General features: G+C 36.7%; 19 protein-coding genes and 1 pseudogene across 25 annotated transcripts in view; 12 read left to right on the forward strand and 8 right to left on the reverse strand.

Annotated features, from left to right (window-relative positions):
- The first annotated feature begins 8,760 nt into the window (after window positions 1-8,760).
- LOC121780610 (TORTIFOLIA1-like protein 3) lies at window positions 8,761-12,291 on the forward strand. The gene is made up of 5 exons (XM_042178221.1): window positions 8,761-9,694; window positions 9,869-9,977; window positions 10,505-11,070; window positions 11,180-11,593; window positions 11,850-12,291. Exons 1-4 carry the CDS (start codon window positions 8,882-8,884, stop codon window positions 11,555-11,557), a joined length of 1,866 nt encoding a protein of 621 aa, XP_042034155.1. The 5' UTR covers window positions 8,761-8,881; the 3' UTR covers window positions 11,558-11,593; window positions 11,850-12,291.
- Window positions 12,292-26,493: 14,202 nt separating this feature from the next.
- Window positions 26,494-33,270, forward strand: LOC121782712 (protein FAM135B-like). Of its 2 annotated transcripts, none has more exons than XM_042180662.1 (16): window positions 26,494-26,690; window positions 27,462-27,924; window positions 28,036-28,121; window positions 28,569-28,723; window positions 28,965-29,029; window positions 29,194-29,388; window positions 29,736-29,790; window positions 30,168-30,371; window positions 30,464-30,594; window positions 30,691-30,880; window positions 30,995-31,054; window positions 31,150-31,401; window positions 31,554-31,812; window positions 31,888-32,093; window positions 32,194-32,244; window positions 32,656-33,270. In XM_042180662.1, the coding sequence occupies exons 2-16, from the start codon at window positions 27,668-27,670 to the stop codon at window positions 32,944-32,946; spliced, it is 2,457 nt and encodes an 818-aa protein (XP_042036596.1). In that variant the 5' UTR covers window positions 26,494-26,690; window positions 27,462-27,667; the 3' UTR covers window positions 32,947-33,270. The 2 variants fall into 2 exon arrangements, with proteins under 2 accessions (XP_042036596.1, XP_042036594.1); XM_042180660.1 differs by having other exon boundaries at window positions 27,467-27,924.
- Window positions 33,271-37,817: 4,547 nt separating this feature from the next.
- LOC121780689 (transcription factor MYB1R1-like) lies at window positions 37,818-39,547 on the forward strand. Its single transcript, XM_042178321.1, has 3 exons — window positions 37,818-38,114; window positions 38,571-38,779; window positions 38,952-39,547. The coding sequence occupies exons 1-3, from the start codon at window positions 37,868-37,870 to the stop codon at window positions 39,327-39,329; spliced, it is 834 nt and encodes a 277-aa protein (XP_042034255.1). The 5' UTR covers window positions 37,818-37,867; the 3' UTR covers window positions 39,330-39,547.
- A 2,825-nt stretch (window positions 39,548-42,372) lies between these two features.
- Window positions 42,373-44,789, forward strand: LOC121782489 (ATP-dependent Clp protease proteolytic subunit 2, mitochondrial-like). Of its 2 annotated transcripts, none has more exons than XM_042180356.1 (4): window positions 42,373-42,744; window positions 43,446-43,871; window positions 43,996-44,089; window positions 44,532-44,789. In XM_042180356.1, the coding sequence occupies exons 1-2, from the start codon at window positions 42,435-42,437 to the stop codon at window positions 43,862-43,864; spliced, it is 729 nt and encodes a 242-aa protein (XP_042036290.1). In that variant the 5' UTR covers window positions 42,373-42,434; the 3' UTR covers window positions 43,865-43,871; window positions 43,996-44,089; window positions 44,532-44,789. The 2 variants fall into 2 exon arrangements, with proteins under 2 accessions (XP_042036290.1, XP_042036289.1); XM_042180355.1 differs by having other exon boundaries at window positions 43,996-44,085.
- Window positions 44,790-44,937: 148 nt separating this feature from the next.
- Window positions 44,938-56,916, reverse strand: LOC121782488 (transportin MOS14-like). 2 transcript variants are annotated; one of them, XM_042180352.1, is made up of 27 exons: window positions 56,663-56,916; window positions 55,812-55,889; window positions 55,620-55,682; window positions 55,318-55,365; window positions 55,093-55,239; window positions 54,328-54,459; window positions 54,128-54,168; window positions 53,403-53,494; window positions 52,579-52,706; window positions 51,321-51,396; window positions 51,021-51,141; window positions 50,846-50,945; window positions 50,349-50,430; window positions 49,891-49,973; window positions 49,027-49,146; window positions 48,749-48,800; window positions 48,453-48,608; window positions 47,903-48,026; window positions 47,740-47,821; window positions 47,573-47,661; window positions 47,422-47,496; window positions 47,264-47,318; window positions 46,514-46,633; window positions 46,333-46,425; window positions 46,108-46,253; window positions 45,569-45,746; window positions 44,938-45,478 (listed from the first exon to the last, which is right to left on the reverse strand). In XM_042180352.1, exons 1-27 carry the CDS (start codon window positions 56,783-56,785, stop codon window positions 45,200-45,202), a joined length of 2,883 nt encoding a protein of 960 aa, XP_042036286.1. In that variant the 5' UTR covers window positions 56,786-56,916; the 3' UTR covers window positions 44,938-45,199. The 2 variants fall into 2 exon arrangements, with proteins under 2 accessions (XP_042036286.1, XP_042036288.1); XM_042180354.1 differs by lacking the exons at window positions 55,812-55,889; window positions 56,663-56,916 and having other exon boundaries at window positions 55,093-55,234; window positions 55,620-55,681.
- A 364-nt stretch (window positions 56,917-57,280) lies between these two features.
- Window positions 57,281-59,553, forward strand: LOC121781152 (polynucleotide 5'-hydroxyl-kinase NOL9-like). 2 transcript variants are annotated; one of them, XM_042178856.1, is made up of 8 exons: window positions 57,281-57,547; window positions 57,894-57,991; window positions 58,100-58,133; window positions 58,591-58,736; window positions 58,824-58,835; window positions 58,932-59,022; window positions 59,165-59,345; window positions 59,449-59,553. In XM_042178856.1, the coding sequence occupies exons 1-8, from the start codon at window positions 57,366-57,368 to the stop codon at window positions 59,500-59,502; spliced, it is 798 nt and encodes a 265-aa protein (XP_042034790.1). In that variant the 5' UTR covers window positions 57,281-57,365; the 3' UTR covers window positions 59,503-59,553. The 2 variants fall into 2 exon arrangements, with proteins under 2 accessions (XP_042034790.1, XP_042034789.1); XM_042178855.1 differs by lacking the exon at window positions 58,824-58,835 and having other exon boundaries at window positions 58,836-59,022.
- Window positions 59,554-60,000: 447 nt separating this feature from the next.
- Window positions 60,001-62,788, reverse strand: LOC121781748 (probable myosin-binding protein 5; the record flags this gene model as incomplete). The annotated part of the gene is made up of 5 exons (XM_042179440.1): window positions 60,001-60,106; window positions 60,185-60,407; window positions 60,859-61,722; window positions 61,857-62,318; window positions 62,575-62,788. Coding segments are annotated over 4 exons (1,752 nt in total), but the record flags the coding sequence as incomplete, so codon positions are not given.
- A 2,814-nt stretch (window positions 62,789-65,602) lies between these two features.
- Window positions 65,603-69,584, forward strand: LOC121781749 (protein FAR1-RELATED SEQUENCE 5-like). The gene is made up of 3 exons (XM_042179441.1): window positions 65,603-65,705; window positions 66,996-67,728; window positions 68,159-69,584. The coding sequence occupies exons 1-3, from the start codon at window positions 65,624-65,626 to the stop codon at window positions 69,582-69,584; spliced, it is 2,241 nt and encodes a 746-aa protein (XP_042035375.1). The 5' UTR covers window positions 65,603-65,623.
- A 7,923-nt stretch (window positions 69,585-77,507) lies between these two features.
- Window positions 77,508-79,775, forward strand: LOC121782239 (MDIS1-interacting receptor like kinase 2-like). 2 transcript variants are annotated; one of them, XM_042179992.1, is made up of 2 exons: window positions 77,508-79,167; window positions 79,237-79,775. In XM_042179992.1, exons 1-2 carry the CDS (start codon window positions 77,526-77,528, stop codon window positions 79,608-79,610), a joined length of 2,016 nt encoding a protein of 671 aa, XP_042035926.1. In that variant the 5' UTR covers window positions 77,508-77,525; the 3' UTR covers window positions 79,611-79,775. The 2 variants fall into 2 exon arrangements, with proteins under 2 accessions (XP_042035926.1, XP_042035927.1); XM_042179993.1 differs by having other exon boundaries at window positions 79,227-79,412.
- Window positions 79,776-80,193: 418 nt separating this feature from the next.
- On the forward strand, window positions 80,194-82,998 carry LOC121782237 (MDIS1-interacting receptor like kinase 2-like). The gene is made up of 2 exons (XM_042179991.1): window positions 80,194-82,337; window positions 82,405-82,998. Exons 1-2 carry the CDS (start codon window positions 80,219-80,221, stop codon window positions 82,776-82,778), a joined length of 2,493 nt encoding a protein of 830 aa, XP_042035925.1. The 5' UTR covers window positions 80,194-80,218; the 3' UTR covers window positions 82,779-82,998.
- A 311-nt stretch (window positions 82,999-83,309) lies between these two features.
- Window positions 83,310-84,278, reverse strand: LOC121780898 (40S ribosomal protein S27-2-like). Its single transcript, XM_042178553.1, has 4 exons — window positions 84,118-84,278; window positions 83,897-83,998; window positions 83,777-83,805; window positions 83,310-83,638 (listed from the first exon to the last, which is right to left on the reverse strand). The coding sequence occupies exons 1-4, from the start codon at window positions 84,118-84,120 to the stop codon at window positions 83,512-83,514; spliced, it is 261 nt and encodes an 86-aa protein (XP_042034487.1). The 5' UTR covers window positions 84,121-84,278; the 3' UTR covers window positions 83,310-83,511.
- Window positions 84,279-94,176: 9,898 nt separating this feature from the next.
- LOC121781154 (hydroxyproline O-galactosyltransferase GALT6-like) lies at window positions 94,177-97,793 on the forward strand. The gene is made up of 7 exons (XM_042178860.1): window positions 94,177-94,974; window positions 95,686-95,843; window positions 95,916-96,206; window positions 96,293-96,421; window positions 96,496-96,669; window positions 97,226-97,333; window positions 97,418-97,793. Exons 1-7 carry the CDS (start codon window positions 94,209-94,211, stop codon window positions 97,625-97,627), a joined length of 1,836 nt encoding a protein of 611 aa, XP_042034794.1. The 5' UTR covers window positions 94,177-94,208; the 3' UTR covers window positions 97,628-97,793.
- A 2,930-nt stretch (window positions 97,794-100,723) lies between these two features.
- On the forward strand, window positions 100,724-102,088 carry LOC121781750 (annotated as a pseudogene).
- Window positions 102,089-102,228: 140 nt separating this feature from the next.
- On the reverse strand, window positions 102,229-108,610 carry LOC121782479 (DDT domain-containing protein DDR4-like). The gene is made up of 12 exons (XM_042180340.1): window positions 107,612-108,610; window positions 107,389-107,499; window positions 105,779-105,865; window positions 105,658-105,695; window positions 105,465-105,546; window positions 105,109-105,215; window positions 104,775-104,931; window positions 104,187-104,279; window positions 103,899-104,022; window positions 103,756-103,798; window positions 103,420-103,647; window positions 102,229-103,324 (listed from the first exon to the last, which is right to left on the reverse strand). The coding sequence occupies exons 1-12, from the start codon at window positions 108,149-108,151 to the stop codon at window positions 102,571-102,573; spliced, it is 2,364 nt and encodes a 787-aa protein (XP_042036274.1). The 5' UTR covers window positions 108,152-108,610; the 3' UTR covers window positions 102,229-102,570.
- A 1,308-nt stretch (window positions 108,611-109,918) lies between these two features.
- On the reverse strand, window positions 109,919-113,138 carry LOC121782480 (protein NUCLEAR FUSION DEFECTIVE 4-like). Of its 2 annotated transcripts, XR_006046414.1 has the most exons (3): window positions 112,569-113,138; window positions 110,336-111,702; window positions 109,919-110,253 (listed from the first exon to the last, which is right to left on the reverse strand). XR_006046414.1 is itself a non-coding variant. In XM_042180342.1 (2 exons), exons 1-2 carry the CDS (start codon window positions 113,034-113,036, stop codon window positions 110,488-110,490), a joined length of 1,683 nt encoding a protein of 560 aa, XP_042036276.1. In that variant the 5' UTR covers window positions 113,037-113,138; the 3' UTR covers window positions 109,919-110,487. The 2 variants fall into 2 exon arrangements, 1 of the variants encoding a protein (XP_042036276.1); XM_042180342.1 differs by having other exon boundaries at window positions 109,919-111,702.
- A 2,593-nt stretch (window positions 113,139-115,731) lies between these two features.
- On the forward strand, window positions 115,732-120,516 carry LOC121782481 (protein NUCLEAR FUSION DEFECTIVE 4-like). The gene is made up of 2 exons (XM_042180343.1): window positions 115,732-116,231; window positions 119,184-120,516. Exons 1-2 carry the CDS (start codon window positions 115,806-115,808, stop codon window positions 120,270-120,272), a joined length of 1,515 nt encoding a protein of 504 aa, XP_042036277.1. The 5' UTR covers window positions 115,732-115,805; the 3' UTR covers window positions 120,273-120,516.
- A 1,191-nt stretch (window positions 120,517-121,707) lies between these two features.
- On the reverse strand, window positions 121,708-122,819 carry LOC121781973 (LOB domain-containing protein 27-like). The gene is made up of 2 exons (XM_042179670.1): window positions 122,011-122,819; window positions 121,708-121,919 (listed from the first exon to the last, which is right to left on the reverse strand). Exons 1-2 carry the CDS (start codon window positions 122,760-122,762, stop codon window positions 121,811-121,813), a joined length of 861 nt encoding a protein of 286 aa, XP_042035604.1. The 5' UTR covers window positions 122,763-122,819; the 3' UTR covers window positions 121,708-121,810.
- Window positions 122,820-123,648: 829 nt separating this feature from the next.
- Window positions 123,649-133,176, reverse strand: LOC121780743. Its single transcript, XM_042178370.1, has 15 exons — window positions 130,170-133,176; window positions 129,960-130,088; window positions 129,680-129,865; window positions 129,527-129,570; window positions 129,131-129,446; window positions 128,899-128,974; window positions 128,625-128,810; window positions 127,563-127,658; window positions 126,608-126,801; window positions 126,265-126,480; window positions 125,859-126,134; window positions 125,569-125,716; window positions 125,297-125,430; window positions 124,452-124,538; window positions 123,649-124,376 (listed from the first exon to the last, which is right to left on the reverse strand). The coding sequence occupies exons 1-15, from the start codon at window positions 132,852-132,854 to the stop codon at window positions 124,290-124,292; spliced, it is 4,860 nt and encodes a 1,619-aa protein (XP_042034304.1). The 5' UTR covers window positions 132,855-133,176; the 3' UTR covers window positions 123,649-124,289.
- Window positions 133,177-138,034: 4,858 nt separating this feature from the next.
- The window catches only part of LOC121782848 (calcium-dependent protein kinase 10-like), a 3,165-nt gene continuing 1,531 nt past the window's right edge, over window positions 138,035-139,668 (forward strand). Inside the window, exons 1-3 of the mRNA XM_042180820.1 lie at window positions 138,035-138,860; window positions 139,184-139,327; window positions 139,420-139,572. Coding sequence (XP_042036754.1) covers window positions 138,209-138,860; window positions 139,184-139,327; window positions 139,420-139,572 — 949 coding nt within the window. The 5' untranslated portion in view covers window positions 138,035-138,208. The remainder of the gene's footprint in view (window positions 138,861-139,183; window positions 139,328-139,419; window positions 139,573-139,668) is intronic.
- Window positions 138,751-139,668, reverse strand: part of LOC121782849 (deaminated glutathione amidase, chloroplastic/cytosolic-like) — a 3,526-nt gene continuing 2,608 nt past the window's right edge. Inside the window, exon 2 of the mRNA XM_042180821.1 lies at window positions 138,751-138,884. The gene's annotated coding sequence lies outside the window, so the exon portion shown is untranslated. The remainder of the gene's footprint in view (window positions 138,885-139,668) is intronic.

Genomic DNA, 139,668 nt, shown 5'->3' on the forward strand with positions numbered 1-139,668 from the left:
TGTGACAAAGTGTGGATTTAAGGTAATTGAAGTACTAATCCAAAGTTTCAATTTTCGCTTAAAATATTTCTTAAATGTTGTATTATACTCCATATAGTAAATGTTGAAACGGTGAAAAATCGTAAATACAATAATTAATCGTCGTAGTTTTTTGTGTTTCATACATCAAATTAAACTAATGAGTTGTGGGGTCACATAAAACTCTTTATTTCCAATAAAATAGCGAGTCTTATTTTTTCTCAAATCAATTAATATCTCGACTTTCAAAAATTATTGGCATCCGTAATAATTCGATTAAATATTTAATAATAAAAGAAATGATATATTTAACTACAATTATTACTAATTGATTTTATAATCAATTAGTAATAATTGTAGTTAAATATATCTACAAATTATTAGATAATTTTGGAATTTTTGGTGATGAAGATCTCATGTCGGAATGAAGTGAGAAACAAAACGAAGAATATGAGAAAAATACACTGGCCTTCATTTTTGCTTATAATAATGTTATAACACAATGTTGCTTTGAATTTTAATTTTCATATAACCTATCAAACTCACTTTATTTTCTAGGCACTCATGCATCATACCATGTACCAAAAAGACTGAGAGCTTGAATATAAAGTTAATATGGAGTACATAATTTGAGGAAGATAAAATTGCAAATCAATACTAATCTTACATAACAATATCCCGAGCTTAATTATTGGATCGAATCCATCTAACCAAGCAACACTCGTAGTATAATCTATGTAAATGAACATCTTTACGTATACATTTTCAATAAGAATAGTGCTATTTGGTCATACTGTGACTGACTACAAAGAATTGATATAAAATTATAAGTTGGACTGATGTACTAGCTCAAATCCATTATTTTAATCATTATACATTTATTAAAGTATGAATATATACCTATTATAACTGGTTACATATAAGCAAATTGTGCCCTTTTATTCTTAAAAATCTAAACAAAAAGAAGACTATAAAAAGGATAAAAAGACAAGTAATATATGTGAACACACATACGTGAAAGTGAGAGATGGCTATGTGTACACGTTGAGTAACAAACTAGCACAATTAGGCAGTTCAATATTCCGTAAAAGTGGGCAAAAGATTTTCCATGAAGGAAAATTCCACGTGTAGCTAAGTGTACAAGTTGGCTCTAAATTATTTGAGATTAACTTTGTAATAAGGGGAAAATCAAGACTTGTAAGTTAAAACTAATCTCACGTGACACTGTCTCAAAATATCAAGACCGAATTCATCTAACCGGACCAATTTATATGACTAATATAATATATAGTATTCAACTTTTATTTATACATTTTCAATACGAATGGTGCTATTTAGTTATACTCCCTCCGTCCCGGGCTACTCGCTCCTTTCCTTTTCGGCACGGAGATTAAGGAATGAGTGTATAGGAAAGTCAAAAATTACGGCTGTATGTGAAAATTTTTACTAAAAATGGAAAGAGTGCAAGTAACTTGGGACGCCCAAAAAGGAAATAAGTGCGAGTAGTGCGGGACGGAGGGAGTATTATAGTTGGTCATAAAGTATTCTCTCTCAAAATCCACAAGAGTGGATATAAAATTATATATGTAAACTGAACTATTTTGTAAGTTTTATCATGGAAATAAATTTGAAAACATTAATAATTTACGTATACATAATACAATAATATTTTTTTTAAAACAACATCTGCATAATTTGTTGTTTGATTTTAATTGGGCTACATTTGATTTATCGAGCTTTACAAGCCCAATTTCTTAATAGGCCACAGACAAACCTGTACATATTTTACAAAAAGCGCATTTTAGATATAGTCCAAATGCTCGAATTTAGTTTTTACAAATGAACATTGCATTTTGGTCACAATTAAACTAAACCAACAAACCTTTTACTAATCAATGCGAGTTATTTTTTATCTACGATGAATGTAACTTAGTTGATTAGACATTTCTTCTCTAATCAATGGATCTAGGTTAAAATTACAAAAGTCATAGAGGTAAAAGAGAATATTTACTGATCCTCATTCTAAAACAAGTTAACGATGTGAACTTGATTAGTTCGAACTTAAGGATTTGAAGGTAGTTTTCATGATTTTTTTTCACATAATTGAATGTGAGATGAATAATCGAGAGATACAATGTCATTTTAGCACTATGAAGATGGATCAAGATAAGTTGTCATGGGTCGAGTTTTTGGGAAAAATATAACTGAATAATAGATAAGAATAGACATGGCTTCTGATCAAAAGCAAATATTTCAATCGAACAGTCATAGGAGATAAACGTTGTTCGATGATTGAAATTGAACTCTCACATTGTGAATCCTACAGAAAACATAAATTAGTTGATCAAATTGAATATTGAACTTATTTAAATAGAGTTATTCAACCCCACCACCTGCTGGGAGACTTTCGGCCTTAATCCTCAAACCCGATCGAGCATGATTAGCCGAATTCCGCCACATACGGGTTTTGTACAACTATGATCAAATAAAGAAAAAGAGTGTTATTCAAACTTTCTAGTTCAATTACTCATTGTTTGAAAATGAAGCAATCCCGCATGAGATATTGGGGAACCTTAATGTACAGTTTGAGTCATACTATAAAATGGTTCTATCATATTTTCTTTCCTTGAAAATTTCCCTTACCTTTTTCTAGGAAAATTTCCTAGTAGTTTTCCTATCTTTACTTCAAATATTTCTTACTTATGTGACATGTCTACTAATCGATTTCTCAAAATGGATATTTTCGAAATTATATATAGAATTACATAATTGCAACAATTCAATTATTTGGTGGGATTACTCTATCAATAATTCCTTGGGTTTTAAGTGATATTACATTTCCAAAAAAGTGACACTATTCTGTCAAGAAGAGAACAAATTAAACAAATTAAGTTGGCTACTATAACAAATATTAATAATTAAAGGTCTATTTGCAGTCAATATCGTGTTAGCTAATACCAATATTTCAATTTTCAGTTCATATATCTTACTTAAGTGATAGTCCACTTGTTATGCAAGATCTTTTTGATAGAGAAATTAAATACATACCTATTTGTCAAGTAGGTCCAGATTCATTGAATTTTGATTTAATTTATTTCAACATGGAACATATTCTTAAAGTAGTAATTACAAATAACCATTCATTCAAATACTCAATAGTTATGCTAAGACAAACTAGATCATCACGTACATGTCCGAATATATGGAACTACAATTTACAATTAGCTAGACATCTCTATTAGATTGTTTTTATGATTTACTTAATTAACTTTGCTATTTGAGATAAATTTTACCTAACTAATTGCATAAACACATAAATGTTTGCTCATGTGACCACTGACCACTCTCTTAGCTTATTTATGTCAATTAGGGATGTCAATCGGGTCAACTCGTTCGGGTTGTCGGGCCATTCGGGCGCGTGCTATTCAGGTTATGATTTTTTCGGGTTATAAAAGTTCGACCCTAACCATAACCCTTCGGGTTTCGGGCTTACCCATCGGGTTATTCGTGCCAATGCGTATTTTAAATTTTTTTTATATTTTCAAAAAAATAGTTTGTATGTTTAATTTTCTTTAATTACATACATATTTTTAATTAGTCATGCAACAATAAAATAAGTATTTTTAATTTTCTTTAATATTTTTGGAAAGTGATTAAGTTTTTCAAATTACATACATATTTTAATTAGTCATGCAACAATAAAATAAGTATTTTTAATATTCTTTAATATTTTTGGAAAGTGATTAAGTTTTTCAAATTAAAACAACTTATTCATTACATATTTACATAACTATTTACAAAATATCTATCAATAGTATGTTTATGTATTTAAAACATAAATCAACACTTTGTTTCAAAATTCAAACATAAATCGATTCTTAGAAAACTGAATAAATTTTCATAATGTGAGAGGTGGAGCGTAGATGTAACAAAAATATTTTACATTGTTGAAAAGTTAATTATCAAGATGCTAGCTAATTGGAGTAACTCTAAAGTTTTCTGAATTATGATTTGTCAAATTTAATTTATTCCAGCTGTAAAATAAGTCAAATACTAATTTATTTTTGTTTTAAGAATCATCAAAGTACGCATAATTCAATGACGAAGCCGCGCCAAAACACTTTGCACTATTATATTGGAAATATACTAAAATAAAGTTTTTATAGAGTATTTATGAATCCATGAACCATATAATGATATTTTTCGTGATCTTATATAGTCGGTTGACGTATTTGGATTTTGCATGGTTTTAGAGAGTTGTCTTGGATGATTTTGATTATATTTCTATATTTCGGGTTGTTTACATGTTTGTTGAGAATTGATAGAAAATGGATTAGAAAAATGTGCACAAAATATGTGGATGTACAGCAGCCTTGTTTGAGTCAGTGTTTCTCGCGTTTTGAAGTCCGATAAGCCCCTAATGCATATCATTCTCTTGGTCTTCGAAAGAGCTTCACATGAGTATCTTGCACGCCTCAATCGGAGCTTTGTAGAGAAAGTTATGCCCGTTACAAAGATTGTGTGCCGTCCAGAAGCCTTCAACCTAACGGGCCGACCCGTAACCCGAACGGGTCAGCCTGAATGGCCTGATTTTAAATTCGGGCTGCGAAATTGCAACCCTAACCCTGTATTTTTATTGGGTTGTTCGGGTCAGCCCGCGGGTTACGAGTTACATTGAGATCCCTAATGTCATTATATACGTAAAATATTTGAGTGTGACATTTCATCTACCAATTATTTGAATAAATGTGCCTCCCTACATTAATATACCACAAGACCCTAGTCTTGACGGTGTCGGCATTTCTATGTGCAATTTTTCTTCGAAATTATATATGTATATAATTTAGACAAATTTTCCATTCATGTGGTGTCTTACGAAATTAAGAGTAAATTTTGACTCCAAACTAATGCTATCAAACAATTAAAACTTATCTAACAAAAAATCTATAATTAATATACTTGAAAAAAAAATAGTTTCAGAAGACTCTGGATAATTCAGTAAAGGGGAGAATAATTAATTCACGTGCATTTAATAAAAAAATTTGACTTTAGCGGATATTGAATTGAATGAGAACTGAATATATTGTTTTATGTCTATAAATACACTCCACCGATTTTCTGAAAATGAATTAATTCTCACGTCCATTTATCTAAGGTTTTTGTGAAACGTATCGAAATATTTAATGAAGCATATAACTAATCGTCTCCAATTGAAAATCATTAGTACTATATTTTATAAATTAATAACTTTTTATTTGGAAAACAAAACACCTCCATGGTAAGACAAATAAATCCTAACAAAAAACGCTAATTAGTGGCTTAGTTTATACATAAAGCACGGTTGGAAACCAAGGACAACAAACTCAATATTAATCTTCATTTCAATCTATGATATCTCTCACTTGATTAAATCGACAATTCTATTACAGAGTAGAATTTGGACACCAGTTTCTAATCTATAACATAGGCCATCAAATAAATTTTTTTTCTCAATATCCCAATTAGCAGATTATTTGATTGAACAAATTATTGAATGCATATAGAGATTAGGATGAGATTTTCACTCTATATCTCTCCAATACAAAACGATTTAGTGCTTTTGAAGGGATTAAACAAATTTCATTTTCTATGTAACACAAAACTATTTAGTACTCCCTCAGTCCTTGAAATTTTCACATTTTTCCAGTTCCGTCCGTCCCACAAATTTTATCACATTTCACTTTTTTTACCATTTTTAATAATGAACACCACATTCCACTAACTTATTCTCACTCACATTTTATTACAAAACTAATACTTTAAAAGTAGGACACACATCCTACCAACTTTTTTAACCCACTTTCCATTACATTTCTTAAAATTCATGCTCGGTCAAACGGTGATAAAATTTGAGGGACGGAGGAAGTACTCAATTTTTGAAGGGAACAAACAATTTTTGTTTTCTATATAAATAAGAAAATGTGAATATGAAGGCAAACATAGTGACAATTCCCAAAACAGTATGGTATCGTATAATAATAATTCTTTCTATAAAAGAAGGCCACCAATCTATAGTTAGTCCCTTATTTTGTCTTAAAATAGATTCGGGAAAATCATTTGAAATAAAGTGGTTGGTAAAATAGGTTTGAAGTAATTGAGATACGACTGATTGTCTAACAAAATGGCTAGACACAACCGACACGAAATTTCTATTTCCCAACTAAAACCCATAGTAATAATGCTTGAAATGATTAATTAATGAGTAAAGGTCAAAATTGGTCCTGAACATATGCTCATTTTATCATTTTGGTCATAAACATTATCTTTTGAATTTTTTGGTCCTAGACATTTCAAATCGGATCACAATTGGTCCTCCGTTAACAATTCCGTTAATATTTAATGATCAACGATTTTAATCACAATTTTGACCAACTTAAACAATTTTTAATTATTTAATCATCAAAAATATTTTTTAAATAAAATCATAAATAATTTGATTATTTAAAAATTGTTTAAGTTGTAATAAATAATTTATGATTTTTTGATGATAAACACAATTTTGACCAACTTAAACAATTTTTAATTATTTAATCATCAAAATTATTATTTTTAAATAAAATCATAAATAATTTAATTATTTAAAAATTGTTTAAGTTGTAATAAATAATTTATGATTTTTTATGATAAACACAATTTTGACCAACTTAAATAATTTTTAATTATTTAATCATCAAAATTATTTTTTTAGATAAAATCATAAATAATTTTGTTATTTAAAAATTGTTTAAGTTGGAATAAATAATTTAATTATTTAAAAATTATTTAATTATTTCTAATAAATAATTTATGATTTTATTTAAAAAAATATTTTTGATGATTAAATAATTAAAAATTGTTTAAGTTGGTCAAAATTGTGATTAAAATCGTTGACCGTTAAACATTAACGGAATTGTTGACGGAGGACCAATTGTGATCCGATTTGAAATGTTCAGGACCAAAAAATTCAAAAGATAAAGTTTAGGACCAAAATGATAAAATGGGCATATGTTCAGGACCAATTTTGGCCTTTACTCTTAATTAATATGTTTAATTAAGTAGGGGAGTAACATACATATGAATGGCCGTGGAGCAATGGAGGCATGTATAGATGAATTCACAATTTATTATAGTTCTAGAAGATAGAGAATAGGTTCCGATTTATGAGGGTAGAGTGTGACTTGATAACAAATGGCATATTATAATCATGCAAAATACAGTAATATTTAAAGTATTTATTCACTGAATCAATTAATCATGACTATGTTCTGAATTTATGGTCAGTGAAAGAGATTTTATTTATTTTTTATAAATGTTTGAAGAATTGCATAGTTGATCGATTATGGTGGATAAAGTTTTCTCAAATATTTAATATGGATATGTTAAATATATGGAGTATAAGGTATACCTTACAAACTCGAGTATTATAATACTATATAATAAAAATACATTAGAGCGGAATGAATTTATTATAATGTTATGCTTTTATAAGTTAAAATTAATGTTGGAATTTGTTTGCCCTTTGACCTTTGTATTCTTTTTCTTTTTTCTTGCATCATTGATGCTTGATCCTCAAACAATACCTTGATCATAGTAAGGCTTAATAACGTAAGATGCAAAAAATGCAAAAAAAGCACATTTCTTTTATTAGCTGAAAAGGAATAACAATGATTGCCAATTCCTTCAACTATACACTCCTTCCCCTTTTAATTAATAAATTCAACCAACAAATAATATGTATATATATAAATATATTACTGAAAATAGTTTTAAATTTATTGAGTAATTATGGTTAATTATCCTTTCAAATGACAACTATTATGATGTGGCAGTTATTGTAGTTTATCGACTATCAATTTAGAAAAAAGGTTAATTTATTCATGAATGCAGAATTCCAAGCGTGGTTGAATAAATCATGATTACTGATTAAATTATGAGGCCCAATGTTATCTCTAATAATTTGCTTAATGGTTGACTTAAGCCACGAATCCTAAGTTAGTGGTATAAAATAATGTGTTTGAAATTAACTAAAATGTAGTACTAATATTTTCATATTAAGTAGTATATCCAAAGTGTACCTATATAGAGTACTTACTAGCAAAGCACTCCATCTCCTAAATCAATTTCACTTTATTCTGCCCGTAGGGGCGTAGCGCAGTTGGCAACGGAAGGGCAGATCTTGCTGCAATTTCACTTTATTCATGTTTAAGAGTAGTTAGTTTATTTTTCAAAATATATTATACTCCGTAGTAATGAATTGGATATTTATTTAGTTAACGAGTTATCTTATCAACTACAAAAATTTATAAATACATTTGTTCAAAGATTTGTCACCTTATTTTGGGGAATATGATGCTTCTTTTTTTGTGTAAGAAAGAGGGAAAATGATGCTTACAAGTTATCACTATTAAATACTTATGCTTTCCATTTCTTGATTTAGAGAGAGCATCCAAGAGATTTAAATAAATAAACCCCATAATTGCTAAAAATGAGTTGTTTTTCCTTAATTAAGAGTCTCGTATAGTCGTATTAAACCCCATAATGGAATGCAAGGGACGAAAACTAAGAAAGTGGAGTAATATTTCTTGATTAAGAATTTAAAACGGTAATTAAGTAGTATGATTAAATCACGTAAATAAAACGACAGCGTTTGTCGTGGTTAGTTATGAAGACCAAGCAAATTACAATACTACCCCGCACCGTTATAAATATTCCCAAAGGAGAAATAGTAAATCTCGACTCAACCATCTTCTCCGACTAATGTCGCCGGAGATGCTTCCGGCGCCTCCGCCACCGCTGAAAAATTAAATTCACCACTCATTCACATTTCTCGGGCTGTATATCGACAATGTCAGCCTCCAATTCCGCGAAGCAGGCCAAGGCACGTGACCTAAGGCACCGCGTGCTCACGTGCCTCCACAAGCTCTCCGATAGGGACACGCACTCCGCCGCGGCGTTGGAGCTCGAATCGATCGCGAGAGCTCTCTCCGCCGATGCGCTCCCCTCTTTCATCTCCTCTGTCTCCGCCACCGACTCCTCCGACAAGTCGCCCGTCCGCCGCCAGTGCCTCAAGCTCGTCTCGATCCTCTCCGAGAGCCACGGCAACTCTCTCTCTCCCTACCTCTCAAAAATCCTCTCCTCCGTCGTCCGCCGCCTCCGCGACGCCGATTCTTCCGTCCGCGCCGCCTGCGTCGCCGCGTCTCTCTCCCTCTCGTCTCACGTCACCTCCCCTCCGTTCGCGTCGTTGATCAAGCCGTTCGTCGAATCTCTGTTCACGGAGCAGGATTCCAGCGCGCAGACGGGCGCGGCGCTGTGCCTGGCGGCGGCGATTGAAGGATCGAGGAGTCCTGACGCCGCGAGCTTGAGGAGGCTGCTACCGAGGATCGAGAAGCTGGCGAGGAGTGACTGTTTCAAGGCGAAGCCGGCGCTTCTGGCGCTGGTGGGGAGTGTTGTTGCGGTGGAGGGGGTGCTGCGTGTCGGCGCGGGGAATGTGGTCTGGAATTTGATCAATTTGTTGGTGGATTTCCTGAGCAGTGATGACTGGGCCGCGAGGAAGGCGGCTGCAGAGGCGTTGGCGAAGATCGCCGCCGTGGAGAAGGACTCGCTCTCTGAGTATAAGGCGTCGTGTTTGAAGACTTTTGAGGCCAAGAGATTTGATAAGGTCTGTGATTTTAAGCTGATTAAATTGATTGATTTCAATGACCTAAAATTTGGGTGAATAAAATTTGGGTGAATTTGCTGAATCAATTGATTTTTAATAATGACCTAGAATTCAGTTTCTTAGCAATTAGATTTGTGATTGTGTGTGTTGATGACTATGGATTGATCTGATCAGGTGAAGGCAGCAAGGGAGACGATGAATCAGATGATTGAAGCTTGGAATGAAATTCCAGATCTACCTGAGGAGTTCTCGCCGGTACTGGAATCAGAGGCATCGTCTAAACGTAGGATACATGATTTCCCTCTGCTGTTTACAACTGTTACTGTTTCTTATTCATCCTTTCAAAGTTTCATGGTGTAAATCATGCCAGGACCAACTTTCCTCAGAAAATGGATTAAAGTGATTTAATCATTGCTTTTATGTCATGTGCTGAATGCTTTATTGTGTTGATTATGCTTTTTCAACTCTTATGCAGTTATGAACTGTGATGTCAGTTTGTTTTTTGCCTTTGTTGTTTTCTTTCACTTTACTGTATTAAATTCCTTCTTTGAGATGCAGATGTTTATATTAATGTGTTCCATGTTCTTGTCAACTTTTGACTTATTGAATATCTATTCTGCTTCTAGTGCTTGGAATTGTTATTTTGTTCATCTGTGCTGTAGATTTGGTGTCCAGGCTGGTTCGTGGTATCGTTTTCACGTTCGTTTTTGTCTCAGACATCGATATGACTATATACTTACGTCTGAATCTGTGCATTTTCGTGCTTCTTTTCCTAGAATACGTAATTGACTTCTTTGTTACCGAGTTCAGAAAATGCAAGTGATGGCCGTTACCCTCCTGTCTCCAAGACTCCCTGCTCGGTTGGGTCTAATACTCTTTTATCAAGGAGAAGAAGCCCTCTGGATAGCCCGGCTACCAGGACGCCGCATGCTGATGGTTCTCCAGCTTCGACTGCAAGGAAAAGAAGTCCTTTTGGTTCTAATGTGAAGAAAACAGGCCCAGCGATGTTCCAGAAGTTGGATCGGAAGAAGCCCTCTGACTTGAAAGTTGAAATCGTCACTCCTGCTGGTTGTTGCGGAGTGGAATTATCTGATGGTAAAGGCGAACCTGCTATGGAAACCAGTGAGGGAGAGAAGGCGTTTGAAAAGTCAGGAATTCAACGCGCCCTTTTCAAGGAGAACAATGGGAAGCATAATAAGCTTGGGTTCTTCAGAAGTGCCTCTCGTGTTGTTCCGTGTGGCGACACCAGCGTTGTTGTTAGTAACGAAACGGGAGATATCTGTAGGAACCAGAAAGAGTGTGATGATTTATCTTTGATACGGAATCAACTTCTTCAGATTGAAAGTCAGCAATCCAATTTGATGGACATGCTTCAGGTATATGCAGTCTTCCACTTGTAATTCCCTAAACATGTTTCCATTCAGCTACATTCTCAGATATTGCAACAGTAGATCTTCTGACATTACATTCTTTTACAAAATCTAGAAATTTATTGGAAGCTCACAGAAGGGAATGAATTCCCTTGAGGCACGTGTGCACGGTCTTGAGCTTGCTTTGGATGAAATTTCGTTTGACCTAGCGGTCTCAACTGGAAGGATGTCGCAAAATGGTGCAGCAGGAGCTATGTGCTGCAAGATACCTGGCACTGACTTCTTGAGCTCAAAGCTGTGGAGAAAAGCAGGATCTCGTTCTTCAGCTCCTCGATTACCAGCTTCTTCTGGTGGAAATCCATCCATGGAACACCGAAGGTTTCTCCAAGGTCGCAATGCGCTTGTCATAAACCCACTGGCCAACATTCCTAGTGGCTCCCCAGGATTACCTGAAGTTTCCTCAAGTGGAGCCGTATATAATAGGACTGCTTGATGTGTGCCATCCATTTATATGCCCGGGCTACTCGAGGTACCCTCTCATCAATAGCTATCAACCCGACTCGTTTGATTATGGATTTCACATGGCATATACTTAAGCATCCACTTAGCCAGTGTTTTTACTTTTGTTGATAGCTTATATAGGTAAATACAAATAGGCTAATCCACCACATACTTTTATAGATTAAACAATTTTGAGCTTACTCGATCGTCTAATCCTTCATATGCTCGATCATACGTATTTGAAGGCTCGATAGACTCTTTATCTCCCGTGCTTCCTAATGCAGGTAACAGACCAAATAGAGCCTACTATAGCTCATTTCGAAGGATACTAATACTCTCAATACCCATGTACATACACGATTTCCTTGGTGAAACAAGGATCAACAGCACGATCCTCACACCAGTATCAGCCAATTGATTCTTCGTTTCTGCACGTGTATACAAGGCACAAGTTCCGAGCCCGTCCATCCAAGGTACGGCACGTGTACCCCGTCATGAGAGAATGGAACTAATCCTGCTTTTAGCAAGTATGGATGCATATATGGTCGACAAATGACTACTTCTGCTTCATATCTTTGTAAAATTTACTTACAATGATGTTAGACCGCTATGTAATGTCACATGTTATTTTCTAAGAAATTTGATTGTGTTTCTAAAAGTGATTGGTATATTATGAACAGAAGAATTGTACACCAAATCCACTTTAATTAATTTCTTATTGTAAAATTGGTTCGACTTTAATTACAACTCTCTCTATATACAGACTGTATTTACTTAATTTGAGAAGGTATGATTTAGTGACTATCGTGACAGAGACTGAATTTAGTGCATGAAATGTGTCAGCATTTGTCTGAAATAATTTTTTAACAAAAAAAATGATGCAAATAGGTTGAATCATTGCTGATAGGTTAAGTTAATCTATTGATTTACCCTATGCAGAATTATAATGTGAGTCACATTTAAAAATGGTCTAGTAGATTACAGCATCCAGCCACTTAAAAGTTTGCTGACAAATTAAGATGTAATTAGGCGATATAGGAAAGAATACACGTGAAGCCTAGAAATTAGTGTACTGTGTACATAAAGATGGAAAATATTAGAAAAATAGCGATGCACTCATTGAATTAGGTCACAATTAATTGATGCCATAATATATAGATGATAATTACCCATATCAATGTAGAAAAATAAATTTATTTAATATATATATATAGGGATGTATTCATTTCCTTTTCCTATATTTCCTCATTTTTCCTTCTTAATATCAGCCATTAGATTAGAGAAATGGACGGTCAAGATCAACATTGGGTAATTAATCCCGTGTTGCATTATTTGTCCTATTTTGTGCATTATGAGGGTACAATAGTAATCTAATAATGGCTGGAAACCGCTACGAATAATGCACCACATGGTCACGAGTAATGCATATAATTGACTATATAATGCACAATATGTGAACTGCAATGCATACAAATAAGATGTACCATGTTATGATGTTTGGACACACGTTTCTTGTTTCCCCTAAGGGTTTAATAAGCTTAGGGGCTAGGGTATAGTACGTAGACACGTATGTAATCTTCACATGGTAACGAGTAATGGATATAATTGACTATATAATGCACAATTTGTGAACTGCAATGCATACGAACAAGATGTGCTGTGTTATGATGTTTGACACACGTTTCTTGTTTCCCCTAAGGGTTTAATAAGCTTATGGGCTAGGGTATAGTACGTACGCATTAATAACAAATTATAAAACGATACGAATAATTCACCAAATTGTCACGAGTAATGGATGTTATTAACTATATAATGCACAATATGTGAACTGCAATGCATACGAATAAGATGTACCATGTTATGATGTTTGACACACGTTTCTTGTTTCCCCTAAGGGTTTAATAAGCTTAGGGGCTAGGGTATAGTACGTAGACATTACTAAATGCACGTATGTAATCTTCAATCCGTTGATTAACCCATATACACAATACCTCTAATAATGCATAATATACTGAGATAATGACAATTAACAGCTACATAATGCACTACCTAAACCAAATAATGCACATACGTATATTCCAATAACAACAATTTGTTAGTAATGTCTACGTACTATACCCTAGCCCCTAAGCTTATTAAACCCTTAGGGGAAACAAGAAACTTGTGTCAAACATCATAACATGGTACATCTTATTCGTATGCATTGCAGTTCACATATTGTGAATTATATAGTTAATAACATCCATTACTCGTGACAATTTGGTGAATTATTCGTATCGTTTTATAATTTGTTATTAATGCGTACGTACTATACCCTAGCCCCTAAACTTATTAAACCCTTAGGGGAAACAAGAAACGTGTGTCAAACATCATAACACAGCACATCTTGTTCGTATGCATTGCAGTTCACAAATTGTGCATTATATAGTTAATTATATCCATTACTCGTTACCATGTGAAAATTACATACGTGTCTACGTACTATACCCTAGCCCCTAAGCTTATTAAACCCTTAGGGGAAACAAGAAACGTGTGTCCAAACATCATAACATGGTACATCTTATTCGTATGCATTGCAGTTCACATATTGTGCATTATATAGTCAATTATATGCATTACTCGTGACCATGTGGTGCATTATTCGCAGATACCAAAATGTGGCAGTTACTTTTCCGTCAAATGACAATAATAACCCTGTAATGCATACAACCACCTTCTATAATGCAACACGGAACCAGTTTTATAGAATCAATCTGATCCGTTGATGCCTTAGATCTAACGCGTAATATTAAGAAGGAAAAATGATCTAAGATGTGAAAAGGAGAATAACGCTCCCCTATATACGCGTTAGATCTAAGGCATCAACGGATCAGATTGATTCTATAAAACTGGTTCCGTGTTGCATTATAGAAGGTGGTTGTATGCATTACAGGGTTATTATTGACATTTGACGGAAAAGTAACTGCCACATTTTGGTATCTGCGAATAATGTACCACATGGTCACGAGTAATGCATATAATTGACTATATAATGCACAATATGTTAACTGCAATGCATACGAATAAGATGTACCATGTTATGATGTTTGGACACACGTTTCTTGTTTCCCCTAAGGGTTTAATAAGCTTAGGGGCTAGGGTATAGTACGTAGACACGTATGTAATCTTCACATGGTAACGAGTAATGAATATAATTGACTATATAATGCACAATTTGTGAACTGCAATGCATACGAACAAGATGTGCTGTGTTATGATGTTTGACACACGTTTCTTGTTTCCCCTAAGGGTTTAATAAGCTTATGGGCTAGGGTATAGTACGTACGCATTAATAACAAATTATAAAACGATACGAATAATTCACCAAATTGTCACGAGTAATGGATGTTATTAACTATATAATGCACAATATGTGAACTGCAATGCATACGAATAAGATGTACCATGTTATGATGTTTGACACACGTTTCTTGTTTCCCCTAAGGGTTTAATAAGCTTAGGGGCTAGGGTATAGTACGTAGACATTACTAACAAATTGTTGTTATTGGAATATACGTATGTGCATTATTTGGTTTAGGTAATGCATTATGTAGCTGTTAATTGTCATTATCTCAGTATATTATGCATTATTAGAGGTATTGTGTATATGGGTTAATCAACGGATTGAAGATTACATACGTGCATTTAGTAATGTCTACGTACTATACCCTAGCCCCTAAGCTTATTAAACCCTTAGGGGAAACAAGAAACGTGTGTCAAACATCATAACATGGTACATCTTATTCGTATGCATTGCAGTTCACATATTGTGCATTATATAGTTAATAACATCCATTACTCGTGACAATTTGGTGAATTATTCGTATCGTTTTATAATTTGTTATTAATGCGTACGTACTATACCCTAGCCCCTAAGCTTATTAAAGCCTTAGGGGAAACAAGAAACGTGTGTCAAACATCATAACACAGCACATCTTGTTCGTATGCATTGCAGTTCACAAATTGTGCATTATATAGTCAATTATATCCATTACTCGTTACCATGAGAAGATTACATACATGTCTACGTACTATACCCTAGCCCCTAAGCTTATTAAACCCTTAGGGGAAACAAGAAACGTGTGTCAAACATCATAACACAGCACATCTTGTTCGTATGCATTGCAGTTCACATATTGTGCATTATATAGGCAATTATATGCATTACTCGTGACCATGCGGTGCATTATTCGTAGCGGTTTCCAGCCATTATTAGATTACTATTGTACCCTCATAATGCACAAAATAGGACAAATAATGCAACACAGGATTAATTACCCAATGTTGATCTTGAATGTCCATTTCTCTAATCTAATGGCTGATATTAAGAAGGAAAAAGGAGGAAATATAGGAAAAGGAAATGAATACATCCCTATATATATATATGTATATATATATATATATATATATATAGGGGAGTGATCAAGATATAACTAATTTTAAGTGTATAACTAGAGAACAAATCTCAGCCGCACATCTTAATACTCTAAATTAATCCTATGGCTTAGCTATTTTTACATGTTTTATACAAAAAGTAATTAATAAGGGTATTTTTGAAAACTAAATTCAACTTCATCCGGCTCCTTCAAATTTCCAACTCCAATTTCAGAAATGGGGTTTCTATTCAATGCTCCCTCTGTGCTCGGAATCTCTCCGTAACTCTCTCTCTCTCTCACACACACACGCACTCTAAAATTTCTTAAAATTCAAACAATTACATGCGGATGATTAAGTACAATTTGAATTATCTCTCTGTAATTTCTCAAAATTGAATCAGTTACCTGAGGATTATCACATGCAATTTGTTATTGTATTGGATGATATTGGATGTTGAAAAGTGTGCTCGTGACATGAAAGCAAACATCGAAGGTTCTAATGCTCAGATGCCGTTGGATGTAATGCGTAGGAAGAAGGAAACATGTGGTGGATTCACTTTTGAATTTGAAATAGACGGAGACGAAGAGGCAGGCCCAAGTGCGGCGCTTGCTCATGAGGCGGAGCAGCAGCGCCGTGAAATTGGAAAGCTCCAGCAGCGGGGGAGCTCTGGCGGAGGAGTTCGCCATGGATTGATTGTTGAATTGGAATTGAGGTTTACTTTTGGGGAGGGTTTTGTTTGTAGCTTGGAATGGTGCCTTTTTCTTTTTTGTGTTTCTCTTTTTGGTTTGTGTTTTTTATGCATTAATATGTAATTGTTTGGTAGTCTGATACGAATTCAATCAATTCTAAATTCTAATCAATGTACTTAGATTGGTTGTATACATGCGGGAATCAGTTCCACCAATTCATAGTAGTACCATTTTAAATAAAACACATCACTATAAGAATGATTTTACTTCACTGTTGTTTACAAAACACATCACTCTTAGTATGATTTTACTTCACTGTTGTTTACAAAACACATCACTCTTAGTATGATTTTACTTCACTCTTGTTTACAAAACACATCACTCTTATTCTGATTTTACTTCACTCTTGTTCACAAAACACATCACTCTTATTCTGATTTTACTTCACTCTTGTTCACAAAACACATCACTCTTATTATGATTTTACTTCACTCTTGTTCACAAAACACATCACTCTTACTCTGATTTTACTTCACTCTTGTTCACAAAACACATCACTCTTACTCTGATTTTACTTCACTCTTGTTCACAAAACACATCACCCTTACTGTGATTTTACTTCACTCTTGTTCACAAAGCACATCACTCTTACTGTGATTTTACTTCACTCTTGTTCACAAAACACATCACTCTTATTCTGATTTTACTTTACTCTTGTTCACAAAACACATCACTCTTATTCGGATTTTACTTCACTCTTGTTCACAAAACACTTCACTCTTATTCGGATTTTACTTCACTCTTGTTCACAAAGCACTTCACTCTTATTCGGATTTTACTTCACTCTTGTTCACAAATCACATCACTCTTATTCTGATTTTACTTCACTCTTGTTCACAAAACACATCACTCTTATTCGGATTTTACTTCACTCTTGTTTACAAAACACTTCACTCTTATTCGGATTTTACTTCACTCTTGTTCACAAAGCACTTCACTCTTATTCGGATTTTACTTCACTCTTGTTTACAAAACACTTCACTCTTATTCGGATTTTACTTCACTCTTGTTCACAAAGCACTTCACTCTTATTCGGATTTTACTTCACTCTTATTCTCATTTTACTTCACTCTTGTTTACAAAACACATCACTCTTAGCATGATTTTACTTCACTCTTGTTTACAAAACACATCACTCTTAGCATGATTTTACTTCACTCTTGTTTACAAAACACATCACTCTTATTATGATTTTACTTCACTCTTGTTTACAAAACACATCACTCTTAGCATGATTTTATTCACTCTTGTTTACAAAACACATCACTCTTATTAATAAATTTATCATTCAAATTTACAAAAATAAATATATGCAACAAGATGAAACGGTGCAACGACGTGTTTACATTCACTTGTCACTTTATAATACTAATATTTCATCACAATAGTAAAATTAAAAAATAAACCAGAAAACACGGCAATAAATGATTCAAATACAATACACTCCATCACCATTAGCGGTGCTCCTCCTCCTCGTCTCCGGCAAGCACATCACAAACATCGCCACCCCCAAACACGCCATAAGACAAAAACACGTTCTTCCTCCCCTCCGCCACTAGCAGCGCCGCCGAGTTCCTCATTGACTTCGGAAACAACTCAATTGTATAAATCAAGACGATGTCGAAGGTCGTGTAGGCGCAGAAAAAGGAAAGCAGCTCCAAAACTATCTCCGAAGACAACACAGAAACTCGAAGTGGTCTCGCCGGTTCCGGTGGTCTCCGAATATCAAATTATGATTTGTAGTCATTTGTTTGACGAAGCAGTAGATGATGTTGACGACTTGAATGCGGTTTAATCGGCGACGGCGACGGCGACGGCGAATGCAGTTTAATCGACGCTTTTACGATGCTAAACAGAGAGGAGAAGAGAAGACGACGAGATGCGGCGGTTTACAAATGAAATCAATTCACGCACCTAACATGATTTTGGATTTAATTCGATGTTCAATGACAATAATACCCCTGACTTGTTTTTTTGGAGTAAATTTATGATTGAGGGAGCTCAAATCTCATTACATTCAAAAATTAATATTAGCCCTTGATTTTTTTGATCTTGTGGCTATTATTTGTTATCTAGTTATTTGGTTAAGGGATGTTTGCCATAGATCACTACCCTATATATATATATATATATATATATATATATATATATATATATTGAGTCCGGAATGTCGTGAAAACATAGTCTAATATGTATGATTTTTAATCTTGACCGTCATTTTTTTCTCATCCAATGAATAAAATATGTAGAGTTCTAGGTTCTACACTTAAGAATGGTTCTATCTTTAACGCAACCATATATATATATATATATATATATATATATATATATATATAGATTAAAAGACAATATATTTCCTGATATGAAAGACAATGTATTAATTAAGTAGTTCATTGAAGTATTACTTAAACGGCTTTGCTAGATGATCAAGTACCATGATTGATGATTGTGTCAATTGATTACGATACAAGGAAGATATATATCTCCTTGAGTTTCCAAGACACCTAATTTCAATTATATAATTAATGTTAGTAATAAACTGGGTTGCTTTACATTGAATGAATAATTAAAAGAGTAAAGGCCAAAACTAGTCTCATGGTCATTTTACAATTTTAGTCATAAACTTTATCTTTTAAATTTTTGCATCCTGAACCTTTCAAATCGGATCACAATTGGTCCACCGTTTACAATTCCGTTAATATTATAACAGTCAACGGGTTTAACCCAATTTTGACCGATTAAAACTCTTAATTATGATTTTTAAGTCACTTTATATATCATTAATTATTATTCTATTTATTACTCTTAATAAAACAAAACAAATATATTAACAATAAATATACACTTTCTCTAACGCAACAAATTGAAATATATTTTGAAATTGAATCGTCTTCTAACTGAAATATAATAAAATAAAACAAATATATTTTGAAAATAATCTGTCATCTAACAAATTGAAATTAAAATAACAAATTGAAATTAAAACAAAATCTTTCTCTAACACTTTGCCAGAAAATGAATTGTGTTCTCCCTCTCCCCTCTCCCCTCTCCCTCCCGCGACGTTTAACCCTCCATCTCCCTCCCCCTCACTTTGATCGCCGGCGAATCCCAATCCTGGACGAGGGATTAGAGTAGTTCTCGACGAAGCCTTGTACTTGACTAACCCTTCGGCAATGATTCCACACCATCGTCTTCTTCAATTGGTTCGATTGGTGAGCACCACTTGAAAAAAGTGCACTCTTTTTTCTAACAAACAAAGTAGAGCTTCCCCCTTGTAGGTTTGTCATGTCTTTTGACGATACGAAGTGAAGCAAGTTTCTTGCAATTGCAAGACTCGTATCGGAATCGCATGTCAAATCGACTGCCGCCACTCTTTTAGCGGACCCTTTGCTGAAAGTTGAACGCTCCATACTATGGTTTGAGAGAAAGAGGAAGGAAGAAGATGAAAGATGAGAGGAAGGAAAGGAAGAGGAAGGAAGAAGATGAAAGATGAGAGGAAGGAAGAAGATGAAAGAAAAGGAGTAAACGCGATGTGAGGAAGATGAAATAAGAACCCTAATCTATTATATATTTTCTGATTTTAAATGAATATAATTAGGGAATTAATTAAGGAGTAAAAAATCAGAATTAAAAGTCTAATTTGGTCAAAATCGGGATTAAACCCGTTGACCTTTAGTTTTTAACGGAATTGTAAACGGAGGACCAATTGTGATCCGATTTGAAATGTTCAGGGTGCAAAAATTCAAAAGATAAAGTTTAGGATAAAAATTGTAAAATGGTCATATGTTCAGGACCAATTTTGGCCTTTACTCTAATTAAAATGACGAGTCTCACATTTATAGGAGACTTCTTTAGCTAAATAAGATACAAATATATGAACTAGATCTCAATTTGAGTCTCATTATTTCCCTAAAAAAATAGGATAGATAGTAGAGATAAAGAGTATAATTCCGTTACTTTTTATTAAAACGGAAAATGAGAGTGAGACTTGGCCTGCTATAATAGTACCCCAACATTAAAACATACTACTATTTCATTAATTGTATTTAAATATTCTATAAGGTTAATAGCCATTTAAATTATGAAATTTGATCAAATTGTGGTCCATCCCACATTTTCTGCTTTATTATTGCCTCTTTGATTAAGAAAATTTGGACCTATATGTTTGTGTTGGTGCCCACTATATACTTTGGTCTCCATTTGTTTAGTAGCATCTTAATCTTCCAATTACAACCATAGTAATTTAGGCGTAGCTGTGAAATAGTAATACTAACAAACAACTCACACCTATTTTATACTCATATTTGTATTGTTTGTGTCATAACTTTATTTGAATTTTGCTTGACATTACTGATTGAATTAAATTTTGAGTTTATATTGAACAACGGCTGAGCGGTGGTGGCGGTGGCGGTGGCAGGTCCGGGTGGAGTGGTGGCAATGGCTTGAGATCATTTTGAGAAAAAATTATCCATAACTGTAACACTAGAAGATAATTAAAATCAGTTAATAAAAAATAAAGAGAATTTACCTAGGGTAAAAATTTATTATTACTTCAAATAAAAATTCAAAAAAAAGAAAATAATAAAACATTACTATTACTCTATATATGGCATTTGCATGTAGTTTGTACATTTGAACTATTATTCATTTGTATTTATCAAGATTTTGTATTTATCAAGATTTTGTATTTAGCGGCACACTCTTCGCAGATAAATATGGAGTAAATTATAAAGCTATTAAAATTAGGTATAGGCACGTAGAATCAAATTTAGAAATCACTTAATCATTGAACTAAGTAATAAATTTGCTTCGAAGAAAAAAAAGCAACATCTTTGTTAATAGATATAATTAGAGGATGATTGATATAAACAGAGTAATTAAAAGCAACATCTATGTTAATAGATATACTCTACTCTTAGATTCATTTTATATATGAATTGAAACATCAAAAGTGAACAAGTGGAGAATATATACGAAAATAATAAAATTATATATTTATTCTTATATTGCAAAGATTTTTATTTAATGATAGTAAATTATTTTTAATTTAAACTTACAGCATGGAAAAAAAGTAAACAAGGGAAAAATAAAAAATAAAAAAACAATTTATTTTATTTATTTATTTTAGATTGCAAAAATAATTATTTAATAATCTCAAATTACATTTTTTTTATATAATTTTATGGTAAAGTAATAAAGCAATAAAAATAAGTAAACTAAAAAAAATTAAATGGGAAATCTACGATTCGATTATGTAGAAGGGAAGTTGAACACAAACAAGGAATAATGTATAAATAAATGGCAAATCTGCAATGCAAATGATGAATTACGAATAGAAACATAGATCTCTCCTTAAAGCACAGTCAAATCAAGAAAAAGCCATATGTACTATTGCATTTTTACATGTTGAAGCTAAATACGTATAGTACATATATAGAAATTACAGAAATTGTTAGACCTTAACTTGACTTCGCCTAAATAAAATTAAATGTTGTGCATCAACATGATTAAAGTTAAAAGTTCAATTTACTCTCTAACGTCCATCAAACACAAGAAGTTCTTTGTGACCATCATAAAACTTGATGACAAAGTACAATAAAATTGAATCGTACCCCACTTATTAAATTAAATCCATAAATTTGTAGTATGCACCCCACTTATATCAAAAATATTAGTTTGGGAACCAGTAAAAAAATCCGTGGTCAAGTATTGCAGATATTCACGAGATGTGCAAGCAATCAGGAAAATCAAGAAGATATTGAATCTCTTCCGTAGAAAAGCATGATTTAGGTTCAATTAACCAAAAATATGTTTTAATTCAAGTTATGAGCATAATACATGTGATATTTGCGATAATAGAATTTGTCTAAATAATCTTCTAAATAGATCTATTCTTTAATTTGTGTGCTTCCGCTGCATACCCCAACAGTTGTTTATCCTAAGCACATGCTGTGATATCAAAGCTGCGTATTCATACATATATTATAATGCATAATGTGAATATCGTCCAAGAAGAAACAAATGTTATTAATTGGTTTGGCAAAGATACTCCCAACTTGTCAAGCTAAGCCAATGCAACTAACCCCACAGTAGGGGTGGGCCGGTATGGTATACCGTACCGAGAATGCCACACTGCATACTGTACCGAAAACTGCAGTATGATAAAACATCATACCGATACCATACTGAATTTTCGATATACCACAATCCGGTATACCGAAAATTTGGTATGGTTAATTTTTGATACCGTTATTGCGGTATAACGCATTTTTACAATATACCGAAATACCGTTATGCAAATAAAATACACAATATTTAAAAGTAGGATTTTCGAAGATTTTTTCTATTAATTCTATTCTATATATAAATATAATGTAATATATATAATATTTCAACATATACTGATTTTTCGATATGTACCGAGGATTCAGTATACCACAATATACCAAATCTACAGTGTATACCTAATATTCGGTATATCACTGTATACTGCGGTATAGGAAGATTAAACACCGTTACCTACCGAAAGATTTCGGTATGGTATCGTACCATACCGAAAATTGCGGTATACTGAAAAATTGGTATTTTCGATATTTTTTCAGTACGGTAAGTGTGGTATTTCGGTATTCTTTTCCCACCCCTACCCCACACACTAAGCTGCACCGTCACCATTATGCGAATACCGACACTGTCCGGAGTCGTCTCGCGATCCTGTCCCGTGAACAACTCCAACAAGATCTAATCAAATATATTTGGAAAAAATGGCTAAGACAACTAGTGATTTGATTTGATTTGATTTGATTTTATGTATTCTGTTGTTTTGAATTAAATGTAATATTGGGATTTTAGTTACATAATTTAAGATTTTCAATAAAATGGGCAGTAATTTTTAGGATTTTAAATAAATTGTTACAAGATACTCCATAAGAAATTGAGAAACATAAAAACAATTATGTGATATAACTAATTTTCATCATTATTTATTGGATTGACCGCATGTTAATCTTATCGGTAGCAACCCGATTAACCTGTTGGACTAGCCCGAAACCCGAGCTTTCAAGATTAGGGCTGAACTTTTACAACCCGAAAGAATTCACAACCCGATTAGCCCGCCCCCGATTGACCCGTAACCCGATGGGCCGGCCCAATTGACATCCCTATAGGCCAACGTTATGTCCACTCAACAACTTTCCCTCATAAATCAACTTTAGCAAAAATTAAGTTCGATCTAAATATACTCAATGAGCTAAAAAATTCTATAATTAATTTTTTAAAATTGATTATATACAGATTCACAATACTTAAGAGATAATTATTTTAAATCTTATATTCTCTTTCGATCTCATAAAATTATTGAATAAATTAAAATTCCTTCCATAAAATTCGAAACATTAATAGATACTATCCCCGTCCCACAATAAGTGTCACATTTTGTCATTTCGGTCCGTTCCACAATAAGAGTCAAATTTCGCTTTTAGTCTTTTATCATGCATGGTAAGTAGACCTCACATTCCACCAACCAATTCTACTCACATTTTATTATAAAACTAGTATATATAAGTAGGACCCATAATCGACTAACTTATTCAATTCACTTTTCTTTACCTTTCTTAAAATCTGTGCTCACACTGAATATGAAACTTAAGACCATCCACAACGGGACTCGCCGGCGTCTCGCGTCTCGTCTCAGCGAGACGAGACCCCGGCGAGACGCGTTGCAGCCTCCATCTCGTCCCGTCTCGTCGCGCGTCTCGTCGCGCGACTCGTCTCGCCGAGCCAGGAGACGAGCTGGCTCGCCACGCGCCTCGGCGACGTGGCGCAGCCCGGCGTCGTGCGTGACGCCCACTCGCCGGCCCGCGAGTGGGCGTCGTCACGTGCTGACGCAATAAATATTTTTTTTTTAAAAAAATCGAATTTAAATAAAAAAAAAAAAATTTGTAACGGTATTATTACCGTTTTTTTGTTTTTTTTTATATTTTTTTTGTTTTTTATTAAATTTTTTACTCTATAAATACTCCTAAACCCATCCTCATTTACACACAACTACACATCTATTCTTCATATCATCTAAATTTTCTCTCAAATTTTCGCTGAAATTTTCATAACCCAACTCAAGATGTCCGGCGACGGCGAGGGCAACTATGGCGGCTCCGGCTCCGGCGGGTGGGATCTCAACTCATTCGGCGATTGGGAGAACATGATCAACACATTGGGCGGTGGAGGTTCGTCAACGCCGGGGACCCAGGGTTCGGCGACGCCGGGGGGGTACCAACCACCCAATTTTGACCTTGATGCATATGTTCGTCCCAACGTCCCGCGGTTTTCGCAGGGATTATCCCAGATCCGGGAGGATTTTCCAGTTGATCCCACGCCGGGAGTAGGCCGAGGCGGTGGAGGTGGCCGAGGCGGTGGAGGTGGCCGAGGCAGTGTACAACCCCAGACGGGCGAGGACGAGGAGGAAGAAGAGGAAGAGGATCTTGGCCGACATCCGTACAACAACCTCGAAACGATGGCGGTGTACAACGCCTGGATCACGGTCTCGTACGATCCCATCGTCGGGAATCAACAAACCCGGAAGTGTTTCTGGGAAAAGGTTGTCGAGGTCTACCACCAAATAAAGCCGAACCGCTCCCGCAAGCGCACAGTTAAAATGATCCGCTGTCACTTTGACCGAGTCGACCGACAGGTCAAAAAATTCTGCGGCATCTACTCGGCGGAAGAGGCGCGCTACCAAAGCGGCGCCACGGCCACCGACATTTTGACGTCCGCTTTGCGCGCCTACTACCAGGACGAGGGACATCAATTCAGATTTGTTGATGTTTGGCGCGCCGTCAAGGACGAGGAACGATGGGCCGGCGGTTTCCGCTCCAGCTCGGGCTCAAACTCGAAGCGCACGAAGCATACGGCGAGTGGCCAATACTCGTCTAGTGCTGGTGCGTCTGGTGGTGACACTGCTGAAGGCATCAGCCAACATGATGCTGAATCCCAGGAGTTTGCGGGTACGGTCGGCGATGCAGGAGGATCCGCGAGTACGCGCCGTCGGCCGCAAGGGACGAAGGCGGCGAAAGCGGCTAGAGCAAGGAAGGGCCGAGGCGAATCAAGCCAGCCGGCCTCAGGATCGGGCTCGCGAGGAGGCTCGGACACACTTATGGTGGCGTACATGACCGCCACAATGGCGGACACTTCCCGCTTCTCGCACTCCCAATACGCGGCCTGGTGGAACGGAATTGTGCATATGGCAGCACAACTTGGCCTTCCGACTCCCCCTCAACCTCGACCGCCTCCGGAGGATGATTAGCCCTTCCGATTAATTTTTTTTTATTTTGTGTGTTTTTTTTATTTTGTGTGTTTTTTTTATTTTGTGTGTTTTTTTATTTTGTGTGTTTTTTAATTTTGTTTTAATTTTAATAAAGTGTGTTTGTTTAAATTGAATTGGGTTTTAAAAAAAATTATAAATTAAATTGAATGAATAGTAATTAAGAGACGGTATAGAGACGGTTAAGAGACGGAGCGTTGCAGCCTCCGTCTCTTAGTTAAGAGATGGAGGAAAAAAGGACAGTGGGGCCCTCAAATAGTGCTCAAATAGTAGTTAAGAGACGGTTTAAGAGACGGTATAGAGACAGCGTTGTGGATGGCCTAATGTTTGACAGAGGTAGTAATTATGATTCTTGAACTAATAATTATGGGTTTTATTTTAACAATTTCCTATAAATTTGTCTACCAAATATACCCTTTGAAAAGAGTGACAAAGAGGAAAATTACAAGAAATGCCAGTTGTCAATTTCCCTTGAAGTTAACTGAGCTGCCAAAACACGACCTTTACTTCATAATACTCTGTTTCTGTCTCCCCACGCGCCGCCGCCGTCTCCGCCGCGATCAAAGCTCCCTCTCTCTTTCAACTACTGCTAATCCTCCGGCCGATTCAGGCCGGATTAAGGTGAACGGAGGCCTCGTTCCCAGGTTTGCCAACTCATTAGCTAAACCCTGTTGTTAAGATTACTGGATTCAACTGCAATGCATCGAAATGTTTTTCTAATTGGTTGTATCATCTATCTGGAATTCAATTTTTACTCTGATTATTTTGTTTATTACTTAAATTTGCTGTTGTGTGTGGCAACTTGGATATGCTGAATATCTAATTCTGAGTTTAATTGAGTTTCAGTAGTATGCAAATGTAGGTTTGGGACTTGTTAACAATTTGATGTTAGTTAAAGTTGTGATCTTTGCCAAATCCTTATTTGCTTGAATATAGAGTGATGCTGGATTTTTTTCATAGCTACTGATGTCAAAATGCTAGCTTTCTAGCCTGCTTTCGTCGGTCTGCTGTTTGTCGTGGGAGGATTTAATGTAGTAATTTCTTTCGTCTGAAAATTTAGTAGGAATTTAGAACCTTTTTTTAATTATGATTGGTTCAAGCTCTAGAAGATTAAAAAAATGTCTTTAATGTTATGAGAAGACGCGTTGAGTAATTAAAGATTGACTGGCCAATTGATTTCCAAAATATTTACTTGAGATTGTGTCAATAGTTTCGGGAATAAGATGCTCACAATATTTGTTCAAAGACAACTCAATTGCCAAGGGGAAATGTATATCTTTTTACTATGTTGTTAGTAACAAGTTTAGAAAACTCGTACATCAAGTCTCTCGTTGCTGCTCTGTCATTCTCACAGTTCAAGTATTCTGAAGTCTTTATTTTGTTACGATTTTAGTGATGAAGTCTTTGTATCATAGTGCAGAAGATCTCTGGTGAAGGGGCTGGTTTTTAGAGTCTGATATATAGTAGGAAAAAGGTTTTCAGTCCTTTTCCCAGACAAGAAGTTTCTTTTATGGAGATGCTATAAACTTGTTTTACTGAAAGAATCTAAACCAATGAAGAATCGTGTTTGGATTTGAGGAACTAGAGGGATGCTAACTTCTACTGGGGAAGTATATCATAAATGTCAGTTTTACTTCAGCATTTCAAATGGATGATCAATGGTTTCGATAAATCATCATCAATGAGTCCTAGGAGGTTGAATGGTCCTGATGCCATGCCCTTACATCAGCCAAAGTTTGTTCAGCCCCATAAGTCTCCATTGGATCCTATCAATGTCAAACATAACAGCGACACAGTTCAATTGCCTATTTTAGGGGCTATACATAAGATTTCCATTTACATCCACCGATTTCACAACCTTGACTTGTTTCAGCAAGGGTGAGTTCAGTTTAGCTTAAATTTATATTCATTACTGAACTTTTTTCACATGCTTAGCAGTATTTAAGAAATTCCATTTGTTTTTATTCGTTTAATTTTATGGATTCTTAGATGGTATCAACTCAAGATTACGATTAGGTGGGAGAATGATGATTCTGGCTCCTTCGGAACGCCAGCAAGAGTTGTTCAATATGAAGGTAACTGTCCTAGCTTTAGTTTACTGGTAGATCTCCTGGCTTCTAAGCTAATCTGTGGCTCTGCAATATTTAATTTTGCAAATTTTCTTACGTTCTCTGTAATATGAGCTCGGGTGTAGAATGACTTCCAGATTCTAATGTTCTCCCCTCTCATGAACTTGAAGTTAGAATTAGGCACTGAAGGTTCAACCCCCATGACTCTAGTGTGTACTAACATGTTTGTGTTATTTGTTTCAAAACTCTCTAAGACAAGGCATGGATTTCTCTGTCTACTTTGTTGACTTGGTTTCGCTTAACAAAATTACTATATTAGACGATAGACATGTTATTCTGTGGGTTGACTCAGGATTGAATGCTGAAAAACATTGGTACCATACTTAATGGATTTACTTCTCTTTCACTTTTCTGAAAGCTGTAAGGATTGATATAGTTTTTCTATCTGTGTAGCACCTGATTTGGGTTCTGATGATAAATATGGTGTCTGGAGAATTGATGACACTGACCATAGCTTTTCAACTCAACCTTTTCGAATCAGATATGCAAGACAGGATATTCTGTTGGCAATGATGATCTCTTTCAACTTATCTCTCAGTAAACTTGAGGTAATATTCAATTTTATATGTTTGTTTTTCTGGGGGGAGGGTTGGGGGGGTTTTGTGCACAGGACATGTGCAATCCATGTGTACAAATTTATCTAGGAATACACACACTATAGGTTGTGCAGGACACTGTCTTATAGCAGAACACCATATTTTCTTCTGTGTGGTTTAATTTTTCACTTTCCACATTTATAGTGTTTGTATTGTAGTTTATGTAGCATTTGAATTTTTGTTTCATTTCCAGGATCCTTCAACCTCTGCTGTTATTGTGAAGTTTGAGCTGTTGTATGCTCCTGTTTTGGAGAACAGGTTAACTGATCTAATCCACTTTGAATTTATTTCTCGTGAAATGACAGAAACAACTCTGGTTTCCTCTCTATTGAATGTTTTAGTGAGTGGAGTTAATCAGCAATAAACCAACATGTTGAGCACTATTTCAACTTGACCTGAGTCATTTGAATCTACTACTATAGGTATAATGTCGATTCTTGTTTGGATACATCCCCTGCTGCAGTCCATGAATTTCGGCTACCCCCTAAAGCTCTTTTAGGGTTGCATGCCTACTGTCCAGTTCATTTTGATGCATTTCACGCTGTATTAGTTGATGCAAGTGTACATGCCAGCCTTCTGAAAAGTGAGGTTCACAGTCCCTCGCTGAAGGTACCCAGGTTTGTTTCCTTTCTTTATATCTCATTAGTTGCTCAGAACTGTTGCTGTTTTATTGCCGTATGCTTTTTAGTTTTGGTAGCTTGTTGCATTGACCACGTATGATGTACCTAGGTGGGCTTGAACCATAATCCTAGGCATTGTCTTCATATTTATATGCTACACTGCTTGCAAAGCCTTGATACTTTAGGAGTTGAAATGTAATATAAGTAATGGAAAAAGATTGGGGGGGGGGACCGGAGAAATATAATGTTGAACATAGTAGAAAGATGATGCTTTAATTCTCATTTTCTTTTGCGGAATTCTTTTGAATACTCTGTTGAAGTAACAATAGCTTCTGTTTTCCCAGTGATTCTACAGATGACAAACGTGACCTTGCTGTGGAGCACAACAAATCAAAACAAGTTTGTGTTCTCATTATATTTCATTATAGATGCAACTTATATAAGGCTACCGTATCTCTTTCTGTTATTACGCTTGCATGTGCTCTGTTACTTTTTCTAGAGCCTGGCTATTCAATGACCCAATCCAAATATCAAGCCTCCAAATATTGTGAACATAATTCTCATGTTGAAAATTGAAATCATAGTATTCTGAGTTATCATCTTAATTAGTGATCCAAATGAACTTCTACTGATTAATCTCATGTGTCGTTGCGTAGACACCTTTGACATGTTCATCTCTTTTAGCAAATTGGATGGTCTAGTGGAACTTTTCAAGTCCATTATTCTCTTCCACTTGTCATTTCTTAATGTTCTTGCTATGTTTTCTTATGAAACAGGTCATGCTTTTGAAAGCATTATCAAGTGCTCACGACATACTTCTAGAAGAGCTACAAAAGCTCAGCAAGGCTATTGACGTACCAATTGAAATGGAAGATATTTCTTCTAGCATATTATTCGGTTTCACTCAAAGATCTGATCAGGACTCGGCAGATGCTGAAGTTCCAGTCCAAATTTCAAGCAAACCCCTAAATGTTTCACAGGTTTGTCAGGGATTTCAGGCTATGAACTTTTTTTATCACTATTACAGACCTTTTTATCTCAACCTAATCTTTTGCTATATTCCTTTTTGTAGAAACAAAATGGTAAAGTTGATTTTCAGCATGATTTCCTCTATTCGTTCTCTGAAGAAAAGCTGGCCAAGTCATTCGATTTGATCTGCAATCAAGTGAATCACTTGTGGAGCACGTTTTTAAATTTCCACAGGTTTGTCTTCCCAGTTAACTTGTTTCGATTAATTACTAAGCATCTTTCCACTCGTGGAACAATTGTAATTACAAAATATTTTTGTGGGCATTTCAGGGCTAATGCGAAGAAGATTCTTGAATCTCTTTGCAACCAGTGGGCTGTCGATCGCAAAGCTGAATGGTCAATCTGGATGGTTTACACTAAGGCTGAGATGCCACATCAGTATATAAGCAGCGTAGTGGATGACACCACCATCCGTGGATTACGTGGTCGAGGATCCTCACTGCGGAAGTTAACCGGCGATGTAATTTTATCATCATAATGACTTCCTTATCATTTTCAGTATTTTCTTTACACAAGTCAGTTGGTGTTGATTTAATATTATTTTTTTTCACTTTTTTTGGGATACACTCTATAGCCTGCTCAGACTGCTGCTATGAGGGCGGAGCTCCATAGGCGAAGTATCGCACAAATGAGGGTTAGCTTTCTTTACAATTGTGGTATTATTTCACTCATTGGTTGGAGATTCGAGCAAAAATACAAAGATTTTTTGAATGTTTCGTGCAACTGCAGATCAATAATCGTTCTATTCAAGACTTGTATATGTTTGGAGATCCATCACGCATCCCCATCGTAATTGTAGAGCGAGCTGTCAATGCACCTCTTTCTTCAACCAAAGGAATTTTTTCTTTCAATCAGCTGGACCCGAAATATACGAATGGCTTGGTTGCTGGAGTTGACTCTCTTCCCTCAAACAAGCTATCTGGCACCATTCGTCAAACTGGCCGTGTTCTCAAGATTGTAGTTTTTGTCCATGGATTCCAGGTGGTGCTCGTAATATACAGCTTCACTTGTTAATTTACCACTGCGAAATGCAACATTGCGTTCATATGCTTTGTCGCCATGGCTTCTCTAAAACGACACTATTGGTGTGTAGTTGCCACTTATTGATTGCAATAGTTTCATTCAATGTGCAGGGCCATCACCTGGACTTACGTCTCGTCCGAAACCAATGGCTTCTAATAGACCCGAAGGCAGAATTTCTTATGTCGGAAGTTAACGAAGACAAAACATCTGGAGACTTTAGAGAAATGGGCCAGAGGCTAGCAAAGGAAGTCGTATCTTTCGTGAAAAAGAAAATGGATAAGGCGTCTAGATCCGGGAACTTGAGAACGATCAAGCTTAGCTTCGTTGGACATTCCATCGGAAACATCATTCTGAGAACTGCACTTACAGGTTTAGACTCTAAAAGCTCAAAGAAACCTTCCTCAGTTGACTTGTCCGTTGCTAATTTTCGTATCCTCCATGCAGAGACTATTATGGAACCATATCTGAGATTCCTGCACACGTATCTCTCGGTATCTGGCCCACATCTTGGTTATCTTTACAGTTCGAACTCGTTGTTTAATGGCGGTTTGTGGCTCCTGAAGAAGCTCAAAGGCACACAGTGCATTCATCAGCTGACTTTCACAGATGATCCTGATCTACAAAATACTTTCTTATACAAACTGTGCAAGGTAAAACTTAAAAAGTCTCTCTGTCATTTTACGATATAGAATTCACGCTAGTTTTACGAGCTTACTAATGATCTTTTCTAAAATCATAAAAAATTTTCAGGAGAAAACGTTGGAGCATTTCAAAAACATCATCTTGTTATCTTCACCTCAGGTAGTGTGCCTTCTTTGTTGGTTGATTTTTTTTCCCGGATTTGTTCTTCCTTTCAACTTATTGGTAAAATCGGGTTAATTTCTTCGAAATATATGAACTTTGCCACAGTTATGCACAATGACTTCCAAATCTTGTTCTCAGATACACACTTTTTCACTGGTTGCAATTTTCTCCTGATTTCACTTTCTGGCGAGAAATGTAAAACGACATCGTTGGTAGACAAAACTACGCTGTTTTGTATGCGTGATAGTTCCAAGAAAACGAAATTAGGAGAAAAATGCAAATGTGAAGTTTGTGTATTTGAGAAAAAACCGAAATTTGGGCAAAGGTTCGCTTTATCGAAACCAAGAACGACCACTGTTGAACTAACCTGTTGCAATAATAACACAGCTTTCATGATATAATTCTCAGGATGGCTACGTTCCACATCATTCCGCGAGGATCGAAATGTGTCCTGCATCGTCAGGAGACTACTCAAAAAAAGGCAAGCTTTTCCTCGAGATGCTAAACGAATACCTGGACCAGATACGGGCACCTTCCTCCGAGCACCGTGTGTTGCTGCGCTGCGATGTCAATTTCGACATCTCCCTGCAGGGAAGAAGCCTGAACACCTTGATCGGCCGTGCTGCTCACATCGAGTTCCTCGAGACGGACATCTTCGCCAAATTCATAATGTGGTCCTTCCCGGACTTGTTCCGTTGATTTGCAACCGGCTTGCCAATAAATCTCTCCTCCTGAATACAGCGTCTCAGGCACCGCCTGAGCTGTATTCAGCGCCATCCGACCTCCGATTTTTTGCACGCGAGGGGCCAAGTGTCACCGAATCTTGGGGATGGCGTGGTGCGGATGACCTACGACGCGACGACGCTGCCCTCCATTGCAGTGTAAATTAGTTTCTGGAATGCATATTCAGTTAGAGACCCCTCAGAGATGTATCTTTTGTTAATTTAGCATGTTCAATTAAAGCCTAAAATTGTACCATAAACTTAGTTAATAGTTAATTTAAAGCTTCGTTGCAGAGATGAAGATGATCTGTATTACTAGTTGGTTGATGATGTGCAGTTATAGAGGCTAAAACCATTTATATTACTAATGGAGAAGGGAAGGGGCCATCCCTAAATTTCTAATCACTCCTAAAGATTGAAGATTACTTATTTAATTAATTTCCAACAAATCATCAAATCCTCCATTATTTTGTTTCTCTAAGACAACGTTGTCAGCTTACAATTAGTGTATTTATTTATTTAATAGTATTTGTTATCACTTGCCTCAGACCAATAGTCACCTAGATTAATTTATATTTACTGTACCACATTGGCTGTTGTGCCTAGAATCATTTCATATGTAGTCATGTTATTAGGTTGCCTTAATTCTAAATTGAGTAAAGGTCAATTTTGGTTCTGAACATATGACAAAAATACGAATTTGATATAAAACATTTACTTTTTGAGAAATAGGTTCATAACAAATGAAAATGTTGTTGAAGTAGTCCTTTTTAACGGTTCCGTAAAAAAATTAACGGTCAACGCTAATTGCATAGTGGCATGACCGTTAGTTTTTTGACAGAACCGTAAAAAAAGACCACTCGGACAAAGATTTCATTTGTCGTGGACCTGTTTTTTCAAAAAGTGAATGTTTTGGACCAAATTCATACTTTGGTCATTTGTTTAGGACCAAAATTGATCTTCAGTCTTCTAAATTAATGTCAAAATATGTAATTCATGGAGTATATTCTACTGTGCGTGTAAAGATTGAGGATATCAATTAATAATATCGACTGTCGATATGTAGCATCATTCTATTAGGCCATCCACAATAGAAATAGCCCAGTAATAGCCCAGCCATAGCCTAGCCACTGCCACATCATCAGCACTAAAAATCCTCCTGCCACATCATCAAAACAAGCAAATAGCCCAGCAATAGCCCAACCATAGCCTAGCCACATACTATCCACATCACTATTAACAAATATATACAAAATGCAATAATTAACAATAACGCAATATACGAAATTTAATTTACGAGACATATACGGGAAAATTCACTAATATTAATAAAATTTAAAAAGTACATAATTAAAAAAATTTACATAATTAAAAAAATTTACATTAATTAAATTTACAAATGAAAATTTAAAATAACATTACAACTTAAAGTTAAAAAATAAAAAAAAGACATAATTAAAATCTTAAAAAAATAAAAATAACATAATTTAAAATACAATTTTATAGAAAATCATTGAATGAGATTGTCCCACATCGAAAGTGGAACATAAAACATTCAAGGATATCTCTCTATAAAAGAGAAACATCCTTGAATGAGATTATCCCACATCGAAAGTGGAACATAAAACATTCAAGGATATCTCTTTATAAAAGAGAAACATCCTTGAATGAGTTTGTCCCACATCGAAAGTGGAACATAAAACATTCATGGATATCTCTCTATAAAAGATAAACATCATTGAATGAGTTTGTCTCACATCGAAAGTGGAACATAAAACATTCAAGGATGTCTCTATAAAATAGAGGCAACCAAGAATGAGTTTGTCCCACATCGAAAGTGGAACATAAAACATTCAAGGATGTCTCTATAAAAGAGAGACAACCAAGAATGAGTTTCATAAATTCGCAAGCCCATTAAATATATATGGGCTATTACGAATTTCTAGTATAAATTTATTTATAAAAATTGATTTTTATATATAGAAAACAATTTTTATAAATAAATAATATTTTTTTATATTTGATTTTTTTTAAAAATTCGAATTTCAAAAATTCGAATTTAAAAAAAAATCGCGCTGGGCGATCCGGGCGCTGCAATAGCGCCGAGCGGATCGCCCAGCGCACCGCCCAGCGCCACGAAACCGCCCAGCGCTGCGCGGTTTCTCTCTCCAATCGTCCGCTGGGCGACTGCAATAGACCGCCCAGCGAACCGCCCAGCGCCGGCGCTCGGCTGGGCGGTCACTGGGCGCCTATTGTGGATGGCCTTAATTAACCTCGAGCAAATAGTTAGATAATGCAAGCTATTTGCTTTTACTTAGCAAATTCAAGATAATATGAGTAATTTAGTAATTCTACTGTCCACTACTAGTAATCTTGACAGTGAATGATAATACTAACTTTAGTTAAAAATTGAAAAATTACAATAAATAGAGAGAAACAATTGTCGATGTAATATTAATAGAGTAAGATAAATATGCCAGAAAATGACTATTGATGAGGGACCAAAACAATCTTATAATTATGATTAATTGATTTGGTTACCCATATTTTGGTGTTTTTTTAAAAGTATTAGAATGCAAATTCAATAGTACTATAATATTAGCAATTTGGTAGATATTAGTAGTTGCATTTGACAAAAAAAAGTTCTGTATATTTCGAAGCAATAATTGATTACACTATTTCGATAATGGCGACACTACACCATCATGAAGGACTATAAAATTATTAAATATTTATATGGTACTTTCTTGATTTTCATAAAGAAATTAATCCTTAAAGCTTAGTGTTTGTCTTTGAGCTTTAGCATATTAATTCTCACATTCCAATTTCAAATTCTGTACTACCTTAATACTAGTAGTAATAAATTAGTACTTTGTCTATTCTTTCAAACAGCTGGCAAAATAATAAAGAAACTTGACTTCCTTGGTCATTTTATACTTTATAATATAAAATGTCAAATATGGAAAAATATAAATTTAATAAATTAAATACTCCTAACACTTTTCTATAAATAGAAGAATATCAGAAATATTGGATGACTTATTTGACGCAGATAAGCACTCCTACTAAAAGTAGATCGAATTTTGATGATTTAGTTATTTTTTAATTCAAATTAATAATAATTACAAATTTACAATATATTTGTATATAGTGTTTCTGTCATTGATAAAAGAATAAAATTTAAAAGTTGAGTCACGCTAGACCGTGCACTTGTTTAAAAGATGAAATCACAATCATAATATAATGACTAAAATTCTACCAATACATTAACATTAAATCATATTACATGAACATTATTCGATAAAATAACTAAAATATCTTATATATACATTACATAAAAAAAACCCTTTCAATTTAATGTGCCAAAAATCTAAGAATATTGTGTTTTGAGTACTCATATTTGATCTTTAAATAATTTTGACAGCTTATGTTTAGCTGCTGCCAAATAAAATCATAACAAAACATAAAAAAGGCGATTTTATCCATAACGATCATTTTTTATGATAATGCTATTTGTATATATCCGAATTGACCCAAATATTTATATCTATCAAGTTATTTCATTCGTATTCATTTTTCATATGTCCCAAAATTAAATGAATTATTTTCCTTTTAACAAAAACTAACTTTTTTAATATGTCCCACTTTATTAGTATTTTTTGTTCTTATTATTTTATTATATTTTCTTTTTTATTCTTTCGGCAAATAACTCAAATAAATATCATATTTTTTTTATTTATATCTCATATTTTATAAAAAAAATTTCTCCAGTTAACTCGTCAAATTCAATTTTCTTGAAACTTGTATGAAAAGAAATATCTCGATTAGTTTTGAGACGGGTGATTTTTTTTACCAGTACTACACAATGAGTGATGGATTCGTAGTTGACTTCAGTCAAATTTGTTGCTATATGGCTAATTCCACTAGGATATTCTTCACAAAAAAACCATTAGGATAAAGTGATTAATACTATATTCCCAAATTAACGATATTTATGGGATAATAGTTCACAGATTTGACTATTTAAATCACCACACAATCACGAAATAAATGGAAAATAATTATTGGCATGCTTCAAAATATACCTCCCAAATTAATCCATCTGCATTTTATTTTGAGACATCCTATAATGAATGAGTCAAATCTCCTTCCGCAAAAATCTACTCCACCTTTTTAATCAATCCTCCATCCATAAGTAAATGTCCATATACAATACTGATTTTAAGAAATTATTTAATTTTACAAAAAAAATAATTTGAAAAAATTAGTGGAATATAAATCCTATTTTTATTTAAAATAAAATGTGAGTGAAATAAGTTAATTAAATGTAGGGATCACTTACTAAATATAATAAAAGTAAAATGAGATATTTATTAATGGACGGAGGAAAAAAATAAAATGAGACATTATAACGGAGAGAGTATAATTTTCGTGTCAAACAGATGAATAGTCCTGTGTGACATACTGATATTATTTGTTTTAATTAATTTAACCTTAACACAATAATCTTGTTATTTAAATTAAAGTTGTATATATTCAATCAATTTGTTTTTGATAATCTCAAATCTTGTTAATTCGGATAAACCAAATCAGAATAAAATGATATTTTTGTTAATAATCTCAATAATCTTACTCGACAGTTAGCTTTCCTTATCTTAATCGCTGCTAATTATATTTATGGATTTAATCCATCATTATCTCCTAATATAAGCCATTTGGTAATATCCATAATTTCCACTAATTAATCAACTAAATAAATTAAATTCCAGCAACACATTGTACGGCCTCCACGTTTTCAAAAAGGCCCTTTTTTCATCTCAGTATAAAAGCGAGTTTTCCACCTTTCTTTCTTCATCAACTTTACCTTTTCTCTTTGCGAAATTCGTCGGAAAATTCAGATGTCGATCTCCGGAGATTCTCCGGCTACCACCACGAGCGGCGTTGGCGAGATCATGCTGTTCGGTGTGAGAGTGAAGGTCGATCCGATGAGGAAGAGCGTGAGTATGAATAACCTCTCCGAATACGAGCAGGTTAGTAACACAAGCAAGCCGGAGAAGGCGAAGGAGCGCGGCGGAGCTGCCGGATACGCCTCCGCGGATGACGCAGCGCCTCAGCCGACTGGAGGTAGCGGCGATCGTAAGCGAGGTTAGATATCTGAGTATTTCTAGTATTTTTTTGTTACTGCGAATTTCAGTGTCGTTTTGATTTAGGTTATTAATGTTATGATCGTGAAATTTGAGTTGTTAATTAGCTTAATTTCAGTTCCGTTTTGATTTAGGTCATTTAATGGTATGATCGTGAAGCTTTTGAGCTGCTAATTCAGCTTAATACTTTTTTAATTTGTTTTTTGTTATCTGATTTCTGAAGAATAATTTCATGTAGACTGTGTAGTTTACTTGCTTGTGAAATATTCTTCAAATGTATGGAATCAATTCCGTTCACGAAAAGAAATCGAAAAAACAAGTAACAAAATTAGGATGTGAGTATTCAATACGAAGATAGGTTTCATTTGTGGTTTGTGGATTGTGGATTGTGGATTGATTTGATTAATGAAGCTCTGTCTCACAATTGAATCGGTGTGGATTTGATTTCATTATTCAGGAACTCCATGGACAGAGGAAGAGCACAAGCGCTTCCTCGTTGGATTGCAGAAGGTTGGGAAAGGAGATTGGAGAGGAATATCTAAGAATTATGTGAAGACTCGTACGCCGACTCAGGTTGCTAGTCACGCTCAGAAGTACTTCATCCGCCGGAGCAACCTCAATTGCCGGCGCAGGCGTACCAGCCTCTTCGACATCACCACTGACTCGGTAGATCACCTAACTAATAGCTCTTGTGTTAATTGTGTTTGCTTCATAATTGTTCTTGCTGGTTTATGAATCTGATTGAACATTCAAGGATTTAAATTTCTGATTGAAAGTATGTTTATGTTCACTAATGATATAATCTGATTGAAGAATATGTTGTCCTGTTTCGAACTAGGTTGCTGCAATGCCAATGAAAGAGGCCAGAAACCGGCAACAGATCCCGGCTCAGCCCGTTGCACGGCCACCCTCTGTGCCTCGGCCATTGACATCCAATGCCAATCTATTCTCAACCATGAATGGTCCTGTTCTAGTACCAATGCAAGGTGGGAATCCATCACAAAACTGTCAAAATTTCTTAGCAAACAGCTCATCAGCCATGTTTGTTCATCGTCTCTCTCCGCCTCCGACCTCGGCCCTGGCTGAGCTGAGCTTGAACCAGCAAGTTCCTCCCGAGCCATCCCCATTGTCACTGCAGCTGTCCCTGTCCACGGGTTCATCGTTCCCGGTGACACCAAGCTACAAAAAGGGTGATGGCATTGTTAGTGTTGCTTGAGGAAGAATAGTTTGGGAAGAGAATAAGGACCATGGTGGAATAGGGCACATTCTTAAGATAAATAGAGAAACATTGATTAAGAAATAGATTGCTCAACTAGCTTTCGACTATTAATCCCTTCTATCTATGCTGGAAATATATTTTATGTCTTGTACCTGCCCTTTTTATGCTACTGATATTTACAGTAAGTTTTTTGCTTTGCTTTTCTCCTTTTTTTAGTGGGTTTTTATTGAATACAAGTAGTAAGTGGAGTACTAAATATCATTTCATTTGTTTACTTCTTTTTTGGGATGTACTTCCTTCGTTCACCAACAAATATCGCATAGTTCACCAGCTCAAATTTTTAGAAATGCTCAACTTTTATAAAGAAAAATAAATTGAAAAAAATTAGTGAATCTATTTTTAATTTTTTTATACAATAAAATATCATAATTAAGCATACATCATCAATTTTGGGTCGGATTGATGAATTTAAAATGTGATACTGTTTATGCAATTAATCACCTTTTCCACTTTTGGCCAAATTAATGACGATGTAGTTGGTAGTATGTTTTGTTTGTCACATCACATTATTATTAGGTCTTATCAATTCGTTGAAGTGTGTTAGACCATCCACAATAACCGCCCAGCGACCGCCCAGCCGAGCGCCGGCGCTGGGCGGTTCGCTGGGCGGTCTATTGCAGCCGCCCAGCCGCTGACTGGAGAGAGAAACCGCGCAGCGCTGGGCGGTGGCGTGGCGCTGGGCGGTCGGCTGGGCGGTCCTTTTCGAAAATTAATTTTCGAAAATTATTTTTTTTTTCCGAAACACTATATATACGCGCTTTGCTCGTCATTTTCATTCGCACCACTTGTTTTAACGAGTACTCTCTCTATCTTTCTTTCTGTTCAAGATCAACAACGGGAAATTGATCTCAACAACGAGCCTAGTTCCGGGAGTAGCGGGTCACAAACTCCGTCGATCCCTGTGGGAAGTGGATGGGGTCAGGTGCCCGGGTACTACAACATGTACCCATGGCAACAGATGATGCCCGGGGCCCCAATGGGGGGGAGTCCGCCGGGGGGGTTTCCGCCGATACCGGGGTGGGTACCCGGGGGAGCACCGGCGACACAGTGGACTCCGGGGGTCGTACCGGCGACACAGTGGACTCCGGGGGTCGTACCGGCTACACAGGGGACTCCTGGGGGGTCCCCGGCGACGGCGGGGGATGTCTATCGCCCTAGTTTTGATTTTTCGACTGGGTCTTCGCACACATCGACCCAAACACCCTTGGGGTTTGATAGTTTCTCCTTGGATGAGTTGGGGTTTGATACTCTCGGAGCTCCGGAGACTCTAGTTCAGGGGGGGCAGTGCCGGGGCGTGGCGCCCCAAAGAAGAAGGGCAAGAAGAAGGTCGGCGAGTCGTCGCAGCCGGGTGAGGAGGAGGTGGACGGACGACGAGAACGTCGCTCTCAGCAAGGCGTGGGTGAGTGTTTGCGACGATCCTCTCGTTTCGAACGAGCAAAGGATCGTCAACATGTGGGGCAAGATAGCAGCAGCCTACCAGAGATTTTGCCCGGAGGGGAGGCCCCGCAACGGGGAGGATTGCCGGAAGGGCTGGAACCGAATCAGGGCGGCGGTCTCCCGATTTTCGGGTTTGTACACCAACGCACTCCGCATGATGAGCAGTGGCCAAACGGAGGATGACTGCAGAAGAATAGCGGAGAAAGCCTTCCCACTGAAGGGTTTATACAAGGACTTCACCTACTGGAACTGCTATCTTGTACTGAGCGAGTCCGAGAAGTTCCGAGTAGGTGTCGACTCTGGCTGGCCGAAGAAGCAACGACTGAACTACACCGGCGATTACAGCGGCAGCAGCGGAGGTTCCCACGACCTCCCAGAGACGACGCAGGAGTTCCCCACGCCGCGTTCGGTCGGTGGCCGACCTCGCCCGATTGGGCGCAAGCGCGCTCAGCAGGCGGCGAGAGGGAACGCCGGAGCTTCCCAGGAGGTCCAGTCGGCATCCCCCCTTGGCCAATCCACCCAGGAGCTCAAATTCTTCGCTCGCGCCCAAACGCGCGCTCAGTTGATCAAGACGATGGCCGAATGGCGGGTGGCGACGGATCCCGTGGAGAAGAGCGTGCTTCAAACCTTGCTCATGAGCCTGCAGGACGAGTTGGAGGCTATACGGAGGGAGACCGGTGGCGGCGGCGGCGGCGTAGGCGGCGGAGGTGACGGCGATGGTGGCGGCGGCGATGGTGGCGACGGAGGCGACGACGACGGAGACGAGGAGTGAATTGTCACTCTTTTTTATTAATGTATTTTTTTTTTAAATTAATGTACTTTTTTTAAATTATTGTACTTTTTTAAATTTTAATAGTATTATTAAACTTTTCCCGTATATGTCTCGTAAATTAAATTTCGTATATTGTGTGATTGTTAATTATGTCATTTTATATAATTGTTATTAGTGATATGGCTATTGATGTGGCTGGGCTATTTATGATATGGCTAGGCTATGACTGAGCTATTTATGATGTGGCAGTGGCTGGGCTATGGCTGGGCTATTGCTGGGCTATTCCTATTGTGGATGGTCTTAATGGTTGTGCTATGTTATTATGTCATGATAGTGTCACACTAGCTCCAATTTTGCTAAAAATTGGAAATTATATGAAATTAGAGAATTGTGAAATTATGTTTAAATAATTGTATACAAAATAGAACACAAACCAAAATTTATGTATTTTACGTAAGTTGCCCATAATAAATTATTTAAAATGAAATTTATGATTAATCAATTTAGGAATAAAATCATAGTAAAATGGAATGAAAGAATGAAATGAATATTGAATTGCATTTCTCTTATAAACTGAATAATGTTTTTGCTTTATTAATTAGTATCTTACAATATCAACAAATTTCAGATTAAAAGAATTAGATTCCAAAGAGATATACAATAAGTAATACTAGTACTGTAATAAAAAAGAATACCAATTTTTTTAGCAAGTACTACTAAATAAAACTCAACTAAAATAAAATAAAATAAAAAAGAGTGATGCAATAGAGCTCCATTCATCCATCTTCTCCACTTCACTTCAATTCCCCCAAACTGAAATCAAAACCCTAGCGATGATGCGAAGCCTCTTCTCCCGAAATCTAATCAATATCGCCAAATCCTCGGTGAAACCCGCCACCGCCGTCGCCGGCGGCCGAAGGTGCTATAGCCTGGTGCCCATGGTGATCGAGCATTCATCGAGAGGGGAGCGCGCCTACGACATTTTCTCTCGGCTACTGAAAGAGCGCATCATTTGCATCAACGGCCCCATCTCCGACGATACCGCCCACGTCGTCGTCGCGCAGCTGCTCTTCCTCGAGTCGGAGAATCCTGCCAAGCCAATTCACATGTATCTGAATTCCCCCGGTGGCGCTGTTACTGCTGGTACATTTGTTAAATTTCCCGTTTTTTTTAAATTTTTTTCGTTCAAAATAAGTTTGGTTTTGATATTTTTGATGGAAATTTTAGTCAGAGGTGTTTTTTTTAAGTGATGAAGAGAAACTAGGAAATTTTAAGATTATTTGTTTATCGTTGAGCTGAAGTCTTATAATTGGAATTGGATATCTCTGATAAATTTTGAATGGCAATGTAGTCGATCATGATAAAGGTTAAACTGAATCAGGACTAATACTCTAAGCTTATCTACATTAAGTATAGTCCCGTACAAGGCGATTGATGGGGGGTTTTGTCCTGTTTTTAATTTTTGTGAGCTGTGTATGTAATGTTTCGGATTTTGAGTGGGTTTAGTTTGGGGGAGATGATGAGAATGTCATAATTATTTTTTGTTATTGAGGAGTTTTGCATATATATTGAAAATTTTTGTTTAATTTGGTAGGATTTACCGTCACAAACAATGTTCAGGAACAGTAGAGAACTAGAGATTAGTCTTGAATATTCAAGCTTTGGTAAAGGATGAGGATGAACTTGCACTCTGATTCAAATTTATGATCCTTATGCAACTTAATATGAGTTTATGTTCCTTTGCTTTTTTGCTACTTTGCAGAGAATCCTACTTTGCAGTATGTATTTATATTTAACTTTCTCCGAAAACCGTCGAACTCATTGTTAATTGATTGATGATGTAGGTCTTGCTATCTATGACACAATGCAGTATATCCGATCTCCCATCAATACTATATGTCTTGGTCAAGCTGCATCAATGGCTTCTCTCTTACTGGCTGCTGGTGCAAAGGGTGAAAGGCGGTCCCTCCCAAATGCTACAATAATGATACATCAGCCTTCTGGCGGGTACAGTGGGCAGGCTAAAGACATAAGTATCCATACCAAGCAAATTATTCGTGTTTGGGATGCATTGAATGATCTCTACTGTAAACACACTGGACAGTCACTTGAAGTAATCCAAGCAAACATGGACCGTGATTATTTCATGACAGCTGAGGAGGCCAAGGAGTTTGGAATAATTGATGAGGTTATAAATGAAAGACCGATGTCACTTGTGGCTGATGCTGTAGCAAACGAGGGGAAAGATAAGGGTTCAAGTTAATCTCAATGTAAGATCATGATTTTCATCACATTGTTCTTTCCATTTTTACTTTATGTGATTACCTTTACTGTGTTAGAAAATATAGATTTTTATATGAATCCTGTTACTGATTTACAAATATGCTTGTTCAGTTTTTGAGGGGTTGCTTTGAGCTGGAATTCAGATTGTCCCTTCAAACAGTTTCAGTCGCAGGCCTTGTTCACAAGTACTTGCCACCTTTAGTAAGTGAGTTATCTTTATATATATTTCTTGGACTGGCACTTGAGTTTTCTTATGTAAGCATGGTGTAGTTTAGATTAAGAAAAGAAAAAAAAGTTTTTAGTTTTTTCTTGGCATTTTGCTACCTAAACATTTCGAACTGAGCCATTATAGACTATAGAGTCCCTGTTAACTTATTACTTCCCTTTGCTGGTTAATGTATAGTAAAAAGACCAGAGAACTGTATGTTATGGGAACAAAAACTTGATGGTGTTCATATCCTGACACTCTTCATTAAGGAATGGCATTTAGATGACTAGGACAGAAAGAACTGACGTTTTTACATGGATTCCATGTTGCTCTACATCTATATCCTGCAGTTGTTCCATCTTGTACTTCAATTCATGTATCTTTTTGGGCAGTATTCAAATAAGATTAAAGAGTTGTTTACATTCTTACTTTGGTGCAGTTATTCCCATCTACTGGATGCAATTCTGACGGTCGCTTCTTGGTGAATTCTTCTTGGCCAAGAGTGCACTTAAGGGGGAAGTAATTGTGACCAAATCACAATAAATCTGTCACTGATCTTGTTTTTCTATCTTATTGTGGCACAATCTTCATCAAGGAAAGAATCATCTTTTGTTCCTTGCATCCCTCCTACTCACTTGCCCTTCTCTTTGATCATGTAGTTATACTTCCATTTGAAAGTGAACTAGTTTGTTAATTATGTTCCTTTTGTATTGTTAGAAATCTAAACCAAGTGATGAGATTTAAGCAGCAAATTTATAAGAACTCAACTCAGTGATACTGTTGCTGAAATGCATCAAAATGTGAAAATGAAGCTGCCATTAACAAGAATTCAGACATGAACCAAATTTATAATAAAGTGATTTTACTCCCAAAAATTGATCAAACCAGAGACAACCGTCTGCCATATTAAAGCTATCCTTCACAATAAATAGATTATGTTTCATCTTTGAAAATAAAACACAACAACACAACCTCTCACCCTCATTCAAACTATATGAAATGGCAAATGAACAATATACAAAGATGGAAGTGAAACAAAAAGGTTGCCTCAACCGAAACCGAAGACAAGGGCAGAGAAAAAAATAGCCCTTCTCTGTCACTCACCAACTATGATACAGCAACCATGTTCAGTTCGAGAGGCCTCAAAGCTCCTTGAACAATCTCTTGAACGGATCTATTACGTCTACAGACCTCGGATAATTCTTCGATTGGAGTCGTCAGGCCGTTTACAGCTGCACCAGACATCGCATCTGACAAAGCTTGCAGGAATCTTGACCTTTCCACGTCTGTCACCGCGTTTGATGGAATTAAGGAAATGGCATCTTTTGCCCACTCTAACGCCTTTGAACTGTAGGCTCGTGTAATAGCTAGAAGCGTGTAGGTTACCTATTGCAAATGAAAATTGAAGTGTTCAACATAGCAAATGGAAGCCTCTATCATGGTAGCATTTATCTATTGAGGGGTCAGGGATATAACCGTTTCTAGTCGTGAACTTGGAAGTGCTCCTGTTAGAGCAGCTATAAGAACTCTGGTGATGACAGCTCCTCTTGGAATAATCACATTGTCCCGGATGGGTACATAAGGCTTCCCCTGAGTGGAATTTGCAAGATCGAAAACATCTGATAGGAAATTTAGTATGGAATTGGAGGCCTCCCTGCAGTGTGAAATGTGACAATTTCAATCCTTATTGTATTTCATCAAAAGCATGCTTGTCGTTTCAGAACATAAGAAAATACTAAATTTTACTCCCTCCGTCCCTCTGTAGTAGAGGCGTTTCATTTTCAGCACCCGGTTTTGGAAATATGATAATAAATAATTAAAATAGAGAAAATGTAAAATAAGAGAAAGAATAATATAGAGAAGACTCTTAACTATATTATTCTCTTTTTTACTTTAATTTCTCACCACTTTAACTATTTATTATAGTTTTTCCAAAACGAGTGCTCAAAATGAAACGCCTCTACTACATAGGGGCGGAGGGAGTACTATTTGATAGAGAGAAAGAGAGGGAGAACCTATGCTGCACGGTGATGCCAATCATAGAACAGTCCACCAAGCAGGGGAATACAGGAGATGTAAAGAATAATTGCGGACAATAACGGATGCATCTTGATGCTAATAAAAAACAATCATCTACCAGGTCGGGTCGGGAAGAGAAGTCCTGCCACATTGGTAATAGCATCAGGAAAACATTTCACAATGTCAACTAACGGCTGACAGTTATTAACCAGAGATATTACCTGAACTTTTGTAAGCACAGATGTTGTATGGTTGAAAAGAGATTCAATCAAGATTGTCAAATAGTTTGTACAAGATGGATCTGAACCAAATATCTAGAGAAAAGGATTCAAATATAAGTTAATCAGAACAGGAATACTTATCAAGCAATATATTGACCCAGAAAGAACCAGGAATACGAACCTTAATAACTTCACTAGAGAGATAGAGGAAACAAGGTTGCTGATGTTGTTTGTACAAAGCTTGTATCTCTTCGAGTATTACACCAACTGTAACCCCCATAAGAGTTTTAGAGGTCCTCACCTGGAAGAGAAATTTCTTATCAGGAAGACTCCCATAAAAGTGACATACTGACACTGGAAACTAAAATCGAAATTGGATTACATTCCTTTCGAATACTATTTGAATGCTATCTTCTGCGGGCAGTCCAATGAAAGAAGAATGACTACTATGGCAAAAAGGCAATAAGGGTTCAATCATGTTATAAAAAAAAATAACATTGTTGGAGGTCTTAGAATTACAAGAGAAGTACTGCCAGCACGATAGAGAAGATATGATCTGTATGCATGGTCATATGGCCATACCGTGCTGAGTAGATTAATCATGGTATCATGTCATGTTAAACACCCTAAAAGGGTGCTTCAACTGGAACAACTATGGGTATGGGTGTATGGCTGAGAAGGTTAATTACAATGGAAATCAAGTTGATTAATCCAAGGGTAACTAATCAAGGGAGTAATTGTCGAGTTATAGTGATTCCAAAACTAACATACCAAGCACCATGAATAGAATTGGTTCCCTTTGGCCCCTTGTCTTAAATTCTATTATCCCCATTTACCATAGTTGATAGTGAGGGCAATAATACTCAAAGAGCAAATGGTGAGAACCTTTGAAATAACCCGTCATCAAAATTCCATAGTTCAGAAATCTTACCGCATTTTTGCACGCTCGACAAAGAGATTCCATAGTTCGCATGTCCCAAGAACGACTGCAGCACAAATATTTGAGCTCAAACTTATCTTGAATCAAGTACCCAAGGCAATATAATTTAACTATTAAGTATTTATCAAATCAGCAGATGTAGCACTAACATATCAAAGATTGATTTGAAGATTGGCCAGAGTCTTTGAACAGCATCTGCAACAGCCTCTGGATGATTCGCATGTCTGAAGTTGCATAATTATAAGTTGAACTTCATAAAAAGGTACGCCTAATATAACCGATACAGATATATGTTGCTACCTAAATATATTTGCTAATCGGTCTATATGAACAGTTAAATCTCGAGCAGGCTTCTGTCCCAGTACTAAAGGGCCTTGATTGATGATGTCCTGCTTATAGACCATGCAAAGTACTCAACCAGTCAACCACGTATCAAAACAAGCCTGATTCCTTAAGACAATACTAACCTGTAAAGGAGCAACAGTGGGCAAGCATAGTGCCTCCAAGGCTTTCTTAGCATGTTCCGAAGGAAGTTCCGTGACGACCATACTGTGGATAAAGATTATCGAAATAAGTTAACACAACACAAAATACCAGCCACTTTATGCAAGTCATAAAAATCATTAATACCTAAGAGCCTCGACTAGATGCAACGAGTCTTCTGCAGAAACCTTGAAAGGACCTTCTCCAATCATTGCCCCTTGGTATATTTGAAAAAGACCATCCAAGGACCCACATAGTTTTTTCTTGCAGTCTACAGCCAAAACAAAATATAGGCAGAGTTCAAGTAAACTATAGCTATCGCAAAGCCCAGTAACAAAGGTATAAAATTTTGTGGCAAGAAAGCAATAAGGTAAGAAATAATGGACATAGATAGAATATATAAGAAGCCCCTATTCAAGAAAAAAAAATGCTTGACATTTTACTCCTAGAACAACAAATTCCTTGTTATTATGTAATCTCATAAAGAGTAGGACCATCACCCAGAGATACCCTACTAGAGACGAAGAAGAGCACAGTTTGTTGAAGAGAGAAATAACAATATCTGAGATATTACAAGAATTAAACCATAAAGCATGAAATTAGATGCTTAAAAAACATTGAATGTTAGTTTTAGCTGTAAACTATTAGTACTAGTCAGGAAACAAACATGAGAAGCTAAGCAAGCAAGACTATTTACCGTCACATATATGACGAAAAGCCACAGCAGCTGCAGCTGCAGTGTCCTCTGATATACTCATACCGCTAACAAGAATATTTATAAGAGGCGACAAGAATGAAGGTCCACTTGGTGCAGTATCGAGCCATTTTGAGTAAGCCCCAATTACATAGCATACTGAACAAAGATACCAAAAAAACATAAATAAGTAACTCGAGAACACCGTGTCAAAACTACTCCCTGATGAGGAAGTAATGAAAACATTTTGAGAGAGAAAAGGATGTTCTCGTGGATTTTAGAACATACAAAACCATTACCTGTCTGCAGCAGCTGTGGTTGATGAGGAAGTTGAGGAAGTAAATTCATGATCTGACAAAACAAAACATGTTTGATATGTCTGAATTGGTAAAGTGTTGAACAATGAACATAGTTAGACATCAAAACAAATTAATGCATGAGGCCAAAGGACTAAAAGGAAATTTTGTCCGATCAATAACTAGGAAATACATTGATCAATGGGAAACACCACAAAAAATGTGAAGCAGAGCTAGCTAGTTTTATAAATTGACAGCCTGATATGGGAGAATATTCAAACCTGAGGCATCACATCTCCTTCAGTATTAGATACATAATCGGATATTGCTCGTATACTATATAAAGCCGCTTCTGCTGGACGCCAATCAGTTTGCTGGACCTGCCCGCAATTTCTAACAGCCTATGCATAAATTAAAAGGGGAAATGAGACATCATTGATAAATTCATGTACTAACAATGTTTTGAATTCAAATAATTTCATGATATGTAATATTATATGATAATTATGTTGGTAGTCTTCAGAGTGGGGCCCAATCTCCCCAGTGAGCCTGGGGTCGAAGTAGTGGGCCTATGGTGAAGCCTTAAACTGTAGCCTTTCAATTCCAGTATTAATTAACATTTTACCCACTGTCTCTTTTTTTTCAGATCTTTCTATCATGTTTCATTCCAGAAATTGGGTTCAACATGTATTTATTACATATTGCAGTTTATATCAAAGTAATTAGAGTGTGAAAGCTACAAGAAGTCAGGAGTACATTTACAAACCATAAGGGAAGTTATTTGTATTGCATACAATGATTATGAGTTGTTCCTAATATTTGGGGAAACAAGATATCAATGTGTAGTTGAGTACAACTCACAACCGGTAGATCTCCAATATCTTTTCCATCATAAGCTGGAACCAGAACTGTGCCATTATATCGCTTATATATGTATAGAGTATGGTGTTCGGCACATCATAAGAACTTATTACGTAGCCTTTGACTTCTTTTCCATCGTGAGCAAAATATATAGAAGATGAGTGATCATACAACAAGAATTTATAATGGCTTCAAATGCTGCTTTATGCCTTAATTAATTTGTTACAGAATTTTAAAGGGTTGACAGACAGGTATCTATACAGCATTAACGAGATTACATGTACCTCAATAAGCTTCATGTAAAGAATCTTCAGTGTAGCATCACCACCTAAAACTAGAGCTGCATCAATGAGGACATCCGCAACAGCTGCCAGCATGATAGTTTTGTGAAAACCACAAAAAATGTTAGATCTTAATACTTGTCACCTCAAAAAGTCTAGTGGGAGGGGGAAGACCTATAATGTTGACATCTAGACAAAAACAAGGCTATGAAGATAAAGCATACAAGTCACGTGTACATTAAATAATTCTGTATCCTTCAAATGCAGAAGGCATTCTGAAATGGCTAACTAATACTCCCCATCCCTGAAAAATATGCCTAGTTCCAAGGCAATAAACAAAATATTTCTTCTATGTGTATCGTATTTGACAGTTCGTTAAATATTTATATAAACTACATACATCATTTAAGATTATGTAGATACATGCAGCCAACCATTATCAGATCGAACGGCAAATGTACCATATCTGGTTTGCTTAAAATCTTTCTGGTCCTCTCTTGAAAGATCAGCATAATCCTGGGGATATTCAACTTTGACACTAACCTGAGAGAGAAATAAATAACAGCTAAATCATAAAAGAAATCATTATTAATAAAAGTAGTTAGCCTTAAAAACTAGCAACCACATTCGTAAATACTTGGGAATCTGTAAACAAGGAGGCCAGAGTCATATCCTCCAGATATCATTATGATGGTCAGACAATTACAGCAATGGTCTTTGGAATGTATTAATTTTATCTCAAAGAAAATGGGGAAAAAACACCAAGACATTTTGTATACCATGTTATGCTCTTATTTATTTAGGAAAAATAATATTACTAGTGAAGAACAAAATGCTCCTCTCCTTTAGCATTCTTAAGGAACTATGCAAAGTTGCAAACAGTTCCATTTTGTATTAGAAGAAACTTAATCTTGATGCAAAACCTAAAACTATGTAAAGACCATAAAAAAAGCCTCACCAAGGAAACAAGTGCTTCATACGATGAACGGAACGCCAGCAACTGAGGGGATTTCTCAGGTTCAGAAGATTGTTCATGACCATGTTGAAGAGGATTACTCCTACACCATTAGAAATTATACAGTCATATAATGATCTAGCGCACATACATAACCTTAGAAAGAAAATGTCAGCACCTCTCACTTATTAGCATTTGAAGACTATGCCAAAAGTTAAAGGTCATTGAAGCAATATCAAATTCTGGATGTGAAGTAGCTTCAAGTAGTGCTTGCACAATCACCATTGATTCATCAGAACCTGAAGAGAAAAGTTACTTTTTATTGTAAGACGTGTCCCTGTTGTACAAGAAGCAAGGGTAATAATATCCTCACTAAGATACAAACTAATTAAGCATATATGTAAAACCCCGCATAAGTATTACTAAATTTAAAAGAAACCAAGTTTGTAGAAGGTTGCAAGGCTTGCAGGCTATATACCAGTAGCAATTAATTCAACGTATGCATCTCCCATGTCAGCAAATAAGCGAGCAACAGCCTTCACATCCTCCTCATCCTGAGATCAGTGGTGAACAGTTGTCATATAGAAATATCATATATAACCGCACAGAAGAGAGTATAAAGATGGCTTTGAGCTTGGAATGCAAATATTTAATGTTTATCTTATTATCTCTAGCAGACTTATCATACATACACATACATATATGACATGTTGAATCTAGTCCCATCCCATGTTCTTTCCACAAAATAAATCTAATATAAATAGCAAAAAAAATGGTTTCCACTGGAGCCTAGACCAACTCTAGGTTATACTATTTATCAAATTCCACTTGCTTTTACATGCTTATTGTTTCAATCCAGATTCCGAGGAACCTTATATGAAACTCATGAGTAACATCTAAAACTACCTTGGAACCATTTGTTGAATTTACATTAGTAACTTTCATTACCATTTCACAAAATCACAACCATAGGCACCACTCCTCCATGCTAACATTGTCACTGTGCAAGACAATTTCATAAGAACCACGACTTAATACGAGTGACATGATGCAGAAGTACATCAGGAGGACTAGATGTCCCTCCTGTTTCTTCTAAGAAGAATTAATGGTGAGGAATGGTTCGAAAGGAAGACTAGATGCACATAATTTCCCACCCAAGGCTAACCTGCTGGGGTCAAGCAAACTGGTCCAGTCTCCCAATTTCTGATAATAAACCTTAGTTGCTAGACGTGGTTCTTCATTTTGCACTTCTTGTTAGTTTGCAGATTGCGAGGCTAATACGAGGTAGAAATCTAATGGAACTCTAACTTTTGCTGGAAGAAACTCAGACCTTCTGATACAACTTCCAATTGGAGGCTCAAGCCAGAAAACTCAAACTCCAACCTTTCACCTGATCACTTCCAGCCTATTATTGTCTAAGATTTCCAACCAATACTATGTTATGTCAACAACTAGATCAGTACCATGTCAAGATTTGTGTAAAATGTGAATAGCAATGGACACACGAAGATAATTTCTAGAAGTCTAACAGTATTTTGAAAATGAGCATATAAACGACAGCACCAACTATGAAACACAGCACAACTTTCAAGCATCTAAATGGGTTTACAAAGTGATGAAATGACTTCATGTATACGGGCATCATCTTTGAAAAATACAATGACAGATCTGAATGGAATAAACACAATACTCAAAATGGAGAAGAAAAAAAAAAGTAAAGCCTGCTTATGTAATACCTTGGATGAATCTCTAAGTTGAGGCTTCAGATTCATAATCCTAGGCACAAGTACTTGAATTAAAGGCATCTGAGAAGCAACTTCATCAAGGTTTCTCACTGTTGTATAGTGAATCAATTCAGAAATAACTGCAGGTAGAGATTGGATCAAGGTAAGCATCCTTAATATTGTATATAGCATTGGTGATGATCCTAAAGAACATAAGTATCAACTGGATAAACATGCAATAGAGAGAGAGAGAGAGAGAGAGAGTAATCTGACAGAAATCCGAATCTTTGAATTCTACCGCCGATAGCAACCACAAAACTTAACTGGGCCACACTCATAAGTGTTGAGGCCATTCAAGAGCTACTTGAATCAGCTTCCCCCACTAAATATGACAGCTATCTTTTAGTTTTGTTGAATTTGAATCATACCCATAATAATCCAAAAATGCCATACTTATACAGAACCCAAGATACTATACCCTGTATATAAATCCAATAAGGAAACTAGTATTCATTTCATATATAAAAAAAATTTCTCTTTTGGGCAAGCCATCACTTTGATTTTAAGTTTTCATTGTTAAAACTATCAGCCACTTATTCTTACATTTAACATAGAAGTTCACCTCCATTAAGAAAATCATTTCCCTGTGACTTAGCACTAGATAAACCAGCCAAAACTCTGGGGAACAAAGACTGTATGTCTATCTACTTTAACTGAGTTCCATCAGAATGAACATGATAGAGGTCTATAAAAAATGCTTAGGAAGAGAACTACAAAGATTGAAGAGTGTTGTATTACGAATGCGATGAAAGAATTAGCATGTAACTTTCACAAACCATTAACAGATGCTTCGGACAGTATATCACTATTCAAGCCTGAGAGAGCTGTGTGCACCAACGGATGTGAAGCCAGAGCTGAAGCTGGAATCCTGGAACCAATAAGTGAATTTATCAGTGGTGGAATCAGGTGAGAGGATGGGGGAGGAGGCTACAACCCTTCCTAATCAGAAACTCCCCCTCAGCAGGTTGGGGTTGGCGGTTTCCCGGGCCACAGCCCCCATAGAGGCTGCATCGTGCGCAACCCCCTTCTATACATACATTCAAATACCAACTACCATTTCCTCACACAAGCCACTAATATAAATTCACTATGTGTCAATCAATACTAACATTAAATGTATTAAATATTTTCAATGCTTTCATAATTATGATTTTGTAAAATGTTATTGTTAAGTTTATTAGATTGCATGAAAAATTTACATTAGATAGCAGGCTCCTGCTACTGAACTTAAGGTGCATGTAGTAATTCACAGATCCATTGAAAAGACAAGCTGCTTTTGATTGCATGTACCACATCGAGAAGAAGCATGCTTCAGAAACAAATATTCATATATTGCTGCCCTAAAAGCCATTCATTTGACTCAACTGTGGTAAAGTGAGATATACTAAGGTCCATGATGATAGAGCATACTATTCTTTATCCGATAATATCAGAAAATGCAAGCAACAAGTATACCTACGAGAATGAAGTTCCAGTTTATATATGTAAAAGAAGTGAATACCTGTGCCTTAGCCGTAGCCATGAAGCAAAAGCCTCAAGTGCCTGCCAAGTTGTATGAATTTAGAAAGGACAACAACAGTTTTATGCCAAAGACACAAAGACTTTCAAAAAAGCAATATACAAATAGTTCAATATTTTAAGGATTTATAACAAACCCACAAATATGAACTTCATGACAGCACATCAAATTATATAGCATACCTGTTCCGACAATCCATTTATATTCAAGCAAGCGGTGAAGACATTAAGAGCAATCTCCATCCCAGCAGCAAGCTCATTTTCAAAAATCCGGCGCCTATCAGGACGAACTGCTATTTTGTAGTTGAAAACTTCCTGGATTTAAGGAAATTGTTGTTAGCCATTTATTCTGAAACCAATAAAAAAGATGAAATTAACTTCAGATATATTATCAGATTCACTAAAGTTTAATTCAACTTATCTAAAATATAAAGCTTATCCAGCCAAAGCAAATACTAAACTAAGAATGGTTTCATGATAGGCTGCTTTGGGTGGATACAAATTAGATAAACAGCCACGCCTGTGAAAACACAATCACACACACACACATGCTTCACACAAGTAATAAAAATAAAACAGTTCCAACAGCAAGAAATCCCAAAATTCAATTAGATATTTTTAACAAATACGCATCACAGGGCTGCTATAACACCCTTGAGCTTAAGGGATTGACTGGGTGTTCTTTGGTATACATTAAAGATTACATATTACATTAACAACATGAATCAAAACAAAACTGAAGAGTGTAACCATTTTTTATGTGCCGGTCATTGAATTACCATATAATATCTGTAAAAGAGCCTGACTTTTGCCAATCTGCATATTCTCTTTCAGTTTACTGTTATGATGGTTAATTCCATCTTCCAATTAAATAACATTGCGGATGTGTGTGTCTGAGAGAGAGAGACGAGAAATAACTGATTTCTCAATATTTGTATTTACACTTACCTCAGGTAAGACTCTCAGAAGTTCCAGAAAACTTGGTATGCATTCAGGGTGTGAGTTCATCTCATCTCTTATCCAGTTTAAAATACCACCATCTCCCCAGTCTTCTGCTGGTACATGAATAGCCAATGCAGCAACTGCAAGACTAATCTATATCTCCCGACATTTAGCCTTCTTTGAATGAAGACGTATTGAAGTATTGAACAAATTGAAGTAACAAAGATTTACCTGAGTCCTAACTTTAGGAGGTCCCTTGTGAAATGATTTCAGTAAAGTCTGCATAAAGTAGATACAAAATTATAACACAGGATAATATCATGGCTTTGATAAAGGTTGTTCCCATAATAGATGTAGCATCGCAGACATAAAATCAATCAATGAATGAAAGACTGCACAAAAAATTGAATGATACCGACTAAAGCTCTTAGCTACAGCTACATATTTTCAGGAAAGAGAGAAAATTGAAAACGGATTACACTGTGGAAGAATGAGATGGATCAAAACAGCACAAGCTAATAGTACATCCTTACATTTAGAGAAATACGTAGCGGACGAAAAGCTTCAGATGGTAGTTCTTCAAAATCACGCTGCACCTGCTTCCACAAGAGAACACTTATAAATTATCTTGGCATACCAATGGTGGTTTTATAAAGAACTAACTAACAAGGAGTAAATGCTAAGTAGAATCTTGATTCTAACCAAAAAAAGAAGGAACTAAGTACCTTGCTTCTGAGAGTTTGAGAGCAGAATACTGAAGTTTCTATGTTGCTGGAAGTATCATGAAGCAAATTATCCGCCACCTATTCACATGTGAACAGGTCTAATTTTCAGTGACAAGAACCAGAAAGTGAGAAACATTGCTGCCCTTGATGTTTCATAGGAAAAATGCTAGAATAAGAAGAGGTAACAAAGAAGTAGAAGGGATCACAATCATCACATTAATTTCACTTTTTCTAGCGATATCTTGACTACTTTGCACCAACAACTGGTGATAGTCTGCATATCTATATAGTAGTAGTATAGTACACACCTAATATAACAAAGACCAAGACTCTCCAAGTGTTTTGAGCAAAAATAAGCTGCCCTACACCTAAAAGACAACATGAAACCACAATGCACTAGCAAGTAACACATTTCCTTAAAAAGCATATGAAGCATAGCTTTTTGGCATTCAGTACAATATCTAAAAACATGCCAAAATCACAAATGCCACAAATCCATACTTGATAAGTAAACTATCACACCCTACCATGCATCGACAGAAGCCTCAGCAACTTCTGACTACCAAATGCATCCATTCGAGCTAATAAACCGAGACTCGATCGCAAAACAGAACTACATACTAGTCGAAGGAGTACTTCGAATTCAAATTCAAACCCCAAAATATTCAGCTGAAAAACATCAATGTTACTCCTCACGAGATTGAAACAGATTAACCTATCAAATCCGAGGTCAAAACCACTCTTTACTTAATCCGAATCAACACTCCAAATCCTCTACCCCAAATCAACAACCAATAAAGCCACTAAAAATCCGGCAATCAGTTAAAACATTAAAAAACAGAGGGAATCACCTGCCAAGCATCAATCGTGCGCTGAAAATCCTGAAGCCAGCGATCGGCCTGCATCCGGACGGCGTCGTCGGGATGGTGGTAGAGCGCGTTTAGGGCTTCTTTGACAGTGTTCTGCAGCTCCATAATTAGTGATTCCGATTGATTGGATTGGCGGATTGATGCCGAAAGAGATGAATTGATGATGGGTTGGAGTGTCTTTGCTGTGCAGTCAAGCTGTGTTTTTAAAATTGTGTGTCTATCTGTAAGTCTCTTTCTCTGCAGATGTGTGTATCTATTTATATTAGTGTGTGTCTGAAATTGAGAATGTGTGTTTATACTACTATAATTTTTTTTATTTTTTTTTGTTTATACTACTATAATTCATTAACAAAATATTAAATAATTTTAAAATTTAAATCATAAATTCATAATAATACTAATTGTAAGTATTATTCTATTATAACAGTGTTATAATAGAATAATTTTCAATAGATTTTCTGAAAATTGAAAATGAAAAGTTGTTTTGATTGTTTAATCGATTTTGTATTTATTAAAATTCAATAATAAATGATTAAAGTTTAATTTATATAAAACGGCATATTTTTTTATTTTAATTTAATTTCAAGTTCGACACACGCCGCCGCCGGCTCCAGCTGCCACCGCAAACGGGCTTAACGAGAGAGAGAAGTAAGGGGGAGAGAGAAATCATCGTCACTTGTCAAGCATGGCGGCAGCTGCAGAAACGGAGAGCCCTTCACCAAAAATCTTTATTCCCAATGAATGGTCGACAGCAGCCGACGTGATAGCCTGTGGCTCTGTTTCTTTTCCTATTGCTTTTGTCTGCGGCCCCAAAAACAGCGGCAAAACAACTTTCTCCCGCCACCTCGTTAATGTGCTTCTCCAGAGGTATACTCACTCTTTTATGGATTGCAAAGTTACTGTCTTTTTTTCGGTTTTTGTATGGGTTCTTGATGTTATATGATGGGATTGTAAGTTGCACTTTGGTGGAAGTTAGAAGCTGGAAATTGGCAATATTCTTGCTTATATGTTAGTGTAATCTGGAATATCAGAGGTAGTGGTCATTTTAGGATTATTGTGAGAAATTTATGTATACAAAATGACATTGTGACTTGTGAGAGAGGATGCTTGATTCATATTGTTTGATTCACAATTACATTGTGACTTGTAAGAAATTTAAGCCATGTGGGACTTCTTGATTCATACTGTTTTGGACTATTGAGATCGTTTTCAGGCGCAAAAGAGTGGCTTTTCTTGATACTGATGTGGGGCAGACGGAGTTTACTCCGCCTGGTCTTCTAGCACTGACTGTTATTGACAAGATAACTCCAGGTAGTTTGTTTTTGTAACTTTATGTTATGATGTTTGTTTTTTGCTCTTGAGTGAAGTGGTTGTTTGGAGTAACTTTATTCTCATAACTGTCTCAATGTTCGGTGTTAGATTTGACGATTCCATGCGTGAAAACTCCTGCAAGGTATGGTGCTTTAGTTCCATTCGTACTATTTTGTATTGAGTGAAGCATGTGTTCTTTTTTCATTCATTTTGGATACAACATTGTATATATTGTTTTTGCTAAGTTGGTTCAATTCAAAAAAAATGCTGGCCTCTATGGAAGTTGCATCTTGCTCTTCTGATGTTTTGTGTCGAAAAAACTAGACATGAATGATATGAGTTACAACTATGAAGTTACTTATGAGGATCATTTGACATATATAATGTTTTTAATTTGTTTTATATGTGAATCCAAACTTCTCTAGTATAGTACTTTGGCTGTTTAGACTCACAGTCACGGATTCTTATCATACTGTTCACATGCATCGAAATCATGTTATGTGTTGATATAGGTTCGTATTTAGCCTCCTGAAGATGAATTTCTCTATTATATAGCAACGCAGCGTTATGAGTTTATTTACTTTTGAATATAATGTCAGGTGCTTTTTCTTTGGTGACATATCCTCTAAAAGAGACCCAACAACTTATCTGACTTATATTAAGGCCCTTTACGATCACTATATGGAAACAGAAATCCAGGGTGCAGGGCTACCACTCGTCATAAATACCCCGGGCTGGGTAAAAGGTTTGTTCTTCTGTTTTCTTCCGCAAAATAAAAGTCCTGATGTTTCCGTTATAACTGCTGCTTCTAGCACATAGCAACATTCTATAGTTACTGTTCCAGGTATCGGTTATGAGATTCTGGTGGAAATGCTAAGATATATATCTGTCACACATGTGGTTAAGCTTCAAAGATCGGTTCTTGCAAGGAACTTACCAGATGGGCCATTTTGGTTAGACGAGGGCGATGCTGATGCTGCCACAACTATCATTGAGATCAATGCTCCTCCTCAGAACCATTTAACTTCAATGTACGCTTCTCGTCTTCTTGATTTTGGACATGAGAGAGTTGGTTATTCATCTTACCCGAACTCAGCCTGTTTTGAAGTTCAATTGTACTCTTATCTATTCAAAATGTGTCGGTATGCTTAATCCCTACTAACTAACTTTCAGGGCGCCAATGCGAAAGGATGCACGTCTTCAACGGGATCTGCGACTAATGGCATACTTTAAGCAATGCTTTCCAAGTGATACAATTATCTCCACGATTAAAGAACTTTCTCATGCATTGGCTTCTCACCCTCCTTATGAGATTCCCATGTCGAGCATCACGATAAAACACCTCCATTGCCAGGTAGATCCAGCTTCTCAGTTCTTGAAATTTTGATGCAACAATCATTAGTATAGGAGTATCTTCTAAACTTCATTTTGAGCCGTTGCTTTCCTTTCCTTTTCAGGTGCCGGGCTGTATCGCCCCTTACTTATCTACGATCGTGCTCTCTACTAATTAGGATATACTACTTGCGTTGCAGCCGTATACTTATTTTGCTATTGTTGAAGGCCTTTTATGGGTATAACGCATGTAGAAACGTAGATCATGGATAGTTGAACTGATTTTACCTACACATTTTAAACAAATTTCTCAAGTTTATGACCAGGCTACCTAAGTTCTTGAACGAGTTCCATTTTTTTGCAGTGATTCAATATTACACATAAATATAGAAAGATTAAGTCCGTTTCTGTTCTCTAGCTTAAAGAAAGCTAAACTGCCTTCAACTTTTACATGCTCTTCTTCAATATCTAAGTCTTCATTCATCGATACACAGACGACTGACTTCTAAAGCACGTAAAACATAAACTTTGCATACTTCCTATCATCATCAGAGTATATTTCCATCATGGTCAGAAGGAAAAGCTTCCTTCTGAGTCGGCTTTCTGGCTCGTCTGGCCTGCAAGTAGAGCGTCTGTGACCTGAACATGTCATCCATTGCACCAAGATTCTTGAATCGGACTGAAAAGCTCTGTTGCAACTTCACCTGTGCTGCTGAGCCACGAGCAATCAGGTACGTACGATCTAACATGGAGGAAAGTAATGGAAAACAGAAGGGAAAGGAACTGTAAAAGGCAAGAAAAGGATTTAAGTGTTATATTATTATAAATGATCGATATATTTCCCTATATGTTTCTACCTACATGACTCAGGTTCATGCATCCACTTTGGGGGTGAGAGGATTCGCGCCTTGCCTAATCGCGCGGAGGTGCTCGGCTATCTCCATCAAAAGCTTAGCACCTTCCTCTCCTATCTGGATGGTCTTAGCTGCATGCTTCAAGAAGCCACTATCTGCTTCAACCACTCTCAACCTCTCCTTGATCATAGACACCTCTCTTGTAAGTACAGCTTTGTTTTGACCTCCTTCTACAAACATATCATTGTTTCAGTTTAAGTGACATAATTAACCAAAAGGGAAAATCCCCATATGAGTCACGAAAGATGGTCCAATTCTGGTCCGTCCCACACTTTTCAAGAACTGAATTATAAATCATGAAGTTTGTAATTTTCACAATCATCGCATTTGTCTTCTTTCCGACGAAATGCGCGATGACGTGACAGCTGGTTTTAAACACGTGGAAATGTTATGAATGTTAACTCTCTTCCCTAGGGTGATACATGTTTATATGGGGGTGACGTGTTTAAATCAGCTGCCACATCATCGCGTATTTTTTCAGAAAGGAGCCGGGATGTGATAATTGCAAAATTCGTGATTCATAATTTAGTTTTTGGAAAGTGTGGGATGGACCAGAACTTGAGCATCTTTCATGATTTGTTTGGCAATTTGCCCAAAAAACAATCTTGCTTGTACACATACCTTTGTCTTGATCATCATTCTTGATTGCCTCCATCTCTGCGAAACTCGATTCTCTATCTGAAATCATCTTCTTCTCCAGATCAGTCAAAAGACCGAGAAGATACGACCGCTCCCCCTCAAAATCCAACGACGACTCTCCCTCCATATGGCCCTGAGAAGGATCCTCGCACTCTCTCTGCTCACCTCCATCCAAACCATTACAATCTGACAACCTCCCACTAAAACCCGACGACTGAGACTTCATCTCCGGGAAATCATCATCCGCGTCAACTTCACAAATGTCGCTACCATACTTGTTGATCGTCCCATATTTCACCCGGTAGACATCGAGCTCAGAGCTGAGAGCCTTGACATCATCCTCCTTCTTGATGAGCATGTCCCTCATGAGCTCCAAGGCCTCCTCGTCGTACTCCGCCTGCTCCTCCATCATCCGCTGGTACTGCAAGGCCTCCATCTGGATAGCCGCCTTCTCCTGCTGGATCCGAGTGATCATAGCCATCGCGTTGTTGGCGGCCACAGCTGCAGCACTCCTCTCCTTGTCCAGCTCCACGTACACCGCCATCAAGGTGTCTTGGTCGAGATGGGCTTGCTTCTTGAGACGGTTGAGAACGTCGCTGTCGACCTCGTTGAGAGGGCTTATGTCGAGGGGCTCGACAAGAGTGTCGACTTTGTCGAAATTCAGTTTCTTGCTGCTCCTGCTCAGATTCAGCCATCTAGGACTCTCTTGAGCTGGATCGAACGGCTCCCCGAAATACTTGTTTGCTCTCATGAAATTCGGAGTTCTGTTTAGATCTTCGCCTTGATCCTTCGAGTCTTGCAAGAATGGCGTTATTGCAGCTCGAATGTCCTCTTTGCTAGCTGCAACTCGTCATTATCAATAGCCATGTTTTTTCCATTTTGATCGTCTACAAAAACTAGTCTCGTTCCATTTATTGGTAAGTTACCTGACTTATTTTCCACTAACAATACGTCTATCATCTTATTGGTTAATGTCTTACCTTGATTATCAGCGTCATTCTGTGGAGCGTCCAACTCGACGTTGGACGTGAACTTAAGCTCAGTGTACCTCGACCGCGGCGTCTCTATCCGCCGGAGATCATCGTTCCTGTTCGTCAGCCACGACATCCGCGGAGACGACGTCTCCATTGCCCGGAGCTCGTCGTTTCTGGTCGACATCCTCGGGGACGGCGCAGGAGCTAGAGATATCGTCGACAAATTCCTCAAAAACTTCTTCGACGCCCTCATCTTCAGCGGCTCCCCGCAGCAAGAGCACCACGAATTCGGACCAGACCTGTCATCACCACCGACGTCGCCGTCATCCTTCTTCAGCCGCCTGAGCATCGTCCGCCTCTCGTCGTCCACGATGCGATCAATATCCTTGTTCAGGATATCGGCGACCGTCTTATACTTGTCGCAGTCGGAATCCTTCTCCGTGGCAAACGAGACGCTGCAGGTCTGCGGTATGGATATATTTATTTATTTTGTGCATGACGTAAGCTGAAAATCTTTATATACTCCTTCTGTCCCATTTAAAGTGACTCTCTACTTAAATTATAAAACGACACTGCATAAAATTTCGTGTAAAAAATAAACGCTTCACATTAGATGGGACAAAGTAGTATTTAGCATTATCTTATGATTTTTATTCCTTAGGATTTGATTTGATTTGATTTGATTTGATTTGATTTATTTGTATCAACCTGGCACATGGATCGGATGTCGGAGAGCTTCCGGTGGACGCTACAGTAGCCGAGGGACGACACGTCGCGCTTGTGGATGTCGCAGATGGAGTCGTTGTAGTAGAAGCTAGCGGTGCGTTGGACAAGGACGTGGTCGATGCGGGTGCAGAGGAGGCAGGGGGTGCGGAGGCCGAAGAGGTGGGCGAACTCGTTGGAGAAGAAGGCGATGAGGCCGTCGACGAAGAGGAGGACGATCATGACCCACTCGAGGACCGCGGTGCGGAGTGCGTCGGGGAAGGACTCGATAGGCTGCTCGAGGAGCCACTTCACGAGCTCGATCGGCATTTTGTTTGAATGAATTAATGAACAGATTCTTAGAGAAATATTAGTTTGATAGGATCATGATTCATGAGTCGAACTGATGAGAGCAGGACTCAGATCTAGTGACTTTTCTCTCTCTCTCTACACTTCCCCCTTTTGCTCTCTCTCTCTCTCGATGTGATGCCTGGGTTTGGACATTTGTTCGGAGATGGGAGTTTTGGTGTGCTTTTTTTATGGTGGGAATAACTGAATTAACGGCCAGTCGTGGAAGGGACATTCTAAATTTAGGTTAGGGAGGATTTGTAGGGTATAGGATCGAGTAATCTTAATTAATTATTTTTGTGTTATATATATAGCGGTACATTATTCACGTTTTACCACTTTTGTAACCGTCATTTTAATTATAATACTAAGTTTTAAATTTTTTGAAAAAATTGTTGACCATCAAGTTCAATCAATATCTGGTCAATTGCTAACTTTTGAAAATCGTCGATTATATCAAAATTCTGAACTATTCTATATTTTCGGATTTGGGGGAAATCATGTACTATGATTTATCAGACGAAAAATAATATATTGATGAAACGTTTGATTATTACATGGGATCGTGTAATATAGCTAGCCAATCATGTCTTTCGTTTCTCACACCTTCCCATCTGGTTTCTCGCAAAGGATAACCTACGGCAAATCCTAATCCATCTCCTAATACATACACACAAATTTGCCATAGGTTATCATTTCCCGTTGTTTCCTAACTGATGATGAACCTGAGTGCACTCAAAGAAAACTAGATCAAAGAGAATAGATAGACTAAAAGAAAACTGAGGAAGTGCATTAAAAATGATGTAGTCAACTCACAATCAATAATAAGTATTATATATTGTCGTCAAAATAGTAACGCTATTTCTTAGAATTAAGACGGACCATTTCTTAAAGAGAACAATAATTAGATGAGTATTTGCAAATCAAAATTTGGAATTATATTCCTCTATTTTTCTTGGTGTCCAGTCAATATGAGACACATAATAAACACGAGAGAGTAGTAATACCTAATTCATTAAATATACACACTTAACATCAAACACAATAAAATCCATCTTCATATAATTCTTCACTATTTAAATATATTATACAAATGAAAGTGAAAATGTATATTCAATTAAAAATATCGGATCCATGTTTTGTGAGTAATTGCAATTAAACTACTCATAACGGTAAAATTATTCAGAAATTGCATTCAAGATAAAATTTTCATATATTTTTGGATAACGAGAAGAATGAGTTATTAGATTGTCCAAGACTTGTCTCGTATGTCCAATCAACAATCCATAAAAAAGGAGTATAATTAATCTAAATCAAAGAAAACTAGATCAAAGAGAATAGATAGACTGAAAGAAAACTGAGGAAGTGCATTGAAAAGGATACAGTCAACTCACAATAAATAATATTGTCGTCAAAATACATTAAAAAAGGCAATTCAAATAGTGTAAATAATTAAGTAATTCATTAAATACACACACCTCACCAGCAGAAATTACAGTTTCTTAAACGGAGTAAATTCATCTCTTCCACAATTACAATAGTATACTACTACTATCATTTAATCTTCGTCTTCGTCTTCGACTTCATCAAGCAAATCATACCACTTCTGTGCGATTTCCTCGAAAACCAAGGATTTATGATTGTGAGAGGAGGTGAATGAATCCCTTGCACAAGAAAAATGAATCCAATAATCGCATTGTGAACAGGAGAAAGCAGGTTGATCTACCAATCCTGGAATGATTTTGTGGCAATACACACACTTCTCATTTCTTCCGAAAGAAAGCATCCGTTTGAGTGTGAGAGTATGAGAGTGACAAGGAATATCAAATTTGCCTCCGAACTTGACTTTGGACAAATAGCCAAGTGAGGGAATGCAGTTCACGTGGAAAGAGTAGTCACATTTAGCACAGTGGTACAACCAATACTTGAGCTCTATACCTTCCTCACACACCTCACAGATGTCGTGGTCACTACCGCGACTAGTAGTGATCAAATGCAGAGGATGTTGATCGAATTTATGGAAATTAATCCTTTTTGGTACACTTCAAATGAATGTAGAAATCACAGATAGTGCACCTATAGACATCAAGAATGAGGGAGCCGTGGGAACAGCAACTGATGGAAGATGTCACCGAACAGGAGGTGCGAAAGAGAAGGTGTTGGTTGTGTGAGCTGTGCTTTGTAATACTTGGAGCAGTCATGCACGAAATATCAACCATTACGGGGTTATCATAAGGAGGCATTCTATTATAAGGAAAGTAGTAGCAAGGTCCATACTAATATGAGGAAAGTTGTGTGAGCTGTGACTGTGAATTATATATATATATATATATATATATATATATATATATATATATATATATATATATAGAGTAGTGATCAATGTATAACTAATCTTAAGTGTATAACTAGAGAACAAATCTCAGCCACACATCTTAATGGAACAAATATTATTTATTTTAATTATTGAAAATATGTTGAGGGTAATTTTGGAAATTGCTTTCTTAATTTAAATCTGCGATCAAACATGCAAATCTGCGATCAAATTACTCCATAATCTGCGATCTTTTCTTTCCTTCCAAACTTGCGATCCGATTTTTTTCCAAATTTCGTTCCAAATCTTATTACTTCATTCAAATCGCGATTGAATTCAATTCGACGCGATTCAATTCGTTATTCAATCCGTTCATCGCGATTCAAATCAATCATCGTGATTCAAATCAATGGATTCAATTATGAGGTCGGACGAAGATTATTTCGATTCCGATTCATCAGCTTCGGGCGAGGAAGCTGAGACTTCTAAAGGTAATCATTATTCGTTCAATTCTATAACAATTACTTCACTCTTGTTCAATTCTATAACAATTCCTACTATTTATTAATATACAATATTTTCGTGTATTGTGATTATGAAAACCGTAGTTTTTGTGATTAGATTTATAGTTGTTTCACTGATGTTAAGTGATTATGAAAATCGTATGGTCTTTGTATTATGTTTACATGGTTAGATTTACAGTTGTTTTGCAAATAAGAGTGAAGTGAAATCAGAATAAGAGTGATCTGTTTTGTGAACAAGAGTGATGTGTTTTGTGAACAAGAGTGATGTGTTTTGTTAACATGAGTGATGTGTTTTGTGAACAAGAGTTATGTGTTTTGTGAACAAGAGTGATGTGTTTTGTTAACATGAGTGATGTGTTTTGTGAACAAGAGTGATGCCCTCAGAATAAGAGTGATGTGTTTACATCACTCTTATTCTGATTTTACTTCACTCTTGTTCACAAAACACTTCACTCTTGTTCAGAAAATACTTCACTCTTGTTCACAAAACACATCACTCTTATTCTGATTTTACTTCACTCTTGTTCACAAAACACATCACTCTTATTCTGATTTTACTTCACTCTTGTTCAGAAAACACTTCACTCTTGTTCACAAAACACATCACTCTTATTCTAATTTTACTTCACTCTTGTTCACAAACCACTTCACTCTTATTCTCATTTTACTTCACTCTTGTTCACAAAACACTTCACTCTTGTTCACAAAACACTTCACTCTTGTCAGTAACATCAAAGCATTATGAAGAATATGGGAAAACCAATAACATAGATGTGGAAAAAATGATTGTAAACTTCAAGCGTTCATGAACTATTGTAGAAAACTTCATCAGTGAATTAACAAGTACTTATTTTACATTAATATCTTGTTTACTATTTAATTCACTGTTGTGTTTTGTAAACCACTAAATGATGTGTTTCGTGAAGAAGAGTGAAGTAAAATCAGAATAAGAGTGAAGTGTTTTCTGAACAAGAGTGAAGTAAAATCAGAATAAGAGTGATGTGTTTTGCAAATAAGAGTGAAGTAAAATCAGAATAAGAGTGATGTGTTTTGTGAACAAGAGTGAAGTGTTTTGTGAACAAGAGTGAAGTGTTTTGTGAACAAGAGTGAAGTAAAATGAGAATAAGAGTGATGTGTTTTGTAAACAAGAGTGAAGTAAAATCAGAATAAGAGTGGTGTGTATTGTGAACAAGAGTTAAGTCTTTTTCTGAACAAGAGTGCAGTAATCTCATTATTAGAGTGCTGTGTTTTTTACAGTGGTTTGCGTACCAAAATGCCCAGATGAATTGAAACCAAAAATTGGACAAAGTTTCATGACCCTTGATCGTGCATTGGACTTCTACAATAATTATGCTCGATATGTTGGATTTGACACCCGTAAAAAGGGATCGAAAAAGGAAAAAGATGTCACTACTTGGATTTACGTGGTGTGTAGCCGAGAAGGTACAAAGCAAAGAAACAGTAAACAATCTGAGGTGAAACGAAAGCGTTCTTCTATTAAGTGCTATTGTAATGCTAAAGTGTCTTGGAAGTATATTATGGGTGTTGGTTATGTTATACAAAGTTTCGTTGAAGACCATAATCATGAGATGGTTGAGGAACGCCATAAGCGTTTTATGAATTTGAACCGTAATTTGGATTTAGTCCATCAGAAATTCATCCTCGATTGTGCTAATGCAAATATTGGTCCAACTTTAAGTTTTAGCTTACTTAAAGAAGTGCTTGGTGGATTAGATTATGTAGGGTGTACTGTTTTAGAAGTGCGCAACTATAGACGTGACCTTAGAGCTTATGTAGAAGGAGCTGATGCACAAATGTTATTGAATGAGTTGCGAAGGAAGAAGGAGTTGTGTAGTGCATTTACATATGAGTATGAGGTCAACTCAAAGGATAGGATGACACGATTGTTTTGGTGTGATCCTACTGCCAGAAGAAACTACCATTTGTATGGAGATATTGTTTCGTTTGATACGACATACTCCACAAACAGGTATGTGCACACTAATTACTCTTTTGTTAAATTGTTTTCTGAAATCATAACATGAGTGATGTGTTTCTGAAAAAGAGTGAAGTGTTTTGTGAACAAGAGTGAAGTGTTTTCTTAACAAGAGTAATGTGTTTTGTGAAAAAGAGTGATGTATTTTTCTGCATGCTTATATTGATGTGTTTTCTGAAATCATAACAAGAGTGAAGTGTTTTGTGAAAAAGAGTGAAGTATTGTCTGAACAAGAGTGACGTGTTTTGTGAAAAAGAGTGATGTATTTTTCTGCATGCTTATATTGATGTGTTTTCTGAAATCATAACAAGAGTGAAGTGTTTTGTGAAAAAGAGTGAAGTATTGACTGAACAAGAGTGACGTATTTTGTGAAAAAGAGTGATGTGTTTTCTGCATGCTTATAGTGAATTGTTTTTCATTTCAGATACTGTATGATATTTGCTCCTTTTACGGGCAAGGATAATCATGGTCGCCCTGTGACATTTGCTGCTGGCCTTTTGTCCAAGGAAAATGCCAACTCCTTTTCATGGTTATTTAACCAATTTGTAAAGTGTATGGGTGTGGCTCCCAAACTCATTGTAACCGACCAAGACTTAGGAATGAAAGTTGCTGTTGAGGAGGTCCTTGTCAATACAAGACACCGGTGGTGTATGTGGCACGTTATGAATAAAGTTGCTGACAAATTGCCAAAGAACATGCTTGGTAGTGAACAATTAAAGAAGGAACTGAATGCATGTGTATGGTCAGAGTTGATAGAACCTGATGCATTTGAGGAAACTTGGCATGCTATAATGGAAAGATATGGGCTGACCAATAATGTCTGGTTTTCATCAATGTTTGCATCCAGAAAATTTTGGGTTCCAGCCTTTTTCCGTGATTTTTCGATGAGTTCGTTGATAAAGACAACTTCTATATCTGAATCACAAAATAACTTCTTCAAAAGGTACTCAAAGTCTCGGGCTAACCTTATGCAATTTTATATGAACTATAATCATGCTCTGGAGACTCAAAGAAGTAATAGTGCAAAGCTTGAATACTATGATTCAACAAAAGTACCTATTTTGCGAACAGGATTGGAAATCGAGAAACATGCATCGACGATATATAGTGGTAGTGCTTATACTGAAATTCAAGAAGAGATAGTATATGCATGTTTCTCTTTGTCTTGTGCAACTCTAGGAGTGTCTACCAATACAGATATTGAAGTATATGACATAAAGGACAAGGATTCAAACTCATGGACAGTGACTTACTCCATTGGTGATGACACCTATTTGTGTGGATGCAAAAAATTTGAAAGACTTGGTCTATTGTGCAGCCATATATTTTGTGTGTTGAAACATAATTTTGTTAAGTTGATACCCGATAAGTTGCATGGAGGAAGATGGTTGAAGTCACAGTTTGTGAAGCCAATACATGGAGGTTTTTGTGATGATCAAGAAATACACCTTGCTGTGGACAAGAAGAAGATTGCATTTAAAAACTTGTACGGATTATTCATTGAAACAGCACAAAGCATTGAAGGGAACATTGATCAAATCAATGCATTCGCTGCAATTATTGAAGAAGGTAGGAAGCAGCTTCTTGGCGAAGATGTTGTTCTGTCTTCCACACAGAAGAGAGCAATGATTGAGAACTTCTATGGCTCACATGTCCCGAACAATATTGAAGTTCATCCTCCTGAGGTTGTTAGTACAAAGGGAAGTGGAAGTAGGAAGAAATCGAAGAGGGAGTCAGCAATAAAGTTAGCAATGAAACCTGGCCGAAAGTGTGGAAACTGTCATGAGATTGGACACCATGATTCTAGGAACTGCAAAAAGGTTAATGAGAAGTCAAATCAGAGGCAATGAGGATTTGTATAGAAATAGTTCACATTGTAGTATTTTTAGAGTACTAATGATTCATTTTATTACACTTTTGAGTGAATTTTATCTCAATGCGAATTTTTAGAGTACTAATGCTCAAGTGCCAGTAAGTTCATCACTCTTGTTCACAGAACGCATCACTCTTACTGTCATTTTACTTCACTCTTGTTCACAAAACACATCACTCTTACTTTGATTTTACTTCACTCTTGTTCACAAAACACATCACTCTTACTCTGATTTTACTTCACTCTTGTTCACAAAACACATCACTCTTACTTTGATTTTACTTCACTCTTGTTCATTAAACACCTCACTCTTACTCTGATTTTACTTCACTCTTGTTCACAAACGCATCACTCTTACTGTCATTTTACTTTAGTCTTGTTCACAAACGCATCACTCTTACTGTCATTTTACTTCACTCTAGTTCACAAAACACATCACTCTTACTCTGATTTTACTTCACTCGTGTTCACAAAACACATCACTCTTATTCTGATTTTGTTACACTCTTGTTCACAAAACACATCACTCTTATTCTGATTTTACTTCACTCTTCTTCACGAAAGACTTCACTCTTATTCTGAGTTTACTTCACTCTTCTTCACGAAACACATCATTTAGTGGTTTACAAAACACAACAGTGAATTAAATAGTAAACAAGATATTAATGTAAAATAAGTACTTGTTAATTCACTTATGAAGTTTTCTACAATAGTTCATGAACGCTTGAAGTTTACAATCATTTTTTCCACATCTATGTTATTGGTTTTCCCATATTCTTCATAATGCTTTGATGTTACTGACAACATATTCAGTGACTGATGGTTTTTTTCCGACAATAATAATGCGCTGCAATACTTTGCTCTCAGTCTTTGGAGTATTCCTTTGCTTCTTGTAGTTAATCCACACTTCCAATCTTGTTCGCGCTCACCATGATAACATTCCAAATGTCGCATCAAAAAAACTCCGCAATCTTCTACATTTGATGTTGTTCTCCAAGGCATTTTGAGCCTTATTATACTCACATCCTTTATTGATTTGGTTTGGTTGTGATGCCCCATTTTTGTCAAATAATGACAAAAATATAATTTCTGCAATATATCATCATGAATATCAGATGTAGTTCACTATAAAGAGAACTATAATTCATTGTAATCACAAAAATACTGCACTGTATATCGTGTATACTTACCACATTTTCAGGTATGCCACCATATTTGACTGTTATGTCCACATCGTCAGCATTCTTTGAATTGTCAATCAGCACTATACTGTTAGTACTAAATCTGAAGCATATGGTATAGTAATGTTCCGCAGCACAAATTGGAAAGAACACCTACATAGATAATAATAATAATTTCAGAATAAAAACAACTAGAGAATATAATAAAGAATCAATTGTGTTCAGTATTTACCAAATCTACGTCGGCCCATTTGAAATACGGAATTTGTTCAACCTCAGTTTGTAAATTGTCACAGAATCTATCAATTATGGTCATGAGGTCGACCCCATCAGGCCGGTGAACAACTGTATACAGCTGAAAAATGAGACAAGTTAAATCTGGATTGAAATAATTCACTTTGTTTTACTTCACCCTTGTTCACAAAACACATCACTCTTACTTTGATTTTACTTCACTCTTGTTCACAAAACACTTCACTCGTAAATCTAACCATGTAAACATAATACAAAGGCCATACGGTTTTCATAATCACTTAAAATCAATGAAACAACTATAAATCTTACCACAGAAACTGCGGTTTTCATAATCACAATACTGTTCAAAATTTATTCTATTCTTACTGTTGGGTATGTTGTGAAAAAGAGGCGCCTCGATGAAGATAGGGACCTGTATTCTTCCATGTTATTTAAATAAGAAGCCCATGCACTTATCACACCCACTTCTATTAGCGTATGTGGCAACAGTGAACAGAATTCTCTTTTTGTTACCATTATGACATCATCATCATACACTATGGTGTCCCTGTTCAAACATGTGTGTGTGTTAGCACATATTTTGTATGTTTTTTTTTTCTAAATCAGAACTATAATATAAATCTTACTCATTTAATTCATTTGTTGTCATAATCCACAAAAAGACTTGTGACTCTTTCAAGGTAAACTTGGTTTTAGCCTTAACCACTCTTTCATGGAATGGAGATTTCAATGCAGCTGATATTTTCTTCTCAGCTTTTGAGCGTATCTCCATTTGTTCAATCCTAGCAGTTTCCTGTCAGGGCAAGAATGATATGAAAACATCACTATATAAGACATATAGTTCACTTGATGTTTGTTAAAAGTGTTGGTGAATGGATGAGATATATCATTGTTTAACACTTACAATGTCTGGATTGTAAACTACTATTTCGGTTGAAGGATTTTTGCCAGATACATTTAACTCTGATTGAACACAATCATCATCAGCATATATCTCCATGCATGCTTCTATTGCAGATGCAATTTGGGCATCCACAATGTCGTCCTATTTTCATAATAAGAAATGAAAACACATCACTATCAACACGATTTTTACTTCACACTTGTTTACAAAACACATCACTCTTATTGATATTTCACTTCACTCTTGTTCACAAAACACTTCACTCTTGTTCACAAAACACATCACTCTTGTTCAGAAATCACTTCACTCTTGTTCATAACACACATCATTCTTACTTCGATTTTACTTCACTCTTGTTCACAAAACAAATCAATATTATTCTTATTTCACTTCACTCTTGTTAACAAATCACATCACTCTTATTCAGAAAACACTTCACTCTTGTTCACAAAACACATCACTCTTTTCAGAAAACACTTCACTCTTGTTCACAAAACACATCACTCTTATTCTGAATTCACTTCACTCTTGTTAACAAACACATCACTATACACATGCAACACAGAAACCTCACTTAACAATGGAACACATCACTCGAAGCACTTTTTTATACCTTCATCTGTGTGTTTTGTGATGTTGCTTTAGCTACATCTTCATAAAATTCATTTGTCTCCTGCAAATAGTGAAATGCGATATAACATAAGAATAAAAAGTCAAAAAAGTAAATAAATATTATGCATTAGTACATAACATAATACAAATTGTTTTTAGTTCACTCTGAATCAAATGTCAAGTGTTAAAGTTCAACAGACCACAATCAAATTGTTTAAAATATCCATGGTTTCTATTCCAAATCTTGAACTTACTGGTTTCTTTCCCAAGTTAATATCAGGGAAAATTGTTGTGCCTTCATTCACTAATTTGCATTTTTCATCATGGATTTCCATCAGTTTTTCCACAAGCTGAATCCATTCTGGATCATCTTCTTGATCATCTTCCATAGCTTGTGTCATGTTTTCAATTGGCTTAGAAACAGCTTGGTCCCCTTGATCAACCTCCACACCAACCATCTTTAGTGCATTTATAGCTGCAACTTTGAAGCAATTGATGTCATTGGTATTTGCTGGAGCAACCTTTATATACCTCATCATTTTACTAATTGCATCTGCAGCCTCCCTAATTGAACTTTTAATTTCATCAGACGAAGGAACTTGATCAGTTGAAGGGGGGCATCATCAGTTGAATGGGGGACATCATCAGTTGAAGGGGGGGCTTCAACACGTAAAGTTGCTTCATCAGTTGAAGGGACAGAGGTAGTGACAGTTATTGAATCCTTGTTGGCATATAAAGATTCAATGGAGACAGGATCAATGATACTTTCTATGCTTCCTCTTCCAATGGTGCCTCCATTATCAAATTCCATCTGTCCTCTCTCCTTAAGAATGAATTCTGTCCAGTTACGGACAGTTGGGAATCTTCTAACCACCAGTCTTGTTCTGTAGACAACCCTATCTACATAGCATGCCTGCAAAAACAGATCAATAATAAAATGCATTACAAGGACTTCACTCTTATTCTGATTTACTTCACTCTTGTTTACAAAACACTTCACTCTTATTCTCATTTTACTTCACTCTTGTTCACAAAAAACTTCACTCTTATTCTCATTTTACTTCACTCTTGTTCACAAAACACTTCACTCTTGTTCACAAAACACTTCACTCTTGTTCTGATTTTACTTCACTCTTGTTCACAAAACACTTCACTCTTATTCACATTTTACTTCACTCGCAAAACACATCACTCTTATTCTGGTTTTACTTCACTCTTGTTTACAAAACACTTCACTCTTATTCTCATTTACTTCACTCTTGTTCACAAAACACATCACTCTTATTCTCATTTTACTTCACTCTTGTTCACAAAACACATCACTCTTGTTCACAAAACACTTCACTCATGTTCTGATTTTACTTCACTCTTGTTCACAAAACACTTCACTCTTATTCACATTTTACTTCACTCTTGTTTACAAAACACATCACTCTTATTCTGATTTCACTCATGTATAAAAAACACATCACTCTAACCATGCTTTTACTACTTAACCGTGAAAAACATCACTCTAAATTTGATTTTACTTCACTCTAAGCATGTTTTTACTTCACTATAAAGGAGTGGTTAAAATAGAAAACTCACCAAGAGGAAAGTGATTGGTCCAGTGAATGGGGTGGATTTGTTCTTGAGTTTCCAGCTATCATGTGCTGTGATTAGCGTATCCAACACGTAGCTGCACCAATTGTACTGCCTCACATTTGAAATGTTGCCAATATCGTCCATGATACGGCCAAGACATTTTCCGTTGGCAGTTGGTGAGATCAGAACATTGTCCAACAGAATAAGAAATATTTTCTTAAACCACTAACCACCTTCTAGATCACTATCAAGCTGCTCTTGCAAATCAGCTGGGGTTATTGCTTTGTTCTTCTTAGCATTGACAATGGTCTTCATCACATCATTCATTTCATGCTTCTTTTCTCTTTTAATCATCAACTCTCCTCTTGGCAGTCCCAACGTAGCATACACATCCTCCTCAGTGATGTGTAATGGTTGATCATCAACAAGTTTTATTCTGGAGCAGTTGTCATGATTAAAATTTTCAAGTAGTGAAAATGCCATGTCAGCAGGAATACATCGTATCTTCAAATGCACAAGCTGTCCGAAACCCATCTCTTCCAGAGCAGCTTTTTGTTTGGAGTTCATTTTCTCAATGGCATCAACCAAAACTTTCACCCCTATCTTAATGACCAATTTAGGTCTTCTGATTTTACAAGTAATAGCTTTGTCACTCTTTGCTTTAGCCTGTTTCTTTCTGGCAGGCATTTCTGGTTTGTCGATGCATTGTGACCTCCCACGCTTTGAGGCTAAATACATACAAGATTTTTGATCAAATTCGTGAATACACACTTAATATAGCTCAAAATTATACATTAATAACTATGCCCAATACATAAATAATTACATAACTCACTCTCTGGTTTCTGCATATCATTTTTCTTTTTTGACCTTATTTCGGCAGAAGTTGTTGTTCGAAGAACATCCTGTTGATTTATTGTGCTTATTTCAGTTGTACGTGCAGCACTTTGTTGCAGTCTATCTTCACGCATCTTAGACCTTTTTTCGGCTGCAGCAACTTCATGGATATGAGGAAAAAAATCAATATAGCAAAAAATCAGACACATCACACTTGTTCACAAAACACATCACTCTTATTCTGATTTCACTTCACTTTTGTTCATAAAACACTTCACTCTTGTTCACAAAACACTTCACTCTTGTTCAGAAAACGCATCATTCTTGTTTACAAAAGGCATCACTCTTGTTCAGAAAAGACTACACTCTTGTTCAGGAAAAACTTCACTATTGTTCAGAAAACACATCACTCTTGTTACAAAAACACATCACTCTTATTCTGATTTCACTTCACTTTTGTTCATAAAACACTTCACTCTTGTTCACAAAACACTTCACTCTTGTTCAGAAAACGCATCATTCTTGTTTACAAAAGGCATCACTCTTGTTCAGGAAAAACTTCACTATTGTTCAGAAAACACTTCACTCTTGTTCACAAAACACATCACTCTTGTTCAGAAAACACTTCACTCTTGTTCAGGAAACACTTCACTCTTTTTTGCAGAACAACTATAAATCTAACCATGTAAACGTAATACAAAGGCTATATGGTTTTCATAATCACTAAACATCACTGAAATAACTATAAATCTTACTACAGAAACTACGGTTTTCATAATCACTTAACATCAGTGAAACAACTATAAATCTAAACACAGAAACTACGGTTTTCATATTCACAGCAAACGAAGATATTGTATATTAAAATTAATAAATAGTAGGAATGACTCACGGTTCGAGCCTGAGTGAAGTGAAACGGAACTTCCGGTTGTTTTTTTCTTTGTTCGTTCGAAAGCTACAAAGAATACAAATCTAAATCAGATCTAAAATAAAACCTAGAAATGATTGTTAATCAGTAGGAAACTTACTTTTTGAAAAATCCTTTTGATTTGTATCCATTTGTTTGACAAAGTAGATGATGCTGACGAGTTGAATTCGGTTTAATCGGCGACGGCGACGGCGACGGCTTGAATGCGGTTGAGTCGGCGATTCGGATTGAACAGAGGAGAACGAGAGAGACGAACTGAATCGGCGCGAATTTCTGAATGACTAACACAATTTTGGATTTAATTCGATGGTGTAATGACAATAATACCCCTGACTTGTTATTATGGAGTAAATTTGTGATTGAGGGAGCTAATATCTCATTAAATTCGAAAACTAATATTAGCCCTTGATTTTTTTGATCTTGTGGCTATTATTTGTTCTCTAGTTATATGGTTAAGAGGTGTTTGCCATAGATCACTACTCTATATATATATATATATATATATATATATATATAGGGAGATGATCAAAATAAGTATGTGTTTAAATCCAGAAATGCAGACCAAATCTTGGCCATAGGATTAGATGATCTAATGGTCAATAATTAACCAAAAACACGGAAGGTCATAATTAAGCAATTTTAGGTCATATTATAATATTTGGGTTTAATGTCATGCTAAGATCGTTTTAGGTCATGCTTTGTTAGCATGACCTAAAAATTACCTAATTATGACCTAAAAGTGACCTAATTATGATATTGTTCTGCGTTTCTATATTTAAATCTAGTTTTGCATAGATCAAAACCCTATATATATATATATATATATATATATATATATATATATATATATATAGGGTTTTGATCTATGCAAAACTAGATTTAAATACAGAAATGCAGAACAATATCATAATTAGGTCACTTTTAGGTCATAATTAGGTAATTTTTAGGTCATGCTAACAAAGCATGACCTAAAACGATCTTAGCATGACATTAAACCCAAATATTATAATATGACATAAAATTGCTTAATTATGACCTTCCGTGTTTTTGGTTAATTATTGACCATTAGATCATCTAATCCTAGGGCCAAGATTTGGTCTGCATTTCTGGATTTAAACACATACTTATTTTGATCATCTCCCTATATATATATATATATATATAATTTTTCTTCACAATTTTGAAAAACATACTACAACTATTTTACTAATTGGCATAGTTAGATAGATAATTGGTAGTACTAATATTAATATGTTTGACAAAATTAGCAAGTACACAAAATAGATTATATACGTGATGCATTTATTTTCTACAAGTTTAATTATCATCACTTAGTAAATTAGTCCTTAGAAAAAGCTACACTTTAATTAAAAAGAAAAAAAAAACCTCACGTAACGTAATGCAATACAATGGAAAAGGAAAGTTTTGGAAAATTTGATTGTAGTCATTGAATAATTCAGGCATTGACTTTGATTTTTATGTTGTTCACTCATTAAATGTGTGGTGTCAATAATTACCATTAGAAACTTGCAAGTTTATATAAAGTGATATCAGAGGTATGAATAGAGGATTAAGAAACAGAATCATATATATGTGAACAAGAGAATACTATAAAAGATGAATGTCGTGTTTGTTGCTAATGCTATTATCATCACTGTGAGCATCTGCTCATTGCTGATCAATAACGTAGCTGCTTCAAACTCGAGCAGAGAATTGAAGGCGTTGATGGATTTTGGATGGCCTTATATCAACTCCACTGCTCATCACTGCCACATGGAAGGCATTACCTGTGACGATCATGGCCGCGTTGCAGAGCTAAGCCTACAAACTGTTGTAGGATGCGATGATGAATTTCAGTGTCACGACGTTGGCTATTTGGATCCACTTGTTTTCACATCACTCACTAGCATTCATCTCACCGAATGTGGTCTCTATGGAGCTATCCCACCAAACATAGGTTACCTCTCCAACCTATCTTATCTCAATTTCTCGAATAATCTACTCAATTCCCAACTGCCTCTTTCATTGGCAAACCTCAGTGAGTTACTTGTGCTTGACATTTCTTATAACTATGGCATTTATGGTCTGATTCCACCTGATATAGGAAGCTTATCCAAACTTACTCATCTCTATTTGAGCTTCAATAACATCAATGGCTCTTTGCCCTCAACTATGAGCCAATTAACAAGATTGGAAATCTTGAAATTGGATGGCAATAGGTTGGAAGGTGTTTTCGAAGCAGGAATACACATGCTTCCTTCTATCAAAACCATAGGCCTCAGAGAGTGTTCAATAGGAGGAAGGATACCTTCTCAACTGGGAAATGTTGCTAATGCAAAGTTTCTTAATATCAATCTTTCTACAAACCATCTTATTGGTGAAGTCCCTATATCTATTTCAAGTTTGGAGGGAATCGATTTGTCCTATAATAATTTAGAAGGTGAGATTCCAGCCAACGTATGGCGTAAGTTTGGGATCGAATCGTTCCAAGGGAACACCAATTTACATCCTCCAAAGGAATCCAGGATTCAAGAAAAACGAGACAATTCAAAATTAATTCTTGCTGTGGTGATGGTATTTGTCTGTGTGTTTCTGTTTACACTTTTCTTTGGAGTCTTTTTGTTGAGAAAGAAAGCAGTAGTTGCAGCCACACCTGATTTGGGACATGGAAACATATTCAAGATATGGAATTTCGATGGCAACATGGCATATCAAGACATCATCGAAGCAACCCAAGACTTTGACTTGAGATACTGCATTGGAACTGGTGCCTACGGAAGCGTCTATAGAGCAGTATTGCCCACGAGAAAAGTTGTTGCAGTTAAAAAGCTTCACAGTTTTGAAGGAGATAATCCTACTTTTGACTCCTCTTTTAGGAATGAAGCCAAGCTTCTCTCTCAGATTCGCCACCGTAATATTGTGAAGCTTCTCGGCTTCTGTATGCACCAACGGAGCATGTTTCTCATCTACGACTACATGGAAAGAGGAAGCCTCTTTAGCGTGTTAAAGGATGACGACGAAGCTGTGGAGCTGAACTGGAAGAAGAGGTTAAATGTGGTGAAGGGCATTGCAAATGCCCTATCTTACATGCATCATGATTGCAGCCCTCCTATTTTACACAGAGACATATCGAGCAAAAACATACTCTTGGATTCAGAGTTCGAAGGCTGTTTATCTGATTTTGGGACAGCTAGATTGTTGGATCCAGATTCATCTAATCAGACCCTACCTGTGGGAACTCGAGGATATATTGCACCAGGTACGCACACCATAACATAGTTTAATGTAGCAACTGTTTTCATGACGATGACATGTTAGTTGGATGCAGAGTTGGCCTTCACAATGGTTGTTACAGAAAAATGTGATGTATACAGCTTTGGAGTTTTGGCATTGGAAGTCATGTTTGGAGATCATCCAGGGGATTTCATTTCCTCCATGACAATGGTGAAGAGATCCACGCAGTTTGTTCAAAACATGATGGTGCAACAACTCATGGACAAGAGGATACCATCTCCAGACGAAGATGTAAGAGTGTCGAGGGAAGTGGTTGGAGTGGTGAAAACAGCACTGAGATGCATAAGCTCTGATCCAAACTCGCGGCCGTGTATGAAGGAGGTGTCTCAGGAGCTCGCTAAACATCCACCACGGTTGACAATGCCATTCCGCTCAATATCAGTGCTTCATCTCATGCACACAGACTGAGCTCCTATGAATATTCCTTATTTTCTTCTTCTTCTTTTTCTTCAATTATGTAGTGAATATTTGTAGAATCAAGATGTAATGTATCTTGGTATAGGTCATCCCTAGTTACTTTTGTTCTGTTTTTTACAAACTAGGTTATTTTACTTAGCTTAGTCCTTATGGAAACTATTGCATTAATAGTCAACAATAATACATGTGCAGGATTTTATAACACAAAATAAAATTACCAAGTCAATGCTTGAGTTGCATTCATATCTTTGAAGGAAGGAAAATTAGGAGAGTTTTTTGACTTTCTTTCAATTCAAACGTGTAAAGGGAAAGAACATATCCCCATACATTGCATTAAACTGTAAAGGGAATTGAATAATCTGCATTGACCTGAAAGACTTTCTGTTTGTATTAATTAAATATGTGATAGAATTATATATAGAGATGATACTGGAGCTACTACTGCTAAATTAAGATAATACTAGATCATAGTAGTATATTATAAAGTGATGGGTTTAGGATTTGCTAGTAGTTTGATGATCCTCATCATCACCACATTAATGTTGAGTAAAGCAGTAGCAAGGAATGTTTCAAATTCTAGCAAAGAATTGAAGGCGTTAATGGATTTTGGATGGCCTTATATCAACTCCACAGCTCATCACTGTGACTGGAAAGGCATTACTTGTGATTATCATGGCCGCGTTGCAGAGATAAGCCTGCAATCTCAAGTAGGATGCACTGGCAATCCTCGGTGGTGTCACGATCTTGGCAATTTGGATCTGCTTGTTTTTACATCCCTCACTAGCATTCATCTCAGCTCGTGTGGTCTCTATGGAGATATCCCACCACAAATAGGTTACCTCTCCGACCTAACTAATCTCAATTTGTCGAATAATAGGCTCCGAACTTGCCTGCCTGATTCATTAGCAAATCTGACTGAGTTACATGTGCTTGACATTTCTGATAACAATTGCTATTATAATTCCATTCCCCCTTCCATTGGATTCTTATCTAAGCTTAGACATCTCAATTTGTCTCATAATCTACTCGCTTATGAGCTTCCTATTTCATTGGCAAATCTCAGTGAGTTACATGTGCTTGACATTTCTCATAGCTATTATTACGGTGATAATGTCATTCCACCAAACATAGGAAGCTTATCCAAGCTAACTTATCTTGATTTGTCTCATAATGACCTCAACGGCGAGTTGCCTCTTTCACTGCCAAATCTCACCAAATTGAGGATGCTTGACGTTTCACACAACTTCATTTATGGTGTCATTCCCCCTGAGATAGGAAGCTTACCAGAACTAACTTATCTTGACGTGTCTCACAATCAACTCAAGGACGAGTTGCCTCTTTCACTTCTAAACCTCGCTAAATTACAAGTTCTTGACCTTTCTTCTAATAACTTTTCCAGTGTCATTCCACCTGAGATAGGACGCTTAGCGAGACTAACTCATCTCAATATGTCTCAAAATCAACTCTACGGTGAGTTGCCTATTTCAATGGCAAATCTCACTGAACTAGAGATGCTTGAAATTTTTCAAAACATGATTCATGGTGCCATTCCCTCTGGAATAGGGAACCTCAAGAAGTTGGTTGTTCTTGATTTGAGCAACAACAGCATCAGTGGCTCTCTTCCCTCAACTATCGCCCAACTAACAAGTTTACAATTTTTGAAATTGGATGTCAATAGGTTGGAAGGTGTTTTTGTAGGGGGGATTGAAAAGCTGCCTTCAATCATGATGATAAATCTAAGCAGGAACTTAATCAAAGAACAGATACCTTTTGACTTTGGATATGTTGCTGCTAAACGCTTACAGAATATCGATCTTTCCTGGAACAATATTTCTGGTGGAGTCCCTCAATCTGTTTTCAATTTGAAAGGAATCAATTTGTCCTATAATCAGTTAGAGGGCCAGATTCCGCACGATGTCTGGCTTAACTTTCAAGCAGAGTCATTCCTCGGCAATCCCAAGTTACTTATCCCAGATGGAAGTGTGGAGGGAGCAAAACATGGAAGCAGGTCACATGTAGTTTATGCAGTGGTGATAGTATTTGGGTGTGTGTTTCTGCTTTCAGTTCTCTTTGGAGTTTTTTACTTAAGAAAGAAAGCAGCTCCAAACACACCTGATCTAAGACATGGTGATATATTCAACATTTGGAACTTCGATGGCAACATTGCCTATGAACATATCACTGAAGCAACAGCAGACTTTGACTTCAGATGCTGCATTGGAACTGGAGCTTACGGAAGCGTCTACAGAGCACAACTGCCCACTGGAAGAGTTGTTGCTGTTAAGAAGCTTCACAGATTTGAAGGAGATAATCCTACTTTTGACTCCTCTTTTAGGAATGAAGCCAAGCTTCTCTCTCAGATTCGCCATCGCAATATTGTAAAGCTTTTAGGTTTTTGTCTACACCAACGGAGCATGTTTCTCATCTACGACTACATGGATAGAGGAAGCCTCTTTAGTGTGTTGAAGGACGACGACGAAGCCGTGGAGCTGAACTGGAAGAAGAGGGCAAATGTGGTGAAGGGCATTGCAAATGCCCTATCTTACTTGCATCATGATTGCAGCCCGCCTATTTTACACAGAGACATTTCAAGCAACAACATACTCTTGGATTCAAAGTTTGAAGGTTGTTTATCTGATTTTGGTACTGCTAGATTGTTGGATCCAGATTCATCCAATCAAACAATACTCGTGGGAACTAGGGGATATATCGCACCAGGTATGCACACGATAACGTAGTTTCAAGTTAACTGTATTCATGACGATGACATGTTTGTTGGCTGCAGAGTTGGCTTTCACAATGGTGGTCACAGAAAAATGTGATGTGTATAGCTTCGGAGTTTTAGCATTGGAGGTCATGTTTGGAGATCATCCGGGGAATTTTGTTTCCTCCGTGACCATGATGAAGATATCCACGCAGTTTGCTCAAAACATGATGGTGCAACAACTATTAGACAAGAGACTACCATCTCCAGATGAAGATGTAAGAGTGTCGAGGGAAGTGGCTGGAGTGGTGAAAACAGCACTGAAATGCATTAGCTCTGATCCGAAGTCGAGGCCATCAATGAAGGAGGTGGCTCAGGAACTTGCTAAGCATCCACCACGACTGCCAATGCCATTCCGCTCCATACCAGTGCTTCATCTCATGCACTCAGACTGAGCTCACAACTGCCTAAAACCGCTTCTTCTTGAATAAAGATTAAATGTCTTGGTGTGTATCTATTTTGTAGTATCTATGATGATGTATCTGCGTAATAGTTTAATAGATCCACTCTTAACATATTTATAATATTCTCACTTTGCTGCAGGAACTTTCTTAATTCAGCAACATGTAGTGTTGGTTCCACTGTTGAAAACAACAAAAAGAATTTTCTAAGAAATGAATCTCTCAACTGCTTAGATGCCAAACCTAGTTGATAACACTACGTATCTGCTTAATAGTTTGAATTGCATGCTTGTATTAAACTCTAAAATCTTGCTACAATTTTTCCACACTTCATTTGTCATTGCACCAAGTCATCTAGATGGATATCAGAAACATATACAACTAGCTGAGGCCAGCAACTACCTCAAGAGCATCTAATCAAATCTTCTAACCAAAAGGGCAAATCTTTGTAGACAAGAACCATAAGCATCAACTGAATAAATGAGAGGGTAAATCTTTGGAGTTTGGAAACAATAACCATAACAATAAGAGGGAAACGGCATAAGTTTCAATTAGACAAAATAAGTGAATGTGAGAAAATATCACATAAAACTGGTCAGTTGTAAATATATAATGTAACACAATTCAAAACTAGGATAACATAACTTCAAGGGCTATGTTCTTGAGAGGAGCATTACATGTCAAAAAACATCCAACCCAAAAAACCTCTTGACTCAGTCTATGTTCTTCAATCGCCCTTTTTTCGGAAGGAGCAGCCCTCGGTGAGGCGGGCTCGGCCACCAGTCGGTTGGCAGAGCACCGTTTGGCAGTTTCCGCACACAACAACGGTTTGGGATTGGCTGAAAACAGTGGTTCTGCAAAAACATACACATTTACATACATAAATTCACAGCACATATCAACCAAAACTACAAGCAGTTCAACATCCATCAACAATTGATTCACAATATCATAATTTGTTTATACAATCTAATAAAATTGAAAGAACTTACATGTTGAAGCAACCCATGCACCTAACATCCTACAACAACCACAGAAATCCCCAATTGAAATTTAACAGAAAACAATAACGCAAAAAACGAAAATTTTAAAAATTAGATAACGATTATTACCATGAAGAATGAGTTTGGGGATTGGACGAGACGCTTGAGCTTGTGCTTCATCTTCTCAAGCTCAACCGGTGGGTTGAGCAAATCGTAATCGTTTGAAAGAACCTATCAACAAGCAGCAATTGATCAATTAAAAGGAGAACAACGCAATAATCAAACCAAATAAATCGGAAATTCTCCATGAAACGAAAAAATTCGCAATAACACTGAATCGGAGGATGTACCATCTTTGCTGTAGAAAGTGGGATCGCAGCGAGAAACTGGAGAGAGCTTCAAGCAGCTACGCAGAGTAATGGCGAAGATCAAGCTAGGGTTTAGGCGATTGAATTATATATGTATAGATTGAGCCGACCACTGATAATCTTCTTCGGCCTTTATTTTTGTAGGCCCAATTAAAAATTGGATTACGTTTTTTCAAGGTTTTCAGTTTTCACAATTTTAAAGGTTAATTTAGAAATTCTTATTTATTGCATGATTTGATATAGTTTCTTATTATTACTCTTTTCATCTGTGATTAATTGTAGTATTACTTTGATTAGGCTCGAGTTTTATTAAATATGAATGGAAGTGTTGGAAAAATTAAGAGAATGATGTACCTATTTTTGTGTGTTAATTTTATGGAGTAGTACTAAATATGACCAAAATAAATTAATAATATAATGAGATTCATTTATCAAAAATAATTAAAGATAAATTTCACACTTATTTTTGGGTGAAGTAAAAAGAATATGGTAATAGGCAATTATTTGTATTATAGGAGTACAACTACTATTTCCCCGTTCGCCGTTAACCATTACACTTTTACCAAAAATTATTAAAAAAAATAAGAGTTTGTGTGATAGACTAACCATGTTTTGATTAGACATGATGAGGATTGCTATGCTAAGCGCTCAAAATGAGCGCCAGCATGAGCGACAGTTTCTTTAATAATTTCTTTTTTTATTTTCTCTTTTAATTTTTAGTTTTAAATTAATGTAAATTCCTTTAAGATTATGAAATTATTTTATATTTCTTCACAGATCCTGATTCTCCAGCGATATTGAGTCAAATAGCCATACACACAGTTCTTTTATCCCGTACAATTTCATCTGCTTAATTCACCCTTTCTATCAATAATTTATCCAAATGAGATTCCATAACATTTTTTTTCCAAAATCGAATTCCACTCTACACATCTTATATTGTAATTTCTCACTTCTAATATATCCACAATCTCATATTTGCAGAGAAATATAAATCACACACAGAGAAATTAAAATTCCCCAATGTTTTTCTCTCCAAACACAAATCTATGTGGAATATCAAATTCAGATTTGGGGATAATGATTTCAAAATGGAGATTCAAAATTTGAGAACAAATCTGACAGCCATGTGCATTCTAAGTTGTATGTAGTTGGCAATTGAAAGTAGCACTGGAAGAAAATAAGAATTGAGCAAGAAAATTTAAGCACAAAATTGGAAGAGGGAATTGCAGAAAGAGAAAAAAAATAGAGAATTGATTGTAGAAGAAAAAAGTGAGGGGAGGCGCTGTTAATTAAAGAGGGGAGGCAAAAAGAATTGTAGAAGAAAAAGAAGGATAGCGTAGAGGAATCGAAGAGGAAAGCGAGAATTGACTAAATTATAAAATGTAAAAAACAGAAGAAGAAGAAGAAGAAGAAGAAGAAGAAGAAGAAGAAGAAGAAGAAGAAGAAGAAGAAGAAGAAGAAGAAGAAGAAGAAAAAGAGTATTGAAGAGGGGCGCTCATGTTGTCGTTCATTTTGAGTGCCCAGCAGATCATTGCTCTAGACATGATAATGGTAGGATATGTATCATAGTTTGTTATACTTACTGTTGGAATCGTATGCCCGGTCAAATGACTTTAACCAATAATATTTCGAACGAGACATTTAATTTTGTGAAATTAAATGATATAGAGTCAATCTACGTTCGGAGTAGATGACCGTGGTATATTCATTTTCTCAAATCCGATTCCCGGTGAGTAAGAAATAACGGATTAAAGTCGCGCAAAATCGCGAGCTAATTAAATTAGCTATGAGAGAACTCAAGGGATTAATTAGGAGTTAATTATCTCACATTGAAAGTAACAAGCTTATTAAACAAATATTTAATAAGAATGATTATTACATGTAATAATTCTAGTAGACTAAGATGGGTTGTAGAGCCCACACGCGCGCCACCGCGAGCCTCGAGCTTCGAGCCCGAACCCTTGCCTTTGGATCTTGGATCTTGACAATTGGTCTTTGGGTGTTCTTTGGGCCTGGTCGTGGGGCTCGGTGCTTGGGTTCGACCCAAGGCTGGTTGGTCTAGTTCTTTTTAGAGCACCAACGTTTCCACGTCAGCGAGCCAAGCGGGATGACACCTCGTTACTATGACGCGGTAAAGCCTACATGGCAGTATGACGCGCAGCGTGTCCCGATACGCCCGTTCAGGGTCAGCCTCTCTAGCTCTCGTAACGCCTTTGTTGGGGTACAAACTCATCCCACATCGGATGAGGGAGAGAAGTTGGAAGGTGTATATAATTCCTGTCCAACCCTAATTAGTTTGAGGCCTTTTGGGAGTGACCCAAAAACAAATCCGTGCGGGCTTGACCCAAAGCGGACAATATCAAACTAATGTTGCAGTCAACGATCCTAACAAGTGGTATCAGAGCTAGACATCTCAAACTCGAGTGGGAGCAAGGAGAGTCAGAATGCTGAAGAGGTGCTTGAAGAAGAACCAAGCACTCCACCACCGACTATTCCGCTGCCTAAATCGACTAGAGAGCGACGTGCACCTGATAGGTACTCGCCCTCTAATTTCTATTTGTTACTTACTGATGGTGGTGAGCCCGAGTGTTATGCAGAGGCAGGAGAAGGCCCTGATAAACGAAGGTGGAAAATTGCCATGGATGACGAGTTTGCCTCTCTTCTCCTAAATGGCACATGGGAGCTTGTGGAACTTCCTAAAGGGAAAAAGGCATTGCATTGCAAGTGAGTCTATCGAATCAAAGGTGAAGCTGATGGTAGCAAGCGCTACAAGGCTAGGCTGGTTGTCAAGGGATTTGAGCAACGATACGGTATTGATTATACAGATGTGTTCACTCCTGTTGTGAAACTAACTACTATTCGTTTAGTGTTGAGTATGGTAGTTGCAGAAAATCTATTGTTACATCAGATGGATGTAAAGACGGCATTCCTTCATGGTGATTTGGAGGATGAGTTGTACATGACACAGCCTGAAGGATTCATAGTAAAAGGAATGGAAAACCTTGTATGCAAGTTGAAGAAGAGCTTGTATGGTTTAAAGCAAGCTCCAAAGCAGTGGTACAAGAAGTTTGATGGATTCATGATGGAGATTGTTAATTATGGAGCCTAAAATATCTCCTACCATGTTTAGGATTTATTTCCTTGAAGTATATTTCCTTGTGATAGATTTATTCCTTAAAAGATATTTCCTTATGGAATATGTTTCCTAGTTTGACTAGAATTAGGGCTCTCTAGTTACTTATAAATAGAGGTGCTCCCTCATTGTTAAATCATCCTGAAATTATATAGTGAAATCCCTGGCTTGGCATCGCCCCCAGACGTAGATACACATTGTATCGAACTGGGTAAACAACTTCTTGTGTTCATTCTCTTTCATATTCGTGATTGCCTGTGTTTATTTCGAACTGGGTAAACAACTTCTTGTGTTCATTCTCTTTCATATTCGTGATTGCCTGTGTTTATTTCCTTGTTGAAACTGAAACCGGGATGAAGGTGAAGTGTCTAAAATCCGATAATGGAGGAGAATATGAACTTGCAAAGTTCAAGGAATTCTGCGCCGAGAATGGAATCCGCATGGAGAAAACTGTGAAAGGAACTCCACAGCAGAATGGAATCGCAGAGCGCATGAACAGAACGTTGAATGAGAGAGCAAGACGCATGAGGTTGAAAAGTGGATTGCCAAAGAGTTTTTGGGCAGATGCAGTCAACACAGCTGCATTCCTAATTAATAGAGGTCCATCAGTTCCCTTGGAGTTTCGGATACCTGAGGAGGTTTGGACAGGAAAAGAGGTATTGTACAAGGATAGATTGGAGGCGTCAAGTCCCAGCAGTTCTGAGCCACAAGTGGTCGAGCTAGACATCTCAAACTCGAGTGGGAGCAAGGAGAGTCAGAATGCTGAAGAGGTGCTTGAAGAAGAACCAAGCACTCCACCACCGACTATTCCGCTGCCTAAATCGACTAGAGAGCGACGTGCACCTGATATTGGATTCTGGGGCGTCGTTTCACTCCTGCAGCAATGTGGAGATAATGGAGGCCTTTTGGGGCCTTTTGGGAGTGACCCAAAAACAAATCCGTGCGGGCTTGACCCAAAGCGGACAATATCAAACTAATGTTGCAGTCGACGATCCTAACAAGTGGTATCAGAGCCCAGGTGGCTATAGGTTGTGCCTGGATGAGCCCCGGTTAGGGTCGGGCCCTGAAGGACTCGGGTTAGAGTCGGGCCCAGGATGACCCAGGGGCCAGGGCTGGAACGACCCATGTTCGTGTCGACTGCATTCCCTATGTGGTCTCGGTTTGAGGGGAGGTTTGTTGGGGTACAAACCCATCCCACATCGGATGAGTGAGGGAAGTTGGAAGGTGTATATAATTCCTGTCCAACCCTAATTAGTTTGAGGCCTTTTGGGAGTGACCCAAAAACAAATCCGTGCAGGCTTGACCCAAAGCGGACAATATCAAATTAATGTTGCAGTCGACGATCCTAATAGCCTTGTGACGGTCGGCGGTTATAGCTTCGCAATGATGACAGCCATCATGGTTGGCTGACCCCTGCAGTGGACTGAGCATATAAATAGGCTAGTCATTCCTTGCATTTACACACCAATTCACAAGCACACATAGCATCATAAGTTCTCTCACTCTCTGCATTGTTCTTCTGTCGAAAGCTCTGCTAACAGCGGTGTTGTTTCACTAGAGACGTAGTCGTTTTATCTTTGGGGATGAAACGCCAATCCGAGAGCACTAAGGGGTATATCTCGTCTTGCGGAAAGAGGACTCCTCGACTCGGCTAACTAATGTTCACGGTTTATTTGTTTCGAATTCTACTTTGTAATTTCGTTTCAGTTTGTTCTTTTGTATTCCTTCTTTTGGGTTGTACTACGCCCGGTTTATCTCTTGTAATCCAGAAACCAACACTTACTACTTCTTAAAAATCTTATTTGTCTTACTACTTATCTTAAAATTTTATTTGTGTGTTTGGTAGCATAATAGAAAATTCAACTTATGTTAAAATCTTGTTTGGTGCAAAAAATATTTTATAAGATTCAATTGTGTATGGATCGTTCTTTTAAATATTTATTGACCATAATAACCTTCTTAAACTAATTCATTGATTTAAATATGAGAAAATATTCCATGGGCTAGGCATACCAAGGTGGATATATGATTTGGTATGCTCCACTAATAATATTTGGACAAATGGAATTCCCTCTCCAGCTGGAAGAATACACTGCCACGGAGTTAACAGAACAAATTCTTGAATATGGAAAATTTGAATAGTATACGCAATGCCCCACTAATAATGTGTACAATGCATAGTATATTAACGCATTAAAAATCCAATTTTACGCCTTAAATCACCCATTAATAATCTTTCATATCAATTAAAATAATTTAATTCAATACTACTAAAATACTAGTACACTTTATTAGATTTAAATTATGTAATAATTCAATATGAACTCATACAATTAAAATGCTACTACTATTTATTATTAAATTTAAAATTAAAAAGTAACAATCTTATTTTTATGCCATTAAAATGAGATTATACGTACTAGGTTAAAAAATGATAATAAAACCAAGAAGATAAAACTTTAGCAAACTGCAAACCTACATGTAGAAAAAAAAAACCGTCAAGGACATTTTTTAATGCGATTAAGGACGCTAATTTGCATTTTTAAATATACCACCAACGCACGTCCTTATTTTTATTGTCCCAACTAAAATTAGAGGACGCAAATGGAAGCATCCTAAAATAAAAAAAATTAAGTTAATTTGTCCCTTAGTTAGGAAGACTTTCTTTTGCGTCCTAAATTATTGTTATTTTCAAAAAATTTCCAACGTAAATAATTGCGTCTAAATTTTGTGTTTCTAAAAAATAATTTTTTTATAGTGATTCAAAATTACTTAATTATGAAACAAAGAAAATTAAAAAAGTGGCGTATCTTTGAACTCCATTAATGGCAATGAAAACTCTATTTTTAATTGATTTGAAAAATGATGGGATATTTAAGTTATGTATGGTTTATTCAAATTTTCCATATTCAAGAATTTGTGCCGTTAACTCCGTGGTAGTGTATTCTTCTAGCTGGAGAGGGAATTCCATTTGTCCAAATATTATTAATGGAGCATACCACATCATATATCCAACTTGGTGTGCCTATTCCATGGAATATTTTCTCTTTATAGAGATTGATAGTTGCTAAAATTCTCATTTACTCTATAAAGCCTTTTTATCTTCATTTATTTTATTTAACGAAATTTCTTAATCCTGTATTTAAAACAACGCTTTTAACTAAATTAAATAGGACTTAGTCCACTAAATGAAAACAAGTAGCAACTATAATTATAGTAATAAATATTTATTTAAATGAAAGTTAGTAATTAAACATCTAATTAGCATATGCTATTTCACCCTTAAATTAATTTTTTTGTAATTTCACAAACAAGTTGCCTATTTCATTATTCACAACATGAATCGGTCGTTTTGTCCCAACAAAAAATATAAGCTAATAATGAAGGTAAACCATAAAAAATCTATTATCTATTTTAAATTCCACACGCTATCAAAATGATAAATTCCGCATTGTTAAAATAATAGAAAATGAGTATAAAATGTATTGCGGCTTCTCTGAATACCTGATTGGAATAGTTGAATTTCCAAAATTAGAAAGTTCACAATTTTCAGGAATGAACTAAAAGAAAAATAATTTATATTTTTCAGGAACGGATGAAGTAAAATAAAAAAATAATAACAAATAGATTTCTTCAAATTATATATAAAATAAATGAAATAATAATTTAAAAAAACTATAAATATATAAAATAAATGAGAAATGAGAAGAAGATGGTAATTTACTAATTTGATTAAACTATCTTTGTCCAGTTTTCAAAGCATATAGCTTAACCCAAAAACAAATTGGTTTAATTTTTCATGATGTAAGAGTGTCCATAACAGGGGGCCGCGGCGCCCGCCCGAGACACGCCAGCGCCGCGGCTCCCTATAGGGGTGGAAACGGCGGGCCAGGGCCTGGGGGAGGGCGCGGGCCGACTACTCGGTGGGGACACGACGCTCCCCCATGCGCCGCGGCACCCTATTGCACGACGCCGGAAAACCTTGTTCTTTTTTTCGGTTTTTTGGGGATTTGATTTTAATTTGTAATTTTTGGGTGGAAAGCCGATAGTTTTTTGGGATTTGATTTTAATTTGAATTAAAATACCAACAATTGATAAAATCATGTGATTTGTGGCAGTGGCTTATCCACTATTGGGCTGGACAAGTTTTTTTGTGGCGGTAAGTTTTGGTGGCTGTAGACAAGAATTTGTGGTTGTGCCTTGGGCTTGGCCAAACTATTGTGGACATGCTAACATAGGCTCTAAGATGGGCCTCTCCGGGCCAACAAAATAATACAGGCTCATTTCTAGTATTCATAAATAATGGCCTTTAAGTATGACAAGTATGTATGACGAGTATTAACGAACGGAACAAAATAAAACGGGCTCATTTCTGAGAGAGTAAGTATGACGAGTATTAATGGATTGACCGACCACATATGGTATTTTTCGGCGGTTCGGCCTTTCCTTTTTTTTTTGGGCCAATTAAAGAATGGAGCACATTTATTACAAATGTCTTCATAATTTTAAATGTTAATTGTACACTCTTATTTATTTATAATCAATAATAATGTTGCATTCTTTCTATTTGTAACAAAAATTAAGATTTTAAAAAACATTGAAGAATTGATGTTACATGCCTCAAGGCTCAAGCTAGTTTTATCGAAATTCAATTGTATAATCTAGTTTCTACTATGAGGTTATGCATATGTCAATTTTAAGATGATTGGAAATTTTAATTAGTACTTCCTCCGGCGATGTCTCAAGCTTCCTTTAGCGCTCATCTACAATTAATTATTTCATTTAATTTTTATTATTTTTGATAATCGACTCCACATTCTAAAAATTTATCTCACTCATATTTCATTTTAAAATTAATAGTAGTACTTAGCATATAAAAGCAGAATTCACATTCTATTAACTTTTTCTACAACTTTTTACTACATATCTTAAAATTTGTATCAAGCCAACATATGACATTTAATCGTGTATGGAAGGAGTAGAATATGCCCATCTGTTTTATTTCCTCTACACAAATAGGAAATTGAAGATTTTTAGGGAAAATATTGAGAAATAATTTTCTTATCTTAATAGTGACTGATTTTTTATGATATGTAGCTAAATAAAAAAAATCAACATACTGATTTACTACTATCAGATTATATAAATCAATCTTACTACTCCTATTTCTGGAAGATTGCTACTTTTCGAATTATATTTTCTTAGAGCATCCACAATAGCGCCTAGCGCACCGCCTAGCCGAGCGCCGGCGCTAGGCGGTGTGCTAGGCGGTCTATTGCAGCTGCCCAGCGATTTTCGCGAAAAAAAACCGCATAGCGCTCGGCGGTTCCGTGGCGCTAGGCGGTGCGCTAGGCGATCTGCTAGGCGCTATTGCAGCGTCCGGATCGCCTAGCGCGAATTTTTAATTTTTTTTTGTTTCCGAAACACTATATATACGCGACTTGCCCGTCATTTTTTAATTTTTAATTTTTTTTAATTAATGTACTTTTTAAATTTTAATAATATTATTGAATTTTCTCGTATATGTATCGTAAATTAAATTGCGTATTTTGTGTGATTGTTAATTATTTGTTTTATATAATTTTGAGTGATGTGGCTATTGATGTGGCTGGGCTATTTATGATGTGGCTAGGCTATTTATGATGTGGCAGGAGGATTTTTAATGTTGATGATGTGGTAGGAAGAGTTTGTGACTAGGCTATGGCTGGGCTATTGCTGGGCTATTCCTATTGTGGATGGCCTTAGAGATATGACCGCTTTTAGCAAGTCAAACTCTAACAAAAATCTTAGCTATTAAATACTCCTATATCATTAATCATTGCAAAAGTGTCAACTATTAAATGTTTTAGTTGACTTTGACTACATTCTATTAGTGAGTATCATGTGTAATTAAATCATTATATTCATATTTAATTAATACTATATAATACCTTATCAATTTTTTTTTTCGATTTTATGAGTTCACCAAATTAGCTTCATTCTATTCATGAAATTTTCACTATTTTTTTCTTTTTTACTTTCAAACTTTACCCGCATTCTTTCTCATCTAATTTATTCACATATTAAAATTCGTATCATCCACATTACTATTTTCATAAATTGTGAAATATGAAAATAAGATTAATAGTTTATTACTACATTCATTCAAAATTAATCATATTTACTATGTTGAGCCGTCCACCATTAGTACTCTCTATCTATTAATGATAATTTTCTTTATTTGAAAATGTGGGCCATAATATTATTTTTATTTAAAACTCCTGTCATCCACTATTAATATTGTACCATTTTTCTCTTTCTTTCCTCAATTGTACCGTGCACATCTCTTTTATTTTATTCATTATGCATTATAACTTGTATAATTCACAAATAAGATTATTTTTTTGCAGGGAGTATAAAAATGATATACATTAACTTACTATGATTATATTCTTTCATATTTCTCTAAACGTTTAACATTATTTTTCTCTTTTATCTCTCTTTTATTTTATTAATTTTGCATTGAAATTTGTAATGTATAATGTCTTCTACCGATTCTTCTATTTCTTTCTCCAATTTTACGTGCAACTATCTTCTAATTTATCAATTGTGTAGTATAACTCGTATAGTCAGCCAAATGAGATTATACTTTTGCTATGACTATATTCTTTCATATTTCTTTAAATGCATGAGAATCTTACAATTAATGGCTGACTCATTTCAAGTCAAAATTAAAGTGTCTTGCCTACCAAATCAAGAATTGACCGTCCCCTGCAAGAACTCTCTTCCTATATATGCGTCAAGAAGGTTTTGTGCTCTGCTTATACTCTGCTTTCCTCCCCTTCTCTCCATTTTACACAGTTTGTTTCATGAAAACTCGCCATTACAAAACGCGATTATACTGATAGTTTCATCCTCTGTTTTTTCCCTCCCATTTCTTGATACAAAAACAGAGAAAATGAAAAGGACGAAATCCGACGTCTTGGCTACTCTAAGCCGGCAAAAATCAACCCGCATTCAAACCATCTTCATCGCCCTTGGCTCAATTCTGCTCATTTTCGAAGTCTTGCACATGTTCAAAAACGGGATACACTCTGTTTCCCAAGAAATTCTGTATAGCAGCAGCGCTAATGGCTTGTTAGATTCCAAGCTCGTGATGGAAATTTTGGAGGGGAGAGAGTCTCCCATTCGCCCAATCGACGCCCTATTTCAACCAAGAAAGCGTGTAGAAATCAAGCGGCTCCCGAAAAGGCTACTCTCTGGCTTGAATTTCACTGCAATTCCATCTCCGAGCAGTAAAAATGGAATCTTGAAGTCGGCAAACGACGCCGTTGAGCAGGGGAGGAGGCTTTGGGGGGAGCTTGAGAGTGGCGGCGGTGTGGAAGGGAATGTGAGTGAGAAGGTTGAGAAGTGCCCTTCTTCGGTTTTGATTACAGGGGATGAGTTTGGGAAGGATGGGGGGGTGGCGGTGCTGCCGTGTGGGCTGACGCTGGGGTCGCATGTCACGGTGGTGGGGAGGCCGGTGGCGGGGCAGTTTTTGGTGGAGCTGCAGGGGCTGAGGACGGTGGAAGGGGAGGATCCGCCGCGGATACTGCATTTCAATCCGCGGCTGGATGGGGATTTTAGCGGGGCGCCTGTGATCGAGCTCAACACGTGTTATAGGATGCAGTGGGGAGAGGCGCAGCGCTGCGAAGGGTGGAGGTCGGATGCTGATCAGCCGACTGGTGAGTGGAAGGAGGGAGTTGCTCTGTTTTTGGATTTGGATTTGAGTTGTGTGTTTTTGCATTGTTTGATTTGAGTGGTTTCATGTGTTTGTGTTTAGTGCGGATGGAGAGTGGAATATGTTGAATTTCATGTGGTTTGGATGATGTTCATGTTCGTTTTTGTGTTTTGTGCTCGTGTTTACATTAGGAAAGAAGTAATGTAGATGGAGATGGTGATGGGGGGCTATAAGCATTTGGGAATTTCATGTGGTTTGGATGATGTTCATGTTCGTTTTTGTGTTTGTGTTTGTGTTTGTGTTTGTGCTCGCACTTACATTAGTCAAGGAGTGTAGATGGAAGGGGGGGTATGTTGGAAGTGAAGTCAGAAGAATTTAGGAATTTCACGTGGTTTAGATGATGTTCGTGTCCGTTTTTGTGTTTTTGCTCGTGTTTACATTAGTCAAGAAGTAGTGTAGATGGAGAGGGGGGATGTATTGGAAGTGCAATCAGAAGAATTTAGGAGTTAGATGCTGAAAATAAGATGCATATATGTATAACCCTTAACCATCATAGGTTGAATGAGGCTCGGCCATAGAGGAACCAGCCTCTGATCTTCGTGGATCGTTTCTATCACCGACTTCAACTTTGTAGCGCGATGTTTATTCTTATGCAGTTTCTTGATGCATTGTTTTCCTATTACAAATGATGGAATACTCCTTTCGCTTATTGCAGTGGATGGATTTGTCCAGTGCGAGAAATGGATTTCAGATGGCAAGGACGGGTTCCCTTTCGCCAAAGAAAAATTGTTTGTTCTTACAATCAAGGCCGGCTTGCAGGGCTTCCATGTGAATGTTGATGGAAAGCATGTTACCTCATTCCCATATCACACTGTGAGTAACTCTCTCGTCTTCACTTTACGTCTCCGACACCACTTTCCAACATTCTATTCGAACGTATCTCAGGGATTCGCCATTGAGGACGCCACTGGACTATATTTGCATAAGCATGTTGATGTGCTCTCCATAGTTGCTGCTTCCTTGCCCACGTCACACCCCAGTTTCGCCCCTCAGAAACATCTCGAGTTGTCTGATAAATGGAAGGCCCCACCTATCCCGAACAAACCAGTCGAACTGTTCATCGGTATTCTTTCTGCTGGCAACCACTTCGCAGAGAGGATGGCCGTGAGGAAGTCTTGGATGCAGCACAAGCTAATCAGATCATCAAACGTTGTTGCTCGTTTCTTCGTGGCCATGGTAGGTTAAAGTGATTGATCTCTTGAAATATGTTGAAGTCTTTTTTTAAACCTCTGTTGAATGCTTTTGAGAATTGATTTGGACAGGATAAGAAAAGGGAAGTGAATGAACAAGTCAAGAAAGAAGCTGAGTTTTTCGGAGATGTTGTCATAGTCCCCTACAAGGACACGTACGACCTTGTTGTTCTCAAAACGGTTGCCATCTGCGAATATGGGGTGAGTATAGGTTTAAGAATCGAACGATTCACTACCCTTTTCCTGCATAATTAACCAAGTATCGTTTTTTCCAGGTTCGTACCGTATCAGCCCGTCACATTATGAAGGGCGACGACGACACATTTGTTAGAGTAGATGCAGTCATCGAAGCAGCAACAGCAAGAAAAGATGGCAGAAGCTTGTATATTGGAAACATGAATTACTTCCATGAGCCCCTACGCAGTGGCAAATGGACCGTTACTTATGAGGTAATAAGCCAATCTTGGTTTTTTCCTTCCTCGTCGTGGTCCTTCTTTACTCCATGCTGTCGATTATATCCCAACTCTGTAAAAATTGTTGCAAGTGAACTACCCGAAAAAGCTATGTTCTGGTAGGCTGTGGTATTTTACGTATATCTTCCAAACCAATAGGATTTTTTGAAAAATTATTTTTCGAGATGAAAATAGACTTCTTAAAGTTTGTAGAACCGATAAACGAAACCTCTAAAGTTCACTGTTCGAATGAAGTAGGCCTTGTGCAAGTCAGTGAAATGCAATGAAGTTATTGAAATTTGGTAAATAAAAGTTGGATGCTGTTTGCTGCTATTGCTTATTGACTAGTTGAATTCTAGCCTCTAGGACATGTTTCTGTGTCAGTAAAGCTTCTCGTTCGCGTTTTAATCTGCGCTGTCAAGCTTGTACTATCAAATTTATGAGTGCCTAAGCTGTCTCAAAATAGGTTCATGGATTTAATTTCTTTGTAATGGTGAAAACATACAAACCATGATACTAATGGGATTGGCCTCATTCTGTTTTGGTGGCTCAGGAATGGCCAGAACAAGTCTACCCGCCTTATGCAAACGGGCCAGGCTACATAATCTCATCCGACATTGCAAAGGCCATTCTATCCGACTTTGAGAAGCACGAGCTGAGGGTAAAGTTGCACGTTCCCCACCATCACATTAATGTGCTTATGTTGTGATCTATGAAAAACTGATGATGCTTCCTTTATTGACAGTTGTTCAAAATGGAAGATGTTAGCATGGGAATGTGGGTGGAGAAGTTCAACAAAACGAGACCAGTAGAGTACGTTCATAGCGAGAAATTCTGTCAGTTCGGCTGCATAGAACAATACATAACCGCGCACTATCAGTCTCCAAGGCAGATGATCTGCCTCTGGCATAAGCTGAAACTGCAGGGAGAGCCTCTGTGCTGCAACGTGAGATGACGAACAGAGATCCATACGGCGTTTAAACATAACAGGTAGCCTTAGAAACAACTTTTTTTGCAGCTTTAGTATTTCATCTTGGAACTGTTCCTGAGCTCCTCAAGGTTGGTTAATTTTCTAAACGACGTCGTTTTATAGAAAAGAATAGAACATAGGATGAATGTATGTGCAGCTAATGTTACTACACCTAGTTTTGCAATTGATCATATGATCTTTAGCTAATTATGGTTTTATTTGCTATAGAACACATAAAAACTAATTGATAATCCAAATGAATAAATTGATTTTTAATGGAGACGCACAGCCAGAAATGGTTAAGTACTTAAAGCTTAAGCACTTAGATACCCGAGTGTTTGTCTCCATTTTCGGCATCTTTGTGCACTCAAAAGCACTTAACATCATTCATATTTGCTCCATTATTTTATTTTTTTATCTTTATGTATTAATATAAGATAAAATAAAACAAAATTAATAATTTTATTAAACAACTAAAATAAAAGTTGTGACTTGTGTAGAAATTGTTGAGGTCTAGGTATATTTATAGGTGGGAAAGGATTAAAAAAATTAAAAAGAAAAAAATATAGCCGTTTGGAAATTTAATTTTTTTAATTAAAATTCATTTTTGCATTTGAATTTTATAAGAAAACATAAAAATTGGGTGAGATATGTAGCAAGCCATGACCGTCTCACCCATCTGCGTGCTTTTGTAGGCATAATCATTAATCACGGAAACCGAGCATGCATTGGGCAATGGGCAGCGCTACAACGTGCTTAGTGGTTGAGCATGCGACGACGTACTATGAGCAACCACTAAGCACTGCGATAAACTAGTACTATTATTTAGATTTAAGTATATAATTTTAAATTGATTTTGTCCATTATCCTCTAAAGTAAGGCTAGTTGACAAAAAAAGTTCAAGAATTTAACATGGATAAAATTATTTTAATCATACCAAAAAATATTACAGATTATTTGTATGACTGTGTCACTGTCTTTTTTTGTTCTCATATGATTGAATTCTAGTATTGCACAACCTCGTACGGATCTTAACTTTTCGGACGGTCTAATTTAATTTCATATAAGAATATATGAAAAAAAAGTAAAAACAGAAAAGGAAATATACATGTATAACTGATTTGATCATAGTATAATTGTTTTATAACTGAATTTCTTATTAAATTTAACAATATATTTTAAATTTAACAATGCCATGAACAAAGTTACCCTATTTTGTTGTACAAATTAAGCATATTCTACAATGTTCTATGCAACATGTTGTTCGATTTGATAAATTAGATAAGATCGAGTCTTGTGAATGTTATTGGTTAAATAGATATAGTCCCACGGATTAATTTAACTACAAGTTAATCTTTTAGTGTAAGTGAAGATTTGTAATCAAAGATAACATCTTTTGCTCATCTCTTCAACTTTGCCATTTGTATGGATGCTTCTTAATATTCTAGTTATACAAATCTAAAGAGGTTTCATATGAGAATGATTTTGACTAGAGCAAACTCGTATTTCGATCTACGATTTGATTTAGGACAATTGACCACAAATACCATTAGTTTTAGCTATACAAAAATATATTCACATAAAAAGAGATTTCACATAAGATTGTCTTTGACTATGACGACCTTATACTTCGATCTTCGATATACGGTTTGATTTAGAGCAATGTACCATAAAAACCACTAAATTTGGACTCTTCTTCTTCATATTCTATTTATACAAATATTGTACACAAAGGTGGCGTTCAGTTGCCATGACTAATATCATGAGACTATCCATCTAGGATTAAGTTGTGGGATTATTTTAGTTGGAGGGAGGAAACTATGACTAATTATCATGAGACTATCCATCTAGGATTAAGTTGAAGGGTTCAATCTTATGAACCAAACATGATACATATTTAATCATGAGATTTAATCTTGCCAACCGAACACCCCCAAAGATGTTTTACATGAGATTGACTTTGACTAAAATGACTTTTACTTCATTCTAGAGTTCATTTTAGGCCAATTTATAAAAAAAAAATAAGGCATTAAATTTTATGATATTCTACTCATTTCCATAATTTTGAAAATCAATTACAAAAATTATGAAATTTGGATTTATTCATGGCAAAAAATCTTGATCGCTTACGTATGATATATTGTTCATATTTTTTAATCAAACAATATTTTTTTATGAAAAGATAACATTGTTTAATTCATTAGTGATGACACCCACATATGATTTTTCATTTATCATATCAAATACTCTACAATTTTTTAAAAAAGTCACCATAAAATAATTGAGAATAAATGCAAATTTGATAATATTTTGGTTGATTTTCAAATTCTGAGTGCCTACAGATAATATATTATTCATATTTTTCAACCAAACAATGTTTGTTTATGAATAGAGATAATTGTTTAACTCGTCGAAGATAACATCCACGTATATTTTTTATTTGTCATATCAAATACAATTCAATAGAAAAAATCACCATGAAAGAAATAACTAAAAACAAATTCAAATTTCATAATTTTTTCTTCTTAATTTTCAAAGTTGCATCAAATCATAATTTAACCAAACTTTATGACTTTATTTTACTTGTGAGCACATCGTAGGCGAGATATGACGTGGCAATATTATCCTTATTTTTTAATTATTTCTCCTAGTAATTACCCTTGTTATTCTCGTTCATCCAACCACGTCTATAACCAATTCTCTCACTCTTCAAGCAACCATTGTAATTGAAGCTTTTGCACCAAACCTTCATTCTTATGTGACTCTTGCCTTTAATTGTTATCACCCTCATCAAATTTCTTCATCATCAGTCAAATTCCTTCAACCACTCAATGAGCTTTTAAACATAGACTAATACTTTCCATAATTTAATGAATCGCAAATCATTCGTGTAACTCCTGCAGAATTCTGAATTGGCTTCGCAGTCGAACACTTTAAATGGCTTTTGTAGATCTATATTCAAGAGGGATTTTAATTTTGACAAGAAGTTCTTGCAAAGAAACATGGAATAATAGTTAACACATTTGAACTTGTTTTGAAATCATTCTCTTTACCTACTTTTTCATACTCTTCTGCTGTAAGATGATCCGCCGGAACTGTCCGACGCAGCTCCGCCGTTACATTGAGAAACTCACCGAGAGGCTGTCCGGATTCTTGAATCCGGACATCCAGGTCTTGATCCACGAGTACGCCGGAAGTCATCTCCGGCGCCACGAGGCCTACGGTACTTGAGTGTGAAATTGCCCGACGCCAAACGGCTCAAGGCCGTGATGACGAACAAGAACAAGGCTCAAGGCCGTGATGACGAACAAGAACAAGGTGATGCTGAGCATGGATGAGTACGACGGACGTGTTCAACGGAGTCGAGGTGAAATGGATCTCCGGGAAGGCTCCTTCCCGGGCCAGCGGGGCCTCGTACTACCCGGAGCCCGAGCAGAGGTACTACAAGCTCAAGTTCGACAAGTGCTACAAGAAGATGATGACGGAGGATTACCTGCAGCATGTCTGTCTTTAAGAGAGGGAGAGAGATTCGGGTCGCGAACAGGCAGCGGAGGCTCTACACGAATGGCAAGTCTACCACCTGGAGCCATATTGTGTTTGAGCATCCAGCCAAGTTCGCGACTCTGGCAATGGAGCCGAGAGAAGGAGGAGATCGTGGAGGATCTGCTGACTTTCATAAAGAGTAAAGATTACTATGCAAGAATCGGCAAGGTGTGGAAAAGGGGTTATCTGCTGTATGGCCCTCCCGGAACAGGAAAATCTACGATGATCACAGCCATGGCTAACTTACTCAGCTATGATGTCTATGATCTAGAGCTTACCTCGGTGAAGGACAACTCGGAGCTCAGGAAGCTTTTGATAAACACGACTGCTAAATCAATCATCGTGATAGAGGATATCGATTGCTCCCTCAACTTAACAGGCCAGAGGGAGAAGAAAGAGGAGAAACCTGCAGGAGAGAAGCCTGGAAAAGTCGAGAAAAAGACGACTCCTTGTAAGGAGAAGACTGAGAAGGAAGAGAGTGACAGCAAAGTCACTCTCTCAGGCCTGCTGAATTTCATAGACGGCCTCTGGTCTGCTTGTGCAGGGGAGAGATTAATCGTATTCACAACAAACCACGTGGATAAGCTTGATCCAGCTCTTACAAGAAGGGGCCGGATGGACAAACATATCGAGCTATCTTACTGCAAATACGAAGGATTTTAAGTGCTCGCGAAGAATTACCTGGAACTTGAAGCACATCCATTGTTCCAATCCATAGAGGAGCTGATCCAGGAGGTCCAGACATCACCAGCTGATGTTGCAGAAAACCTAATGCCAAAATCTGCAAAAGATGATCCAGAGCAAAGCCTTCGAAATCTCATATGCATTCTTGAGGAAACAAAGAACAGCAAGTGCACAGAAGTTAAAGACGCAGAGATCAACCACAATGCAACTGCTATTTAATCAGTAGGAAATAGGTAATAGTAAACGACATAGGACTCATAGTTCCCTCGACACAGTAGTTATCTATCTAGACATAAGGCATCATTTTGACACTTAACACATGGATGTTAACCAGAGAAATATAACGCTGAGCCACAGAGTTTAATAAAAAGCGAATACTTTTGTTGCAAATATTAGTTAAGCTATTGTACAACGTCTCAATCAGAAGAGTAAGAACTCCCAACAGAACTTCTCATCCGTGCCATTTCTTTCTTAAAAGTGAAAACATAATGTAGAACCGACTTAATCTACACACCATCTTCTCAGCAAAAAGACACTCCCAGCAGGAAAAGATAAATAAACTGCAAGAGGGACGTCGCTCGAGTTTTGGCAAGTAAGAACTCTCTAATAGATGGAATGGACTGCCACGAAAATCATCAACCAGACGTATCAGCCTCATCAAGGTAAAACTTGTTGCTCCTCTCTTTTGGTAGAAGGGACGCTCAGAAGTCATCTCTGTCTTCGTCTCTCATTGAGTTGGGACCATCGTCGAACCCAGAACCTGGAGCAAGTTCATTAAGATCAAGAAAACGTCTTTTGCTCACCCCTTCAACTTCTTCTTCATCTTTGTGGTTCTCTTGTTCTGGTGGAATTGGTGGCTTTTCCTCAACGGCCTCCGGTTGCTGCTCCTCAATAGGCTGATGATCGGAATGGATATCCTGGATGTCCTCCTGGTTACTGATTTTCTCATCGGAATCTTGGATACTGGTTGAGAACTCTGCGTCACCGCCACTTGAGTATGAGGGCTCGTCTGGAGCATTCGATTTCTCAGGTTTTGTTTCTTCATTGTCAGATTCAGACACCTCATATTGTCTATAATTGATACGGGTGGCCCTTTTACTTCGTCTGAGACCTGGCTGGAGGTCACCAACTGACCTCAGTTTTGTTTCCCTCCTAGTTCGGCCGGGCAATGCTCTGGTTCGGCGTGGTGGCGCATCACTATCCTCACTGGAACTTAATACATCATCTTCCTCCTCCTCTTCCTCCTCTTCATGATTTTCTTCATCCCAGTGGTACTCCTCATCGCCTTCGGAGCTACTTGACATCTTCCTTCGCTTCTTTCTTTTAAGATATTCATCATCATAAACCACTTCCCCAACTATGTCATCATCACTGTCAAATTCTGCTTCAGCATCTGAGACTGCTTCTACGTATTCATTCACTGAATAACGTTCAGGCCTTTGCCTCCGGCGATCACTACAAGACAAAAAAAACAAGTAATTTGTAAATTCATTAAGAATGATGAGAGGATTTCAAGCAAACAAACCATCCGGGGGAGTGAATTATCATACCCTCGGTCTAACGTTTCAGTTTTGTGATCTTCATAAAATTCTCCGTCATCGTCATCGCCAACGCCATCGCCGTCACCATCGTCATCGTAAGGAGATTTGGGAGAAACAGCGCTGAAAGTGAGGTTTTGAGAGTGGTGTGACGGGCCATCCAATCTACCATTTCTAGAAACTTCATGTTTCACAGGAGGATCTCTTCCATCAAAAGGTTCGGGTGATTGCTTGTTCGCCCTGGTAGGGATTATAAGAAGAAAAAAGGGTGAAATTTTTCCAAAATAAAATATAAGGAAAAGTGATGTTACAAGTAGTTGTAGAAATTCTGGGTGCTAAGATCCTCACTTGGTGACCTTTATAGCTTCATTTATTGATCGATCATAATCATCTGCAAAAAATGGAAGAATAATATCAATGGTGGACTGGGAAAAATTAATCCAAAGCATAAACAAGGGCGGAAGTCTACTAAGAAGCCATATGGCACATACCAAAAGTATAGGTCACAGGTTTTCTATCACGGAGAGAGCGTCCGGCAGCGATACCATCCATGCCAATCATGTTATCGAGCATAAGTGCTTGTCTATGTTGCTTCTTTAACAGTTTCTCCTTCATCTGGATGAAGATATTTCTTAGAACCAACCACAAAATACAGGAAATGCTTAAAACTAATAAGATGTTCTCTTCAAGAAAGGGATTAATTAACTTAATCCAGGACAATGACCAAAGTAAAAGAAAATGCATGGAAAATCATCTTTCGGTAGAGAACAATTTACCACCTTGTGGACCTTCTCAATTTCAGGAAGCATGACATTTTTCAATTTCTTCCCAACAGACACCTCGGTTCTATTTTTACTTGAAAAGAGCTTCTCCTGTAAGCAACAAACATAAAAGTGACAATCAAAACATGTGCCAGAAATAAAAGTAAAGTTGAATTTTCAGAAAGTATGTATTGTAAGCTTTGCCAAGGATATGAGGTCGGGCAATGGAAAAGAAAATAAGATTCAGACCAGACACCTAAAAAACACACAATCAGGTGCACACTCAGAATTCAACTGTGGCCTCTTATGCTGTTTATCTAACACAAACTCCCCAAGGCTCTTAAAAGCATGTATTCATATACATTTGATATCATTTCCAGGCTGGAAAAGGAGATGATTACCAAGGAAAAGTGTAATGTTCAATGCAATATGAATGGATTTGTATATTTTCATGTGTTTGTAATGAAATACAGCCAACATGGGAAACCAAAGGGACAAAGAGAAGAATCTGACTTTTGCTTAAAAAAAATATCCATATATATGAATTGACAAAAATAACACTTGCTCAAGACATAGCAATAAGAATTGACAAAAATCAAGACTTACAGAAACAATCAGGAATTCATCTAAATTAGTGGCAACTGCTTCCCATTGATATGATGAATGAGGAATAGGTGGAATATTCCTACCCCTTCCTTTTTTCACCTCAACATTCCTAATCTCTCTGTATAGTCGATGGCCAATGATGGGATCATCTTCATACCTAGAGAGTAAGAAGCATCCATAAATAACTTTCAAAGTTACATTCTACACAATGAAGTGAATACAGAAGCATGCATGTAAGACACTGAGACACCTCCGTGGTAGAGCTGAACCATCAATAGAAATTATTTACATAGATAACAAAATGTAATCCATCATCACAGAGCCTGTAATTTACCAATATGAGACTCCATAAGAATCGCCCCCTAGGCGTTCTTTGCGAAATATTGAGAGCTGAACACCATGTTTTAATGACTCATCTATGTAGTTCCGTATATCTTCTTGCTGCAAGACAACACGGTTAATTTAGCACTAGTAGAAATCATGAGCAGGAGCCGGGGGGGAGTGTATGTGCAATAATATATTAGAAGCAAAGAACTGCATATGAATCCAGGATTGTTCAAATTTTATAGTTAGAATAACTCAACATCGTTATTTACGCTCCTATGACATAATATAATCCTGTAATGGCCAAAGTTTATCTATTGAAGCTAAGACAGCTATCACCAAGAGAATAATTTACGATATTAATACCTCAACCCGAATATCACATAATGCCTTCAGAATAACCACTCGCATCCCAGGATCAAGTGTGTTGTATGCCTCAATTTCAGTCCTAAAACAAACAAAACTCAACTCTTTTGAGCATATAAACACGTGTTTCTCATGCACACCAACACAAGTACAACAAAAAAAATGGACTTTGTTGAGATATTAATCCACTCACCTGTGTGATGCAACTATCGGTAAATCTCCTTCAGCAACCTGTAGCAGAGAACCACACTAAGTAAAACCAGCATTACTCTGGGAAAGATTGATTAAATATTTAGTATCAATAGTGAGCTTACCCAGTGCCACCAATCCCTCAGCTTTCTACATAGAACAGTAATCCAAGTATCATGATTAAGTGCCATTCTGGTAATAGGAGGAATGGCCTACGATAAGCGAAATACCCGCATAAAGAGAACTGGTTACAATGTTAGCGGCAATGTTTATCAAACAGCAATTTGATAACTATACATACCTTATCAAAAAAAAAAGTCAAGAAAAAAACAAGAATACAAGCAGTTCTCACCTAAACTTGCATAATGCTGTACATTGGAGTTAAATTTGTAATGATGAAGTATTTGGATAGAGTTCTGACAAGGAACTCATAACCTTTCACCCCTTAACTTGCAAAAAACACAAGAATACAAGCAGTTCTCACCTAAACTTGCATAATGCTGTAAGTTAAATTTGGAATGATGAATTATTTGGATAGACCTTTCTATGTCATACCTACGATTATAACAAACTATCATTTGAACCAAAATCAAGAGTGTTAAAAAAATACACATTCATGACACTAAGAATGGTACTGATTGGTGAAAACTATGTCACTGGGGAAACTAAAACAGAGAATTGAAACTTGAATAGATGATCTTTCTTGTGAGAGTTATAATCCTATAAACTCTCGAGATGATGATAACAATACACGTCTTACATTGAAAGATTGAATGGGTTGCAAACAACTTATATAACAATTCCAGTTATATGAAAATGAAACAACTAAAATGACACCTCTAGGTCAAAATAAATGCATGTAACTCGATCTTATGGGCATAATATTGCATTATTGGCCACTAGTCATCTGCAGACAGTAAACACACAACAAAAGAAATTACTTTAGTCCAGCAAATCTAGTCATTACAGATTATTTCCAAGAGTTGTGTCCTACTAAGCATGCGACTAGAGTGATCTGAATAGATGTTGGCTATACTTTGACATTGATCGTCCAGTTATAACATGTGATACCTTAAATTTGCTAATAAATTCAAAAACTCTTTCCTTCACATATACAAAAAGAGCAAAGGTTGTGTACTGAGTCTCTAATGATCAGTTCATTCAAGACACCTTCCACACCTCTTTACATTTATAATTCACAGAATCCCTCATAAGGTTCCAATACTGTGGGCAGTACAATGATCCTCCAAAGGAAGCCCCATAAAACTCAACACAATGGGAAAAAAAAAAGGATAGATTTCGAAAAGAAAGGAAACACAGATCATTAAATTAGTGGCATTAGGGCACACTCTCGTCATAATATATACCCATATTCCATCAAAATGGTTTTTTTTTCCTGCCATCCAGACGGTTATGAAAGTGCTTGAAATTCATGCTTGCTCACTCAAGGAAAAATCAATGCCCACAACTTGTTTTAGTTTTATTTTTTATTTTTGTAGCTAAGACAATCCCTTGCTACAGAGTCTTATCCAAGCAGGAGATAATATACAATATATCTCTCAAAAGGTAATGTTAAACAACTACTACTACATTACAAGAATAAAAAAAATTATAATAACAACATGAACTTCAGAGGATAGACCAAACGAACTATAAACTAACAAAAATGACACTCAAATAACAAAAAAGTTATACTAACAATTAGGAAACTAAAGAAGGAAGTAACAAGACTAACCTTTAACAATGGCATATGTATCTCAGCCAAAGTATTATTCGGATTAATCAAGGCCGTCTCAAACTCCTCTGCCGAAAACTCCACCTTGACATTCAATAGAGGCCTAAATACCTACACCTCACAGCACAAATAAAAAAACACACATCAGCTTCAAAGAACCAAAACTCCACAAAGCTCAAATCTTACTAGTTTCTATTATAAACTTTTCTCGAGTTGAACGTACATTCAAGAAATTGAGAATAGAAGCCAACTGCCACATGGACCGAATATTCCACCGAGGCAGCTGCGACGCCTCTGGCTCTCCTACCAGTGGCGTAACTGCCCTACTACTTGGCAACTGTGCCAACGAAGTAGAGCCATCCTCCTCTCCGCCCTCCTCCTCCTCTTCCCTATAACCATCCTCCTCCTCCGAATCCTCCTTCAATAGCCTCGCCGATAATCTCTCCTTCCTCTTCTTTTTCCTCTTCCTCTCCACCTCCGCCGTAGCCTCCGCCTCAGCTGCAGCTTGCAGCCTTGCTGCCGCCCTCTGCGTGCACGCCCTCGAAGGCCGCTCCCTCCTCGTTACTACACTACTATTACCATTATTTTCACTAGCTGACTTCACATTAGTCTCCTTAATACTCTCGCCCTTGGTGTTATTTTCGACACCGGACTTTCGATTCTCCGAATTTTCCGGCGAGTGGTGGTGGATCGGCGAGTAATGCTCCGGCATGGCGGATGAATCGTCAAGAGAAGGGTTACATGGGAGATCAAGGGCTTGCATTGAAGCAGCCCAGGAATGTTGATTCAAACCAAATGGGCACAATAAAGCTGGGGTTTTTCTCAAAGCTAGCTCAATAATTTGCACGAATCATCAAACAATACCGATAATAATGAAGACGATTGCTGCAAAACGAGAAAAGGGGCAAAATCAGACAATCATAATAATCATTGCTGGGGTACGTGAATAATGGGGGTTTTGGAGCTGCGGTAGGTTCTTCACCCCCTCAGTTTTTAGAGAGAGAAGGGAAAGGAGAGAGAGGAGACAGGAAATTGAGGAGAATCGGATTTTGTAAAAACAAATATAGCTGTGTAAATACGGGGATTTTGGCGAAGGGGGTGAAACTTTGGCGTTGAAAAGGGTGAAATTGGATCAAAATCTACGAGGAGAGGAATTGAATTATTGGGAATTAAATTCTATTTAGGGCTGGGGTTTGAGGGTTTCACTGCATCAGGGTAAAGAGGGGGAGATTCTCTTGTGGTGGATTTCATTGAGTTCACGCTCTACGACGTCGTATCGAGTCGAAGTTTGTTGCAAGTCAATAATTTGTCTTCAATTTCTTCTACAAAATTAAGGAATCAACAATGTGTCAATAGATCTTTGTGACCATGGGATTATCAAGTAATTTCCTTTTTTCATAGTGGTCAAATCTAATCAATTTGTACATAATCTATCAACTTAGTCACTTTTCATTGTCAAGACACTAAGAAATTCATGGGTGGATCCACCTAGATTTTTTTCTAAATATATCAATATTTTATCTAATTTTCCTCTTTTGGGTTTGTGATGGCCTTGCTAATTATACTTACCAATTGTCTTTGGTTTTTAAATAGTAAAATAATAAAACTTGAAAATTGAGGCCCATATATGTTGGTTAATTTTTTAACAATGGTCACACTCCCACATCTTTTGAACATAATACTATACTCCACATACTATGAAAATAGTCTCGTTTATAAATGTTACAAGTTTTAAATGAAACAAATAAAATGGGTAAGTGAAAGAATATAAAAAGTGGCGAGAATTTTGTCAAAAATAGAAATAAGACTAATTTTATTTGGACGACAAAAGAGTATTACTATTTATATCCAAATATCATAACTCGATATATCTCGTATCATCTATGCCTCAAATATTTCGGTATATATTGTGGTACGGTGTGTAAGCAAGTGTAATGCGATATCAATATTTTATGTAATTATCATATCAAAACTTACTAATACTGTTAATGCAAAATATGTACTCCATTATTCATTATATTTCATTATAATAAGTACGGTATATCAATTTATTAGTATTTTTTTTCACTCACATGCAGCAAAAATAAATTGCATTGGTGAAGATGAAACTTAGACAATGTTATTTTGATCCAAGTATTTTTATTTGATTTGTCATACTGTTGATAAAAATCAAGTTATTGAATTGAACTAAAACAGGTGTTTATATAATCTTATCCCATAAGCTGGAAAAAGAAAATGAAAAAACTAATATTGTACGTATTTTTTAAATTAATTGAATGACCAATTTTTGGTTTTCTTATACTTTTTATATCCATAAGTATTAAGTAGATTCTTGAAACTTTCATATACTACTAAAAAGTGTGAATGATGATTAATATACACGACACAATCATTTTATCCATACTTATACGTGCATTTGTTTTTTATGATAAACCTTTTTAGAAGAATATATAACTACCTCAAAAAGAAGAATAAATGTAGTAATATCATCAAAGGATTGCTTGCTGATGAATAGAAGAAGCATTCTCAATAATTTAATGTATGTTTTTATTCACCTTCAAATGTATATATTACAATCCTCATCAAAGTCAAGAAATAAGATCAAATAGTTCTCTACAGAAATGATCAATTTTACAAAGATTTCATCATACCAGCAGAGCTCTGAACTTCCTTCCCTTTAATCTGCACTTCTCAGATGTTAACGACTCTACATGGCACCGACTATGTTTTAAGACGAAATCTACGCACAATGAAGCACAAAAGTTACCGAGTGATTGAAACTGAATCAGCCGACACGAGAGCATTTTTCCATGAGCATAAGATACCAGGAACGCGTTAGACAGTCTCCAGCAGGAAGGTTAGATACTGAAAATACCAAACAGTCTTGAACGTGAACGATCAGAGAAAAAATGCGAAAGAAAGAGATACAGATCAATCAAGGCCAAACCTGCATAACAAGAACATCGTTAAAGCTTTGTAGAACTTTGATGTCACGCGGTCTGCCTCTGCAAAAGACCTGCCCATTTCCTAGTATTTTCACGAAAACTGATACAGCACATCACTATTTAGTAAGCGTGGGAACACAAATCGTTTCATGTACTAGTCATCATAATCAATGCGCTTGCTCTCTCGTAGAGAATGGTAAAGCCTCCGGAGCACAACATGTTTGTAGAATTTTCTAGTCCAGAAAAACAACACTAAGGCAACAAGAGAGCCGGAGAGTGCAACGGCTGCCATGATAAGAAACGAGAATCTGAAACATTGAATTCCAATGCATGTATTTCCATCACCGTCCACTTCCTTGTCGTAGAGAAATCCCACCACCCAGATAGAGAGAACATAAGACCCAATAGGACCTGCACTAGTGATGGTGTTAAATATCGTTCCTAAATGCTCTTTCCCAAACAATTCGGAGGCAATAGTCGGCATCAACGACCATTGTGACCCATAGCAAACACCCACCAATACAGAACCGGGGTAAAGGGCACCAGGGAAACCAAAAGAAACCATTGCATAGCCAATGCTCATGGTTGCTAGAGTAAATATCATAAATAACGGCCTTGGCCAACGTTTTGCGTGCAAGAAATAATCAGAAACGTAACCTGCTCCAAAACGACCCAGGAAGTTCCAGATGCTCCATAGTGAAACCAAAGTATCAACCTCGATGCTCTTGTAACTAAGAGATTCGCCTATTTGGCTAATATTATTCACCAAGGCAAGCCCTGATCCCATAGAACAAGCAGTTGTGAAGAACAAAAGCCAGAAACTGATCGTTCGCATAGCCCCAATAAGATTTACATCCTCTCTCAAATGCAACATGTTATTATTTGACTCCCTAACTTGGTCTGCACCGTTTGGGAGCTCATGATACCCATCTTGGTCTTCCGAGGTATCCGTGTCATCATAATCTATTGGGTCCTTATCATCTGACATTTGATTGTGCTCGAGCAAAGACTTTACCATCCGATACGACTTATACCTCTGGGCTCGGATTGCAATAAAAATAGGGGACAACAGCAACATGACAAGTAGAGAAAATGTCAAGGCACGTATGGATACAGTTAATTTGAAAATGTTCTGGATGATTATCACAGTTGCAAGATAGGCAGCTAAAACAAGAGCAAAAGATGAGAAGGCATTCAAGTGCTTGATCTCATCTTCTTCACTTGTTCTAAAGATTCTAACAAAACCCATAAACAGAACCGTATTAATTGGCGGGAGCAATGCCAGGAGCAAGATATATGAACTCGGATTGTGCTTGAAAATCGTCTGATATACTAAAATTAATATGGCTCCACTGAGACCAAGAAAGCCCTGCAAAATTCAAAGATCTCAGTGGACATAGAATTAAAAGAAGCATAACAAATGCAGTAAATAGAAAATTAACAAGTATGACAAAGAAGCAGTTCAACAAACCCAGTTATTAATTTCAAGCAAATACGTCAATTTTATATAGAGAAACCGAAAAATGAAATTTCCACTCATTCCTTATTAGGCTTAAAAGTATGAAATGAAGGAAACAAAATATTTAGTGTTAGCTATCATATTAGTTTACTGTTTTTCTTAGTAATAACAATAACAATCTAAACAACTACAAGTCCGTTATATGAATTAGCGAAATAACACCTAAATGCATTGAGTGAGTACCTCCCCACTCCCCAAATTTCCAAATTCGTGCTATCGCAATGATTCTAAAATTTCCACAGGAAGAATATCATAATCCACCAATATCATCATATACTCCTATAACTCTATCGATCTATCACACATTGAGTGTCTTATTCTCACTTGTCCTACACAATCTTCTACACAGCAAGACATTGTAGTGCTCACTCCAACTCAATTTACAAATCAAATGCTACTAAACAAAAACAATACTAAATAAAGTTTGGTCACGAAACAGATGCATTCAACTAAAGTTGGCCTTTTAAGAGTAATGGCACAATTAAAAAAACATGACAATAATCTACCAGGCTATAAATATGCCATAAAAAGCTCAACATGTTTATCCCCAAAAATGTTGTTTTTCATGTATTTTGTGTATTATATGATTGCATTTAGGAAATTTTCCAGCTCAATAAGTCGAATCCATATACTTTCAAGTTGAATTATCGAAACCAGAATTCAACAGTAGCATAAATAAGTAAACAGTAATCAATTAATCAATTTCCAAACCCTACCTTCATGATCCCAACAATGGTGCCGCTGTAGCTAGGAAAATTATGCACGCCGGTGACGACATTCGCCGTGTTGAAGAAAGTCATGGCGTGCGCCGCCACCAGCATGTACAGACACATCACCAACGGCGCCGGCCGCGGCAGCGCCCCGGTGACGGCCAGCCACATCATGAAGTAGCCGGCGAAGCACTGCAGCGCGCCGGCGAGGAGCACGACCCAGGGGCCGCAGCGGGCGGCGGTGGCGGAGTAGAGGAGGCCGGAGAGGAGGCCGACGTTGGCGCCGACGTCCTTGAACCAGGAGATGGTGGTGAGCGTGGATTGGTCGTAGTTTTGGGTGGATTTGAGGGATTGGGAGTAGATGCTGAAGGTGTAGAGTGAGCCGGCGGTGCACTGGATCCAAATACTGGCGGCCGCCGCCACCCATTTGTTCTTGATCAGAGTTTTCCGGCTGGGATTGTAGTCTGGTTCCATGATTGAGGAAGCTCTGATTTCGTGGAAATTGGGGATTTTTTTTTTCCGAATACGTTTATGTTTTTCGAGATTTGGGTGATCAGATGGGGAAGACAGTCTCTGTTTTTTTTAATTAAATATGTGACAAATATCTAATGAACAGTTTATCTATAAATTAAATATTCAATTGTTTCTATTTTTAAAATGTATAGAAAAGAACAAAATGGATTTAATTTTAATTGCATAATTAAGGGTGTAATAATAATTGTAAGATAGAAGTATAATTCAATTGAAAATGTAATCGTGGCCAGTTAAGATAATTAAGGGTGTAAGTGTAATTGTAATTTTAAGATAAAGCCAAATAAATCTCTTGTAATATCTTCCAATATAGAGAATAGATAAAAGAATACAATCGGATAATTATTCTAATGCTATTTATTTTTCCCATGGCCAATAATTTATTAATCAAAATGAGTCAAATGACAACTTTATAAATCGAGCTCAAGGTGATTAAATTAGTTCCACATGATTTATTCAATATCAATAATAAATTGGCCCATAATATTTTAATTCATTAAATCAATTGCCGGCCCAAGAGAAATTATCTACACTATTATTTTAATGTATCAATAAATTAGTAGGTCCAAAAGAAAAAGAAAAAACACCTCTGAAATTATTGAAGCACAAATGTATTTTGTGGATGATACTTTTTGTATTCGATTTCTCAACTTCGTTTTATATTTTTTTTTTGTGTTCTCAAAATATCTCTTCTATCAATAGTTTGAGGATTCGGAATGATCAAATGATTTACTCTATTCATATGGGCAAGGATTGAACCCTTAATTCATACTTAAGGGACGAGGGACGAGATGCTGAACCACTACAACAATCTGATTAATGCCGTCATTTTATATTAATGTCAAACAAACAATCCTACTCGAGTATTTAATTTAATTGAAAATAAATTGAATTAAATGACTGAAAATGATAAGATTGACACGAAGCTAAATGAGATTAATTACATGTATCAAGGATTGAACCCTTAATTTATATGTTGATAAGAACAGGACGTGTAGGCTTATTCTTGTATAGTGTATACTCGTTATTGGCCCACCAAGAGAAGTTGTAATGTTTTAGTATACTCTTTTGTCATATTTTTATTGTAGTATCTATTTTTAGGTAATTTGGAATATCCATGAACTTTTATTCAAAGTCCTCTTTTCTTTCCGTGCTTATCTATCTGGCTTTGCATATTATTATTTGAAAAGCAAATAATAATAATATTGCTAAAGGTTGAAGTTACAGACGTTAATTGAGAAATGTTAGTTTCTCTATTCATGAATAATAGTACGAGAAATGGACCACTTGTTTTTATCTATGCACTTGGGTCCACTCTGTCATGTGCGCTTAGACCGGACCGGACCTATTTCGGGTCAGATATGGTATATATTTATCTTGAGTATGAGCCTAGTAATGAGGAGGGGCAGATGCAGAAAAAAATATCAGTTCATTTCTAAATTTTATTTCGTAGTAGTATATATTCATGTGATTTAAATTATTTGAAGGGGCTATTATACAATAATTTGCATTAAACTTTGAATAAATTCCATAAATTAATGCCACATAGGATTACCCGCCTTACCCACACCAGGGCTACCCGCCCCCGGCTACCCTCCCCAGCCCCCCAATACGCTCCTCCGCCGCCGCCGCACCACCACAACCATAAGCCTAACGGCGGCGACAGTTTCTTGCAAGGATGGTACGCCGCATCTAACGTTGATTTTTCAAAATTTTATTTTCAATCGACATTGGATTTTATGCAGTTTTATTTTGTTTAAAGTCACGCCGACATTTCATGCATATTAATTTGTGGGCCGTCTAAAAAATATGAACAATTCAAAGTTTATATGTTTGGAGTTGGAAATTTTTAGTTGTGTGTATAAAATCGTTATGTGTATGTAGAAGCAATACATTGTTCCAAGTAGTTGTAGTTTAAAACTTTGGTTGTGTTTTATGAGATTAATTTTGTGTCAAATGGTGAGACCAAGACTAATCCTACGTGGCATTGTCCCGCCCATGGTAATGAGCCCTTATGCACGCACACATGCACACTTGCGTATTTGCAGATCGGCGGATGGACTCAAGCCGATTAGAACTGGGTCAAGCCGGAAGGACTTAAGCCGATTCTGCTAAGTCTGGTATTTTATCAACTCTACTTTATAGTACATAAGATCAATGAGAAACTACTTTGTACTAATAGCGACTTAAATTCAGAACAACTACTCATTTTTCTTTGTTAAATCCTTTTAGATTAGTTGATTCATGGAGTATCTAAGAATTAAAACATTATTATCTATATATTATTCTTTCTCATACTTTATTAAAATCATTGAACATACAAAATAACATTTTTTAAAATCTCATACCATATTTGCAACGGAAGCAATATTACTTATACATACATGAAGCCATGGATCACATATAACAAGTCAACCTCAATCGAAATCAAACCATAGCGTATCACTTATACGCACACGAAGTCATGGTTCAGATACAACGGATCAAACCCGATCCAACCCAACCCGAGCACTCTCTTGGCCATAACTCACTTAAAAAAGATAATATCTGTCTCGTACACATAATTTGTGAAATCGACAAGCAAACTATAAAGGGACCACGAACACACTCTTCCGGCCACAAACACACCAACCACAAACACAAAACACAATAAGTATCTCTACTAATTGCGAATTCACACACTCCACAATAAATCCAATAGCAACAACAACAATGGAGGCCAGCAAATGGACGGCGGCGGCGGCGAGCATTTGGATCCAGTGCAGCTGCGGCGCCTCCTACGCCTTCGGCATCTACTCTCCGATCCTCAAATCCTCCCAAAACTACGACCAATCCACGCTCGACACCATCTCCGTCTTCAAGGACATCGGCGCCAACGCCGGCGTCCTCTCCGGCCTCCTCTACGCAGCCGCGCCGAGGACCTGGATCGTGCACGCCGCCGGCGCCGCGCAGTGCCTGGTCGGCTACCTTTTCCTCTGGCTCGCCGTCACCGGCGCAATTCCGCAGCCGCACGTGGCGGCCGTGTGCCTCTTCATGTTCCTCGCCGCGCACGCGCAGACGTTCTTCAACACGGCCAACGTCGTCACCGCCGTCGAGAATTTTCCGGGGTATAGCGGCACCGTCGTCGGGATTATGAAGGTAATTATTGTTGAATTTCTCTTATTTTTACTAGGGGTGTGCATTCGGGTTTCGGTTCGGTTTTTTGCCAAAACCGAACAAAAACCGAAAAACTGAATTTAGTTCAAAATCCAAACTGAACCAAACCCGAAAAAACCGAAAACCGAACTTAAAAAACTGAAAAATCCGAACAAAACCGAAAAACCCGAATAAAAACCGAAAAAACCTGAAAAAAATAAATATAATATAAATATATATTTATATATGTGTATTTTATTAAAAGAATACATATAATATATATTATATAGTAGCATATATTAAAAGAATATATTATATATAATATAATATATTAAATTAATAGAATATATATATAATTCGGTTTTTCGGTTTTTTTCTTAGTCCGAACCGAACCGAACCAAACCGAACCGAACCGAAAAATCGAAATTTTTTTATTTTTAAAACCGAACCGAACCGAAAAACTGAAAAAACCGAACCGAATTTCAAAATTTCGGTTTGGTTCGGTTCGGACTTCGGATATTCGGTTTCCGGTTTTTTTGCTCACCCCTAATTTTTACCGTTTTTGTTTGATTAAAAATTACTACTACTGATAATGTCATAAAAATAAAAGAGATCAAATATAAATTAATTAGGAAAGTGAGAACATATTTAGTAACTTTTCGTTGAATAGTAATTATATTAATTTGATTAACGTATACTCATTGGTCTAATTTCATTTTTCTATTTAGATCCTTTTATTAAAGTTAGTCCTATATTTTTATGATGTTTTTCATTTTTCATTATATCTCTTTTAATTTTATCATTTTCTGTATTAATTATACATTATAATACGTGTTATTATAAATAAAATAATTGTAGTATATCAATAATAAGAATACTAGTATAATTGTGCAGATTTATCTATATTTTTCTTTATGGAAAATCTTAAATAAATAATCGTCGTCGTTGGTATAAATCAAGCTAATACTAAAAACAAAGGAAGGTAGTTAAGGAATGTAAAGTGGAGCATATCAATATGAATAGCTTTTGGATAGACTTCTATATTATTTTTATTTAGAGTCAACTACGCAATGGTCTTTGAACTATGCGTTTTGCACGTAAATGGTGCCTAAATTTTAAAAGTATCGCGGGTAGTCCCTGAACTAAGGTGTAATCACATTTTTGATACTTTTCACTATTCATCATAATTTTGCACCAAAAATGCCCTCCAATGCATGAAGGGTATTTTTGGACTTTCATATCTAGATATTGGATTTGATATTTTCTTTATATTTCTCTCTATTGCTAAATATGATATTTTCTTATAGTTTGAGTATCTAAAATGATATTATTCACTTCACTTTTTCAATCACTTTATGTCATATCTTCTTTCTCTCTCTCTAAATTTTAGGAAGTAAGAAATTAAAATAAAAAAATACACTATGAAGTTCTTAAATGTATGGAATAAAATTTAAAATTATAAATTTAATTATCAAAATAAATTTTAGCTAAATTTAATTTGATTATGATTAATTTTTTTAATATTAAATATTATAAATAATTAAAAATTAAGAATTTAGTTTTAATTAAAAAAATAATCAAATCACAATCAAAATTAAATTTTGCAACAAATTATTTTTATAATTAAATTTATAATTTTGATTTTTATAATTAATATATTTAAGAATTTCATAGTACTATTTTTTATTTTAATTTTTTACTTCCTAAAAATTTTAGAGAAAAAGAGAAAGAAGATATGACATAAAGTGATTGAAAAATTGAAGTGAATAATATCATTTTAGGTACTCAAACTATAAGAAAATATCATATTTAGTAATAGAGAGAAATATAAAGAAAATATCAAATCCAATACCTAGATATGAAAGTCTAAAAATACACTTCATGCCTTGGGGGCATTTTTGCTGCAAAATTGTGATGAATAATGAAAAAGTATAAAAAATGTGATTACACCTTAGTTCAGAGACTACCCACGATATTTTTAAAATTTATGTACCATTTGCGTGCAAAACGCATACTTCAGGGACCATATGCTTAGTTCACTAGTAGTATATACTTTAAGTTAACCCCACCTACTCATCACGTGCTGGAATGAAATTTGATTAATTATCATAAAACTTTTTGCAGCAAATAATATCCAAAGCTTAAAGATACAGTATAGTTACATTTTATTTAAATTTAATTGTGGAATCAGCAATATTTAAAAAAAAATTGGATCAAAAACAAAATGGAACCTAATCATGCTGTTATCCAAATTTAGTAAAAATAAAGATATTACAAAATTATTCATTTGCACCACAAATTAGAAAATCTAGGTGAAGAAGATAGTGGCCTTATATAATAGTAGTAGTAGAAATATTTTAAGTTGTGATCTTTTTTTATTTGGTCCACCTTGTATTTTACGTGGCGCTATTGTTAGTTTTTGTATCAAGTTGATTTCGACTAATATTATTTTAATGGCTTCTTCAAATTCTTATCCAAAGTAGCTATTCTAAGTATTTAATTCATTTAAATTTATAGAGGGTTTTATTTGATATTCATTCCTAATTTATCCAAAAAATTATGGATAATCTAGTTTTAGTCGCAGTCAACACGGCCATTAAAATTGAGATAATGTTTTACTACGTATAGTTGTTTTCCTAAAAAATAATATATCAAGTTATAGACCATAAGTATATAGGATACCTAATATTCTTATTTATTTTCATCATGATTCGTGCTTGTTTAGTTCTGTTCTGAAATGTGTCCCTTCATAATATTATGTGTCCATTTTAAAATTAGCCATTTACTTTGGTCATATACTTTTTAACTAGTATTGCACTTTACAGACCATGAAATAATCTAGAAAAAACACAACAATATGAGTATGAATTAACTAACTAATTCCTGTTCAAAGCAAAGGCACATGTTTATGAATCATGATCATTGTGTAACAGTTCCTAAATCTAATTTTGGCAGGGCTTCCTTGGGTTGAGTGGTGCAGTTATCATACAAGTTTACCAGACATTATTCCCAGAAAAACCAACCACATTCCTCCTCATGCTCGCCTTCGTCCCGTCCCTCCTCTCCCTCGCCCTCATGTTCTTCGTCCGAGCTCACCCCACTTCCTCTGCAGGTCACGATAAGACATACTTGAACGGCTTCTCGCTAATCTCCATGGTCGTTGCCGCATATGTCATGCTCCTAATCATCTTAGAAAACGTGTTCGTCCTCGCCCCTTGGATGCGCGCTCTCACACTGACGATCCTCTTCCTCATCCTCTCCTCGCCCCTCCACGTAGCCGTCAAGGCAAACAAACACGAAGCAGAGAAACAGAGCTCACTCCCCAGTCTGAAGGCCCCTCTGATAGTGGACAATGCTGTAACAAGAAAACCAAACGAAAGCGAGCTGAATCTTGTGCAAGCTCTCCGCACTTTGAGCTTCTGGCTGCTGTTTGTTGCCATGTTGTGCGGGATGGGGTCGGGGCTCGCCACGATCAACAACATCAGCCAGATCGGGGAGTCCCTGGGCTACACCGCGGTGGAGAGGAGCACACTAGTATCACTGTGGAGCATATGGAACTTCCTTGGCCGGGTCGGGGCAGGGCTCTTGTCGGACACCTTCCTTCACAAGAAAGGCTATCCGAGGCCGTTGTTTATGACTGTGACTCTGGCAGCCATGACTGCTGGCCACGTCATCATTGGATCAGGTTTCCCGGGAAACCTCTACGTGGGATCCGTGGTGGTAGGCATCTGCTACGGGTCGCAGTGGTCGCTTATGCCGACCATCACCTCTGAGGTATTCGGGGTGCGGCATATGGGGACGATATTCAATACGATCGCCATTGCTAGCCCTTTGGGGTCGTACATATTTTCCGTTAGGGTTATTGGGTATATGTATGATAGAAATGCTGGAGATGAGAGTTCTTGCAGTGGAACTCAGTGTTTCATGTCGTCTTTCTTCGCTATGGCGGTTGTAAGTCTTTTTGGGTCGCTCGTGGCATTAGGGTTGTTCGTCAAGACGAGGACGGTTTATGCTCGGATCATGCGTACAAGTATGTTGGCTTGATTTTAGTTACACTATAAAAATTGTAATGCTATTTGTGGTATATATTTTTCAATTGTGGACTCTTGTGTCACGTGGTCTAGGCTTCACGAGATTGGCCTTTTTTTTGTGTTAAAGAGACTTCTTTTTATGTTTTGGGTCTGAAAAAGTCCGGTGGCTGTATTCATTTAGAGTAATTTGTAAATTTTTGTGATGAAGAATTGAGTTTGTAATTATTTGTATTGAATATTGATATATCTTGAAATTTGATCGGAGGGTGAATATTGATATATTTTGTTGAAGAGTATGTTCAATGATAAAAACTGGATTTTTTGTGAGGTAGTGTGTAGTAGAATTATCTAGCTAGATGATTATTGTACTCCTAGAAATTATTTAGTTTGTAATTAAGAAATAGTAAAGATATTTTGAAAAGAAAGCAGAAACAAATTCTCCATAAAAGAAAATGGTAGGATTTTAGACCTATACATAGTTTTTGAAAATATTTTACTAGAGTAGTGTGTTAATATACTAGTACCAATTCGTATAAGAAAATTGTAACCAAGATAGTTTTTTTCCGCAACATCCAAATTTACAAAGTTGTCCAGAGCCTTTGTCCTAGCGGCAAGGAGCTTAGACATTATTGCATGAGGTGCCGAGTTCGAGCACATCAGTTGTAATTTCCTCTTTTCTATAGTATAGAAGTTTATTTGTAATTTCCTCCTTTGTATAGGAGTTAATTTTTTTTTTTTAAAGTTAATTTAAAAAAAAATCCAAATTTACAAAGTTTTTGAGGTAGCTTATAAAACTATCATTCATATTTCAACTTCATATAGTAAAATAGGGTAATACTTAGCATCCCACAAATAATATTGAGGCACACTCTCGTGAGCATGCGCTTCGCTTGGATCCAACCCGATGCAAAGGCGGCCGTACATGAAAGGAAGGAGACGACAGCAATACACGCCCGGAAGAAGAGTGGAGGCGGTGGGAATAAAGGAGGGGAGGCGGCGACAACGGCGAAGGAGGGGAATTAAGGTGGTGGGGGGATGGGTTGGGAAGATGAAATGGTGAGAATGGACATTATCACCATTTTTCACTTTTCATTTTTTTACTTTACAAAATTACTCCATTAAAAATTATCAAAATTTAAAAATGAAATGTTTTGTATTTATGATATTAAAAATATTAAATATAATAATTATATAATTAAAATCTCTAATTTATTGGCTTTGAAAATTACAAATACCATAAACTTTTTTGAAAAAATATGTTTCACTTAAAAAGTTTTTAAAATAAATAATTTATAATCTAAATATAAATTAAAGAAAAAGCCATTCAGTGCGGCCCACACCTCTCTCAACTAGCACCCTTGTAGTACCTATTAAAATCAAACAGAAATGTTAGTTAGATTCATGCAAAATCAATACATCAAATGACACACTATGAAATTAAGAGATCATGAAAAATTAAGCCAAAGAAATCAATTAGTCTCATCTTCTCTTCGAGAAAATCAAGTATTTCCAAAACCTATGAATGCTCAAAAAATTGCACCAAAAATTGAATTAGTTGACACTAGTAAGGCTAAAACATGCTGCAGCATTCTTGAGCTCATTCTCATTAATCTCCTCAACATCGTGTCTCGATTTCTTGAATGCCGATTCCAAGCTCAAACTGCACATAATCAAACAATCCCACTTCAAAAAATCAAATCTTGTGCACAAAAACAAAAAAAAATATCAATATTTGTAGTTTTTTTTAATACCTAGATTGATCATAGGCTTCTTTGGAGCCAATATAAGACTGTGAATCATCGATATTATCGAAAAACGGCTGCATCTCGTTATAATCCTCATGCTCCACGGTGGAGATCGGCGGCTGTTGCATCATGAGATGCGCGTGCGCGAGGATAGAATTCATGTTGTTTTCATTGCTATTGCTGTTACTATAACCGCACATCGAGTTCACCACATTGTTCATCTCTTTAAAATCCATATAGTTTATGTTGTAGTCGGCCACGGCGGCCTCCTCGTTGTTATTGTAGTGGGAGTGAGCTTCGAGGCTGTTCCCAGGCGGGCCCATCCCGAGCTGGAGGTCAGAGATGTAGTCATCGGCCGTATGGGAAGACAGTTGGTTCTCATGCTGTTGTTGTTGTTGCTGCTGTTGTTGCCTGTAGAATGCCAGCTGGTGGAGGACGGCCTGGAGTTCTTCCTCAGCATGCTGAATTTGGTAGGTTAGTTGGTGGATCTCGAACATGCAACCCCATACAGGGTACTTGTCGCGCATGGCAGCGTGGTACTTGATGGACTTCATGGCGATGGCCTTCTGGGTGTGGTCGGGGCCGAGCTCCTTGAGGAGGTTCTGGATGTTCTTAACTCCGAAGAGGCGGTGGACGTTCTGGAACATCTTGGGCTCATCGGCCGGGAAGAAGGACGCCAGGAGGCACTCGGGCGTGCACCGCCGTCGTTGGTACTTGCAAGCAGCGCAGGCCTGGCCGCTGCCATTCTTTATGGTCATCCTCCTATTTTCATCCGAACAGATTCGACCAATTCCTGAGGTAGTGATGCTATGGATTTTTTGTTAGATGTGTGTGTGTTTTTTGAGGTTTGGTTTTAGGCACTATAAGAAGACTGAGTAAAAATGAATGTGTGGCTTTAGATGTGTTTCAGTTAGTTGGGGACAAGTGTAGTTGTTTGAGGGAGCTTTCTAGTTTTAGAACCCTATTTTTGAGGGGAGTCGATGGTGTTAGAATTATGTTAGTATATTTTTTTAATAAATAGTATCGAGTGTATTTTAAGGAATTTTTTAGCTTTAATAAGAGCGATTGAGTGTATTGTAAGGTTTTTTCCGTCCCAAAAGAATAAACTATACGAGTGTATTATAACGTATTATTCGTTTCATAGATCTTGTTTGACTAGTAAATGTTTATTCGTACACGTTACATATATTAGTCAATGGACAAGTGAAGTTAGTTATGCCTTATTATCGAGCAATGCATCTGCTCAGTCTTGAGAAAAGCAGTTCCCTAAAAAGTTGTGGGCAAGTTTTTTTGGTTACTTGGCCCTTAAAGAAGTCGTATAGAGTAGACCCATTTTACATGATATTAGAACAAGTCCAAATCGATGAAGAATTTCTTAAAAGTCCGACGATCGTTCTAACCTTCCTGTGTGGGGACATGTTGCGACCCTTATTTCTAGTCTTGCATTAACTTGGTAACGACGAGGAGATTCTCAACTGACACGTTTTAACACCAGCCAAGGCGGGTGCCGCTGCGTTCCCGATGCTGAAACAGCGATCCGGCTGTATTTTACAAGATAAATGCTATACACTACCACCTAAGGGATGGTTTATAAACGGGAAACTAAAAGTGAAAATGCTTGAGAAGATGCAATGAAGACATAAATACCAAAACTGTGTATGATTCATTAAAGCAAAAATTATTGCCATTTCCATGGCAGAAGTTGATGTCTGAGACAGTTTTTTCCCCATATAAATAGATTGCTTAAAAGGGGAAGTTGCCATTATATGATGCAGGGAGAGGTTCCAAAGGGATGAAGAAGACCTGATCTATACACAAATTTCTCTATGATGGAAAACAGTAGGAGACTCGAAGCTAAGTAGAACATAATTCTGTGTACAGTTGCAGCTACGGATAACCGGGCAACGAGCTCAAGCACAAATTGCCAGTCCAAGAGGTTCTTATTACGCCTTTGACCCAAACAATACCGTATGGTATCAAAATTGCAAGAAGCCGGAGATACTTATTCCATGAGCACTGACTGTAGGCCATCTTTTCCCAATGAGTTGTTAAGACTTAATGCTTGCTTAGAATTGGTCACCATTCTCTTCTTCACTGTATATTAAGCGACTAAGTATATTGCACGATTCTGGGTGTCGTAGCAACTGTGATTTCCCGGGTTCAGCTGTCATGGTTAGCTCAGAGCCTCTTATGGGCAGAATTAGGTCGCGAATTACATCCATAAATCAATACCACAGCTTCATACACTCAGACCATCAGGTTGCACAGGGAAATCCCACGAGGTACTAGTTCACAGCTTCGTACAAGAGGACTTGCGGTTGTAGATGTCCTCTTTCACACATTGCAAGGACATCACTCCAGCCGCCAATTACCTGGACATGACATATAGAGTGACAAGATGTAAAAGAAACTGTAAAGGTATCCAGCAAACAGTTAGAGAATTTTACCTTCACGGTTTTATCATCGTACATGATCCACTGTTCATGATCGCTGCTGTAGGCAAAACAGTGATAGTGCTGCCCATAATAGCAAACCTAAAAAGATAGGTGTTTAAGAAAATAGAGAAACGTCAAACAGACCAGACAAATTTTGAAAGAAACATTACTCTTAAGTTACCAACTTGGCATTTTGATGCACAAGTACATATTCATTTATTATTAATCCATGACTCTGATGACAACCGGACTCAGAGAAAACTGAAGGAAAGCTCATAGACCTTGTTGCAAATGAAAAAGGATCTCACGGCCAAGCATGTGAACCTTAAAAATGCTCATTGGCGCCGAGAGTTAGTTTTTGGATGACTGTTCTTTGGATTATAGAATGGAATCAGAGATGTCATAAGCTCACATAAAGAATAAGTTGAAGTAATGCAAACAAGAACCTTAACAAAAACTTAAATGTCAGTTTATGTAAAAAGTGTCTGAATATCGGTTGTAACCAAGGCACAGGATAGGTTACATGTCAAAAGACTGGTGAATTTGTTTTTCGCATTCCCTGATTCAGATTTTTGTGTATACTTTTAACAGCAAGCTAAGCATAACAAAGCACGGTTTTAAAAAAAATTAGCACTCATTACATAGAGAAAGTACCCAAGAAAATTCTGAGAATTCATGATGCACAATGGTGAGGTCTGCAGCTTTTTCAATAATTAAAAGATAAAAAGAAAAGAATAAAAAAGACATAGTATGCCAATATTATTCTACTTTTCCTCGTTAAAAGAAAAACAATCCAACCCTAGGTGGTTGGAGAGGGATATGAGGGAACAAATTTAGAGTGAGTTACTGAAGCGTACCACTGAAACCAAATGACGTTTATGTTTTGGATCAAGACCACGATAAAGGACACTGATATCAATCTCAGTAGATAAGGCTGCTAATGTTCCCATTATATCATCAACACTCTCGCAAGTATTCTGCCAGCCAAGGACTACAGGAAAGAACAAGGAGTAAGAGCCGCATTATGCGTTATAATGGAAGGCCAACTGTTTGGACAAGCAGAAAGATAGTAACATAACTACATAAGGCAGGCTCTAAATGAAATGAGTAGCAGAGAAACTAAAAGCACCTGTTGTGAAAACATGCGGAGGGCTGGAGAGTATATGGTGAATATAGTTGAGCTTTCCACATCCACCATCCTCAGGATCACAAGCTAATTGGTGATTCATCTCAACCATATACAGAAGCTCATCAAAGGAGCTCTCTGGGCACATAACCTATATGGTAATGTGAGCAATTTGTTAAGAGTTTTCTGGGAATAAGAACTAGACAAAAGCACATTCTTTTGAAAAACCAATATTAACCAAATCACTAGCAGAATAAGCATATTTATAGATACTTTATTCAAGGAAGACATGCCTTCATTGTTCTAACAGCACTGGCATTGATGTTGTGAAAGAAAGATGTGTATTTCAGACATCTGGACTCCAAGCTACAGTTGTAACAGTCCATTCTCTCAGAAATGTTCATTCCAAAAAGTGAATGTGCAATACAAGAAGCATTAGTGCAGTCCCAGGAATCTGTTCCAGATCTATTTAGTGGTTCCACATCAGATGCATGAGGTCCAGGAGTGAATGAACGATGTAGACAATTAAATATTACACCCAAGACTTCAGAAGCATCATTCATTTGACCCTGCATGGTCACCACATTTTAGTTGTAGATTAGATATATTTGATTTCAAACTCCAAAGATAAACCTGTGCAATACATACAGAAATAAAACAGGGAAAGAAGAATAAAATAGACTCAGTGGCGACATTTACCTCCTGGAAGAAATTACTATCGGGATACAAGTTGCTTAGAGCAACTCTCAAAGAGGTAGGGGCAACAGGTTCTCTATGGTTATCCTTAGATACCATGCTCAGAGCAATGAAGATCTCATACAAAGCACATACAACACAAGGATCACCAACGTGAACATGTTCTGAGACTGATCTCCGCATAAATTCATCTCGAAACCGTCTTAAGTGCCACAAAGACTAAGGTATTGAAAAAGAAAGCAAATAAATAGCATACTCAAGGAAGTCGGCAGATTCAAGACTAGACAATGAATATAAGGTCAAATATTCAGAAACTGATCAAACAATACACACTTGAAATACCAACCTGTATTATGACATTCAGAAAGCAATTATATTCACCGACTTCATTTTTTAGCCCTGTTCCATATGTATCCATTCCATTAACATCGGTTGCGCCTTCACCACATAAAAGACGCGAGTCTCCGGTTTCTGGAATCTCCTTATGCGGCAAGGCCAAACTTGACTTGGCAGGTAGCTTTTTAGGTGCATGCAATGTATCTGATAAGAAATTTGGGACAAGAAATAAATGCAAAGAAAGTTACAAACGGCAAGGTCATTTTGATAGTTCTCTGCGAAGCAGAACTATTAAAAGTTGGAAATGCAGCAAATGGCAATTCTTTGATCAAATTAAGTTCATATCCAATTTTTTGAACCCTTTAAAGGATTATGTGGTCAATAACTGTAGGTCTGTTAAGAATTATTCAAAACAATGCAAGGTGGGTAATGAAACTTAATCATTTAATTAGTCTATTTATCATATACTACAAAGATACGATACCCAGGTGTCCCATATTGATGTTGCATGGATAGCCATAGCCATCTAAGATCTCAAAAAGGCAGCTTAAATCAACCAGTTAGCTTTCAGTACAAATATTATTAGCATTGGTTACGAGAAGAAGGTATGTACAAATTAAAAAAAAAGGCAAGCAAAATCACAAGGATAATGTAGGGAGAAACAAAAATGAAAAGATAAGGCCTCTACGCTGTGGAGTTTCAGCATGCTTTAAAGGCACACGCAGTTATAACAGGGGAAGATGAGCTCATGGAAAAGAATCTGATACATTTGTTTCCATTTATTCTAACAATATAAAAATGGTGGTAACGAATATGTATAATAAATAAGTAGGGACAATTTTTTCCCCTGCACTTGAAATTGAAATAGGCAAACATACTGGGACGAAGATATTATCAATTATCAATTAGCTTTAGTCGAGGATCACAACCACCATCAGCAAGAGAGATAGAGAGAGAAGACACACCAAGGCTTTCGCGGACAGCTTTCTTAAGGTCGGCTTGAAACCTTTCTTCATCATCCTCCTCAGCACTAAGCTGTCTCAATGTTTTTCCTCCTTTATCTACAAAGATAATGTGGTGAAACATTCAACAATGGTATGAGGTTTCACGTGTAAACATCCACAAGCCAGATCAGACAATAGTTGAGGCAATTTTATTATGTGTTAATAAATTTGCAAATGCATTTAAGGATTTTAAGGACAGATGAGGATCATATCTGTAATAGAATTCATTTAGCTACTATAAGTTATAACTGTTACTAAACCAAAATTTAGGCTGTTAAACTTAGATATACATACAACAATCGATATTTCCATGTTTATTTATGAGCAGCATAATTAAACACTATCTTCTAGTCAGTTATATAAAGCATTTTATCTGTATCTAAACATAAAGCGTAGAATTCAGAAACAAAACAAAACAAAACAAAACATTTAACTTACTGAAAGTGTAGCAATGAAGAATGTAAGACAAAATTGATAAGTAGATACACGAATTTATAGTAGGAATAAATACATGATGAACACCACTCATAGCTTTCGGAATTTAGCTTGAGATAGTAACTTAAATCTTATGTAAAACTAATTGAAATTTCTTTTACTTTATAAATACCCCTATAAGGTTGGAGCACATTAGTTGGTACCATTTGACCATCCATTTATTTATTAATTAAATACAATATTCAATTATTCATGCATACACACACACACACACACATATATATATATATAAATTAGTTTAATTTGATGGTGTAGTTAACTGCAGTATGAGATGTTTTCGAAAGCTATATGATATATATGATTGTACTTAAATATACAAGAGAAATACATTCTTCGATAATATAAATATTTTTCTAGCTTCTATCTTAATTAGTCAAAAATGAAACTAATATTAATAAGATTTTAGAAAACGAAGTTAATAGAGGTGAAGTGAAACTAACTTTTTACCTTTTTTCTGATTCAAGAATACTCTCACCTATAAAATGTATATTTAAAACCAACTCAATCTTTATTAGTAGAAAAACATACCACCATCACCATGTGAGTTTAGCTCATCTCTAGGCATAACAGAACCATTATCCTCCTTTTCAGATGTCAGGGGAGGGGATTTCCTGTCACTTAGTTTGTTTAGACCCTTATGCCGTTTACCCCTCTTTCCCGAGCGTCGCTCAGTAAATATAACCCCTTCTTGTGGAATAGCTCCATTTGAAAACCCTGCCAAAAGGATTATACAATCAAGTGAACCATAATGTTTAACTGAGAGGAAAGCTTGATGCTTTGTAATATCAAGAATGATTTTTACCATTTTGCATCACAGCTCCATTCGCAGAGTCATTTAGCACACTTTCGGTGAATGCCACCTTTTGGATCAAAGATTCCTAAAGAAAAGGTCAATTTTTTATCAGAACTACTATTCAGTTTTCTTCCTGAAAAGGAATAACTCTGGGAACAGGAAAATTCTGCCAATGGTAGTTGCGAATAGGCTACAAAACAATCCACATTGATATTGATACAAACTGATGAAAGCAACAAACCTTCCTATTTGTCCACTGGTCATTGACATCTTTTTCTCCATCGTTGCACCTAATGTAAGAATCAGATATTGAAATTGGCTTAGCCTTCTCCCCTGCAACTTTTGAGTTTCTTTTATGTTGCTCAGCTAGTTGCTTTTGTTTAGCCTCGTTTTCTATACGTCTTTGATATTCCAAAGTTTCTTCAAGCTTTCTTTCTTCAGCTTCAAGTTCAATTTTGTGTTTGTACTCCTCTTCCTGTAGTCTTAAGGCATCATTAGTTCCATTATTGGCAAGTTCAGAACATACAACCTCCTCATCGTGTGCACTTGGAAGCAATCTGAAGCAAGACAAAACATTAGCTCGGATAAAATGGTAAGCATACACAGAACGTGTTTTGAGAGAGAAAGAGAACTATACATCTCTTCAGATATCTGATCATCCGGGTCATCCCAATGACTAGCCTGCAGAAGCAATAACCGTTATTGAGAATAATAACCATTTACTTAGCATCCCATAGTTTCTACCTGAGAATACACACACACACTATGGAGTAAACATTATGGTTTATACCTTTAAGTCCTTATTTTTTCGGCCCTCCTTACTCTTCTTTTTGTCCTTCGACTTTTCATGTTTTGAATTTTCAAGTCCTGCGGTGGTTCCTTTCTTGGAATCCAGAGCAAGTTCAGCCAAAAATGCCTCTCTGGCAGCATCAGATTTTTCCCTGGCATCTTTCTCTGCCATATCCTCCAAGCGTGCCTGAAGAAATGAAGATAATAAGCCTAAAACATCTGGAAAAGCTGCTGAGGAAGATGAAGGTCCACAGATATAAAGGTGCTTCACAATTACTCACCCGTAAAAATGATTTAAGCAAAGGTATTAAGATTGAGCAGTAATCATGGGAAGATGCAGGATCAAGCTCAATTTCCAACTTCTGCATCCCAATGAGTATTCGCATGAGTCTTGCATCGAGCTTGCTGATCTGAATCACTGAGAAATCTGAGATAAAGAAGCAAAGCAAATATGCATATTCTGAAAGAAAACACAAAAAGTAGATCCAAACCTCAAGAGAACCATGCTCCTTCTGTCTCTGTATTGCAACTTCAATGCAAGAATCCACCTGATGAAGATAGTCTTTTCTTCTCCAATCATCATCTTCACCAGATTCTAGGTCACAAAGATGTGATCTCACGCCACTGTAAGTTTCCTCAAAACCAAATTGGTTTATATTTAAGGACTCTGCATCCTTTAGAACATTTTTTATTGCCTGCGACTCAAATCTATTGCTCATAAAGGCCATGTCATTTTCATTCTCATTGTCACCGAGTTCTTCTTGCCTTCTCCTGAGAACAGAGTCATAACTGTGGCCGGTAAAATCAGTTACATGTTCTCTTCTCTTTCCCTCTTCCAAACATAGATCTTCCACGGCCTGCAATGCCTCCTCATAATTTAACTGTTCGGATTTTCTATCACATAAGCTTTGCAGATGATAAGCTTCTTTCTCAAGCAACTGAAGAATTTCAAGGCCTTGCTGGGCTTTCTCCTCTTTTGCTCGCATCCAGGATGTCAATTGCTCGCCACTTGAGGGGCCTTTAAATATCCAGGATAACAATGCATCTGAATCAAGTATTATACCGTTGTCATAGTTAACATGGGACGAAGTTTCAACCCTGGAACAGTTGACTGTGCCATCACTAGAAGGCCGAGGGACCTTACAGGGAAGAAAATGCTCATCAAGGATTAAAAATGAAGCATCTTGGCTAAAATTTATCTTCTCCACAAAGTCAACGCCATTCATCACAGTTTTAGAATTATCCTCAGAATTACTTTTATCAGAATATCTACTTAGACCACATGAATTAGCAATTTCCTGCAAAAATTTCAGGATTTTCTTAAGCTCCGGGGCACCCAGAAAACAGATACATAAGGGGGTTTTTTCCAAGTTTGAACTAAGAAGTTGAGAACCGCAAGCAAGGGTCTGAAGCTCCTCCACGGCAAAGTGTATAACCTTGCTAAGATGACTTGAAGCAAGACACTTGTTTTTAATAAGTGACTGGAAAATGACTTGGATTTTCTCTAGAAGCTTTGCACGCTCAGGGTCATCAGATAGAGGCCAATTTTCATTGAGTAAACTTTCCTTGCTGCTCAGATCTCCATCACAATCCATCCACTTGACATCCTCAAAGTCCCTGCCATCTTCGACACCATGGTTGAAATTGCCACCAGATCTTTTATTCCTTAGTGATGAATCCCAATCATATTCATTAGAGTAAGTATCAACAAAGCATTCTTTTGAACCATTTATGCCATGACTGGAGTACGATTCTTCAAAGAAATCAGGTGCTTCCAAGGTTGATTGTGGCCTGTGCATCCTAATTGCTGTATTTAATTCTAATGGTTTCCATGAACAGTTTAGAAGCATTTCAGCCAATTCATCCTCCACACACTGAGGCAGAATTGAATGCATTTTGGGCAATAAACTGCTCATATGCTCCTCCACAGCATGTTGCATGAACAAAACCACATCAGCAAATTTCTCATTGCAGCGACAGCATGACCAGAACTTCCACATTTTGTTCGTCACTCCAAAAGATAAAGCCTCATTAAGTACCTCACTTGGTGAGACATCCTTCAATGAGCTGAAATGGGCCTTTAGTTCAGAAATTTCAATTTTAAGTAAATCTTTCTTTGCATCCAAACTCATAGAGTTCCAATATGTTCGTACCGAATCCCTCCTCTCATCTGATGATGCAATTCTCCTTGAATTCCCATACCTCCTTCTCTCTCCTGCTCTCTGTCCAGTACCTGAAGAAGAATCTACACCTTTTCCATTGTTATTAATACTATCCCCATCATTTCCTAAAGAAGGGGACTCTGACTTCTGCTGCAAAAGCCTGGCAGCTGCCACTCTCACCTCAACTTCCTTCCTCCGTTCCTCTTCTGTCTTGGCAACTTTCTTAATCTCATTCGGCCTCTTTGCCTGAATCAGTCTGACCTCCAATGGATCCTCAGGCATCCTCCTGATTGGGATCAATCGAAATTTCTCCTCCCCATTGCTCAAATGCTTCATCCAAGTCGAAATCGATGCAATGTTTGATTTTTGAATCAATGCCTTAAGCTCACTCTGAACATTGGCAACTCGAGCCTCAGCTGTAGAAATCTTCTGCAGATTCTCCGCTTGCAAACTCTCCTTAGCAGGATCCACGGGGTTCTCAATCGACAAAGCCCTCTCACACTCCTGCACCACCTCCTCATACTCCTTCCCCTCGTTCGCCGCCTCATACAACAAATTCGCATAGAAATGTGCAAACTCAACAGAGTTCGGGCACAGATTGACCGCCTTCCTCGCACTCTCAATCGCATTCTTCAAATACCGCTGCTTCGCATTGGGGTCATCCACTATAGAAGCCACCTTCACACATATAGTCCCCTGGACGCGGTGGATCAGCGCCGCGTCCGCGGAATTCTCGTGCCTCGAGCACAGATCCTTCATCGATCTCAGCGCTCTGGTGTGGTTCCCGCGCCGCAGCGCTGTTAGGGCGCGCTCGCATTCAGGCTTAATCGAAGCGTACGGCTCAATTTCCTCTAATTCCACAACAGGCTCCGATTTAGCAAGTGCTGTCACGGAAGGGTTTGGGGAATTATCTAGAATCGAATCACCACCACCACCGGCGGCGGCGGAGGCATCGTCCGCGGCAGACGGCGGCGGTTTGGAGCGAGGAGCGACGTTTCGCTTCTTATGCCCCATTTATCAGATTCTCCGATTGCTAGTTAATTGCATGGATAAATTGTGTATCTAATTCCGCAGCTTGTAATCGATAATTATACCGATTGTATCGAAATGTAGAGAGAGGGAGACTTACTGAGCAATCGCGGAGGAAAACGATCGGAGCGGAGGCGGATGGATACACGCAGAGGCGTATACGTATAGGAAATGGATACTGAAATGAGTAAATTTATTGGTGAGACAGTATGAAAGAGAAGATGAGAGGGGAGAGAAAGCAGTAGGTGGTGGGAGGGTTTGGGAAATGTGCAGCTGCTTTTGGACTGGAGTGTAGTGTAGTGCTTTTGAGTGTGTTTATGCATCAGAGTATATCCCCAAATTAAATCCCAAATCATAACACAGTATTATTACATGATTCTTCTCAATTTCTGCTATAAGTCATAATTTGCTTATTTCATTTTTTGTAATTATTAGTAGCTGTATTTGATTTCATATTTTATTTTTAGATGTTAATATATGTGAAATTAAAATCATAATATATGTGAAATTAAATCAAATAACTCAATGACATTAATTGAAAACCAAAATTGCATTATTGGCATTTCTAAAATTACGTAAATTAAATGTAGAGAGGTTTAATGATTTAACATCACCATTCAAAAATTTATAGTGTGTTTTGGCAGACATAAAGAGATGTTAAAAAAAATTTAGCGTTCGATATGTGAAATTTGTCATGGCTTTTGCGTTTTAATAATTTAATAGTGAATGATACAAGTTTTAAGTATAATTAATAAAATATAAAAAAATGATAGAAAAAAATGGTCGAAATATTGTCAATAAAAAGTGACACATGATTCATCTAGAAATTCACAAAAAAAAAAATTATTAGTACGTGAGAGCATTCCCATATGTGCTCTTGCCAAAAAGCACGGATGTGGGTCTGGACCCACATTTAATACTTTTTTACTCTTTGCTCTTAGGCAAGAGCACAACACCCACATTCATGCTCTTCTGCAAGGACATGCTCAAGGGTCCACCATTCTATTATTCAATTTAAATAAAAACATTTCCACAATATTAAAATGCATTAAAAATACCCGGAATACTATTAAAAACGGATATAATTTATTGGGAAGTGGGAAAATATATTTTTTTATTTAAAATTGATTTTTTAAATTAAATTCGATTTAAAAAAAAAAGAAAATTCGAAAATGCCAATGGTTTTGCCGTTGGCCAATCAGAACGCGCCACATCAGTCTGCTCAGTGGCACGGGCGTGCTCGATGCATCGAGCAGCGCCGCACCAACTGCACGGACGCCGTACGTCCGGATGAGCAGCGCTGCGGATGCTCTGAAATTTTTGTTGTTAATTTGATTTCTGGCTACTAATGTTATTCTCATTAGAATTGTGAGAAAAATGCTGAAGGGCTTGGGTAAAGTTTAGGTATAAAAATGTCTATAGATGCTGATAAAAGTAAATAAATTAACTCAGCAAGTGATCCATCCACGCTAAAAGATTTTGTATTTTTTGCCAATTTTTAATTGTAACTTTAATCATAACTTTAATTCCGGTAGAAACAAAATTAATATTGCAGTTCGAATCAAAATCGAAACTTTGCTAAAATATTTATGTTGTCTGACCAAAATTGTATATGGACTTTTTTGTGTCGACAGCTAGTAAAGCCCATAGTTTTATGCTATATCAAATTAAAACTTATCAATTATACTATATAAATATTTAGGATTATCAAGTACTCTCTCTATCCCATTAGAAATGAAACGTTTTCCTTTTTGGTTTGTCCCATTAAAAATAAAATATTTCTAAAAATGGAAACAATACTCTCTCTACTTTTTATTCTCTCTTACTTTACTCTCTCATCATTAACTCACAAAACAACACTACATAAAATCTCGTGCCGAAAAGCAAATATTGCATATTTAATGGGACGAAAGGAGTATATCCTAACCGTTGCAATTTATCAGTATTCTTCTTATTCTTTAAACTTGTAATAATCTAATCAAATTTTCTTAGAAAAGTATTTCGAATAAATAAAAATAAATAAATATTAATATTCTCAACCTGTTATTTGAAGTCATGCTAGAATTGTTAATTTGGATTCGTAATAAGCCTTAGAATGGGCTTGTAATTTACACTGGCCCATGTAAGCCTCTGTTATACTACTCCTTATGAATAACGGCCCAACAAAGTAACCCAAAAATATTTCTTGACTTGTTAAAATATTTATGGTCGATTAACCACAGAAATTGAAAACAAGTTAACAAAAATTGGAAATTTAAAAAATGGGATTATGCAAGTTTTTTTTAATTAGTCATGTACATTTCATTTTCAACTTTTTTTGATAATTGGTGCGTGCATATATTTATTAGGATTCTTTATCTCATCGAGGTTCTTGTAGACAATCAGTACCGAAGTCAAGATTTAATATTAGGGGTTCAAATCACCGTTAAAATATGTTGAGTGTTTTCAGTGAAGGATCAGTCGGTTCCAAATTCAATATCTTTATATATGTATGCATATGGAGCAGGTAAAATTCAAAACGGTGGGGATAAAGGCTGCCCATAGGCCCACCCTAGTTCGCCGGTGCATATAATGACGGATTCAAATTGAGTCGGGGAAAAAGGTGTTCTAATAATCTTATCACAAGCCCATGAATGTTAGAAAACTCCCCCAACTATTCGGCCACATTTAAATACTTTTATAGAAAGGAAAATAAAATACTCTAGGTGTTGCCCACATTAGTTATATGTTCGACAATTCCAGGTAAAAGCAAACTATAAATGGATTATGAAAAGTGTGGAAAATGTATGCTATCTTTATCTTCTTTTTTTTCTTTTATTGTATGAATTAATGAGTTGGCTATAAAATGAGCTGTGGAAAGTAACCCACTTTTTAGCTTTTGAAAGGGAAAGTCATAACAACCATTATGCGCTATGTCCCTCAAAACTTTAATTAAGCCTATTTTATCTCATGTAATATTTTTCGATATATGCACCTTAAACGATAGGATAACTAATCAATAATTAAGATGATTCTCAACCCAAAATCATATAATTCCCATGATATTTAATTAAAGATGGATGAGTTCTATTGAATAAATTTAATGTGTGCATCTTTAATTTTTTTTTACTATGAAAGGAATATGTAACTATTATTATCCGGTTTTTACTAGTATTAAATCACTCTTGATGAATTTTTACGTACCCCTTCTTTCATCATTGTCACCATTCCTCTCGTCTCCTTTTATTTTTTACGTGAAATTTTCAACAAAACTTTTACCAAAAAATAGAAAGAAAAAAATATGTTGTATTGGATGGAATTACATAAATTGAGGTAAATAATAAGTACTCCACATTATAATAGATATGTGGAGGGGCCTCATATTTTCCAGCTAGAAAAGCTACAACTAACTTCATTTATAATCAAACTACTATTGCATCTCTTTGAAGGAAAATTATAGCAAAAGATTGTTCTTCATTAATTCCGATTGCAACTGCCCATGCAAATTTCTCAATCATGAAAAAATTTTTAGCAAAAGATTGTTCTTCATTAATTCCGATTGCAACTGCCCATGCAAATTTCTCAATCATGAAAGATCACTAGAGAGTAGAAAAAAAAGGGTAGATATATTATAGTATATTCATAAACACATTTGAGTCTTTTCAACGGTTGAATACTAAATTTATAATTATTTATCATTCATTGATTGACCTTCTTTCACACTTACGCTTTTTGTGAAGTTTTGATTCATCTCTATTTTAATTTTTACTACTATTAATAAGTCTATTAATTAAACCATCAAAACGAAAAAATTAGGAACACTTGCACCAAAATTGATAGTGCAGTTTGATTTCCATTTGTTGTTTTTGAACAAAATATATTTTTTCAACTAACTTAAACTTGATCTCTTTCGGTTTTATTTCACCGAAAAACGACAACATACTAATAAAAGATAAAATAGATTATCATAATGTTGACTTAAAACTTTATTAGATGTTAACCACTACTCTACGGCTAAGATTCTCCTAACATTGTTCAATTATTTGGTTCACCTATACCATAAAATCTCAATTTAGAAAACAAAAACTATAAATCCTCGAAATTATATGTCTCAATTCGGATGGATCAGTTAAACAAATAGCAAATTATCACAAAATTTGGTCAATTTATGGTCCATTCCACAACTCTAGGATACAATATAAAGAAATCACGGTTATGGATTTGTTCACAATTATCACGCTACGTAAAGTTTGACTTTTTATATGGAATATATATTTAATGTTTTACAATCAAATGACTCCATGTGTTTTATGCATGTACGACATTGTTAAACTCACTAACGATAACTTTTATCTATAATAATTACCAAAAATGCATCATGTGATAATTACAAACAAATTCAAATTATATATTTTTTTTGACTGATTTTATAAGTTACGGAGCATCCCATAATTTAACTAAATTTTACTATAATTAATTTCGATAATTTATCCTTAAGTAAGCCATATCTGTATGTATATGTGTGAAAATCGTTACTCTTGATTTTCTTAGTTGTGAAGAAAAATGACGATTCAAAGTCCACGTTAGTGTGAGACTTGGTAAACGTAGTCAAAAATGAAGAAACAAACTTTGATTTTATAAATTTTATAAATTCGAATCCTTGTCAGTTCAATTCCTTCCCTCTAAGTGGGAAAATTACACACTGACTTTAACTCCTTGGTCGATAATTGCGTACTCGTTAATTAAACATTCAATACAATGGTTACTAATATTAATCCTTAATATAGTAAGTAATTGTTAAAATTATAAAACAAAAATCAAATGAATGGCCGCAAACCTCACTCCACGGCTCCAACTGCCCCACCAAAAAGAGTTAAATCACCATTAATGTCACCGACTAACAATTTGTTTTTTATTCATTGTTCAACCAAAAAAAGACAATTAATTTGTGAATATACGTTAGGTATATGATAGAAATGATTTGTGAACTCTGGAACTTCTTTTTCTTGGATATTAACCATTTTACAAATGAAAATCACACGCAATAATGATTTTTTATTGATAAATTAACGGAAATTAAAAGATCGCATTATATAGATTAGGAACACAAGTTTTTTTCGATTTTCACTAATGTAAATGCAAAAAGCAACAGAATATATTTAAAAATTAAACAATACTACTATTAAAACTTCTTTTTCAAACACCAAAACTTTTCCTCCAAAATTGACCCCGCGTTTTCTCATCTCTCTCCCAACTAAACCACCTTTTCTCCTTCCTCCGCCTTCTCCAATCTCCACCACCGCGGCGGCTCCTCTCCTCCTACCACCGTTCAAAAATCCAGCACCTCACAACACTCCTCCATGGGGAATTGCAACGCCTGCATCCGCCCGCCCGAGTCCGACCCCTCCAATTCAAACCCCCAAACCCCCAAAAAGCCCCGCAAAAACCACCACGGCGAGCACTCCCCCAACCCCTACGCCCGCTCCCCGGCCCCGATCCGCGTGCTCAAGCACCTCGCGCCGCGCGCGCCGCGCATCTCCGACAAGTACGTCCTCGGCCGCGAGCTCGGCCGCGGCGAGTTCGGGATCACCTACCTCTGCACCGACCGCGACACGGGCGAGGCGCTCGCGTGCAAGTCGATCTCGAAGAGGAAGCTCCGCACCGCCGTCGACGTCGAGGACGTCCGCCGCGAGGTCGAGATCATGTCCAGCCTCCCCGAGCACGCCAACGTCGTGAGGTTGCGCGCCGCCTACGAGGACGCCGAGGCCGTGCACCTCGTCATGGAGCTCTGCGAGGGCGGGGAGCTCTTCGACCGGATCGTGGCGCGCGGCCACTACAGCGAGAGGGCCGCCGCCGCCGTGGCGAGGACCGTCGCCGAGGTCGTCCGGATGTGCCACCACAACGGCGTTATGCATCGGGATTTGAAGCCGGAGAATTTCCTTTTCGCGAATAAGAAGGAGAATTCGGCGCTCAAAGTCATCGATTTCGGATTGTCGGTGTTCTTCAAGCCTGGTGCGTTTCCGATTTCCTCTGTTCCTGAAAATTCAGAAAGCATTGTAGCTCTAATTGAGGATTACACTGATGCAAATCGAGAATTTAGAGATCGGTGCATGATAATTAAGCTCTAATTGAGGATTATTCTGATATAAATCCAGAATTTAGAGATAGGTGCATGATAATTAAGCTCTAATTGAGGATTATTCTGATACAAAACGAAAATTTAGAGATAAGATGCATGATATTTAAACTCTAATTGAGGATTATTCTGATATAATTGTGTGTTTTTCCTTTTGTTTGAGCTTAAATTTTGCTGTATTTACCATTTCTGGAAACAGGTGAAAGGTTTTCTGAAATTGTGGGGAGTCCGTATTATATGGCGCCGGAGGTGTTGAAGCGAAACTATGGACCCGAAGTAGATATATGGAGTGCTGGAGTGATTCTGTACATTCTCTTGTGTGGCGTTCCTCCGTTTTGGGCCGGTAAATTCCTCTCTTTGTCGTCTAGATTCGAATCTCAGAGGCAATAAAAACGATAACTGATGAGATTTCGCTCTATTTCTTGGTTGATGCAGAAAGCGAGCAAGGTGTGGCGCTTGCGATTTTGAGAGGAGTGATTGATTTCAAGAGGGAGCCATGGCCACAGGTTTCCGAAAGTGCAAAAAGCCTTGTTAGGCAAATGCTGGAGCCAGACATCGAAAAGCGTTTGACAGCCCAGCAGGTTCTCGGTGAGTTTCATTAATGTTCAGAACATAATGCTCGATCCTCTCTGGATAACTAGCTGTTCTAGTGAGCTTTCCCAAACACGTACTCAAGTAACCCTA

Source organism: Salvia splendens, chromosome 20 (genome assembly GCF_004379255.2).
Source record: "Salvia splendens isolate huo1 chromosome 20, SspV2, whole genome shotgun sequence".
Taxonomy (NCBI): Eukaryota; Viridiplantae; Streptophyta; class Magnoliopsida; order Lamiales; family Lamiaceae; genus Salvia; species Salvia splendens.

Bases quoted from the DNA above. Each gene is read 5' to 3' on its own strand.
- LOC121780610 (XM_042178221.1), top strand. From the start codon at position 8,882: ATGTCAGCCTCCAATTCCGCGAAGCAGGCCAAGGCACGTGACCTAAGG. The intron at 9,695-9,868 runs GTCTGTGATTTT...TGATCTGATCAG, and splicing joins AGGCCAAGAGATTTGATAAG to GTGAAGGCAGCAAGGGAGAC. The intron at 11,071-11,179 runs GTATATGCAGTC...TACAAAATCTAG, and splicing joins ATTTGATGGACATGCTTCAG to AAATTTATTGGAAGCTCACA.
- LOC121782712 (XM_042180662.1), top strand. From the start codon at position 27,668: ATGTCAGTTTTACTTCAGCATTTCAAATGGATGATCAATGGTTTCGAT. The intron at 31,402-31,553 runs GTGGTGCTCGTA...TTCAATGTGCAG, and splicing joins TTTTTGTCCATGGATTCCAG to GGCCATCACCTGGACTTACG. The intron at 32,094-32,193 runs GTAAAACTTAAA...AAAAATTTTCAG, and splicing joins TCTTATACAAACTGTGCAAG to GAGAAAACGTTGGAGCATTT.
- LOC121780689 (XM_042178321.1), top strand. From the start codon at position 37,868: ATGTCGATCTCCGGAGATTCTCCGGCTACCACCACGAGCGGCGTTGGC. The intron at 38,115-38,570 runs GTTAGATATCTG...TTCATTATTCAG, and splicing joins TAGCGGCGATCGTAAGCGAG to GAACTCCATGGACAGAGGAA. The intron at 38,780-38,951 runs GTAGATCACCTA...GTTTCGAACTAG, and splicing joins TCGACATCACCACTGACTCG to GTTGCTGCAATGCCAATGAA.
- LOC121782489 (XM_042180356.1), top strand. From the start codon at position 42,435: ATGATGCGAAGCCTCTTCTCCCGAAATCTAATCAATATCGCCAAATCC. The intron at 42,745-43,445 runs GTACATTTGTTA...TTGATGATGTAG, and splicing joins CGGTGGCGCTGTTACTGCTG to GTCTTGCTATCTATGACACA.
- LOC121782488 (XM_042180352.1), bottom strand. From the start codon at position 56,785: ATGGAGCTGCAGAACACTGTCAAAGAAGCCCTAAACGCGCTCTACCAC. The intron at 54,169-54,327 runs GTATGCTATATA...ACAACTTGGCAG, and splicing joins TAAATGGATTGTCGGAACAG to GCACTTGAGGCTTTTGCTTC. The intron at 52,707-53,402 runs GTTTGTGAAAGT...CTCTACCTGCAG, and splicing joins GTCCGAAGCATCTGTTAATG to TTATTTCTGAATTGATTCAC.
- LOC121781152 (XM_042178855.1), top strand. From the start codon at position 57,366: ATGGCGGCAGCTGCAGAAACGGAGAGCCCTTCACCAAAAATCTTTATT. The intron at 57,548-57,893 runs GTATACTCACTC...GATCGTTTTCAG, and splicing joins GTTAATGTGCTTCTCCAGAG to GCGCAAAAGAGTGGCTTTTC. The intron at 59,023-59,164 runs GTACGCTTCTCG...ACTAACTTTCAG, and splicing joins CAGAACCATTTAACTTCAAT to GGCGCCAATGCGAAAGGATG.
- LOC121781749 (XM_042179441.1), top strand. From the start codon at position 65,624: ATGGATTCAATTATGAGGTCGGACGAAGATTATTTCGATTCCGATTCA. The intron at 65,706-66,995 runs GTAATCATTATT...TGTTTTTTACAG, and splicing joins GGAAGCTGAGACTTCTAAAG to TGGTTTGCGTACCAAAATGC. The intron at 67,729-68,158 runs GTATGTGCACAC...TTTTCATTTCAG, and splicing joins ACGACATACTCCACAAACAG to ATACTGTATGATATTTGCTC.
- LOC121782239 (XM_042179992.1), top strand. From the start codon at position 77,526: ATGAATGTCGTGTTTGTTGCTAATGCTATTATCATCACTGTGAGCATC. The intron at 79,168-79,236 runs GTACGCACACCA...AGTTGGATGCAG, and splicing joins TCGAGGATATATTGCACCAG to AGTTGGCCTTCACAATGGTT.
- LOC121782237 (XM_042179991.1), top strand. From the start codon at position 80,219: ATGGATTTTGGATGGCCTTATATCAACTCCACAGCTCATCACTGTGAC. The intron at 82,338-82,404 runs GTATGCACACGA...TGTTGGCTGCAG, and splicing joins TAGGGGATATATCGCACCAG to AGTTGGCTTTCACAATGGTG.
- LOC121780898 (XM_042178553.1), bottom strand. The intron at 83,806-83,896 runs GTAATAATCGTT...TGGTTGTTGTAG, and splicing joins CCCCAAACTCATTCTTCATG to GATGTTAGGTGCATGGGTTG. The intron at 83,639-83,776 runs GTAAGTTCTTTC...ATGTTTTTGCAG, and splicing joins TGCATGGGTTGCTTCAACAT to AACCACTGTTTTCAGCCAAT.
- LOC121781154 (XM_042178860.1), top strand. From the start codon at position 94,209: ATGAAAAGGACGAAATCCGACGTCTTGGCTACTCTAAGCCGGCAAAAA. The intron at 94,975-95,685 runs GTGAGTGGAAGG...CGCTTATTGCAG, and splicing joins GGATGCTGATCAGCCGACTG to TGGATGGATTTGTCCAGTGC. The intron at 96,670-97,225 runs GTAATAAGCCAA...TTGGTGGCTCAG, and splicing joins AATGGACCGTTACTTATGAG to GAATGGCCAGAACAAGTCTA.
- LOC121782479 (XM_042180340.1), bottom strand. From the start codon at position 108,151: ATGCAAGCCCTTGATCTCCCATGTAACCCTTCTCTTGACGATTCATCC. The intron at 105,216-105,464 runs GTATTAATATCG...GTTGTCTTGCAG, and splicing joins TATGTGATATTCGGGTTGAG to CAAGAAGATATACGGAACTA. The intron at 104,023-104,186 runs GTGGTAAATTGT...ATCTTCATCCAG, and splicing joins AAATTGAGAAGGTCCACAAG to ATGAAGGAGAAACTGTTAAA.
- LOC121782480 (XM_042180342.1), bottom strand. From the start codon at position 113,036: ATGGAACCAGACTACAATCCCAGCCGGAAAACTCTGATCAAGAACAAA. The intron at 111,703-112,568 runs GTAGGGTTTGGA...TGAATTTTGCAG, and splicing joins CCATTGTTGGGATCATGAAG to GGCTTTCTTGGTCTCAGTGG.
- LOC121782481 (XM_042180343.1), top strand. From the start codon at position 115,806: ATGGAGGCCAGCAAATGGACGGCGGCGGCGGCGAGCATTTGGATCCAG. The intron at 116,232-119,183 runs GTAATTATTGTT...TAATTTTGGCAG, and splicing joins CCGTCGTCGGGATTATGAAG to GGCTTCCTTGGGTTGAGTGG.
- LOC121781973 (XM_042179670.1), bottom strand. From the start codon at position 122,762: ATGACCATAAAGAATGGCAGCGGCCAGGCCTGCGCTGCTTGCAAGTAC. The intron at 121,920-122,010 runs GTATTAAAAAAA...GATTATGTGCAG, and splicing joins GAAGCCTATGATCAATCTAG to TTTGAGCTTGGAATCGGCAT.
- LOC121780743 (XM_042178370.1), bottom strand. From the start codon at position 132,854: ATGGGGCATAAGAAGCGAAACGTCGCTCCTCGCTCCAAACCGCCGCCG. The intron at 127,659-128,624 runs GTATGTTTTTCT...TTATCTTTGTAG, and splicing joins AAACTCACATGGTGATGGTG to ATAAAGGAGGAAAAACATTG. The intron at 125,717-125,858 runs GCATGTCTTCCT...ATTACCATATAG, and splicing joins GTGCTGTTAGAACAATGAAG to GTTATGTGCCCAGAGAGCTC.